The sequence below is a fragment of the Ranitomeya imitator genome, chromosome 5, assembly GCF_032444005.1.
Source record: "Ranitomeya imitator isolate aRanImi1 chromosome 5, aRanImi1.pri, whole genome shotgun sequence".
Taxonomy (NCBI): domain Eukaryota; kingdom Metazoa; phylum Chordata; class Amphibia; order Anura; family Dendrobatidae; genus Ranitomeya; species Ranitomeya imitator.
This window is the reverse complement of record NC_091286.1, coordinates 420,575,741-420,713,834: the sequence shown is the minus strand read 5'-3', so window position 1 is coordinate 420,713,834 and position 138,094 is coordinate 420,575,741. Positions and strand designations below refer to the sequence as shown.

The 138,094-nt window shown below is 44.5% G+C and overlaps 3 protein-coding genes across 3 annotated transcripts in view; all 3 read right to left on the bottom strand.

Annotated features, from left to right (window-relative positions):
• LOC138638088 (receptor-transporting protein 3-like) overlaps positions 1-9,466 on the bottom strand; it is a 17,926-nt gene extending 8,460 nt beyond the window's left edge. Inside the window, exon 1 of the mRNA XM_069727076.1 lies at positions 9,344-9,466. The gene's annotated coding sequence lies outside the window, so the exon portion shown is untranslated. The remainder of the gene's footprint in view (positions 1-9,343) is intronic.
• Positions 9,467-17,178: 7,712 nt separating this feature from the next.
• On the bottom strand, positions 17,179-41,356 carry LOC138638087 (receptor-transporting protein 3-like). The gene is made up of 2 exons (XM_069727074.1): positions 41,160-41,356; positions 17,179-19,150 (listed from the first exon to the last, which is right to left on the bottom strand). Exons 1-2 carry the CDS (start codon positions 41,291-41,293, stop codon positions 18,439-18,441), a joined length of 846 nt encoding a protein of 281 aa, XP_069583175.1. The 5' UTR covers positions 41,294-41,356; the 3' UTR covers positions 17,179-18,438.
• Positions 41,357-47,953: 6,597 nt separating this feature from the next.
• On the bottom strand, positions 47,954-63,085 carry LOC138638086 (receptor-transporting protein 4-like). The gene is made up of 3 exons (XM_069727073.1): positions 62,991-63,085; positions 51,882-52,055; positions 47,954-49,369 (listed from the first exon to the last, which is right to left on the bottom strand). Exons 2-3 carry the CDS (start codon positions 52,019-52,021, stop codon positions 48,940-48,942), a joined length of 570 nt encoding a protein of 189 aa, XP_069583174.1. The 5' UTR covers positions 52,022-52,055; positions 62,991-63,085; the 3' UTR covers positions 47,954-48,939.
• Positions 63,086-138,094: the final 75,009 nt, after the last annotated feature.

The following is a 138,094-nucleotide window of genomic DNA, read 5'->3' as shown; positions in this document are numbered from 1 at the left end:
ATGAATAGGCTTGGGATAAGTTAATTTAGGTGGCTCGAGACAGGGTTACTCCCACCACTGAGAGAGCATACTGTCCTTGTGGTTCCCCACCTCCTATGGGGAGCAGGTGACAGAGGGGGATGTCGCCCATTTCTATATGTCCGAAGCTCTGGCACTACCAAGGTCATCCTTGATTCTGACCTTTCATTCACCCCCCACATCCGATCACTGGCTCGCTCTTCTTACCTGCATCTCAAAAACATTTCTAGAATTCGCCCTTTTCTTACTTTCGACTCTGCAAAAACTCTTACTGTTTCACTTATTCATTCTCGTCTGGACTATTGTAACTCTCTACTAATCGGCCTCCCTCTTACCAAACTCTCCCCGCTCCAATCTGTCCTGAATGCTGCTGCCAGGATCATATTCCTCACCAACCGTTACACCGATGCCTCTACCTTGTGCCAGTCATTACACTGGTTACCCATCCACTCAAGAATCCAGTACAAAACTACTACCCTCATCCACAAAGCACTCCATGGCTCAGCACCACCCTACATCTCCTCTCTGGTCTCGGTCTACCACCCTACCCGTGCCCTCCGCTCCGCTGATGACCTCAGGTTAGCATCCTCAATAATCAGAACCTCCCACTCCCGTCTCCAAGACTTTACACGTGCTGCGCCGATTCTTTGGAATGCACTACCTAGGATAATACGATTAATCCCCAATCCCCACAGTTTTAAGCGTGCCCTAAAAACTCATTTGTTCAGACTGGCCTACCGCCTCAATGCATTAACCTAACGATCCCTGTGTGGCCTATATTAAAAAAAAAAAAAAAAAATTAACTGGTTCATGCAGCTTTACATGAACACCCAAGCCTTACACTATGGCTGGTCCGAATAACTATAGCAATTGTTACCATCCACCTCTCGTGTCTCCCCTTTTCCTCATAGTTTGTAAGCTTACGAGCAGGGCCCTCACTCCTCTTGGTATCTGTTTTGAACTGTATTTCTGTTATGCTGTAATGTCTATTGTATGTACAAGTCCCCTCTATAATTTGTAAAGCGCTGCGGAATATGTTGGCGCTATATAAATAAAAATTATTATTATTATTATTATATGTAACGAATAAAATATGTAACAAAATATATTTCATTTCCGCACTGTATTTTCGGCACCATGGGTACTGTGGATTTGGTTTTCCATAGGTTTACAAGGTACTGTAAACCTGATGGAAAAAAATCCGCTACGGATCATCAGGCAAATCCGCAACGTGTGCATATACCCTTACAGTGCTAGACACTCCAAATTTAGAACCCACTCCTTCCAGACAAGCAGTATTTTACCACCTAAGGATAAAGAGTGATCCCAGCAATAGTTTAATAGTTATGGTTTATTAATAAAAATAGTCACAAAAAATAATAATACAAATGAAAAACAGGGTGGGAATAAACCTCCAAAATGGGGATGTGTGCAAATTAAGTAAAACTGGGCCACCTATGCAGTATAGTATAAAGCTCCTGGAGTAAAACAGGAACACATGGGCTAAAACAGCAGTTTAATGCCAATTTTCCTATGATTAATGTCAGTGAGTACAGTTCTGCCCATAGAGAATCCTTTTAGATTACTATTGAGATTTGTTAAAGATTCCAAGAAAGTGCTTAGTGCAAACAATTGCTTAGTGCAAAAATGGAATCCAAAAAAATCATTTATGGACAGACTGTAGCACAGGAAAGCATGGAGGTATATTGTCATAAATAGAAGTGCAAAACAGCCATGTTCTATACGTACATTATATCATTTAGTGTCAAGAAGAAACGATTATTAAGGCAAAAGACTACATCACCTGAGTAGATTAGAATAAAAGAATGCACCAGGAGACCAAGGCAGCCACGCATCCCCAACCAACATGCCATTTTGCAATAGCTTCATCTGAGGGGGTGTCATAGGGTGGAAAATTGACATGTTTTATATAATGTGTTGTCCAATCAACGAGGTTTAAAATAAAAACAAGATTTAATGCCAGTTTGTTCATTGGTGTATTCAGTGAGCCGGTGATGTCATTACTCAGCGACGGGTGACTCATTGCAGTGTTTGTCAGCGCAACGCGCTTTTTGCTTCCTGCCTCCATATACTGGGTGGTCCAAAAGTATGTGGACAGTATGTGTAATAGGGTTATGAAGGGGAGATTTATCAAACATGGTGTAAAGTGAAACTGTCTCAGTTGCCCTTAGCAACCATTCAGATTCCACTTTTCATTCTTCACAGACTCTTTGGAAAATGAAAGGTGGAATCTGATTGGTTGCTAAGGGCAACTGAGTCAGTTTCACTTTACACCATGTTAAATAAATATCCCCCTTCATAACCCTATTACACATACTTTTGGACCACCCTGTATAAAGAGAATTCCGCAGCGACGCACAGTGAACTGCACGTGGAACGCATGCAGGTCAGGTGATATGGCGTCCCCCGAAGTCAGAAGAGAAGGGGAGAGCGCGTGTGCACTGCTGCAGTTGTCACCTAGTATAGGGTTCACGGACAGCAGAAAAAAAGAGCGCGCGTGCGCACTGCTGCAGTTATCACAGTTAGTTTACCATAAAGACCGGGCTTAGATACTGAGCCCGCATGCGCATCGCAGAGGATGCCTTGGAATATCAACATGAGTAAAATAGAAAGGCAGGCGCATCCACGCAACCTATTTAATCCTAGAGAGAAAGTGAGAGACCAAAGTGATAAAATAGAATTAGCAATAAACCTACTACAAAAAGATGGTAGAAAGGTGACGGAATAAGTGAATATAGGTATATATATATCTACAGTAGGTACAGAAAGTATTCAGATCCCTTTAAATTTTTCACTCTTTGTTTCATTGCAGTAATTTGGTAAATTCAAAAAAGTTCATTTTTTTCATTAATGTACACTCTGCACCCCAACTTGACTGAAAAAAAAGAAATGTAGACATTTTTGCAAATTTATTGAAAAAGAAAAACTGAAATATCACATGGTCATAAGTATTCAGACCCTTTGCTCAGACTCATATTTAAGTCACATGCTGTCCATTTCCTTGTGATCCTCCTTGAGATGTTTCTACTCTTTCATTGGAGTCCAGCTGTGTTCAATTAAACTGATAGGAATTGATTTAGAAAGGCACACACCTCACAGCTCACAGTGCATGTCAGACCAAATGAGAATCATGGGGTCAAAGGAACTGGCCAATGAGCTCAGAGACAAAATTGTGGCAAGGCACAGATCTGGCCAAGGTTACAACAGAATTTCTGCAGTACTCAAGGTTCCTAAGAGCACAGTGGCCTCCATAATCCTTAAATGGAAGAAGTTTGGGACCACCAGAAGTCTTCCTAGACCTGGCCATCCAGCCAAACTGAGCAATCATGGGAAAAAAGCCTTGTTGAGAGAGGTAAAGAAGAACCCCAAGATCACTGTGGCTGAGCTCCAGAGATGCAGTAGGGACATGGGAGAAAGTTCCACAAAGTCAAATATCACTGCAGCCCTCCACCAGTCGGGCCTTTATGGCAGAGTGACTTGATGGAAGCCTCTCCTCAGTGCAAGACATATGAAAGCCTGCATAGAGTTAGCTAAAAAACACAAAAAGGACTCTCAGACTATGAGAAATAAGATTCTCTGATCTGACGAGACAAAGATAGACCTTTTTTGTGATAATTCTAAGCGGTATGTGTGGAGAAAAACAGGCACTGCTCATCAACTGCCCAATACAATCCCAACAGTGAAACATGGTGGTGGCAACATCATGCTATGGGGTGACCATTCTTGACTGGCCCAGTCAGAGCCCTGACCTAAACCCAATTGAGCATCTCTGGAGAGACCTGAAAATGGTTGTCCACCACCGTTCATCATCCAACCTGATGGAACTGGAGAGGATCTGCAAGGAAGAATGGCCGAGGATCCCCAAATCCAAGTGTGAAAAACTTGTTGCATCATTCCCAAGAAGACTCATGGCTGTACTAGCTCAAAATGGTGCTTCTACTCAATACTGAGCAAAGGGTCTGAATACTTATGACCATGTGATATTTCAGTTTTGTTTTTTAATACATTTTCAAAAATTTCTACATTTCGTTTTTTTCTTTCAGTCAAGATGTGGTGCGGAGCGTACATTAATAAGAAAAAAATGAGCTTTATTGAATTTACCAAATAGCTGCAATAAAACAAAGAGTGAAAATTTTAAAGGGGTCTGAATACTTTCCGTACCCACTGTATATATACCGTAAATGTTATAAATATTATAACCATATAACGTGCCTTGTTATAATGAAAATAAAATTGACTGCTGTTGTGTTCAATGAAAATAATAATACATCAATACATAATGCGGATTATGATGAACTAGATGGTGGCCCGATTCTAACGCATCGGGTATTCTAGAATATGCATGTCCACGTAGTATATTGCACAGCCCACGTAGTATATTGCCCAGCCACGTAGTATATTGCACAGCCCACGTAGTATATTGCACAGACCACGTAGTATATTGCCCAGCCACATAGTATATGGCCCAGCCACGTAGTATATTGCCCAGCCACATAGTATATTGTCCAGCCACGTAGTATATTGCCCAGTCACGTAGTATATTGTTCAGCCATGTAGTATATTGCCCAGACACGTAGTATATTGCCCAGTGACGTAGTATATTGCCCAGACACATAGTATATTGCCTAGCTACGTAGTATATTGCCCAGTGACGTAGTACATTGCCTAACCACGTAGTATATTGCCTAGTGACATAGTATATTGCGCAGCCACGTAGTATATTGCGCAGCCACGTAGTATATTGCCCAGTGACATAGTATACAGCACAGAGCCACGTAGTATATTGCCCAGTGACGTAGTATATTGCCCAGTGACGTAGTATATTACCCAGTGACGTAGCATACAGCACAGAGCCACGTAGTATATTGGCCAGTCACGTAGTATATTTGCCCAGCTACGTAGTATATTGCCCAGCCAGGTTTGTCACAGGTTAAAAAATAAAAAATAAACATATACTCACCTTTCCGAGGGGCCCTTGCAGTCCATGGCAGCTTCCGCTCCCAGGGTTGGTATGAGCGCAGGACCTGTGATGGTGTCGCGGTCACATGACCATGACGTCATGGCAGGTCTTTCTAGCGTAGGCGCGGAGGGCCTGTGATGATGTCGCGGTCACATGACCGTGACGTCATGGCAGGTCCTTCTCCCATACCATCTTTGCCACCGGAACCTGCAACGGAAGATGGCGGCCGGCGCGAGCAACTACAGAGGGTGAGTATAGCAGGTTTTTTTAATTATTATTTTTAACATTACATTTTTTACTATTGATGCTGCATAGGCAGCGTCAATAGTAAAAAGTTGGGGACACACAGGGTTAATATTGGCGGTAACGGAGTGCGTTACCCGCGGCATAACGCGGTCCATTACCGCCGGCATTAACCCTGTGTTAGCGATGACAGGAGGGGAGTATGCGGGCGACAGGCACTGACTGCGGGGAGTAAGGAGCGGCCATTTTCTTCCGGACTGTGCCCGTCGCTGATTGGTCGGGGCAGCCATGACAGGCAGCTGGCGAGACCAATCAGCGACTGAATAACCGTGACAGAAGGACAGACAGACGGAAGTGACCCTTAGACAATTATATATAAGATTTTTAAAATTATTTTCCTGATTTTTTGCGCCCAGCCGGCACGACATTGGCGCGGGATTTAAATCCCGCTTCCCTGATTGGTCGCGCCCAGCCGCAATTTAAATCCCGGGGCAGCTCCCGGCAGCCGACTTTTTGTCAGCCGTTTTCCTCGGTCCGAGACAATCGCGGCATGCCTATGGGTGCGAGTGAGACAGCGCACACCACTCGGATAACATCTGAGTGCTGTGCGTTATAAGAGGACCCCAGCAATGGAGGACATGGAGAAATTCATTTCTCTGACTCCTCCGCAGCTGTGCTCCGATCCTCCCTGTGCGAGAGAATCGGAGCACAGACGCATGACACTCGGCTCCTGCTCTGCTGCGTTAGCATATCGCATCCGATGATCTCGCATCGGATGCAATATGCCAGTGTGACACCAGCCTTAGACAGTTATATAGTAGATTAAAAGTGAAAGTGCAAACAATTAAGGTGCAAAAATGCAAAATATTATACACATCAATATTATCAAAAAGTTTTTTTCCTTTCCTTTTTTCCAAGATTTTCTCATATGCTTGATATGTGGTTCCTCTGTTGTTCCTTATTCAGTAAAGTGTATAGCGGATTGTGCATTTAATACTGTGCATTTAGCGGATTGGATCTCCTGTTGAAACTAGGAGAAATAAACACAATGCCTCAAATTTACTTCTGTTTACCACCTGGTGTACACAGAATTTCTGTGCTGTGGTGCCATCTAGTGGTTTCGCACTTTTTTAATGTGTTTTATGCATTTTCATTTTGTAATGATTAATAAAGATGATACTTCTATTCTCTACATATGGTTTTATCTGCACATTTTTCAGTAGGATCTTGTATATTTTTGTACTGAACCCAGTTATAGGTCCATGTATATATCTCGGCACTATATTTACCATATATCTTTTTATCGATACATGTGCTGTGACTGTCCACATCGTTTTGATTCTGTAATATAGTAAATTATTAGAGCAATAAAGCAGCAAAAAATTTTATTATAACCTATGAGCAAACTTTGGTAGGTAAACAACTCTACTTAAGTTTCAGGACTATAGAGGTTTTTCTTTTATTAAAAGCAAAATTACGGTAATTTTATTTTTTTTAATCTGGCTTGTGGATCCCAAAACACAGGAATCACACTTTCAGTGTCACACAAGCTTTAGGCCGGGATCACACATGCGAGAAACTCGTCCGTGTCTCGCATGTGAAATCCAAGCTCTGGCGCCGGCACTGTGGAGCGGAGCGTGTGCCTGCATAGCAACACATGGAGCCGCACGCTCCGCTCTGGAGTGCCGGCGCCAGAGCTTGGATTTCACATGCGAGACACGGACGTGTTTCTCGCATGTGTGATCCCGGCCTTAAATTCAGAATTTAGTTTAGTTGCACATTTAGCAATGAGGGGTTTAATTCTGACACTTCTGGCTTGCACAGTGTGAAACATTTTTTAAAAAATGCAGCTTTTAATGTGCTGTTATTGCTGTATATCACAGATAAAAGACATACCGATAGGGAATTTAGATTGTGAGCCCCAATGAGGACCAATGAGGACAGTATTTTCGGTCTGAGCCCTATCCATTAAAAAAAATTATCACGCACTCAGACCAATGTTATTCAGTGAGTCAGTGTAGTTGAATTATTTTTTCACTGACTAAATCTGGATGTGAAAAAAATCACAACATCCACAATTTTCCTTCAAAAATTGGATAAGACTCGCCTATTCAAGTCAATAAGTGTGAGATTTTTACTGACACATTGCAATTCTGTGATATCCCTTCCTGATTGGCTGGTCTAGACCATGTGGATTGATTACTATGTAAGGAGAAGAACCCAGCTAGGCGTGCTTCCTCTGTGACGGGTCCGGAACCATTGGGGCTGTCACCTTTGTTGCAGGGGGTAAAGCTTAAGGCCCTGGACTGTTCCCGGCAGTTGAGAAAAGGGAGCTGAGGGAATTGCAGCGTGCGAGTAATCCGACAGTTATAGCGGGTACGTGCAGTGCGCAAGAGGTCAGTGTAGGTGCTCCTAACGCAGAGTATCATGAGAGAGCAGGCCTAAGACTTGAAGGCCAGAGGGCGATAAACGGAGACTGTCGTCACAGCCATGTACCGATATCGCTGACACCATTGACACCACTGACAGTGAGACAAAGGGCCCATGTATGGCACATAGCCTCGCGCCCACGCAGACCGGAGAGTCGTACCACCCATTGTGAACTTTATCCTGTTAAGCTTCTAAACAGACCCCACATAGGGGAAACCGCCCCGCAGGACAGAGACAGTGCCTTGTGTATTCCTTCTCCATCAGGACCACAAGGAAACATCACCCACAACATGATCCAAGACTCCATCCTCTCTAGGACAACGCCGAATTTCCACAGCGCCATTACCTTGGCGCCACCGTTTGCACCCAGGGAATACACCGAGGACTGCGTTGGGTTGATAAGTCTATTTCCTCAGTTACTTGTTTTACTACCGTGTTCCAAGTTACAGTATTTTGTATTCAGAAAACTTCCCTCTACTTCTCCCTGCGTGGAGTATCCACTGTAGAATTAAATCCCCTGATATCCCTTGCTCTGACTACGGTCCGTTACTGCATCCTACGTGCCTGCTGTCTCCTTACAGTTACAAGGTATTGTGGGCAAGCCCGTGATATGATTAGCATGCGTGAAGTGATGACCAGTGTGTGACATGGCACTGGGCTTTTTTTTGGGCCGCTACTCAAAAACTGAATTGTAGACCATTCCAATTTGTGTGGAACTGCAAATTTCAGGAAAATTGACTCAAACTTGATCCTCCACGTATTGATGCACGCAACTGTAATATCTTGGCATCTGTCCACTATAGGGACCCATTGTAAAAAAAAGAACAAATAAAGCAAAAATAAAAAAAGAACTGCATGGCATACTGTACGTTTGTATTGTCTCAATAAAATAGTCTCGTTTTTTTACATTTTTTTTGGTGCAGATTTTTCAACACTCATTAGAATGAAACAATTGATATGCTGCTGATTTAAATCTGCAAGGTAAAAAAATAAGAATAACACTTCAGGAATCTCATTCATTTTGTTTTTTGCAAATCTGTGGAGAAAAAATGGAGCAAAATGCAACATGTGCAGACCCATAGTCAGATACCACACACCATGCCACCTCTCCTCTCCTAACTGGAACCCTTCTTACACCACTTTAATTACCTCCTCACACTCTTGCACTACATTATATATTATTTGTTTATAGTATTAGGAAATAAAATGTAACTAATGATACAATATATCATCTATGCAGAAACATTGAGTATTAGCTTTGCTAAAGGGCTTCAAATATAGTTACTTATCTACAACTAATAGCAGCAAAAGAAAAACACATGTTTAGGCCCAATTCAGAAATCTGTATATCATGATCTGAGTACAAATTGTAATTTTCCGACTGGTTGTGGGACCCTGACTTGATCTCAGCAGCCTCATGAGGGTCTTAGCTGAGACTGATGAGTTCTGGACCCATGGTCAGTTGTGAAGTTGTGGACTGTACTCAGGTGGTGATAAATGGACGTCTGTATTCTGCCTTGGAATATGATTGCAGTACAGAGTATTGTGCTGCATTAGTGCATCTTTCCATCAGCAAACCATTTCTGTATGGAAAAGAATAACACAGTACTGGTATAAATTGGAATAAACAGAATTGAAAAAAGTAAGAATGCACAGTTCTATTATACATACCATAATGAATGTATCTGGAACATCGATGGATTTCTAATGCTGAGCTTCTGTGTTGTCTGCTTCTTATAGTTACCAGCAGCTCTAGAAGGGAATCGAAACTGAAACATTGACAGTGCATAATGACATTCCAGGCACTCATATTACAGCTCTAAATCTTCTGAAGAAGATAATACCATAATACCATTACATTTACCTCCACATACAATAGAACTGTAACATAGAGTTTATTTGTCTACACACACTTTTTGATGTGTTTTTTTTTTTTTGCCAAAAATACATGTGAAAATGTTAAAAATGCCAGTGTTTTTTTTTAAATGGCCTGTATTGTTTTCTGGTATTTTTTTCAGTGTTTTTTCTGTGTTAATTAAATGGGATTAAACCCAGCACAAGATTGCCTTGCGCAGGCGTGTACTACGGAGGACAGAGAATGAACTTCAATCCAATATTGCAGCCAGCATGCAGCCAGAGGGTAAGGAAAGGGTGAATCAAACACCCGAAAACCCCGCCCCTATGGCTGAAGATTGTTCCCTCAAAATTCAGGTGACAGAGTCCCTTTAAGATAAAAGCCAAATCAGTATCTCAATTTGCAGACAATGTGACTTAAAAGTCATTTACATATATCTATTTTTATAAGTGGCATGCCCTTATGAAAAAAATATATAAACTAAATTTCTGAATGTTTACATGAGCACTGTCACTTTATTAGTTAGCATTTAGCAAAAAGGATACTATCTAACATTCACTTGTGTACAAGTCTCTAACCATTGTTTTTTGCATTTAGGGCTATTTATTGTAATTCGCCACTAGGTGGAGACCTTGTACCACCATCAATTGCATATGAAATAAGAGTATGGTATTTAGTTTTTATACTTTTCCCATATGGGCATGTCACTTATAATAATAGATATACATAAATCACTATTTTAAATTATATTGTGGGAGAGATCTAAACATATCTTTTATACTTACCCGATAATTTTTTCTCTGCATGATCTATTTTTTAAAATGTATTTATGTGTCTGTTAATTGTCTAAATAAAAAGGTTTTTTCTGTATTTTTTTTATTGAAGGGACTAATCTCTTGTAGGCTGTGACCTGTGGTACAAGAGGCTGAAACCACTCCGGTGGTACATGATCCTGAAACTCCTCTGGCAGTACACAAACCAATATCTGTGCTTTTTACCCTGTCTCATCTGCACAAGCACTACTATCCATTTTATCATTATCTGGTACCAGACTGCGAGTCTGTGTTTACTGTCTTCATCCTTTGGGTCATCTGCCGTGGTACTGGGATCTGTCCTGGAGTAGCATCAGATGTCTACCCGTGGTCCAAGTCTAACCACACCATTAGGAGCACTAGTGAAAACTCAGTGGTTTGCCTAGTTACTCCACTCCAGACTCTCCCCAGTCTTTGGCGCAGTGGGTCCCTGATCCACGTGTGTTAAAGTTTGCTCCATTTATGGACCCCATTGACCCCAAGACCTTTTCACTATCCATAGCTCTCAACCATCCCTCATTCTGCGGGACTGTCCCGATTTTCAGGCTTTGCCCCGCAGTCCCGCACGGGACTCTGCTTCTCCCGCAGACAGCTGGAGAAGCAGCCGACATGCCCCCTTGCATGAGGCCACATCCCTTCCCCTGCAGTCTGTTTTCCTTCCAGTGTGGGTACAGCTCAGAGGGAGAGAGAGCGGACATTTTTAAGATATGTGTCATGGAGGGGGTGTGTGCCACACATTGATGTATCAGCCGGTCATCCCTGTCAGCCGGTCATCCCTGCACCCGCAGAGCCTTACACCACATATTGGCTGCTCTGTGCGCACAGGACCTGTGATGAAGTCACAGGAGAGTAGGAGCAAGGGTCAGATGATCGGGACCTCCGTGGATTGCAGGACTCAGCTGTGGCGCTGGTTGCCAACTTGCCATGGTGCTGCTGGATGAGGTAAGTAAGCTGCCTTGTGTGGGGTCAGGAGGTGTTTACAGTGTGGATGTAGCAGACAGTGTGTATGAGGTCAGGTGTATGGAGCGGAGCCGTGTGCGTATGAGGTGTATGGAGCAGAGCCGTGTGAGTATGAGGTGCATGGAGCGGAGCTGAATGTGTACGAGGTATATAGAGCGGAAATTAATGTGTACGAGGTGTATGGAGTGAAGCCGTGTGTGTATGAGGTGTACGGAGCGGAGCCGCGTGTGTACGAGGTGTATGGAGCGGAGCGTGTGTGTACAGAGCGGAGCTGTGTGTGCAAAGTGTACGGAGCGCAGCCGCGTGTGTAGGAGTAGCTATGTGTGGCCATTATATGGTACAAAGTATCATGTGCCGCCAATATACAGTATGGAGCATCATGTATGGTCATTATACAGTATGGAGCATCATGTGCGGTCATTATACAGTATGGAGCATCATGTGCAGTCATTATACAGTATGGAGCATCATGTGCAGTCATTATACAGTATGGAGAATCATGTGCAGCCAATATACATTATGGAGCATCATGTGCGGTCATTATACAGTATGGAGCATCATGTGGGGCAATTATACAGTATGGAGCATCATGTGTGGTCATTATACATTATGGAGCATCATGTGTGGTCATTATACAGTATGGAGTTGGAGCGCCCCCGTTAGGGCAGTGGGGTACTCGGAGCCGGGCCTTTCGGTTCTCAAGGGAGATGTCACGGTGGCTGACCCGGTCCGTGGCCCTAGGGGCGCCCGTTGATAAAAAGGGGGAAAGGTCTTTAAAGGGGAAATGTTTCTTGACGCCACCTGTGATATTCGGTCAGGGTGACCGACGATGCTTTAAGGGGTCCGCTGGGGTGATGTTATGGCAGCTAGATGGTATACCTTCCCACAGGTGAAGTATGTCCCCAGGGCTTCCCAGTGTGTAGGTGCTGGATGGTGAGAGGCGCAGTGAAGAACGAGGACTCAAGGTTGCAGTCTCTTTACCTTTTTATTAAAGGCTTCAGCATCCACATTCCAGAGCACCAGATCACAGGGTAGGCAGAGTCTTGCCGGTCTGAAGGCATATCCAGAGTCCCCTTATCGAGGAGGAAATCAGTGGCCTTCCTCTAGCACATGGATGTTGTAGTACCTTACTGCTGTGCTTCTCATAAGGTCCTCATAACTGTTGGTGGTGTTCTAGATGTTATGTCTTTCTCTCTGTCCCCCAGATGGATAGGAACAACCCGTATGACTGGTGGCCTGGGGCTTTTTACAGGAGCTCTTAGATACCCCAACCCACACAGTTGCCACCGTGCCTCCTCGGTAAAGGTCGGGCAACTAATATGGAATTAGCTGTCCTGCCGGTCTCCGGAGCCAGGCTTGGAGAGGATTACTCCCTCGGTGTTCCGGCTACCGGATCCTGCGCCTCAGAAAGGAGGTAGCCTTTTACAGGGCAGAACTCCTTCTAGTTTCCTCTCCTTTTGCTATGACTTCGTTTCTCACTCTCTGCAACACAATTCTCCTTCAATGTCTCTTTCTTAGGATGCTGCCGCACGTTGGGCTGACGCAGCTCCGTGGCCTTCTGTCTAGGCCTCTGACAGGATCCCACCCCTGTCAGGGACCCACTACCTGAGTGGAGCTCAGATAGCAGCTCACTGGGTGAAGCCCAGCTCGCTTCTGCCTGGGTCAAAACCCAGTCAGCGTCTGCCTAACTTCCTATCCAGACCACCAGATTTACGTAATTGTGAAGAGTGCCCTATTAAATAGGAGCATAGCTCCCCCTGGTGGACTGGAGTGTGAAGTGTGTTGTGTGGTTTGTGATACCTGGTAAAGTGATCTCCTTTATTGCCCTCAGATGTAACATCACTCCCCCTGGTGGAAGAATGACATTACTGCAACGACCAGGACCCTGGGGCGCTGCAGAGTATCATGTGGAGCAATGGTACAGTATGGAGCATCATGTGTGGTCATTATACAGTATGGAGCATCATGTGGGGCCATTATACAGTATGGAGCATCATGTGGGGCCATTATACAGTATGGAGCATCATGTGTGGTCATTATACAGTATGGAGCATCATGTGGGGCCATTATACAGTATGGAGCATCATGTGGGGCCATTATACAGTATGGAGCATCATGTGTGGTCATTATACAGTATGGAGCATCATGTGTGGTCATTATACAGTATGGAGCATCATGTGGGGCCATTATACAGTATGGAGCATCATGTGGGGCCATTATACAGTATGGAGCATCATGTGTGGTCATTATACAGTATGGAGCATCATGTGGGGCCATTATACAGTATGGAGCATCATGTGGGGCCATTATACAGTATGGAGCATCATGTGTGGTCATTATACAGTATGGAGCATCATGTGTGGTCATGATACAGTATGGAGCGTCATATGGGGCCATTATACAGTATGGAGCATTGTGGGGCCATTATACAATATGGAGCACTGTGTGGCCATTATACAGTATTGAGCATCATGTGTGGCCATTATACAGTATGGAGCACTGTGTGGCCATATTGTTTTGTTTATAATTATTCTTTATGAAACAGAGTGATCAGCAGTGCTAAATGGGTGTGGTTGGGAAGTGGATATGGGTGTGACTAGTTATGAATGGGTGTGGTCAGAGGTGTGGCCTAAAATTTTAATTTTAAAACTTTCTCCTTCTTTCCCATTTTCAAAAGTTGGGAGGTATGACTGAGATATTCCAAGAGATGTCTCAGCAACATAATAAGCAGGTCAAGATCCAATCCTATCTGTAAACAGTGAATATCTGCTTAGACATCTTGTCTTTGGCATATCAGCTCCTGAACATTACTGATCCTCAGTCTTGTCTCTGACCCTGAGTTTGCTTAATCCTTTGGTACTGCGCTACAGTCTTGGATTTTACCCGGCATGTTTGACTTTTCAGCTGGCACCTGGTGGTAGCTTTGCTGCTGCACGGCAAGTCTGCTTCATCTGTGTGCATGACCTCTCTCCACTCTATTGCCACTTAGCAGAGCTAGCTTCTACCTGCACTGCATCAGCTTGATAGAAAAATACACTTGTGTTAAAACAGTTTTTGGTTTTTATTCATGAATGTGTGGCATTCAAACAGGATACATTCTTTACTGCACATTCCAAAAACACATCCTTTATTTTCCACATATATTTATTTCTATTAAGTAATAGATTGGATCACTAATGCACAAGTTATATATCTTTTTTTCACGTCTGACAAAAACATTGTTTTATTTGTTTATAGCTGTGTGAGTACTTGATTTTTGGGGATAAGTTGTATTCTCAAATGGCACAGTTATTTCATTAATTTTTTAGGGTGCAAGGTGAACAAATACCATTATTCTGATACTTTTTTTGCATGTGTATGTTGGATTTAAGGTAATTACTGCCAACTTGTATGACATCCAATACAAGTTATTACAAATAGGATGATTACAGATTTTAACAGTTTTTTTAACCCCTACCAAAATGGCAATTTTCCATTTTTGCACTTTGTTATTTTCTCTCCTTCTTCCTACAGCCATAACTTTTTATTTTTTCAGTCCCCATAGCCATATGATAGCTTGTTTTTCGTGAGACAAGTTGTAGTTTTGAATGACATAATCTATTTTACCATTCAATGTACTAGAAAATGGAAAAAAATTCCAAGAGTGGTGAAATTGTACATCTTGAAAGACGCGCCACATGTCAGTCACGGTGGATGAACCGCAGGTGCACATGCACGTGTGGCACCCCAGGAGTTCAGGTACCACAGTAATGCTATCTTCCTCACGGGGAGGATACTGCTATGTCTGGAGACAAGTGAGATTTCTTTGGGTAGGTTTACAAGAGCTCCAAGCCCTGTTTTGGGGCAGCTTCTCTGGAATAAAGATCCTGGTTTGGAGGCGGAGAGAGCTCAGTTTGTAGCAGGAGTCTGTGTGCGAGGACAGACAGGAGTGGAGCACAGAGAAAAGTGAAAGCTCAAAGAGGCCATGAGCAGGCCTCTGAAGAGTATCAGCGCAAGAATCCGGGTACAGGGAGCCCTAGGCTTTTGTGGATTATAAAACACAGAGCAAAACCGGAGGGTATTGTTCTACAAGGACTTTGCCCATAATTACCTGTGGCACAGCAGCACCTAGGAGCCTGGAGTCACCGAGAACAGACCCCAGTTCACACGTCCCGAGCTGCCTGCCACACAGGTACCTGTCCTAGGACAGCAGAATGATTAAAGTCCTTGTTGAGACACTTAGTGGCAGCAGGGACTTAGAGACAGAAAGCGCAGAGTGGTAGGTACCCACCTGACTTACCCAGGGGAACTCGCTTGTCTCTGTACTGCCCGGACTTCTCTGCCTGCCCTGTGATCTGGTGCTCTGGACTGTGGATGCTGAAGTCTTCAGTAAAGGTAAAGAGACTGCAACCTTGTGTCCTCATACTTCTCTGCACCTCTCATTATATGACCATCTACACACCAGAGCCCTGGGGATATACTTCACCTGTGGGAAGATATACCATCTAGCTGCCATAACATCCCCCAGCGGACCCCCTAAAGCAGTGGTGGTCATCCTGACCAAATACCACAGGTGGCATCATGAACATAAACTCTATCCCTTTAAAGACCTTTCCCTTTTACATGGGCACCCTGGGCCATGGACCGCGTTGCAGCCACCGTGACATCCCCCTGTGAACCATATTTCCCGGTACCGAGTAACCCCTTGCCCGCCCAGCGACTCAGAAGCATAGTGGACATGAGATTTCTAGAAATCCCATCCACTATGCTGTAACATCTGGCCGCTGCGGGTTTGACCCTGCATAAATGCACAACGTCAAACCTGCAGCAATTCCTGACTGTGGGAACGTACCCTAAGGGTTCCTTCACACTTCAGTTTTCTAATTCACGTGCGACTACACTCAGATGTCATCTTACTGCTGTCCACTTTTAACAGACTGTATGACAGAAGAAACTTGAAAAATCTCCTTTAGTATTTTTTTCATCCAAGACAATGAATGACACAGTCACCAACTGTGAGATCTTATGGAACACCTGGAGTGGACCCGCAGATCCACGACAATAAACATCCCAAGGGTGAGCTGACTAGGTAGACCACCACCTATACAGGGAGCGTTGGGGCAGACCCAAGGGAGACTATTGCCGCAGAAGCTGGAACCCGGAGACAGGTAGTACGAGGTACAAAATAGAGAAGCTGGGCGTAGGACGGACAGAGTGAGGTAAGATGAAGTACAGTTTGGAAAGAGCTGAGTACAGGCAAGACCAAAGGAGCACTGGGAAGAGGAAGACACAAAGGAAGCAGGACAGGACAGAGACACCAGACTAACAGAGTACGGAGCGGACACTGGGAAGACTGGACGAGGAGACAAGGAAACCTGGGAAAGGCAGAAAAGCTGAACAGGCTGGACAGCGTGAACACTCAGAACAGGCAAAGACAAAGGTGGACCTGAGTCACAGAAGCACAAATGACAGACAGGCAAGGAGCAGAGGAAGGAATCGCCTTAAATACATGGAGTGCTGAAGGACTTCCGGGTCACGGTCCTCCAGGATCACAGAGAGGAGATACAGAGTGCCTGTAAATCAGAAAGAGGAAGTGCTGGAGCGGGCAGTGCGCACGCACACCCGACGAGAATCAGGGAGCGGAGAAGAATGATGAAGAGGACGCTCGCCTGCAGGATGAGCGCGCCGCAGCAGGTAAGTATGAGCGGGGGGAGCGGCGGTGGTCCCGGCAGCAGGCACGGACGCAGAAGGAGTGGCCATGATACCAACCTCTGATAAAACTGAGTCCATTTCTGCGTAGGAGAAAAATCACTGACATGTGAAGGAGCCTTAGCACAGCCAGTGTCTGACAAGAAAGATGTGAGCTCAGATCATGAGCTTGCAAAGAAGAAGACCCATCATATAACATAAATGGAAGAGGTTAATGGTTAATGTTTGTTTAATGTACTACAATAAAAATTGCTTTCATGTTGCTGCAATCAAAGACTACAATGACATTTTTACCTTTCCATCAACAGAGCTAAGTGAGTCCTTGTTTTTTGCAGTATGACTTTTCATTGATCAAAAAATTCTATTTTGATTTGATTTTTCTTTCTGAGGTGGAATGAATAAAAACGGCAATTTCTGCATAGTATTTTTTTTTTACGGTGTTCACCTAGATACATGTGGTCCTAGTGATGTTCATACCTCTGAAGCTTATTAATACTAAAGCAGATTTAGATGTCCCCTCTTGCATTTTATCAGCGAATATTTACTGAGGCCCTTTCATGTTGCGGGATCTGATTACGGAATGCTGTAGAGTCTACAGTGTAGACCATAGAGGGGACTTAAACTAAAGTTTTATATTTTTTCCATATTTTTTAAAACTTTCAATTACAGTATTACTTTTTATGCTTCAACTCTACTTTTCTGTCCCCTAGGGGACTATAGCCGGTCATCATTCATACTGTATAATGAAATAGCTCAGTATTACAGCATGTAGTGACATTTCCTTAGGCTGGACTCCAAAGGAGTATAAAGATGGCGACGACAGAGACCACCAGTGGGCACCATGAAAAGCCAGTGAATTGATGCCCCACAGGGATCGTGATACTTAAATGACGCTGTTAGAAGTTGACAGTGGTCTTTAAGTGGTTAAACAGCTGTAATTGGGACTAAATTTGATTGCTGTGGTGCTGTCCTGCTCCATATACCTGCACAGCAGAACTGGAAATGTACATGCAATTTGTAAAATGCTTAAGTTAATGCATCTGGTTAATATACCAGATTAATATACCAGACCTATATTTTTTTTTTAAAGAAACTGGACCAGACTGTATTCTTTTTTGGCAACTTAGCTGCTTTGTATGAGGTCTAAAATAGTCAAAAATGTACTTCTTGCCTCACCAGAGATCATGTAGCTAGTGCTAGTCTTTGACCACTTTATGCTTTCCCCTGGTCTTTGCTTGTCCAGATTGCTGTTGCATTTTAGTACATGTTTGTCACAAATGTATTGGTTAGTTCACCAAGAGCTGATTTCTATTACAGCAACTAAAGCAATTTTACCTCAGAATGGGTAGACCATGACCAATTACTCACAATTTTCTTTATATTTTCTATATTTTGTCCCTTTACACTTTTATAGTCACTTATAACATAATTATTTGAATATAATGACTATTTTATTTTTTTAAATACCATAGAGCCAAAGCTCCAATTCCTGCAATGATTGAGGCTACTATTGGAAAAGTAGGTTCTTCACTTTTACTTGGTGGTGAGTAAGCCGAGTATCTTGGCGGCTCATATTTTGGATAGTCTGAGGTAGATCGATAATCCGTGTAGGTTACAGATGGTCGGATATCTGCTTTAGAGTCTGAATATGTTGCTGTTGATCGAAAATCTGTTTTTGACTTTGAGTAGGTTGCTGTGGATAAAAAAGCATATGACGAGGTTATCCCTTCTGATCGACTTTTAACTTTTGACTCTGGCTTGTGTGCAGGCTCCTTATAGGTAGAGTAACCTCCAACTACCGTTTGGTTTTTGGTAGCCATTATCTGCCATTTACAGATCATAAACTTGCAAGCCTCACAATGCTCTTTGTCATGAGGACCTTCCATGTCATTATTGTATACTTCAGGTTTCAACTCTTGCTTGGCCTTCTTTTCTCCATAGAATATCTGCATAATGCGATTCACAAGATTTTTGGTAATTCTCATGATATTTTCAAGACTAATCTCTGGCTTTTCCAGTTTTGGAATGCTGCATTTTTTACATTCCTGTCGGAAGATCCTCATCTTTACTGTGCCTTGTTTTATGGCTCTGTTGAGATTCATGAAAAATAAAACATGGACTTCGGCAGAGTTCCACCAACGTTTACATCCAGAGCATTTGAACCTAAGCAAAACATATAATATATTAGAGAATATTTTGGAAATATAAAACACGGTAAATACTATTTTAACTCTTTTTTTCACAAAGCATCACTTACTGAGATGACAGCTGTGTGCAGCCAGCAATTTTATGTAGCTGAAGAGCCCGGCGTTGCCTGGGCGTAGTAAATATCTGTGGTTAGTTATAGCACCTCATGTCTCTTATTTTCCCATCATGCCTCTCATTTTCTCCCTAACACCTCTCATTTTCTCCCTTACACCTCTCATTTTCCCCCTCACTCCTCTTATTTTCCCCCTCACTCCTGTCATTCCCCCCTAACACTTGTCATTTCGACCTCACATCTGTCATTTTTCGATCACTTAACTATTTTCCCTCACTCCTCTCATTTTGCACTCACACCTTTTCATTTTCACCTCACACCCCTCATTTTCACCTCAGTATATACATGTTTGTCATCTCCCTTATATAAAGTATACACCTGTATGTCTTCTCTTGTATATAGTATATACCTGTATGTCATCTCCCCTGTAAATAGTATATACCTGTTGTATGTCATCTCCTCCTGTATATACCCATGTGTCATCTCCTCCTGTATATAGTATATACCTGTATGTCATCTCTTCTGTATATACTATATACCTGTATGTCATCTCCTCATATATAGTATATACCTGTATGTCATCTCCTGTATATATATATACCTGTATGTCATCTCCCCTGTATATAGTATATACGTGTGTCATCTCCTCCTGTATATAGTATGTACCTGTAAGTCATCTCCTCCTGTATATAAAATATACCTGTGTATAATAATAATCTTTATTTTTATATAGCGCTAACATATTCCGCAGCGCTTTACAGTTTTGCACACATTATCATCACTGTCCCCGATGGGGCTCACAATCTAGAATCCCTATCAGTATGTCTTTGGAATGTGGGAGGAAACCGGAGTGCCCGGAGGAAACCCACGCAAACACGGAGAGAACATACAAACTCTTTGCAGATGTTGTCCTGGGTGGGATCCCAGGACCCCAGCGCTGCAAGGCTGCTGTGCTAACCACTACGCCACCGTGCTGCCCATCTGCTCCTGTATATAGTATATACCTGTGTCATCTCCTCCTGTATATAGTATATACTTGTATGTCATCTCCTCCTGTATATAGTATATACCTGTGTGTCATCTCCACTGTACATAGTATATACCTGTGTGTCATCGCCCCTGTATATAGTATGTACCTGTATGTCATCTCCTCTGTATATAGTATATACCAGGTTGTCATATCCTCCTGTATATAGTATATACCTGTATGTCATCTCCTCCTGTATATAGTATATACCTGTGTGTCATGTTCTCCTGTATATAGTATATACCTGTATGTCATCTCCTCCTGTATATAGTATATACCTGTGTGTCATCTCCCCTGTATATAGTATATGTGTGTGTCATCTCCTCCTGTATATAGTATATACCTGTGTCTCATCTCCTCCTGTATATAGTATATACCTGTGTGTCATCTCCTCCTGTATATAGTATATACCTGTATGACATCTCCTCCTGTATATAGTATATACGTGTGTCATCTCCTCCTGTATATAGTATATACCCGTGTGTCATCTCTCCTGTATATAGTATATACCTGTGTGTCATCTCCTCCTGTATATAGTATATATCTGTGTGTCATCTCCTCCTGTATTAGACCGCGTTCACACGTTATTTGGTCAGTATTTTTACCTCAGTATTTGTAAGCTAAATTGGCAGCCTGATAAATCCCCAGCCAACAGGAAGCCCTCCCCCCTGGCAGTATATATTAGCTCACACATACACATAATAGACAGGTCATGTGACTGACAGCTGCCGTATTTCCTATATGGTACATTTGTTGCTCTTGTAGTTTGTCTGCTTATTAATCAGATTTTTATTTTTGAAGGATAATACCAGACTTGTGTGTGTTTTAGGGCGCGTTTCATGTGTCAAGTTGTGTGTGTTGAGTTGGCATGTGGCGACATGCATGTAGCGACTTTTGTGAGATGAGTTTTGTGTGGCGACAAGCGTGTAGCAACTTTTTGTGTGTCAAGTTGCATGTGACAGGTTAGTGTAGCAAGTTGTGTGCAGCAAGATTTGCGCATGGCGAGTTTTGCGTGTGGCGAGTTTTATGTGTGGTGCGTTTTAAGTATGTGTTGCAACTTTTGTGCATGTGGCAATTTTTTCGCGTGTGCAATTTTTCCACCTGTGGCGAGTTTTCCATGACGTGAGTTTTGCACGTGTGGCGAGTTTTGCGTGAGCCTAGTTTTGCATGTGGTGAGTTTTGCGCGTGGCGAGTTTTGAGCGGCGACTTTTGTGTTTCGACTTTTATGTGGCGAGGTTGGTGTATGTGTGGTGAAATGTGTGCTGAGGGTGGTATATGTGTTCAAGCACGTGGTAGTGTGTGGCGCATTTTGTGTGTGTGTTCATATCCCCGTGTGTGGTGAGTATCCCATGTCGGGGCCCCACCTTAGCAACTGTACGGTATATACTCTTTGGCGCCATCGCTCCCACTCTTTAAGTCACCCTTGTTCACATATGGCAGCTGTCAATTTGCCTCCAACACTTTTCCTTTCACTTTTACCCCATTATGTAGATAGGGGCAAAATTGTTTGGTGAATTAGAAAGTGCGGGGTTAAAATTTCACCTCACAACATAGCCTATGATCCTCTCAGGGTCCAGACGTGTGACTGTGCAAAATTTTGTGGCTGTAGCTGCGACGCCTCCAACACTTTTCCTTTCACTTTTTCCCCATTATGTAGATAGGGGCAAAATTGTTTGGTGAATTGGAACGCGCGGGGTTAAAATTTCACCTCACAACATAGCCTATGACGCTCTCGGGGTCCAGACGTGTGACTGTGCAAAATTTTGTGGCTGTAGCTGCGAGGCCTCCAACACTTTTCCTTTCACTTTTTCCCCATTATGTAGATAGGGGAAAAATTGTTTAATGAATTGGAACGCGCGGGGTTAAAATTTCGCCTCACAACATAGCCTATGACGCTCTCGGGGTCTAGACATGTGACTGTGCAAAATTTTGTGGCTGTAGCTGCGACGGTACAGATGCCAATCCCGAACATACATACATACATACACACATACATACCTCCCAACTTTTGAAGCTGGGAAAGAGGGACAACGCGTGCCACGGCATATTTTAGGCCATGCCTCTGACCACACCCATTCACTAGTCACACCCATATCCACGACCCAACCACACCCATTTAGCACTGCTGATCACACTGTTTCATATACAATAATTATAAACAAGAAAATATGTCCACACAGTGCTCCATAGTGTATAATGGCCCCACATGATGCTCCATACTTTATAATGGCCCCACATGATGCTCGATACTGTATAATGGCAACACAGTGCTCCATACTGTACAATGGCCCCACTTGATGCTCCATACTGTATAATGGCCACACATGATGCTCCATACTGTATAACGGCCACACATGATGCTCCATACTGTATAATGGCCACACGATGCTCCATACTGTATAATGGCCACACATGATGCTCCATACTGTATAATAGCCTCACATGACTGCACATGACGCTCCATACTGTATAATGACCCCGACATGATGCTCCATACTGTATAATGGCTGCACATGATGCTCCATACTGCATATTGGCCGCACATGCTGCTCCATGCTGTATATTGGCCGCACATGATACTTCGTACCATATAATGGCCGCACATGATACTTTGTACCGTATAATGACCGCACATGATGCTCCATACTGTATAACGGCCACACATGATGCTCCATACTGTATAATGGCCACACGATGCTCCATACTGTATAATGGCCACACATGATGCTCCATACTGTATAATAGCCTCACATGACGCTCCATACTGTATAATGGCCACACATGATGCTCCATACTGTATAATGGCCACACATGATGCTCCATACTGTATAATGACTGCACATGACGCTCCATACTGTATAATGACCCCGACATGATGCTCCATACTGTATAATGACTGCACATGATGCTCCATACTGTATAATGGCCGCACATGATGCTCCATACTGTATAATAGCCGCACATGATGCTCCATACTGTATAATGACCGCACATGATGCTCCATACTGTATAATGACCGCACATGATGCTCCATACTGTATAATGGCTGCACATGATGCTCCATACTGTATATTGGCCGCACATGCTGCTCCATGCTGTATATTGGCCACACATGATACTTCGTACCATATAATGGCCGCACATGATACTTCGTACCGTATAATGGCCGCACATGATGCTCCATACTGTATAATGGCTGCACATGATGCTCCATACTGCATATTGGCCGCACATGCTGCTCCATGCTGTATATTGGCCGCACATGATACTTCGTACCATATAATGGCCGCACATGATACTTTGTACCGTATAATGACCGCACATGATGCTCCATACTGTATAATGGCTGCACATGATGCTCCATACTGTATATTGGCCGCACATGCTGCTCCATGCTGTATATTGGCCGCACATGATACTTCGTACCATATAATGGCCGCACATGATACTTCGTACAGTATAATGGCCACAAATAGCTACTCCTACACACGTGGCTGCGCTCCGTACACTTTGCACACACGGCTCCGCTCCGTACACACGGCTCCACTCCATACATCTCATACACACACGGCTCCGCTCCGTACACCTCGTACACATTCAGCTCAGCTCCATACACCTCATAAACGGCTCCACTCCAAACACCTCATACACACACGGCTCCGCTCCATACATCTCGTACACACGGCACTACTCCGTACACCTCGTACATACACCGCTCCGCTCCATACACATCGCACACGCTGCTCGCTCCGTATACCTTGCACACACACAGCTCCGCTGCGTACACCTCATACACATACAGCTCCTCTCCATACGTCTCATACACACACAGCACTACTCCGTACACCTCGTACACACACGGCTCCGCTCTATACACATTGCACACGCTCCGTATACTTTGTGCACGCATGGCTCTGCTCTGCACACCTCGTACACACGTGGCTCTGCTCTGTACACCTTGTACACACGTGGCTCCGCTCCGTACACCTCGTACACATGTGGCTCCGCTCCGTACACCTCGTACACACGTGGCTCCACTCCGTACACCTTTCACACGCTGCTCCGCTCCGTACACCTCGTACACACGGGGCTGTGCTCCGTACAGCTCGTACACACGGCTCCGTACACCTCTTAAACACACAACGACTCCACTCCATACACCTTTCACAGTACGAGGTGCACCGAGCGGAGCCGCGTGTGTGTACGAGGTGCACCGAGCGGAGTCGCGTGTGTGTACGAGGTGCACCGAGCGGAGCCGCATGTCTGTACGAGGTGCACCGAGCGGAGCTGCGTGTATGTGTCTGTGTACGAAGTGTACTGAGCGGAGCCTCAGCCGCGTGTGTGTACCGAGCGGAGCTGCAGCTTGTAATTAGCACATGATGATACAGTGACTGACTGTCATAGGGGCTTAGGCTTAGCCCTTTTACACTCTGCTCTGATCCGCACACCTCTTACACACACGACTCCACTCCGTACACCTTTCACACGCTGCTCCGCTCCGTACACCTCGTACACACGGGGCTGTGCTCCGTACAGCTAGTACACACGGCTCCGTACACCTCTTACACACACACGACTCCACTCCATACACCTTTCACACTACGAGGTGCACCGAGCGGAGCCGCGTGTGTGTACGAGGTGCACCGAGCGGAGTCGCGTGTGTACGAGGGGCACCGAGCGGAGCCGCGTGTGTATACGAGGTGCACCGAGCAGAGCCGCATGTCTGTACGAGGTGCACCGAGCGGAGCCGCTTGTATGTGTCTGTGTACGAAGTGTACTGAGCGGAGCCTCAGCCGCGTGTGTGTACCGAGCGGAGCTGCAGCTTGTAATTAGCACATGATGATACAGTGACTGACTGTCATAGGGGCTTAGGCTTAGCCCTTTTATGCCTGGGGAAAAAAAACAGCCACATTGATTAGTGTTGTCACTGTCTCACAGGGAGCTGCAGCTGCTCCTCCTCCACAATGCACTGGACGGAGTGAGTCATCTCTGTGACATCCACTACTCACTGATCTGCATCTGTCCGTCCTCTCATGGTCTGCTACTTACATTGCCGCTGGCACCCATGTTGTGTTTGGCTGTGTTATGTTCACCTCAGGTGTCCCCTCTCTCTCTGAACTGTGAGGCACACTGGCAGACTCAGGAACATACCGACGGGGAAGGGGCGTGGCCTAACAAAAGGGGGCGTGTGACAGCAGCTTCAACTGTTCTGTCTGTGGGAAGCTCTGCGTCCCGGGCAGGACAGCCTGGACAAGCATCAAATCCGGGGCAGTCCCGCACAATGAGGGACGGTTGGGAGGTATGCACATACACACACACATTCAGCTTTATATATTAGATTAAAAACAAAATTAAGGATTGGTCAATATTTTGAAATTCAAATCTGTCAAGATTTGCTAAAAAATATTTTTCTGCATATTGCAAGTGCTCAAATTGCCCTAAAAATGTGTACAACACTTTGACACCGCACTGACAGATTTTTCACGTGTTTTAACCCCTTTACCACCCGAGACGTATCCATACATCCCTGTGACCTAGTACTTATTGACCTGGTACATATGGATACATACCAGCTATTTGTGAGCACAGAGGCCATGAGCACATGATCGCCGCCGGGTTTCAGCTGATTCTGACAATAGTTGACACCCGGCACTCAGTGCCAGAAGCAGTCCCGCACCGCTCCCAGCACTTTAACTCCCTAAATGCTGTAATCGAACTCAATTGCAGCATTCTGGAGCAAGCAAAGGGAAGAAAGCTCCTCTGAGCTTGGATCAAAGACCCTGCGATGTCCCAATCGTTGCCATAGTGACCCGATGTCGTCATGATGACATCCAGGTGACCAGAGCTAGCAAAGTTGCTTGATCATGCCCAGATCATGATGAAGCAACTTTGTGAGTGCAGCGCTGAAAGTTTGCATAGCATAAGGATGCTCCTGCAACCCTATGCTATACAAGACATCAGCCTGCAAAAAAATGAAAGTCCCACAGTGGGACAAACTAAAAAAAGTTTAAAAAAAAAAAAAAAAAAAAGTTTAAAAAAAATTGTAAAAATATTTTAAAAAGGTAAAAAAAAATTATAAAAAAAAATAAAAATATATTGTGCCTATGAATACATATTTTTATGAAAAAAAAATATATAAATAATAAAAGTGCACATATTTGGTATCGCCGTATCCAAAACAATCTGACCTATAAAACTGTCCCACTAGTTAACCCCTTTAGTGAACACCATAAAAAACAAATATAAAACAAGGCAATAAACAATGCTTTGATACTGACAAATAAAATGTGGAATAAAACACGATCAAAAAGACAGATATAAATAACCATGGTACCACTGAATACGTCATCTCGTCTTGCAAAAAACAAGCCACCACACGAGTCCATCAGTGGAAAAATTCAAAAGTTATAGCTCTCAGAATACAGCGATGAAAAAATAATTATTTTTTCTATAAAAAATTGTGTAAAAGCGCCAAAACATAAAAATAAAGATAGAAATGTATCACTGCAATCATACTGAACCGAAGAATAAAGTTGCCTCATCAATTTTGGCACACAATTTTGAAACGACATGAAAAAAAAATAAATTCCTAAATTGCTGTTTTTTGTTCATTCTGCCTCCTAAAAATCGAAATAAAAAGCGATCAAAAAATGTCATGTGTCTTAAAATGGTACCAATAAAAACGTCAACTTGTTCCACAAAAAACAAACCCTTACATGACTCTGTTGGCCGAAATATGGAAAAAGATAGCTTTCAAAATATGGTGATGCAATAACTATTTTTTGCAATAAAAAGCGTTTTTAGTGAATGACAACAGCCAAACATAAAAAAACTTTATGTATCTGGTATCGCTGTAATTGTACCGACCAGAAGAATAAGGTCACCATATCATTTATACGACAAGAAGAACGGCGTTAAAAAAAGCAAAAACTGCGGTTGATTAGTTTATTCTGCTTCCCAAAGATCACAGTAAGGGTATGTGTCCACGTTCAGGATTGCATCAGGATTTGGTCAGGATTTTCCATCAGTTTTTGTAAGCCAAAACCAGGAGTGGATGATAAATACAGTAGTTGTGCATATGTTTCTATTATACTTTTCCGCTAATTGTTCCACTCCTGGTTTTGGCTTACAAATACTGATGAAAAATCCTGACCAAATCCTGATGCAATCCTGAACGTGGACACATACCCTAAGGTTTGGCACATATTTATCCTGCACTGAGCACTTACAACAGGATTTCCGTGTAAATCTCTGAAATACATGATTCAGACGGACACCCCATCAGAAGATCCCGTATAATGAGGCAAATGGAGGATCTGTGGATTCAAAAGGACCTTTGATCTGGCTGTGTCCTTCTTTTTAAAATTGCATAAAACTGCCATCGGCCAGTTTTGTACACTTCTGGAAAGAAGGAAACAACTGAACAGAGGCCAGACAGAGTCCAGAGTAACTCTGCTGCCTCATTATAGTGAATGGATTCCTGGGGGGTTTCATCTGAATCACGTCACTCACAGATTAAGATGGAAACCCCAATGTAAGTGCTCAGTGTAGAGTGCCAGATAAATGTGATCCCAAACATTATGTAAAATGCTCCTAACAAAAGCTTCAACTCAAGCCACACAAAAAACAAGTCAAATTGCACTCTTTAATGCTAAAGCATGTAAATATGTAATATATTATTATTATTTATTTATATAGCACCATTGATTCCATGATGCTTTACATGAGAAGGGGTTACATACAAGTTACAGATATCACTTACAGTAAACAAACTAACAATGACAGACTGATACAGAAGGGCGAGGACCCTGCCCTTGCGGGCTTACATTCTTCAGGATTATGGGGAAGGAGACAGTAGGTTGAGGGTTGCAGGAGCTCCGATATTGGTGAGGCGGTAGCTTCGGTAGTGATGAAGCGGCAGCGGGGTCAGTGCAGGCTGTAGGCTTTCCTGAAGAGATGGGTTTTCAGGTTCCATCTGAAGGATCCGAATGTGGTTGATAGTCGGACGTGTTGCGGCAAAGAATTCCAGAGGGTGGGGGATATTCGGGAGAAATCTTGGAGGCAGTTGGATGAGGAGCGAATAAGTGTGGAGGAGAGAAGGAGGTCTTGGGAGGACCGGAGATCACGTGCCTGAAGATATCGGGAGATTAGTTCAGAGATATATGGAGGAGAGAGGTTGTGGATGGCTTTGTAGGTCAGTATTAGTAATTTCAACTGGATACGCTGAGGGAATGGGAGCCAGTGAAGAGATTTGCATAGGGGGGAAGCGGAGGAGTAGCGAGGAGAGAGATGAATTAGTCAGGCAGCAGAGATAAGAATGGACTGGAGAGGTGCAAGGGTGTTAGCAGGGAGGCCGCAGAAAAGGATGTTGCAGTAGTCAAGGCGGGAGATGACGAGGGCGTGCACAAGTATTTTAGTAGATTGACGGTTGAGGAAAGGACGGATTCTGGAGATATTTTTGAGCTGGAGGCGACAGGAGGTGGAAAGAGCTTGGATGTGCAGTTTGAAGGACAGGGCAGAGTCGAAGGTTACTTCGAGGCAGCGGACTTCCGGTACGGTGGAAAGCATGATGTCATTGATTGCGATAGATAGATCAGGTAGGGAAGATCTATGGGATGGAGGAAAGATGATAAGTTCAGATTTGTCCACATTGAGTTTGAGGAAGCGAGAGGAGAAGAAGTAGGATATGGCTGATAGGCACTCTGGGATTCTGGACAGCAGAGCGGTGACGTCTGGGCCAGAGAGGTAGATCTGAGTGTCATCAGCATAGAGGTGGTACTGGAATCCATGGGACTTTATGAGTTGCTCCAAGCCAAGTGTATAGATTGAGAAGAGTAGGGGTCCTAGAACAGAGCCTTGGGGGACTCCAACAGAGAGAGGGTGGGATGAGGAGGTAGTGTGGGAGTGGGAGACGCTGAATGTGCGGTTGCAAAGGTACGGGGAGATCCAGGATAAGGCGAGGTCTTTGATGCCAAAGGAGGAGAGGATCTGTAGTAAGAAGCAGTGGTCAACCGTGTCGAAAGCAGAGGACAGGTCTAGAAGGAGGAGTACAGAATATTGTCCATTAACTTTCGCGGTAAGTAGGTCATTAGTGATTTTGGTCAGGGCTGTCTCAGTTGAGTGATGGGGGCGGAAACCAGATTGTAGATTGTCAAAGAGCAAGTTAGATGAGAGGTGGGAGAAAAGTTCAGAGTGGACATGCTGCTCCAGGAGTTTGGAAGTGAATGGGAGCAGTGATATTGGGCGATAGCTGGACATAGCACTTGGATCGAGGGTTGGCTTTTTAAGGATAGGTGTGATTGTGGCATGTTTGAACGCAGAGGGGAAGGTGCCAGAAGTTAGTGATAGGTTGAAGAGGTGGGTTAGGGATGGGATAAGTGTGGTGGTGAGGTTGGGGAGGAGGTGGGATGGGATGGGATGGTGGTGAGGTGCGATTTGGAGAGGAGACAATTAAGCCCCCCTTCAGTGATGTTGGATAGGGAGGTTATGGGGTTTGGGCATTGGTCTGGTTTACAAAGGGGTTGTGGTGGTTGAACAATGAAGACTTGCCTTGTCTTATTTTTAAAATGTGTGGCAAAGTCATCAGCAGAGATGAGGGAGGTTGGAGGGGGCAGTGGGGGGTGGAGGAGGGAGTTAAAGGTTTTGAATAACTGTTTGGGGTTGTAGGATAGGGAAGGTTGTGAAGTAGACCTGTTTAGCAGAGGTGAGAGCAGATTTAAATGCAAGTGTTGCCTGTTTGAATGCAGTGAAGTCGTCTTGCCGGTGTGTTTTCTTCCAACGCTGCTCCGCAACCCTGGGATACTTGCCGGAGCTTTTTAGTGGTGTTATTGTGCCAAGGTTGTCTATTGATACGTCGCAATCAGACATGAACGAGAGGGGCAACCGTATCAATAGCTGATGCAAGAGTGGCATTGTAGAAAGCAGTGGCACTGTGTGTCATGGAGTGAGGATATGGATGCTAGTGGTAGGATAGAGTCAGAGAGTGTGTGGGTGTCTAGGTGTGCAAGGTTTCTGCGGGATGCGCATTTTGCTGGACATCGATGACCGGTGGGGAGGACAGGGATGAGAAGGTGAGCAGATGGTGGTCGGATAGAGGGAGAGGGGAGGTGCTGAAGTTAGATAGAGAGCAGAGACGGGTAAATACCAGGTCTAATGTATGTCCGTCTATGTGGGTGGCTGTGGAGGACCACTGAGTAAGTCCAAAGGATGAGGTAAGGGACAGAAGTTTGGAGGCTGTTGACTGAAGAGTATCGATGGGGATGTTGAAGTCACCCATGATGATGGTGGGAATGTCAGCAGAGAGAAAGTGAAGAAGCCAGGTGGAGAATTGGTCAATAAAGGCAGTGGCCGGGCCTGGAGGTCGGTATATTCTTTGGTGTTGGTAAGGAGAGAAGATATTGCAGATAAATAATTTAACTCAGGATATAGTTCTGACATCCTGGTATAGCGGGACATGTTCTCTAAACCAGGACTATTCCACTGGAGTCAGGATGATTGGGGGCTATGCTTGTGATGTCACAGCTGCAAGACTGTATGGGGAAGCCAGTTCGGTTGTGGCTTCAGCCTTCTATGAGTAATACAATTTTTTACTGTGTGAAAATAAGCAGTAGGCTTGAGCAATTCATAATATTCATAATATAATAGCAGCGTTCCCTTCTGTAGTGTCTGGAATTAGAGAAACCTCTAAACCTGATTGTGATTAACCCTCATCTTGCCACCCCACCTGACATCACTAATACGTCAGAAGATCACGCAATATGGTCTCCTTACTTGCACCAACGTGATGTTCTGCACCCCCAGAGGACACGTAAGGTCAGCTAGGCACAGTTTTACACAGACAACCCCTTTCCACATAAGCTCAGGGAGGCACGGTGAGTGAGAGGATGTGGCCCACGCAGTCGCTGACATGGCACCACACTCATTCACAATCCTCACAGGCTGAGAGACCCTTTCACTATCCCCAGTGAAACAGCACCTGATCTGCCCGGTAACACATGACAGCGTGATTACTACTCCTTTCAGCCTATACCTGCTGTCACTGATAACAGCGAGAGCAGGCGGTGGCTGATGGGAGTATTCATCAGCTGTCACCTGCGCAATAAATTAAACAAAATGCCATGGGTTCCCCTCTCTTTTTGATAACCAGCATGGCAAAACTAACAGCTGCAGGCTAAAACCCTCAGCTGTCAGCTTTATCATGGCTGGTTATCAAAAATAGAGGGGTCCCCATGCCGTTTTTTAAAACAATTTAAATAAATAATTTTAAAAATACAGCATGGGGTTCCCCCCATTTTTTTCATTCAATCAAGCTAAAGAAGACAGCTGGGAGCTAGAATTCTCAAGCTGGTAAGGTACCATGGATATTGCCCCCACCAGCCAAAAAATAGCAGCTTGCAGCTGCCCCAGAAAAGGTCATCTATTAGATGTGCCAATTTCTGGCACTTTGCCCAGCTCTTTCCACTTAACCCCTTTCTGACATATGATGTACTGTCCCGTTGAGGTGGGGTGGGCCTGTATGACCACCGACGGGATAGTACATCATAGCGATCGGCCGCTATGGGGGGAGCGCGGCCGATCGCGGCCGGGTGTCAGCTGCCTATCGCAGCTGACATCCGGCACTATGTGCCAGGAGTGGTCACGGACCTCTCCCGGCACATTAACCCCCGGCACACCGTGATCAAACATGATCGCGGTGTGCCGGCGGTACAGGGAAGCATCGCGCAGAGAGGGGGCTCCCTGCGTGCTTCCCTGAGACCCCCGGAGCCCCTCGAAGGTCTCTTACCTCCTTCCTCGCTGCAGGCCCCGGATACAAAATGGCCACGGCATCCGGGTCCTGCAGCGAGGGAGGTGGCTTCACAGCGCCTGCTCAGAGCAGGCACTGTGAAGCCTGGAGCTGTGCATGTCAGATCGCTGATCTGACACAGTGCACAGCAAAGTGTCAGATCAGCGATCTTACACTATAACATGATGCCCCCCCTGGGGCAATGTTATAGTGTAAAAAAAAAAATTTCACATGTGTAAAAAAAATGTAAAAAAATTCCCCAAAAAATCCCCCCCAAAAAAAAAAAATATTGTTCCTATAAATACATTTCTTTATCTAAATAAAAAAAAACAATAAAAATACACATATTTAGTATCGCCACGTCCGTACCGACCCCACCTATAAAACTGTCCCGCTAGTTAACCCCTTCAATGAACGCGGTAAAAAAAAAAAAAAACGAGGCAAAAAACAACGCTTTATTATCATACCGCCAAACAAAAAGTTTAATAACACGCGATCAAAAAGACGGATATAAATAACCATGGCACCGCTGAAAACGTCATCTTGTCCCGCAAAAAACGAGCCACCATACAGCATCAGCAGCGAAAAAATAAAAAAGTTATAGTCCTCAGAATAAAGCGATGCAAAAATAATTATTTTTTCTATAAAATAGTTTTTATCGTATAAAAGCGCCAAAACATAAAAAAAGATATAAATGAGGTATCACTGTAATCGTACTGACCCGACGAATAAAACTGCTTTATCCATTTTATCAAACGTGGAACGGTATAAACGCCTCCCCTAAAAGAAATTCATGAATAGCTGGTTTTTGGTCATTCTGCCTCACAAAAATCGGAATAAAAAGCGATCAAAAATTGTCACGTGCCTGAAAATGATACCAATAAAAACATCAACTCGTCCCACAAAAAGCAAGACCTCACATGACTCTGTGGACCAAAATATGGAAAAATTATAGCTCTCAAAATGTGCTAACGCAAAAAATATTTTTTGCAATGAAAAGCGTCTTTCAGTGTGTGACGGCTGCCAATCATAAAAATCCACTAAAAAACCCACTATAGAAGTAAATCAAACCCCCCTTCATCACCTCCTTAGTTAGGGAAAAATTAAAAAATTTTAAAAAATGTATTTGTTTCCATTTTCCCATTAGTGTTAGGGCTAGGGTTAGGGCAAGGGTTAGGGTTAGGGATAGGGCTAGAGTTAGGGATAGGGCTAGGGTTAGGGCTAGGGCTAGGGTTAGGGCTAGGGCTAGGGTTAGGGCTAGGGCTAGGGTTAGGGTTGGGGCTAGGGTTAAGGCTACAGTTAGGGCTGGGGCTAAAGTTAAGGCTGGGGCTAAAGTTAGGGTTAGGGTTGGGGCTAAAGTTAGGGTTAGGGTTTGGATTACATTTATGGTTGGGAATAGGGTTGGGATTAGGGTTAGGGGTGTGTCAGGGTTAGGGGTGTGTTTAGGGTTACCGTTGAGATTAGGGTTAGGGGTGTGTTTGGATTAGGGTTTCAGTTATAATTGGGGAGTTTCCACTGTTTAGGCACATCAAGGGCTCTCCAAACACGACATGGCATCCAATCTCAATTCCAGCTAATTCTGCGTTGAAAAAGTAAAACAGTGCTCCTTCCCTTCCAAGCTCTCCTGTGTGCCCAAACAGGGGTTTACCCCAACATATGGGGTATCAGCGTACTCAGGACAAATTGGACAACAACTTTTGGGGTCCAATTTCTCCTGTTACCCTTGGGAAAATACAAAACTGGGGGCTAAAAAATAATTTTTGTGGGAAAAAAAGATTTTTTATTTTCACGGCTCTGCGTTATAAACTGTAGTGAAACACTTGAAGGTTCAAAGTTCTCACAACACATCTAGATAAGTTCCATGGGGGTCTAGTTTCCAATATGGGGTCACTTGTGGGGGGTTTCTACTGTTTAGGTACATTAGGGGCTCTGCAAACGCAATGTGACGCCTGCAGACCAATCCATCTAAGTCTGCATTCCAAATGATGCTCCTTCCCTTCCGAGCTCTGCCGTGTGCTCAAACAGTGGTTCCCCCCAACATGTCAGGTATCAGCGTACTCAGGACAAATTGGACAACAATTTTTAGGGTCCAATTTCCCCTGTTACCCTTGGAAAAATACAAAACTGGGGGCTAAAAAATAATTTTTGTGGAAAAAAAATATTTTTTATTGGTGGAAAATTTTTTTTTTTTATTTGCACGGCTCTGCGTTATAATCTGTAGTGAAACACTTGGGGGTTCAAAGCTCTCACAACACATCTAGATGAGTTCCTTAGGGGGTCTACTTTCCAAAATGGTGTCACTTGTGGGGGGTTTCTACTGTTTAGGTACATGAGGGGCTCTGCAAACGCAATGTGACTCCTGCAGACCATTCCATCTAAGTCTGCATTCCAAATGGCCCTCCTTCCCTTCCGAGCCCTCCCATGCGCCCAAACGGTGGTTCCCCCCCACATATGGGGTATCAGCGTACTCAGGACAAATTGGACAACTTTTGGGGTCCAATTTCTTCTCTTACCCTTGGGAAAATAAAAAATTGGGGGTGAAAAGATAATTTTTGTGGGAAAAAATATGATTTTTTATTTTTACAGTTCTGCATTATTAACTTCTGTGAAGCAGTTGGTGGGTCAAAGTGCTCACCACACCTCTAGATAAGTTCCTTAGGCGGTCTACGTTCCAAAATGGTGTCACTTGTGGGGGGTTTCAATGTTTAGGCACATCAGTGGCTCTCCAAATGCAACATGGCGTCCCATCTCAATTCCTGTCAATTTTGCATTGAAAAGTCAAATGGCGCTCCTTCCCTTCCGAGCTCTCCCATGCACCCAAACAGTGGTTTACCCCCACATATTGAGTATCAGCGTACTCAGGACAAATTGTACAACAACTTTTGTGGTCCAATTTCTTCTCTTACCCTTGGAAAAATAAAAAATTGGGGGCGAAAAAATAATTTTTGTGAAAAAATATGATTTTTTATTTTTACGGTTCTGCATTATAAACTTCTGTGAAGCACTTGGTGGGACAAAGTGCTCACCACACCTCTAGATAAGTTCCTTAGGGGGTCTACTTTCCAAAATGGTGTCACTTGTGGGGGGTTTCAATGTTTAGGCACATCAGTGGCTCTCCAAACGCAACATGGCGTCCCATCTCAATTCCTGTCAATTTTGCATTGAAAAGTCAAATGGCGCTCCTTCGCTTCCGAGCTCTGTCATGTACCGAAACAGTGGTTTACCCCCACATATGGGGTATCTGTGTACTCAGGACAAATTGTACAACAACTTTTGGGGTCCATTTTCTCCTGTTACCCTTGGTAAAATAAAACAAATTGGAGCTGAAGTAAATTTTTTGTGAAAAAAGCTAAATGTTCATTTTTATTTAAACATTCCAAAAATTCCTGTGAAACACCTGAAGGGTTAATAAACTTCTTGAATGTGGTTTTGAGCACCTTGAGGGTTGCAGTTTTTAGAATGGTGTCACACTTGGGTATTTTCTATCATATAGACCCCTCAAAATGACTTCAAATGAGATGTGGTCCCTAAAAAAAATGGTGTTGTAAAAATGAGAAATTGCTGGTCAACTTTTAACCCTTATAACTCCCTAAAAAAAAATTTTGGTTCCAAAACTGTGCTGACGTAAAGTAGACTTGTGGGAAATGTTACTTATTAAGTATTTTGTGTGACATATCTCTGTGATTTAATTGCATAAAAATTCAAAGTTGGAAACATGCAAAATTTTCAAAATTTTCGCCAAATTTCTGTTTTTTTTCACAAATAAACGCAGGTAATATCAAAAATATTTTACCACTATCATGAAGTACAATATGTCACTCACGAGAAAACAATGTCAGAATCACTGGGATCCGTTGAAGCGTTCCAGAGTTATAACCTCATAAAGGGACAGTGGTCAGAATTGTAAAAATTGGCCGGTCATTAACGTTCAAACCACCCTTGGGGGTAAAGGGGTTAACCTGTAGTGGTGACAAGTGGGTTAATGTTACCTTGGTATTGTCAGGTGTCATCAAGCCCACAGGTTTGCAATGAAGAGGCATCTGCAAGATGTCTCTCCATTACTAACTGCATAGTCATATTGTAAATTAGCACACAGCCAAAATAGAGAATAAAGTCCTTTATTGGCTAGTGGGAAGAGCTGGGCAAAGCGCCAGAATCGGCAAATCTAATAGATGTGCCTTTTCTGGGGAGGCTGCGATCTGCTATTTTTAGGCTGGGGAGGCCATATACTGTATATTTAAATAATTTTTAAAAATTATAAAAACGGTGTATTGACCCCTCTATTCTTGATAACCAGTCATGATAAAGCTGACAGCTGAGGGTTGCAGCCCGCTGCTATCAGTTTTGCCATGCTGGTTATCAAAAACAGAGAGTGAACCCAATCCATTTTTTTTCATTTATTGCGCAGGCACTGGCTGATAAACACTCCCATCAGCCGTCACCTGCTCTCTGTTATTAGCACCAGCAGGCATAGGCTGATGGGAGTATTAGGCCGACGTCACACTAGCGTATTGCATCCGATGCGAGAGCATCGGATGCGATATGCTAATGACCCTCGGCTCCTGCTCGCAGCAGAGCAGGAGCCGAGTGTCATCCGTCTGTGCTCCGATTCTCTCGCACAGGGAGGATCGGAGCACAGCTGCGGAGGAGGCGGAGAAATGACTTTCTCCATCTCCTCCATTGCTGGGGTCCGCTTATAGCGCACATCACTCGGATGATATCCGAGTGATGTGCGCTGTCTCACTCGCACCCATAGGCTTATATGGGTGCGAGTGAGCCGCGAGTTTTCCTCGGTCCGAGACAATCGCAGCATGCTGCGATTGTCTCGGACCGAGGAAAACGGCCGACAAAAAGTCGGCTGCTGGGAGCGGCCCCATAACTTAATATTGGTCCGAGTGCAATGCGATTTTTTATCGCATTGCACTCGGCCGTTTTAAACGCCAGTGTGACGCCGGCCTTACTCTCTCATCAGCTGGGCCTCTGTGACTGGAGGTAAACTTTTTACCAACGTCCACAGCTGCTTGCGCTCTGACCGGCAGTAATACTCATATCGCCAATCAAAGCTGCCGGTGTTTCTCGCGCAGTCATGTAGATGACAGCATGGGAAACGCCTGATGTTCTCGGTGCCAAACCAGAACAGTAACACGGACTTCATGGAGAAGTCCGTGTTCGGGGTCCATGCTTGAACAGTAGCTGTTCAGTGCGAAAACCAAACTTTACTCATGAGCCGTTTTATTTTATGTTCCCATGATGAGCTTTGGTGAGTTTTGGATTTTACTGATTTTCTGCACCATTTCTGCAGAAATCTTATTAAAGGGAATAAAAATTAGTTCCACAATTGGAGGTCTTAAAAAAAGTTTCTGTGTTTAGATAATCTAAGAAATGTGAAGCCCCCAATCTGTAAAAATAGAGGGGGCTCTTGGCAATATAAGACTTAGTACATAGTTATATCATTTGATCATTACTATCTGCTAAACTACTGTTTCTTTGAGTTTGCACTAAGGGTTTAAAGAAGTCACCGCGGTGAAGCATAGCAGGTTGCTGGGCAGAATTATAATGTATGGAGATGGTTTTCCTGCTTACTCTGGGCTGAAGGATTGAAGGATGCCGCAGGAAGGCACAGGACTTTTGTGTCATTCTCTCAAAAATGATTTCAAGATGGAGGAACCATTGCGTCTAGAGAGGGGTGGAGCCCCTGGATGTTCGGGTCTGGCAGGTTCGGCCGAACAGTTAAAAAAAGTTCAGGTTCGGGAACCAGAACCCTGACCCCATTCAATTGAATGGGAGGCCCAAACATCCAGTGTTTGCCACGTTGTCATGTGCATTTAGAGTGCAGGTACCATCTACCATCTGAATAATACTCCCATCAGCTGCCACCTGCTCTGATGGGAGCAGTAATCCCATCAGCTGACATCAGTGGCCGGAAGTAAACTTTATAACTCCGATCACAAGCTCTCGCAGCACGTTTGATGCCTATTGGTCCCCCTGTGACTTGGTCGTAGTGTGCAGATAGGTTCGAATAGCATGTTAAATCTCCTGTGAAACCCAGCCCAGCCACAGCCCTAATGCTGAGGTGTTCTTTGTTAGTGCTGGAGGCGCAGTTACAACCACTCTATACACAGAGCGGTAACTGAACTCGCAACGGTGCTGCCCCGTGACTGAAACCAGAACGCTGCAGAAGGGAATAAAGTTCATTTCATCTTGGTGCCAGGCAGGTTCACAGTGCTATTAACTCCATATCTGCAGGTTAATAGTGTTTTTTCAGGTGAAAGGCTCCTATTAAAATTATATATATGTGTATATATATATATATATATATATGTCAAAGTTCAATCTACCAAAATATAAAAAAAGTTACCCTTTACGGTAAATGTCATCAAGAAAAAAATTTAAATACCAAAAGTGCCTTCTTTGTCGCCACATCTCGCAAATAAAATGCAACCAAAACATAGTATGTACCAAAAAATGGTATCATTATAAAACGCCAAGTCAGTGCGCATAAGATATATGTAGATATAGATATATGCACACGTATATACAGTATATATATCGCTGCACTTCCTCTAAAAAAATGCAATAAAAAGCGATCATTCATAACGTTACATAAACTTTAAATTGGTATAAAATAAAAAATGACAAAAACTGCAACTTGGTACGCAAAAAGAATAAGACCTCATATAGAGACATAAACCAAGTTAAGCCAATTTTTTTTACCACTAAAATATAAAACAAACCTTTTCATTTTGGTATTGCTGTAATTGTCCTGATTATGTTACCAGGTTATTTCTACTGCAGAATAAACACCGTAAAGAAAAGTATAAAAAGTTTTTTCTTTACTATTTTACTCCATTTGGAATTCTTTCCCATTTTTCAGTACATTATCTAATATATAATTGTCTAAGGGTCACTTCCGTCTGGCTGTTATTCATTCGCTGATTGGCCTCGGCAGCTGCCTTTCATGGCTGCCGCGACCAATCAGCAACGGGCACAGTCCAGAAGAAAATGGCCGTTCCTTACTCCCCGCAGTCAGTGCCTGTCGCCCGCATACTCCCCTCCGGTCACCGCTAACACAGGGTTAATGCCGGCGGTAACGGACCGCGCTATGCCGCGGGTAACGCACTCCGCTATTAACCCTGTGTGTCCCCAACTTTTTTCTATTGACGCTGCCTATGCGGCATCAATAGTAAAAAATGTAATGTTAAAAATAATAATAAAAAAAAAACCTGCTATACTCACCCTCCGTTGCAGCTCGCGCCGGCCGCCATCTTCCGTTGCAGGTTCCGGTGGCAGAAGAACCTGTCATGACGTCACGGTCATCTGACTGCGACGTCATCACAGGCCCGGCGCGCCTGCGCTACAAGTCCTGCGCTTATACCAACCCTGGGACCGGAACCTGCCGTGGACTAAAAGGGCTCCCTCGGAAAGGTGAGTATATGTTTATTTTTTATTTTTTCACCTGTGACAAACCTGGCTGGGCAATATACTACGTAGCTGGGCAATATACTACGTGACTGACCAATATACTACGTGGCTCTGTGCTGTATACTACTTCGCTGTGCAATATACTACGTCACTGGGCAATATACTACGTGGCTCTGTGCTGTATACTACGTCACTGGGCAATATACTACGCGGCTGCGCAATATACTATGTAACTGGGCTATATACTTCGTGACTGGGCAATATACTACGTGGCTGGGCAATATACTACGTCACTGGGCAATATACTACGTGGCTCTGTGCTGTGTACTACGTCACTGGGCAATATACTACGTCACTGGGCAATATACTACGTGGCTGTGCAATATACTACATAACTGGGCTATATACTATGTGGCTGGGCAATATACTACGTGACTGGGCAATATACTATTTCGCTGTGCAACATACTACGTGGCTGCGCAATATACTACGTCACTGGGCAATATACTACGTCACTAGGCAATATACTACGTAACTGGGCAATATATTACGTGGCTGGGCAATATACTACGTCACTAGGCAATATACTACATGGCTCTGTGCTGTATACTACGTCACTGGGCAATATACTATGTCACTGGGCAATATACGTGGCTGCGCAATATACTATGTAACTGGGCTATATACTATGTGGCTGGGCAATATACTACGTCACTGGGCAATATACTACATGGCTCTATGCTGTATACTACGTCACTGGGCAATATACTACGTCACTGGGCAATATACTACGTGGCTGCGCAATATACTATGTAACTGGGCTATATACTATGTGGCTGGGCAATATACTACCTGACTGGGCAATATACTACTTCGCTGTGCAATATACTACGTGGCTGGGCAATATACTACGTCACTGGGCAATATACTACGTGGCTCTGTGCTTTATACTACGTCACTGGGCAATATACTACGTGGCTGCGCAATATACTACGTAACTGGGCTATATACTATGTGGCTAGGCAATATACTACGTAGCTGCACAATATACTACGTAACTGGGCAATAAACTATGTGGCTGGGCAATATACTACGTCACTAGGCAATATACTACGTGGCTGGCCAATATATTACGTCACTGGGCAATATACTACGTGTCTGGGCAATATACTACGTAGCTGGGCAATATACTACGTGGCTGGGCAATATACCACGTAGCTGGGCAATATACTACGTGGCTGGGCAATATACCACGTCGCTGGGCAATATACTACTTAGCTGGGCAATATACTACGTGGGCTGTGCAATATACTACGTAGCTCGGGAATGTACTACGTAACTGGGCAATATACTACGTGGCTGGGCAATATACCACGTCGCTGGGCAATATACTACGTGGCTGGGCAATATACCACGTCGCTGGGCAATATACTATGTGGACATGCATATTCTAGAATACCCGATGCGTTAGAATCGGGCCACCATCTAGTATGGTAAAATAAATGGTGTTATTCAAAACAAAAACTTGTCTCAGTATTTAAATTTTGTGCCCTGCACATTTTTTAATTATTTTGTACATTTCATGAGAAGACAGAGGCCCTGTTGGAGATTTTGCATTGAGGCCCACAAGCTTCAGGTTACACCACCGGGTGCTATATAACCGCAGCAGAGGCAGGATTACCTGGCAAATGTGCGCTGTGTGTACTTGGCTCCTTTCTCTTGTACACCAAGGCTTTCATCCTCACACAGCACCCAGTGACCGGGCACACGTCTCTCCTGTATCTCATAGTTAAATTCCTCTTTCCAGGCATCCATCTTCAGCCCTTGTTTACAGCTTCACAAACTGCTGCATAAGCAAAAGTCTCTGACTGAGAAACGAAACTCAAGTCTACACAGCCAATAACAGCTGCCAGCTCCATATTCCCCCTCCTCTCCTAGGGTGTGTGCAGATAACGTGTAGGTTTGTGAGTCACATGTTAACCAGCTGAATCATGACTCTTCTCTATTTCCTAATTCCTAGCTATTCTGTCTGTACAGAATGAGCTTCAGGGTGATGGGATTGTTCTCTATATATCTGCTGTCGCCGGCCGGGGAGTAAGGGTCTGGGGGGGATTGGTAACTCAATGTGCAATAAAAGGCGAGGCGTTATTATTGTGCTGTGTAGGGAAGATCTAGTGTTAGATAGGGATGAGCAAATCGATCCATCACTAATTGAATTTGTTACGAATTTCCCCAAACTTTCATATTCCTAATTTCCTTGAATCCAGCAAAATGGTGGGCTCGCCAGTTGTTTGCTGCCTTTTTTCAAAGGTTCGGAAGGCGTTAGAATATTAAAATAAATTATACTCACTTGTCCTAGTCCATCACCTGTCTTCAGCGGTGGATTAAGGGAAGCCAGGGCCCAAGGCTGTTCAGACACCCACGGGGTCATGTGATGGGGTCATGTGATGGGGTCATGGGACGGGTTCATGCGACGGGGTCATCATATACCTGAACCAGATTATTCCAGAAAAATAGTTGCTGTGTGAAACTATAACCTGTCAAACATCCATTGATCTAGTCAATTTACCCTTCAGTTCAGTATATAGTATACAGTGTATAGTGTCAGTGTATAGGTAACACTGACTCACCAGTGATGTCTCTAGGTGAAGTCCTTCATCTTTCATCCAGCACAGACCGCCATCACTTCATCCAGCCAGGACTCGTCTCTGCAGGAAATAACACAGTTATCTCAAGCTCCACTTGCAGAACACATTACTTAATTTTTCCCAACTTCTATATTACACCACATGAAGAAAAAGAGGCGACATAGTTTCACTCTACACAGTAACATGACCGCCCCCCCCCCCCCCATTTGAACCAGTGTCCTCAAAAAATAAAATAAATACATCACTTTAGTAATAACATCCCTTAATTAACCCCTATGGTAATAATAATATCCTCTATCCTGGCCCCATGTATCTCATTCCTGGCTTCAGCCATATGTTCTCCCCTCCTGCCCTCATGAGTATCCATCCTGCCCCATATGATCTCCCCATCCTGCCCCATCAGTCTCCATCGTATCCATCCTGTCCCATGATCCTGCACGATCTGTCTCCTATCCTGCCCCATGTCTTTCATTCTGCCCCATGTCTCCAATCATGCCCTCAGTGTATCCAGCATCTCTGCCCCCAATGTGTCCACCATCTCTGCCCCAATGTGTCCAGCATCTCTGCCCCCAATGTGTACAGCATCTCTGCCCCCAATGTGTCCAGCATCTCTGCCCCAGTGTGTCCAGCAATCTGCCCCAGTGTCTCCTGCATTGCCCCCAGTGTGTCCAGCAATCTGCCCCAGTGTGTCCAGCATATTACCCCAGTGTGTCCAGCAATCTGCCCCAGTATGTCCAGGATATTGCCGCAGTGTGTCCAGCAATCTGCCCCAGTGTCTGACTCCAGCATATTGCCCCCAGTGTGTCCAGCAATCTGCCCCAGTGTGTCCAGCATTGCCCCCAGACAGTGTGTCCAGCAATCTGCCCCAGTGTGTCCAGCAATCTTCCCCAGTGTCTGACTCCAGCATATTTCCCCCAGTGTGTCCAGCAATCTGCCCGTGTGTCCAGCATTGCCTCCAGTGTGTCCAGCAATCTGCCCCAGTGTGTCCAGCATTGCCCCCAGACTATGTCCAGCAATCTGAAGACACAAAAGAGAATAGTGAAACCAAAAACACTCAGTTTGAAAAAATGTTGCAGTAATCCGCAAGTGCTAGTAAAAGATGTAAAAAACAGGGTATTTGGTTGATACGTTTTTTGCAAAAAATTTATACTAAACTGCTCTACCAATCTTCACGGTATACCCTTATCAGAGCAGTCCTAACTAATGTATGCAATCCCTATCTGATGTATTTAAAAACCTGATCATCTGTATATAACCTGTGTGAACAGGGTTCAGAGAGGAAAAATCCATGTGTGCATACAGGGTAGAACAGCTTTTGTGCAGATAGCCCAAGAGAAGTGGTGGAACTCCCCAGTCTTGTAGACACAAGAGAACAATTATGGAAACAGGAACACATGGGCTACTTGCACAGTGAACAAGTCTGTATGATCATGTTCACACTCCACCAAGAAACCTGAAGACACAAAAGAGAATAGTGAAACCAAAAACACTCAGTTTGAAAAAATGTTGCAGTAATCCGCAAGTGCTAGTAAAAGATGTAAAAAACAGGGTATTTGGTTGATACGTTTTTTGCAAAAAATGTATACTAAGCTGCTCTACCAATCTTCACGGTATACCCTTATCAGAGCAGTCCTAACTAATGTATGCAATCCCTATCTGATGTATTTAAAAACCTGATCATCTGTATATAACCTGTGTGAACAGGGTTCAGAGAGGAAAAATCCATGTGTGCATACAGGGTAGAACAGCTTTTGTGCAGATAGCCCAAGAGGAGTGGTGGAACTCCCCAGTCTTGTAGACACAAGAGAACAATTATGGAAACAGGAACACATGGGCTACTTGCACAGTGAACAAGTCTGTATGATCATGTTCACACACCACCAAGAAACCTGAAGACACAAAAGAGAATAGTGAAACCAAAAACACTCAGTTTGAAAAAATGTTGCAGTAATCCGCAAGTGCTAGTAAAAGATGTAAAAAACAGGGTATTTGGTTGATACGTTTTTTGCAAAAAATGTATACTAAGCTGCTCTACCAATCTTCACGGTATACCCTTATCAGAGCAGTCCTAACTAATGTATGCAATCCCTATCTGATGTATTTAAAAACCTGATCATCTGTATATAACCTGTGTGAACAGGGTTCAGAGAGGAAAAATCCATGTGTGCATACAGGGTAGAACAGCTTTTGTGCAGATAGCCCAAGAGGAGTGGTGGAACTCCCCAGTCTTGTAGACACAAGAGAACAATTATGGAAACAGGAACACATGGGCTACTTGCACAGTGAACAAGTCTGTATGATCATGTTCACACACCACCAAGAAACCTGAAGACACAAAAGAGAATAGTGAAACCAAAAACACTCAGTTTGAAAAAATGTTGCAGTAATCCGCAAGTGCTAGTAAAAGATGTAAAAAACAGGGTATTTGGTTGATACGTTTTTTGCAAAAAATGTATACTAAGCTGCTCTACCAATCTTCACGGTATACCCTTATCAGAGCAGTCCTAACTAATGTATGCAATCCCTATCTGATGTATTTAAAAACCTGATCATCTGTATATAACCTGTGTGAACAGGGTTCAGAGAGGAAAAATCCATGTGTGCATACAGGGTAGAACAGCTTTTGTGCAGATAGCCCAAGAGGAGTGGTGGAACTCCCCAGTCTTGCAGACACAAGAGAACAATTATGGAAACAGGAACACATGGGCTGCCCCAGTGTGTCCAGCATTGCCCCCAGTGTGTCCAGCAATCTGCCCCAGTGTCTCCAGCATTGCCCCCAGTGTGTCCGACTCCAGCAATCTGCCCCAGTATGTCCAGCATATTGCCCAAAGACAGTGTCCAGCATTCTGGCCTGCCCGGGCCCCCCGGATTGCCGTTCGCAAAAAAAACAAAAAAAACCCGAGTTCCCCTCACCTGACCTGCGCTCCAGCGGTGAGCTCCCTCCAGCAGCGCGCACTCGCCAGCAACTGACAATGACGTCAGACGCCGGCGACGTGTGCGCTGCGCCTGCGGCCAACTTCAGCTGCCGGCCTCCAATTGGCTGGCGGCTGTTGTTAACTATTGACGTGCGGGCGCGTGCCCGCACGTCAATAGGTGAAACTGCCGCAGCACCGGTAGGGGCCCGGTGAGCAGATGAGACGGGGCCCGATGCGGGCCCCCTCTGCCCACCGGGCCCATACGCCAGTCAGGGCAGTAATGCCCTGATGGTGGCGGCCAATCTGAGTGGTAGCCCAGGGCCCCCCCAAACCACTGGGCCCTGGGCTACCGCCCAGATTGACCCTATTATAATCCACCCCTGCCTGTCTTTAGCTGCATGCATAGTCTTCCTCCACTGCACAGAGGCATGTGATTGGCCTTAAGTGGTCACAGAGGTTATGGAGGCGTGTTGCACAGCATTATGACAAAGCACCAGAGATGAAGCATTGAAGGAATCAAAGACTAGGGCAAAGAGAACGGGGAGGAGGGGGGGGGTGGCTACTGTGACAACAGTGGGGGTATAAGATAGGTGAGGTCCTAGGACAGGTGACCTATCATTTTATTTTTAATCCTTTCTCTCCCCTTAGGTGTCTGGAAAAACCTCAGAGTATAATAAATATTGGGGGAGGTTTTCACAGAAAATAGGGCTAGAAATGATTGGACCTCTTAAAATTAAAATTTGCCTGCTTTTCAATTTGGCAAAATTTGATTTGTGACAAATAAATTTGCCAGGAAAGAGGGAGTATTCACAGCAAGCAATGCTTTCACTTTTCATGATCATGCACAGCAAGTGATACTACCTGTCACATTACAATCTATACAATAAGAGCTATTTGGGGAAGCCTGCAGTCTGTGACTGATGCGATCTTCCATAATGTACACAATGGTGACTGACATTTGCATGGATCAAATCGCTCAAATTTGCTAGAATCTACAGATATCATGAAATTCAATTTGCATTGAATCGATGCGATCATCTCTAATTGGGACTTTGTATACAGAACAAACGATTTTACTTGGACTTATCCTAATTTGCCAACTGAGGGAAGGAACAACCACGGGAAGGGCAGCATCCAAAAAGGAAACAACCTATGCCAAAACATGGTATCCATCCACAGACAGCTGTTGTGGGGTATTTGCCCCTCATCAGTGTGGAGTAGGAAACTGGCTATTAGGAGCAGTGCCTAGTAAAAAGACTATAAACATAAGGATGAATGACCTTAGGGAGATAAAAAAAAAACAACACCGCGGAGACACCATCACGTGTTTCTCAATGCAGTGATCCAGAACAGTGCTCCCATCCCTTATGGGAAATATGCAAATGCATGTAGAAAAGCTGCGGAGACACCATCACGTGTTTCTCAACACAAGCAATAAATAGCCAGGTCTTTCACCGGGAAGGAACAACCACGGGAAGGGCAGCATCCAAAAAGGAAACCACCTATGCCAAAACATGGTATCCATCCACAGACAGCTGTTTCGTGATGGTGTCTCCGCGGAGTTGGATGTTTTGATCTCCCCAAGGTCATTCATCCTTATGTTTATAGTCCTTTTACTGGGCACTGCTCCTAATAGCCAGTTTCCTACTCCACACTGAGGAGAGGCAAATACCCCGAAACAGCGGTCTGTGGATGGATACCATGTTTTGGCATAGGTGGTTTCCTTTTTGGATGCTGCCCTTCCCGTGGTTGTTCCTTCCCAGTGAAAGACCTGGCTATTTATTGCCTGCGTTGAGAAACACGTGATGGTGTCTCCGCGGCTTTTCTACATGCATTTGCATATTTCTCATAAGGGATGGGAGCAGTGTTCTGGATCACTGCGTTGAGAAACACGTGATGGTGTCTCCGCGGTGTTGGATGTTTTGATCTCCCTGAGGTCATTCATCCTTATGTTTATAGTCCTTTTACTAGGCACTGCTCCTAATAGCCAGTTTCCAACTCCACACTGAGGAGGGGCAAATACTCCGAAACAGCTGTCTGGGGATGGATACCATGATTTGGCATAGGTGGTTTCCTTTTTGGATGCTGCCCTTCCCGTGGTTGTTCCTTCCCGGTGAAAGACCTGGTTATTTATTGCTTGCGTTGAGAAACACGTGATGGTGTCTCCGTAACATTATTATATGCCCCTCTTAGTGGAGAGGTGTGGTGAGGTAAGATGCGCCACTTGATGAATTCAGCGCATCTTCTATGTCGAATGCTCCTCTGTGTGCCTCGCCAGAAGTAAAACTTTAATCAGGGACTGGAGTAACATTTGTAGCGTAAATGCTACTAAAGTGGCATAAATTTTTATTAATTTGGCAGTCAAGTGCTGTTTTCATGCCCCACCCATGCTCCTCCCATTTTGGCAAAAACTGTGCAAAGGTGCCAAAAGTCGCAAAATTTTTTGCACAACTGTGTAGTACACCAGAAAAATGGCGTAAAACACTGATAAATAGGACCCATAGTCCCAGTGCAGCTTTTCAAAGTATGCTCTCTCTGAAACATCGTATTGTTTCAGATTAAAACATACACAGGTTCAATAACGCAGGCAGTGTCTGGTTCATGCTGCCCATGATTCACGCTGCATGAATCCCACACAGATAGATTTTTTTATCCCACACATTAACTTTTTCTTCAATTCCTGGAATAAAATAAAGATTTAGACTGAAGCGAATCAGTGATTGCCAGTTAGTGCCACTTTCTGACTGCTTAATGTCACTTAAAATGGGGTGAGAAACAAAAGTTTGGTTTGACTGAACTGAATAATCCTCCTAAGTGATCATTATTTCGTTAGAAGAATTGGATTTTAAACATTTGTAAAGCAAAATTATAAAAAAAAAATATAAATAAAAATGTATAAATCAGCAGACATGTTGATGCCTTAACGTTTATTCCTGAGATATACAAATCTGGGTATTACTTCATTATATATTATACATTTACATGGACTTATTTTTATTTTTTAGTTTCTTCCTATTTAGAAACACCCAGTTGAGAAACACAGGTACTGCTATACATCAAGTTAACAAAGATTTTATAAATCCAACACAACTGAAAAATTCTGCGACACTCACCACTGATGAAAAGCTTCTCTTACACAACACGACCCACCGATGCAAAGTAACAGATTGGCAACAGATGTTTTGTATGTCTTCATGTTTCCTTTAGGGCTAATGCAAATGTGGAGCTACCGAAACAGCTGATGGCAATCTGTTACATCCTATGACCAAATGATGCAATAACGAGAAGCTTTACATCAGCAGCGAATGCAGGAGTCTTTTTTGTCATGTGAAACTTTCTAAGTAGCATGCATTTAAAATTTTATATTTTTTCTACATCAAAGTACGGTATTTGTCAGCCATTCACTTAACTAGGCTTCAAAACTTTACACAAATCCACCAAATCTCTGGCACATCTCCCCCTTCTTTTTTTTTCAAAGATAAAGCTAGAAGTAGGGAGTGAGCAGTACCTAACAAATCAGAGTGTGGAGAGTGGGAAAGTATTTATATACTTAGTGAGGGCAGACAAAAAACTTGTAGATGGGGAAGAAAGCATATGATGAGAAAATCACTACAGAAATGAAGCTGTGCTGATACATGAGAGCTAGTGCAGGTAGCATCCTCCTGGACATACACACCTCTCACATCCAGCATATATTATTGGGAGGGACATGTCCGGGAGAGAAATCTGAAACTAGGAGTAGGCTGAAAACTTCAAATTGGTGAATGAAGGGATAAAGATTGCAGACAATTTTTTTCACATAAATTTTAACTTATTTTTTTTTTATCTAACAATAGCCTCTAGCATATGTAAAATTATGTATCACATGCCAAATAAATTATTAGTTTTTAAGGAACAATTAATTTTTAGATAGGTACATTAGTGCTAATGCACCAGCACCAACACCTACAAGAGCAGAAAGCAAACCAAGTGATGATGATGTTTCTTGAGAGGTCATCTGCCTATCGCACAAATTCAACTGGCAAGCCTCACAATGCTCTTCATCATGCGGGCCATCCAGAGAACCATAAGTGTGTGGTGGACGGTCATCATTCGCATTTTCTTTCCCATAAAATGCCTTCTGAATATGACTAACTACATTGCTGATGACTCTTTCTATATTTTCAGAGTGTATCATAGGCTCTTGCATTTTTGTGCATTTTTGACATCCCTGTTTGAAAATCCTCATTGCCACGCTGCCACGTCGCTGAAAATGGTTCTGCTTCATACAGAACAAGATGAAGACTTTTGATGAGCTCCAACTGCGTTTACAACTTAAGCAGCGAAAGCTAGAGAAAGATAGAAAAAAGCATACGTATTAGAAACACATCGCCATTTACAGCTTTCTATTAAAATGTAGAAAATTATATGACTGTCAACATCCTTCATGGAAATGCAGTTTTGGCCCAGAGATTATTATTTTTTTGCATTGCCAAAAGGCATGTGCCAGCTGCTATTGTGCCCTGGGAGAGCGAGAGCGATCAGTCCAGGTTTGCTGCATCCCTTAAGACAAACGGTTGGGGAGTTGCAAGTAGCTCACATCCCTCATTGCCCTCTTACAAAAATGTAACTGGTATATTTTACACTGTATTATTTTATTTCCATTACCCATGCAGTCTGAAAATTACAGGATTAATATGTATTTTTTAAATAAATATGATTAAAAAAAAAAATAATTGCCAATTTTAAAAAAGATGCATGCAGCACAAAAATCTGATTACACAATAGATAATTTTCTGGTGATTGCATCTTTTTAAATTAATTCTGCAAATGTTCATGGCATGCAAGAAACAAGCGTGTACAAGAGCCATAATTCCTGGGACAAGAACCGGCCTAGCTGTGGCTAATAACTATTAAAGAATTGTCCCTATAAAGGGTTTAGCTAAAATCAACAAAAAATATTATATGGACAACTCCAATAACCATTGGTCTTTGTATATAACGAACTGTGCCTGCGAACCGTGGTATTCACTTTATCAACTGCGGCTATTGGATAACACATTTTTATTGCATGGTGTATGATGTTTAACTACAGGTCCTTCTCAAAAAATTAGCATATAGTGTTAAATTTCATTATTTACCATAATGTAATGATTACAATTAAACTTTCATATATTATAGATTCATTATCCACCAACTGAAATTTGTCAGGTCTTTTATTGTTTTAATACTGATGATTTTGGCATACAACTCCTGATAACCCAAAAAACCTGTCTCAATAAATTAGCATATTTCACCCATCCAATCAAATAAAAGTGTTTTTTAATAACAAACAAAAAAACCATCAAATAATAATGTTCAGTTATGCACTCAATACTTGGTCGGGAATCCTTTGGCAGAAATGACTGCTTCAATGCGGCGTGGCATGGAGGCAATCAGCCTGTGACACTGCTGAGATGTTATGGAGGCCCAGGATGCTTCAATAGCGGCCTTAAGCTCATCCAGAGTGTTGGGTCTTGCGTCTCTCAACTTTCTCTTCACAATATCCCACAGATTCTCTATGGGGTTCAGGTCAGGAGAGTTGGCAGGCCAATTGAGCACAGTAATACCATGGTCAGTAAACCATTTACCAGTGGTTTTGGCACTGTGAGCAGGTGCCAGGTCGTGCTGAAAAAATGAAATCTTCATCACCATAAAGCATTGACCCTGCCCTTGATGAAACACAGTGGACCAACACCAGCAGCTGACATGGCACCCCACACCATCACTGACTGTGGGTACTTGACACTGGACTTCAGGCATTTTGGCATTTCCTTCTCCCCAGTCTTCCTCCAGACTCTGGCACCTTGATTTCCGAATGACATGCAAAATTTGCTTTCATCAGAAAAAAGTACTTGGGACCACTTAGCAACAGTCCAGTGCTGCTTCTCTGTAGCCCAGGTCAGGTGCTTCTGCCGCTGTTTATGGTTCAAAAGTGGCTTTACCTGGGGAATGCGGCACCTGTAGCCCATTTCCTGCACACGCCTGTGCACGGTGGCTCTGGATGTTTCCACACCAGACTCAGTCCACTGCTTCCTCAGGTTCCCCAAGGTCTGGAATCGGTCCTTCTCCACAATCTTCCTCAGGGTCCGGTCTCCTCTTCTCGTTGTACAGCGTTTTCTGCCACATTGTTTCCTTCCAACAGACTTACCATTGAGGTGCCTTGATACAGCACTCTAGGAACAGCCTATTTGTTGAGAAATTTCTTTCTGGGTCTTACCCTCTTGCTTGAGGGTGTCAATGATGGCCTTCTTGACATCTGTCAGGTCGCTAGTCTTACCCATGATGGGGGTTTTGAGTAATGAACCCTTCAGGGAGTTTATATAAGCCTCAGGTATCTTTTGCATGTGTTTAGAGTTAATTAGTTGATTCAGAAGATTAGGGTAATAGGTCGTTTAGAGAACCTTTTCTTGATACGCTAATTTATTGAGACAGGTTTTTTGGGTTATCAGGAGTTGTATGCCAAAATCATCAGTATTAAAACAATAAAAGACCTGACAAATTTCAGTTGGTGGATAATGAATCTATAATATATGAAAGTTTAATTGTAATCATTACATTATGGTAAATAATGAAATTTAACACTATATGCTAATTTTTTGAGAAGGACCTGTATATGTGCTTGTTGTTTTGCTTATATCCTTTTTTTTATTGTTACTTGCTATGCGAGACTAACAATTGAATTCATCAAGCAGGTATTTGCACAACTGATGGGGATTAGTGCGGATTGACCACAATGCACCTCATTTTTACATAGGGTTCCCAAAAAGAGAGCAAAGTACCCCCAATGCTTTCTAAATGTTTTTAAAGCTTTAAGTTTACCTGCCAAATGTTCTCTGTGAAAAGTATGTAGCATCATTCTTTTTCTGAAGGTTTTTGTCCACATGTAAACTCCATCCATGAGGAACTCCTGAATTGCCTATCTCACTGGCAAAATCTTCAATCCAAGCTGTATTATTCATTCTCACTCCGATTTAATAGGATATTCTAGTTCTTCTGCAATAAAACAAAACCCTGGTAATATTATATAACACGAATACAATGTTTAAAATTGGCTTAAAAAATCCTTGTAAAAAATATTTTAATATCTGCCACATTGTCTTCATTTCAGTGCCGGGTGCAGGTCTGGGTATATCCAATTTTCCTTTGTTTTCCATGGAGGAGAACATTTCCCTCACACTGCATGTGTCTACATAAATCATAATGGAGAAGGGCGGCAATGAAGCTAATGAACTACGCCCAGCAATCAGCCCTCGTCACATATGTCACTCGTCAAATCAAACACTGACATGGGGAGGGGGCAGTAAGATTTGTGAAATGATATGCAGAAGTAAGGCTGGTGCCATATCAGAATACCGGGGCAGACGTCACAATCTAGTACATTGAAGAGTTTTACCAAGTTGTATTTCAATAACATTTATTCAGAAGTCTAGGGTTTGTTTTTTAAACAGATATTTTTTATATGTATTTGACGTGTATCTATGTTTTTACCACACATATGGCATCCATTCTGATTCTATTAAATAAAAATGTAAAAGATTATTTTTCTCCTATAAGGCTTTTATTTTAAAAAAAAGTTGGGCGGTGGGGCTTTCACAGAATAATTGACTTGACTGGCCAATTTTGGTTTGCAAATTGGATGAAAATTGGATATCTCCATTGGGGCAAAAAACGGGACCCCTTTTGGAAGGTGCGTGAAAAAAACATACAGGAAACTGCAGAAATAAAAAAAACTGGTGTGATTGTTCCAATTTTATTGCCACTTGAGTACATTGTACGACCTTGTTACAACGGATATAATTAGCATGCATGAAAAATGAATGCATTTGCCCTCTATTCTATGAGACCACTGTCATCACATTTTTCCCTCTACAGGGATATGGGCTTTAACCATTTTATACGTATTGTCTATGTTGTCTATGCTACTAATTGTTCTATTGGTATTATGCTATTTTAAAATTGTTGAGTAAACCCCTTCATGACCCAGCCTATTTTGACCTTTTGCAATTCTGACCAGTGTCGCTTTATGAGGTAATAACTCAGGAACGCTTCAACGGATCCTAGCGGTTCTGAGAATGTTTTTTCATGACATATTGGGCTTCATGTTGGTGGTAAATTTAGGTCGATAATTTTTGCGTTTATTTGTGAAAAAATGGAAATTTGGCGAAAATTTTGAAAATTTTGCAATTTTCAAATTGTGAATTTTTATTCTGTTAAATGAGAGAGTTATGTGACACAAAATAGTTAACATTACCCACGTCTACTTTACATCAGCACAATTTTGGAAACAAATTCTTTATTGCTAGGAAGTTATAAGGGTTAAAATTTGACCAGCAACTTCTCATTTTTACAACAAAATTTACAAAACCATTTTTTTAGGGACCACCTCACATTTGAAGCCAGTTTGAGGGGTCTATATGGCTGAAAATCCCCAAAAGTGACACCATTCTAAAAACTGCACCCCTCAAGGTGCTCAAAACCACATTCAAAAAGCTTATTAACCCTTCAGGTGCTTCACAGCAGCAGAAGCAACATGGAAGGAAAAAATGAACATTTAACTTTTTAGTCACAAAAATGATCTTTTAGCAACAATTTTTTTTATTTTCTCAAGGGTAAAAAGAAAAACTGGACACGAAAAGTTTGCAGAGCCCCTGATGTGTCTGAACAGTAGAAACCCCCACAAGTGACCCCATTTTGGAAACTAGACCCCACAAGGAACTTACAGTTAGGGCCAGAAATATTTGGACAGTGACACAATTTTCGCGAGTTGGGCTCTGCATGCCACCACATTGGATTTGAAATGAAACCTCTACAACGGAATTCAAGTGCAGATTGTAACGTTTAATTTGAAGGCTTGAACAAAAATATCTGATAGAAAATGTAGGAATTGTACACATTTCTTTACAAACACTTCACATTTTAGGAGGTCAAAAGTAATTGGACAAATAAACATAACCCAAACAAAATATTTTTATTTTCAATATTTTGTTGCAAATCCTTTGGAGGCAATCACTGCCGTAAGTCTGGAACCCATGGACATCACCAAACGCTGGGTTTCCTCCTTCTTAATGCTTTGCCAGGCCTTTACAGCCGCAGCCTTCAGGTCTTGCTTGTTTGTGGGTCTTTCCATCTTAAGTCTGGATTTGAGCAAGTGAAATGCATGCTCAATTGGGTTTAGATCTGGAGATTGACTTGGCCATTGCAGAATGTTCCACTTTTTGGCACTCATGAACTCCTGGGTAGCTTTGGCTGTATGCTTGGGGTCATTGTCCATCTGTACTATGAAGCGCCGTCCAATCAACTTTGCAGCATTTGGCTGAATCTGGGCTGAAAGTATATCCCGGTACACTTCAGAATTCATCCGGCTACTCTTGTCTGCTCTTATGTCATCAATAAACACAAGTGACCCAGTGCCATTGAAAGCCATGCATGCCCATGCCATCACGTTGCCTCCACCATGTTTTACAGAGGATGTGGTGTGCCTTGGATCATGTGCCGTTCCCTTTCTTCTCCAAACTTTTTTCTTCCCATCATTCTGGTACAGGTTTATCTTTGTCTCATCTGTCCATAGAATACTTTTCCTGAACTGAGCTGGCTTCTTGAGGTGTTTTTCTGCAAATTTAACTCTGGCCTGTCTATTTTTGGTATTGATGAATGGTTTGCATCTAGATGTGAACCCTTTGTATTTACTGTCATGGAGTCTTCTCTTTACTGTTGACTTAGAGACAGATACACCTACTTCACTGAGAGTGTTCTGGACTTCAGTTGATGTTGTGAACGGGTTCTTCTTCACCAAATTAAGTATGCGGCGATCATCCACCACTGTTGTCATCCGTGGACGCCCAGGCCTTTTTGAGTTCCCAAGCTCACCAGTCAATTCCATTTTTCTCAGAATGTACCCAACTGTTGATTTTGCTACTCCAAGCATGTCTGCTATCTCTCTGATGGATTTTTTCTTTTTTTTCAGCCTCAGGATGTTCTGCTTCACCTCAATTGAGAGTTCCTTTGACCGCATGTTGTCTGCTCACAGCAACAGCTTCCAAATGCAAAACCACACACCTGGAATCCACCCCTGACCTTTTAACTACTTCATTGATTACAGGTTAACGAGGGAGACGCCTTCAGAGTTAATTGCAGCCCTTAGAGTCCATTGTCCAATTACTTTTGGTCCCTTGAAAAAGAGGACGCTATGCATTACAGAGCTATGATTCCTAAACCCTTTCTCCGATTTGGATGTGGAAACTATCATATTGCAGCTGGGAGTGTGCACTTTCAGCCCATATTATATATATAATTGTATTTCTGAACATGTTTTTGTAAACAGCTAAAATAACAAAACTTGTGTCACTGTCCAAATATTTCTGGCCCTAACTGTATCTAGATATGTGGTGAGCACTTTGAACCCCCAAGTGCTTCACAGAAGATTACAATGCAGAGCCATGAAAATAAAAAATCATTTTTCTTTCCTCAAAAATTACGTTTCAGTAACCAATTTTTTTATTTTCACAAGGGTAACAGGAGAAGTGGACCACAATATTTGTTGCCCAGTTTAACCTGAGTACGCTGATACTCCATATGTGGGGGTAAACCACTGCTTGGGCATACGTCGGGGCTCGGAAGTGAAGTAGTGACGTTTTGAAATGCAGACTTTGATGGAATGGTATGCGGGCATCACATTGTGTTTTCAGAGCCCCTGATGTGCCTAAACAGTAGAAACCCCCCACAAGTGACCCCATTTTGAAACTAGACCCCCCAAGGAACTTATCTAGATGTGCGGTGACCACTTTAACCCCCAAGTGTTAACCCCCCAAGTGCTTCACAGAAGTTTATAATGCAGAGCCGTGAAAATAAAAAATCATTTTTCTTTCCTCAAAAATTATGTTTTAGCAAGCAATTTTTTATTTTCGCAAGGGTAACAAGAGAAATTGGACCCCAATTGTTGTTGCCCAGTTTGTCCTAAGTATGCTGGTACCCCATATGTGGGGGTAAACCACTGTTTGGGTGCACGTCAGGGCTCGGAAGTGAGGGAGCACCATTTGACTTTTTTGACTTTTTGAACACAAGATTGGCTGGAATCAATGGTGGCGCCATGTTGCGTTTGGAGACCCCCTGATGCACCTAAACAGTGAAAACCCCTCAATTCTAACTCCAATACTCACCCCAACACATCCCAAACCCTAATCCCAACTCTAGCCATAACCCTAATCACAACCCTAACCCCAACACACCCCTAACCATAACCCTAACCCCAACACTCCCCTAACCCTAATCCCAACCCTAACCCTAATCCTAACCCTAATCCCAACCCTAACCACAACCCTAACCACAAAACACCCCTAAAGCTAACCATAACCCTAACCACAAGCCTAATCTTAACCCTATTTCCAACCGTAACCCTAAGGCTATGTGCCCACATTGCGGATTCGTGTGAGATATTTCCGCACCATTTTTTAAAAATCCGCAGGTAAAAGGCACTGCGTTTTACCTGTGGATTTACCATGGATTTCCAGTGTTTTTTGTGCGGATTTCACCTGCGGATTCCTATTAAGGAACAGGTGTAAAATGCTGCGGAATCCGCACAAAGAATTGACATGCTGTGGAAAATACAACGCAGCGTTTCCGCGCGGTATTTTCCGCACAATGGGCACAGCGGATTTGGTTTTCCATAGGTTTACATGGTACTGTAAACCTGATGGAAAACTGCTATGAATCCGCAGCGGCCAATCCGCTGCGGATCCGCAGCCAAATCCACACCGCGTGCACATAGCCTAATTCTAACCCTAACCCTAGTTCTAACCCTAATTCTAACCCTATCCCTAGCCCTAACCCTATCCCTAGCCCTAACCCTAGTTCTAACCCTAACCCTAGTGGAAAAATAAAAGTAAATATAATTTTCTTTATTTTATTATTGTCCCTACCTATGGGGGTGATAAAGGGGGGTTCATTTACTATTTTATTTTGATCACAGTGATCAAAATGAACCTGGAACGAATCTGCCGGCCGGCAGATTCGGTGGGCGCACTGCGCATGCACCCGCCATTTTGGAAGATGGCAGCGCCCATGGAGAAGACGGACGGACACAAAGAGGCTTGGTAAGTATGAGGGGGGGGATCGGAGCACGGGGGCATAGGCGTCACAGGTCGGATTGGCCCCGACTTTCATGAAGCCTACGTGGCGTCACAGGTCGAGAAGGGGTTAAAGTTATGTTTTAATTCTGCATTTTTTGTCATTTCTCAGTTCACTGATCCCTCAGTGACCTGCCCCCTATTTTACAAACTGAATATAATAGGCAGGCAGGTGCCAGAGCTGTAGCATGATACGTGGGTAATATACATATTTGTGTTTTATTTAGACAATTTATTTATTTTATAAAAACTATGTCTAAATAAAATGAAAATATGCATATTATCCCCGTATCATGCTACGGTCAAATTTTTTCCCCAAAAAAAACATATTATATTCAGTATGTAAAATAAGGGGCAGGTCAGTGAGGGATCAGCGACCGGTCATAAGCCATACAGATGAATAGCTAATCAGAGCACCACATGAAGTCCCCCCCCCCCCCCCCCCCACAAGCCACCCCAGAGCACGAGCATATCATTAACTCAAAACTGAAAATAAAGATAAAACAACAACAACAAGACGGATTTCATCAACCAATGTATCATTTTAATCAGTATAACGGCACCAACCTGACTTTGTGTACGTTACTGTGCACAATCCTGCTGACAGGTTCCCTTAAAATAATTGTGTTTCTAAACAGCAAAAGCACAAAAAGAGGATTCAGAGATCCTCCAGAAAAAACAGCAAAAAGGCAGAGATGTTTATCTACCTAGGCTTCCAAACAAATGCACTATTAGGAAGCAGTAGACCCATGTGGTTAAGATGGCGGCCATCTTAACCACATGGGTTCACTGCATCCTAATAGTGCATTTGTTTGGAGGCCTAGGTAGATAAATAATTGTGTTTGCAAATTGTCTCTTCAGAGAGGAAGAGGACTAGAACTCTAGTGCCACCTATTGGAAGTAGAAATCCTAACAGTCAATGTTGACCCTTTATCTTCACATGACTTAGGCTACTTTCACACTTGCGTTGTGTGACGGACGTTGCAATGTGTCGTTTTGGAGAACAAACGCATCCTGCAAAGTTGCCCGCAGGATGTGTTTTTTTTCTCCATAGACTTGCATGAGCGACGCATGGCCACACATCGCATCCATCGTGCGACGGATGCGTCATGTTTTTGGTGGCTGCAACGCACAAAAAACGTTCACTGTAACGATTTTTTGTCTGTCGGTTCCGCTTTTTCTGACCGCACATGCGCGGCCGGAACCCCGCCCCCTTCTCCCCGCTCATCACACTGGGCAGCGGATGCATTGTAAAACTGCATCCGCTGCCCACATTGTGCTACATTAGCACACTGTCCGTCGGTACGTTGGCCTGACGCATTGCGACGGCCCCGTACGGCAGACTAGTGTGAAAGCAGCCTTAGGGGAAAAGTCAAACCAGTATCTAATTGTGTATGTATGTAACACATTCCCTTACCTGCACTAGTCTAGTTACAGCAAGATTTCTGCTCAGACAGGCCAGGAGCCTTCTGGTATTATATAGTGAATACTGTAAGGAATTGGGGGAGTTTCCATAATTGCCAGCAATAAGTGTGGATAGTTGTGAGGTCTGATTTTGTGATCATGGTAAATAAATATGCAACAGCCTGAAGTAAAAGGCTTTTGTTGAGCAAAATGTGAATTTTTTACTTAATGTTATTTTCTTTTGCTGAGGAAAAAAATGGCTTAAAATAAACTCCTAAGGCCGCCGTCACACATGCGAGTTTTACGGACGTAAGAGCACAGAATCTACGTCCGTAAAACTCGCAAAAAATACGGCACAATTATTCTCTATGCCCCTGCTCCTATTTGCCGTATTTTACTGATCAGTATTATACGGCTTTCTACGGCCGTACAAAATCGCAGCATGCTGCGTTTGTCACCGTACTGCGCAAGAAATACGCCAATGAAAGTCTATGGAAGCGTGAAAAATACGGATTACACACGGACAAGCAGTGTGACTTGCGAGAAATACGCAGCGCTGTTAGAGAGAAAAGCCGGTAATTCAGTGCGGTGTACAGTAAAATCACACTGACAGCTTCCAGTCCAATAGATATAATAAATGTGTACACATAGAATAGGTATATATATATATGTCAGTGAGACACATATATGTATATATATTAATATTTATTCCAGCGCTATACAGCTTGAAAGCCGGTAATTCAATTACCGGCTTTTTCTTTCTCCTTCATAAAACCCGACATGATTTGAGACATGGTTTACATACAGTAAACCATGTCTTCTCTCCATTTTTTTTGCAGATTCCACACTACTAATGTCAGTAGTGTGTATCTGCAAAATTTGGCCGTTCTAGCTCTTAAAATAAAGGGTTAACTGGCGGAAAAAATTGGCGTGGGCTCCCGCGCAATTTTCTCCGCCAGAGTAGTAAAGCCAGTGACTGAGGGCAGATATTAATAGCCTGGAGAGGGTCCACGGTTATTGGCCCCCCCCTGGCTAAAAATATCTGCCCCCAGCCACCCCAGAACAGGCACATCTGGAAGATGCGCCTATTCTGGCACTTGGCCACTCTCTTCCCATTCCCGTGTAGCGGTGGGATATGGGGTAATGAAGAGTTAATGCCACTTTTTTGCATCATTTGCGGTGAGGCGCCCTCTGCTGGCTGTTCATAGATCGTGGGAAATTACCTAGAAAGCTCCCTGGCTCCCTGGCTTTCTAGGTAATTTCCCACGATCTATGAACAGCCAGCAGAGGGCGCCTCACCGCAAATGAAGCTAAATATAGATCATTGATCTATTTTTAGCCTCATTCCCTGGGGTTTTGCAGCGAGGAGCAGCCTGCATTAGCACAGCTCCTTGCTGCAAAATGTTTTAACCCCTTCAGAAGGATTTACATCGTTGGACGTTACAGATCTGCGGAGGGTAAGTATATTGTTGGTTTATTATGTTTCTTTACTCACAGAACGAGGGTCTTCAGTGACTGGATTGGGCGTTGAATAAAATACTACAACAACCATTGTTTTTATTTCATTAAAATAATTTTAAAGAATGTGTTTGTGTTTTATTTAACCCTTCACTACAATTGGATTAATAATGGATAGGTGTCATAATTGACGCCTCTCCATTATTAATTAGGCTTAATGTCACCTTACAATAGCAAGGTGGCATTAACCCTTCATTACCCCATATCCCACCGCTACACGGGAATGGGAAGAGAGTGGCCAAGTGCCAGAATAGGCGCATCTTCCAGATGTGCCTGTTCTGGGGTGGCTGGGGGCAGATATTTTTAGCCAGGGGGGGGCCAATAACCGTGGACCCTCTCCAGGCTATTAATATCTGCCCTCAGTCACTGGCTTTACTACTCTGGCGGAGAAAATTGCGCGGGAGCCCACGCCAATTTTTTCCGCCAGTTAACCCTTTATTTTAAGAGCTAGAACGGCCAAATTTTGCAGATACACACTACTGACATTAGTAGTGTGGAATCTGCAAAAAAAATGGAGAGAAGACATGGTTTACTGTATGTAAACCATGTCTCAAATCATGTCGGGTTTTATGAAGGAGAAAGAAAAAGCCGGTAATTGAATTACCGGCTTTCAAGCTGTATAGCGCTGGAATAAGTATTAATATATATACATATATGTGTCTACTGACATATATATATATATATATATATATATATATATATTCTTTTCTTTTTGGGACACATGGATCACTTCTATAGCGGTATGTTGGTTTTGCAAGCCTGCGAGAAAACCACGCAGTACGGATGCCATACGGATTACATACGGAGGATGCCATGCGCAAAAAACGCTGACACAGCCTGCCTACGGAGGAGCAACGGACCATTTTTTTGGGGACTTTTCAGCGTATTACGGCCGTAATATACGGACCGTATTGTTTTACGCTGTGTGTGACGCCGGCCTAAGGCATTTTTTTTCATCTATAAAAGGCTTTCATTTCAAAAACCCCGTGCTTCACATCAAGTCATTGATTTTAATGGCTATGTGTTCTAGCCATGAAAAACACAAGTATGTTAAACACATGTGAATGGAGTCTAACCACAAGTGTGGGTTGAACAATGTTACTTACAGAAGTCCATGTAGCATCCTAACTTGCCTCTAATCAGTATGGCTGCCGTCACACTAGCAGTATTTGGTCAGTATTTTACCTCAGTATTTGTAAGCCAAAACCAGGAGTGGAACAATTAGAGGAAAAGTATAATAGAAACATGTGCACCACTTCTGTATTTATCACCCACTCCTGGTTTTGGTTACAAATATTGTTGTAAAATACTGACCAAATACTAATAGTGTGACTACAGCCTAAGGGTTCATACTCACTTGCGTGAAATACGGCAGAGTCTCGCATGGTAACACCCGGCTCTGCCGCCGGCACTTGGGAGCGGAGCGTGCGGCTCCATGTATTGCTATGCGGCCGCACGCTCTGCTCTGGAGTGCCGGCGGCAGAACCGGGAGTTACCATGCGAGGGTCGGCCGTATTTCACGCAAGTGAGTATGAACCCTTATGGCAATTATTGTACAGCAGAGAAATCGTTTCAGCGACTGCACATAGCCTATTATGCCATATGACCCTTACAATCAGAATGTGATAACACTAGCAAAGCATTTAGACGTGTTTTTTTCCATTTGTTTTTTTTTTTTCAGGCAGAAAAAATGCTGAGTTTGCATAGTAGCAAAATTAATGGGATTTCTAAAACATCTCAAACATTCAAACTTACAGTAGATTTTTTTCCCTTTGCATAAATTGTCCTGCATTTTTCCTCTTTAATAAACACAGCACTTCAATTATTTTAATAATATCCATTCCTCCCGCACATTGAGAAAAATGAAAAACAAAAGCCCATTGTGTGAACATACCCTTATGGTGTGTCAAATAATGTAATTCTATTGTGGGTTAAGAGGTTTTTTTTTTTTTTTATTAATCTGGCATCTAATCTTTTTTGGTCCCCTTATGGTTTTCAAGCTCCGTGCCAACCAGTGTGATTAAACTACAATACATCAAATGTACAATGAAGGCTATGGCCATCCAATGTGCTGCACATGAAAGCCACAGAATAAAGTGATCACCCCTGGACTAAAGGTGTGGAGTCCTTGGGAATATGTACAGTGAAGAACCCAGACAATAGGGGACCAGAGAAATCGAAACATGCCAATGGGTTTATTAGCTAGCACTGTGCAAAACTATGCGATTGCCATGTGAGTTCACTGCGATTTTTAATCGCACCATCCGTTTTACACCTGTATGCAATGCTTCTTTTTTTCTCAGCAACTATTTTTATACAATCATTTACAGGACCATTTACAGTGTTCCATGGCACAGAATGGTAAGGTATGTGTAAAAAACGGACGGAAAACGCATGGTCCGTATTCCATGAGTTTTTTTATCGCACCCATTGACTTGCATTGGCGAGACTCGCAGCAAATCGCAGCATGCTGCGATTTTTTTTCTCAGTCCGATTTCGGCTGAGAAAAAAAAATCGCAAATGAGATGTCACTTATTGAATAACATTGGTCCGAGTGCAATCCGATTTTTTATCGGATTGCACTCGTCCGTTTTGCTCGCAAGTGAGTATGAGCCCTAAGGAGAATAACTGTGCACATTAGGAATGGGTACAAAGAAGACATACAATGTTAAAGAAGTAGCACCCAGATTACAATTAGTGTTCTCACTTTTGTAAATTGCGTTTTCTAAAAAAAGAAAATAAGTTTAAGGTGTATTAAATCCAGAGGAACTTGCATAGCGAAGCATCATACAAGAACAAACCTTAGAAATAAAACATAATATGGAAAAACAAGTTATATATTCACTTGAATTTAGTTTCGTTGAGTGCAGCTTTATCGTTTTACCTGTTTTGCTGTAAATGTCGGAGATTTCTTTCTTTCCTCTTTCGTGTGAAACGTTGGAAAGCCTTTGGCTTAATATCTGCAGCATCGTCTCCTCCTCCTCTGGGATAAATACTGGTTTCTCAGAAACGAAACTACTCAGGTTTCAGTTCTCCCTAGGAATGATGCTGGTGTTTAGTCAATCTATTGGCCTAGAAAAAAAGGAATGATCTTAAAAAGACTTTATGTAGATGACTTTTGTAATCAATGTAATAAAATGTTTTACATATTTTTCAAGAAAAGGGAAGGTGCAGTCACCATATACACGTGTGAACTACAATCACCAGTTCATTGGCAAGTACAAAATAATAGTAGTCACCTCCAAAGTGAAAAGTTGGGGAAAATAAATTAATAGACATATAATAAAAATGTTCCCCAACCCAACCCCCTAAATATAAAAGCTTACATAGGGCGCTTTTACTTACAGCATCTAGTGTTTGGAGGGATTTTTGTTTCTTTGCTTGCAAAATGCTGCAGGAAGATGTCGATCAATAGGTGAGAGTAAAATATTGACGTCTACCAGCACATCAGTTTTTTTGTCTTTTTTTCTTCAAAATGCAGCATGCTTTAGGTCTGGTATTTTTCTCCATATAACTCTCAATAGTACTTACTGTATTTATACATAACGTAAAAAAATAAAAAGGCAACCTAAACCATTAAAATCCTGCATAAAAAAATACCTTACCCCCTTCAAGCCAGGGCCATTTTCGTTTTTGCGTTTCTGTTTCTTTGCTCACCTTCTTCCCAGAGCCATAACATTTTTGTATTTTTACGTCAATTTGGCCATGTGAGAGCTTGTTTTTTTGCGGGACAAGTTATACTTTTCAACAACACCATTAATTTTACCATATAAAGTACTGGAAAACAGGGAAAAAAATTCCAAGTGTGGTGAAATTGCGAAAGAAGTGCCAATTCCACAATAGTGTTTTTTGTTTTTTTACCATGTTCCCCAAATGTTAAAACTGAGCTGCCATTATGATTCTCCAGGTCATTACGAATTTGAAGGTACCAAACATTTCTAGGTTGTTTTTTATTTAAGTGATTTAAAAAAAAATCCAAAGTTTGTAAAAAAAAAAAAATAAAAAAATAAATAAATTGCATCATTTTCCGAGACTCATTTTCTAGGAACTGGGGCTGGGTGAGAGCTTATTTTTTAAGTGTGGAGTTGACGTTTTGATTGATACCGTTTTGGTGTAGATAAGATGTTTTAATCGCCTATTACTCCATTTTAATGCAATGCTGCGGTGACCAAAAATACATAATTCTGGCGTTTTGATTTTTTTTCTTGTAACGTCGTTTACCATTTGGATTCATTGTTTTTATATATTGATAGATCTAGTGATTCTGAAAACGATGATACCAAATATGGTTTTTTTTATTATTTCATTGAGAATTGAGGGTGATGTAAACTTTTTTATATATATTTTTTAATATTTTAACAACTTTTTTTTTAGTTTTTACTAACTTCAATAGTCTCTATAGGAGAATAGAAGCTGTGATCATCCGATCGCCTGTGCTACAAATATCAGGGCTTCAGCCCTGTTATGTGTAGCTAAAATGATCATCTGCTATGCGCGTTGATCGCTGGGTGGCGCTCATAGCTATCCAGCTATGAAAACCACAGGGGTCTCCTGCATACCCCGGGTGGTCATGCCAACCCATTGGCGACCGGCAGTCACATGACAAGGGCACCAATGTGTGGGGTTTGTGAGGCGTCTCTGGTGTGTGCATGTTAAATGCCACTTTCAGAGATCTACAGTGGCAATTAACATGTTAACAGCTGCAGGTGGATTGTGATTCCACCCGCGGCTGTAAGGTGTACATGTCAGCTGATGAAATGAGCTGACATGTGCTGGAAAAGATGCAGGCTCATGGTCGAAGCCTACATCAAAGGGGTAGACCTGACATGTGCCGCACATGTACAGTTCATGTCGTGAAGGGGTTAAAAAAAAGTGACACCCCAGGAGTTCGGTTGTCACAGTGGTATTGCCTTCCTCACGGTGGAGGGTGATGCCATGCTTGGAAGCGACGAGGATCCCTTTAACAGGGAGCACATACACACAACACTCTTCTGACTCCAGGCCAGAAGGGGGAGCTCTGATCCAGTTTTTGGGTGGCTTCCCTATACATTCTGGCTGGAGGAGGAGTTAGGGTCAGTGTGTCAGAGAGGAGTAAGGAGTGAGGAATGGAAAGCTGGGGCCGTGCAGACTCGAGGTTCTGCAACTCCTGGAAAGAGAAGAGAAGTACAGAGCAGTCTGTGAGAGACTACGAGGGGAGAAGACGCAAAGGAGAGGAAAGATACTGGAAGTGGAGCTGCAAACAGGCTCACTCCAGAACCAGCGCAAGTAACCGGAAGCCAGGATTCCGAGGTTGTGGGGGTAACTGTATGCCCCACAGCAGAAACCGGCGGGCAGGAGATTTCAAGTCGCCTGTTCACCATTACATCCAAAGACACAGAAGCATATAGAGCCCGGAGTCGCTTCAACCAGGGACACCTGTAAAAAGGCTTGAGTTGCCTGCCATACAGATTAGTGTCCTACTTAAAGGGACAGAGAGAGAAAGTGAGGACCTTGTGTGAAGCCTTAGGCAGCAAGGGACTGCAACACAGCGCATTAAGGAAGGCTTCCAACCCCACCTGGTTAGGGGGATTCAGAATCACTTCCAGGCTGGCCGGACCTCACCATCACCTGTGACCCATACCCTGGGCTGTGGCTGCATACCACCAGTAAAAGGTAAAGAAACTGCAACCTTGTGTCCTCCAATTCGTTCCCGCACTACACCGTCTGTCATCTTTGCCTACTACACTGGGAGCCCTGGGAACTATGCTTCACCTGTGGGAAGCCATACCATCCCTGCTGCTATAAAATCATCCCCAGTGGACCCCTTTAAGCAGCATCAGTCACCCCTGACCGAATATCACAGGTGGCGTCACGAACAAACTTTATTCTTTATTCACAACAACCCCTTTAAAGACCTTCCCTTTAACTTGGACGCCCAGGGTCACAGACTGGGTCACTGCCACCGTGACATATCCCTTTAAGAACTGACCTGGTATCGAGTACCCCATGGGTCCTAGCGGGCACTCCACATACAGTACATGAAAAAGACTTAGGCTGCCGTCACACTATCAGTATTTGGTCAGTATTTTACATCAGTATGTGTAAGCCAAAACCAGGACAGGAACAATTAGAGGAAAAGTATAATAGAAACATATGCACCACTTCTGTATTTATCACCCTCTCCTGGTTTTGGCTTACAAATACTGATGTAAAATACTGACCAAATACTGCTAGTGTGACGGCAGCCTTATTGTGTAAAGATTTCTTCCAGGAGAGAATATCGCCCTCATGAATTCCATAAAGTTTGATTCAAAGGCTCATGAAGACTCAGCAGCTTCCTTCACATGCAGTAATATTTGTCAGCAATTTTCACTGAGGTGTGTCACTAAATAAATACGCCAATGATATAAAAAAAGAACAAGATAGCTGGCACCATCTGTATGTTAACCCTTTAACAACCTGTTCTGGCTAGTGAGCAGATGATGAATGGAGACTGGAGAGAGATCAGGAGCTGATCCCACTCAATTCCCGGCAGATAATGCTGCAGATTATGGTTGTGTCACTCAGCCATCTTCTGCCTTTAAAGGGAAGGTGCCATAAAAAAAAAAAAAATGTTTACATTTTCTTAAAAAATATTATCATTTATTTATAATCTAGTAAAATATGAAAAATAATTTGAAAAGTTTTGGAATTTCCACTTTTAAACACTAGGGGGAGCAGCTGCTGAAATTTGACAAAAACCTAGTGTACAAATAGCTCACATTACTGCACTGCAGTAATTATGGGCGGAGTCTGCTGACGTGTGATGTCTCCTCTCCTCCCCTTCTGGGTGTTTGCTAAGGGATTAGAGAGGATGATATTCAGGAACCCAGTGAGCAGCCATTTTGTTGGTAACTGCAGAGTTATACTGACAAGTAGACGGTAAACAGAGGATGGCAGGCAGCAAGGATTCTGGGAGATATATGGTGGAGGGAGCAGGTTGACAGCAGCACAGAGTATTTCAGGAGAGCAGTGTGCTGGTCTATGGGGGGCACAATGTTCGGTGCGCGGAGCAGCCAGGGATTGACCATAGAGCATTGTCTTTTATACACATGGACAGACCGTCTTTTTGTCTGCTCCACAGAAATCCAGGAAACATTTCTGCGGATTGATGGCCTGTTCTGATCCAGACTTTGCATACAGACCCCATTCCCCTCCTCAGATCCTGTCTTCTCAAATCCTGTCCTAGATATGTGTGAAAGCAAGGCAACAGGCGAAGTACGGGGTGACGCTGCGAAGGAAATGTAGCCATATAGTAAGTATTAAAATGAGACCCCTCTCTTCAGCTGCCTCACCAGCCCTGACTGCACCTAACTGGAGGTCATGCTGCCCCCTCTATTACCCCAGACCCATGTGCAGCTGCTCAGCCAGGACCACCATAGAATGGGTCCCCTTTCTGAAGATAATACTGCCATAGTGTCCTCGCATAATACCGCCATACAGACCACGCATAATACCACCATATAGATCACACATAATACACATAATACAGCCATATACAGTTAGGGCCAGAAATATTTGGACAGTGACACAAGTTTTGTTATTTTAGCTGTTTACAAAAACATGTTCAGAAATACAATTATATATATAATATGGGCTGAAAGTGCACACTGTTGTGAATTCTGTGGCTGAATTCACTCCTGTGGTCACAAGTGGTACTGCAGCTTCTGAGCTTCCTTCCTCAGGTGTTCTGGTGAGCTCGTTAACTGCTTCGTTACTTAACTCCGCCTGATGCTGCTATCCCTGCTCCTTGTCAATGTTCCAGTGTTGGATCTGAGCTTCTCCTGATTGTTCCTGTGACCTGCTGCTCTGTATAGCTAAGTGCTTTTTTGCTATTTTGTTGCTTTTTTTCTGTCCAGCTTGTCTTTTGTTTTGCTGGTAGCTCTGAGAAGCAAAGGGTGTACCGCCGTGCCGTTAGTTCGGCACGGTGGGTCTTTTTTGCCCCCATTGCGTGGTTTTTGCTTTAGGGTTTTTTGTAGACTGCAAAGTTCGCTTTACTATCCTCGCTCTGTCTAAGATTATCGGGCCCCACTTTGCTGAATCTATTTCATCCCTACGTTTTGTCTTTTCATCTTACTCACAGTCATTATATGTGGGGGGCTGCCTTTTCCTTTGGGGTATTTCTCTGGGGGCAAGTCAGGCCTATTTTTCTATCTTCAGGCTAGCTAGTTTCTTAGGCTGTGCCGAGTTGCCTAGGTAGTTGCTAGGCGCAATCCACAGCCGCTTTTAGTTGTGTTTAGGATAGGATCAGGTGTGCAGTCTACAGAGTTTCCACGTCTCAGAGCTCGTTCTTTTGTTTTTGGGTATTTGTCAGATCACTGTGTGCGCTCTGATCGCTAGGCACACTGTGTCTCTGGATTGCCTTCATTACAACTTTCATTAGCAGACATAACAGTACAAGGAGCCGACTAATGATTCTCAATAGAGGGAAAGAAAAAGTTCTGACATCATTTTTTTTTTTTTTCTGCTCTGTGTTCATTTTTTTTTTTTTCCCCTAGACATTTGGGTGATTCTGGACACAGGTGTGGACATGGATATTCAGGGTCTGTGCTCTTCAATGGATAATCTCGTTATAAATGTACAAAAGATTCAAGATGCTATTGATCGGAAATCTATGTTAGAACCAAGAATTCCTATTCCTGATTTGTTTTTTGGAGACAGAACTAAGTTTCTAAGTTTCAAAAATAATTGTAAGCTATTTCTGGCCTTGAAACCTCATTCTTCCGGTAATCCTATTCAACAGGTTTTGATTATTATTTCTTTTTTGCGCGGCGACCCTCAAGACTGGGCATTTTCTCTTGCGCCAGGAGACCCTGTATTGAGTAGTGTCGATGCGTTTTTCCTGGCGCTCGGATTACTGTACGATGAGCCTAATTCAGTGGATCAGGCTGAGAAAAATTTGCTGGCTTTGTGCCAGGGTCAGGATGATATAGAAGTATATTGTCAGAAATTTAGGAAATGGTCAGTACTCACTCAGTGGAATGAATCTGCGCTGGCAGCTTTGTTCAGAAAGGGTCTCTCTGAGGCTCTTAAGGATGTCATGGTGGGATTTCCTATGCCTGCTGGTTTGAATGAGTCTTTGTCTTTGGCCATTCAAATCGGTCGACGCTTGCGCGAGCGTAAATCTGTGCACCATTTGGCGGTATTGCCTGAGGTTAAACCTGAGCCTATGCAGTGCGATAGGACTATGACCAGAGTTGAACGGCAGGAATACAGACGTCTGAATGGGCTGTGTTTCTACTGTGGTGATTCCACTCATGCTATTTCTGATTGTCCTAAGCGCACTAAGCGGTCCGCTAGGTCTGCCGTCATTGGTACTGTACAGTCCAAATTCCTTCTGTCCATTACCCTGATATGCTCTTTGTCGTCGTTTTCTGTCATGGCGTTTGTGGATTCAGGCGCTGCCCTGAATCTGATGGATTTGGATTATGCTAAACGTTGTGGGTTTTTCTTGGAGCCTTTGCGGTGTCCTATTCCATTGAGAGGAATTGATGCTACACCTTTGGCCAAGAATAAACCTCAGTACTGGGCCCAGCTGACCATGTGCATGGCTCCTGCACATCAGGAAGTTATTCGCTTTCTGGTGCTACATAATCTGCATGATGTGGTCGTGTTGGGGTTGCCATGGCTACAAACCCATAATCCAGTATTGGATTGGAATTCCATGTCGGTATCCAGCTGGGGTTGTCAGGGGGTACATGGTGATGTTCCATTTTTGTCGATTTCATCATCCACCCCTTCTGAGGTCCCAGAGTTCTTGTCTGATTATCAGGATGTATTTGAAGAGCCCAAGTCCGATGCCCTACCTCCGCATAGGGATTGTGATTGTGCTATCAATTTGATTCCTGGTAGTAAATTCCCTAAAGGTCGATTATTTAATTTATCCGTGCCCGAACACGCCGCTATGCGCAGTTATGTGAAGGAATCCCTGGAGAAGGGACATATTCGCCCATCATCATCACCACTGGGAGCAGGGTTCTTCTTTGTAGCCAAGAAGGATGGTTCGCTGAGACCGTGTATTGATTACCGCCTTCTTAATAAGATCACTGTTAAATTTCAGTATCCCTTGCCATTGTTATCTGACTTGTTTGCTCGGATTAAGGGGGCTAGTTGGTTCACTAAGATAGATCTTCGTGGTGCGTATAATCTGGTGAGAATCAGGCAAGGAGATGAATGGAAAACTGCATTCAATACGCCCGAGGGTCATTTTGAGTATCTAGTGATGCCGTTCGGACTTGCCAATGCTCCATCTGTGTTTCAGTCTTTTATGCATGACATCTTTTGTGAGTATCTGGATAAATTCCTGATTATTTACTTGGATGACATTTTGATCTTCTCAGATGATTGGGAGTCTCATGTGAAGCAGGTCAGAATGGTTTTTCAGGTCCTGCGTGCTAATTCTTTGTTTGTGAAGGGATCAAAGTGTCTCTTCGGTGTGCAGAAAGTTTCATTTTTGGGGTTCATCTTTACCCCTTCTACTATCGAGATGGATCCAGTTAAGGTCCAAGCCATCTAGGATTGGATTCAGCCGACATCTCTGAAAAGTCTGCAAAAGTTCCTGGGCTTTGCTAATTTTTATCGTCGCTTCATCTGTAATTTTTCTAGCATTGCCAAACCATTGACCGATTTGACCAAGAAGGGTGCTGATTTGGTTAATTGGTCTTCTGCTGCTGTGGAAGCTTTTCAGGAGTTGAAGCGTCATTTTTGTTCTGCCCCTGTGTTGTGTCAGCCAGATGTTTCTCTTCCGTTCCAGGTCGAGGTTGATGCTTCTGAGATTGGAGCAGGGGCGGTTTTGTCACAGAGAGGTTCTGATTGCTCAGTGATGAAACCATGTGCTTTCTTTTCCAGGAAGTTTTCGCCCGCTGAGCGTAATTATGATGTGGGCAACCGAGAGTTGCTGGCCATGAAGTGGGCATTCGAGGAATGGCGCCATTGGCTTTAAGGAGCCAAGCATCGCGTGGTGGTATTGACTGATCATAAGAACTTGACTTATCTCGAGTCTGCCAAGCGCTTGAATCCTAGACAGGCCCGTTGGTTGTTATTTTTTGCCCGCTTCGACTTTGTGATTTCGTACCTTCCGGGCTCTAAAAATGTGAAGGCGGATGCTCTGTCTAGGAGTTTTGTGCCCGACTCTCCGGGTTTATCTGAGCCAGCGGGTATCCTCAAGGAAGGAGTCATTGTGTCTGCCATCTCCCCTGATTTGCGGCGGGTGCTGCAAAAATTTCAGGCGAATAAACCTGATCGTTGTCCAGCGGAGAAACTGTTCGTCCCTGATAGGTGGACTAATAAACTTATCTCTGAACTTCATTGTTCGGTGTTGGCTGGTCATCCTGGAATCTTTGGTACCAGAGAGTTAGTGGCTAGATCCTTCTGGTGGCCATCTCTGTCACGGGATGTACGTACTTTTGTGCAGTCCTGTGGGATTTGTGCTAGGGCTAAGCCCTGCTGTTCTCGTGCCAGTGGGTTGCTTTTGCCCTTGCCGGTCCCAAAGAGGCCTTGGACACATATTTCGATGGATTTCATTTCTGACCTTCCCGTTTCTCAAAAGATGTCAGTCATTTGGGTGGTCTGTGATCGCTTTTCTAAAATGGTCCATCTGGTGCCCTTGGCTAAATTGCCTTCCTCCTCTGATTTGGTACCTTTGTTCTTTCAGCATGTGGTTCGGTTGCATGGCATTCCTGAGAATATTGTTTCTGACAGAGGTTCCCAGTTTGTTTCAAGGTTTTGGCGAGCCTTTTGTGGTAGGATGGGCATTGACCTATCCTTTTCCTCGGCTTTCCATCCTCAGACTAATGGCCAGACCGAACGAACCAATCAGACCTTGGAAACATATCTGAGATGTTTTGTTTCTGCTGACCAGGATGATTGGGTGTCCTTTTTGCCGTTGGCTGAGTTCGCCCTTAATAATCGGGCCAGCTCGGCTACCTTGGTTTCTCCATTTTTTTGCAATTCTGGGTTCCATCCTCGTTTCTCTTCAGGACAGGTTGAGTCTTCGGACTGTCCTGGTGTGGATTCTGTGGTGGACAGGTTGCAGCAGATCTGGACTCAGGTAGTGGACAATTTGACCTTGTCCCAGGAAAAGGCTCAACTTTTCGCTAATCGCAGACGCCGTGTGGGTCCCCGACTTCGTGTTGGGGATCTGGTTTGGTTATCTTCTCGTCATATTCCTATGAAGGTTTCCTCTCCTAAATTTAAACCTCGTTTTATTGGTCCGTATAGGATTTCTGAGGTTCTCAATCCTGTGTCTTTTCGTTTGACCCTCCCAGACTCCTTTTCCATACATAATGTATTCCATAGGTCGTTGTTGCGGAGATACGTGGCACCTATGGTTCCATCTGTTGAGCCTCCTGCCCCGGTTTTGGTGGAGGGGGAATTGGAGTATATTGTGGAGAAGATTTTGGATTCTCGTGTTTCTAGACGGAAACTCCAGTATCTGGTTAAATGGAAGGGTTATGCTCAGGAAGATAATTCCTGGGTTTTTGCCTCTGATGTTCATGCTCCCGATCTTGTTTGTGCCTTTCATGCGGCTCATCCTGGTAGGCCTGGGGGCTCTGGTGAGGGTTCGGTGATCCCTCCTCAAGGGGGGGGTACTGTTGTGAATTCTGTGGCTGAATTCACTCCTGTGGTCACAAGTGGTACTGCAGCTTCTGAGCTTCCTTCCTCAGGTGTTCTGGTGAGCTCGTTAACTGCTTCGTTACTTAACTCCGCCTGATGCTGCTATCCCTGCTCCTTGTCAATGTTCCAGTGTTGGATCTGAGCTTCTCCTGATTGTTCCTGTGACCTGCTGCTCTGTATAGCTAAGTGCTTTTTTGCTATTTTGTTGCTTTTTTTCTGTCCAGCTTGTCTTTTGTTTTGCTGGTAGCTCTGAGAAGCAAAGGGTGTACCGCCGTGCCGTTAGTTCGGCATGGTGGGTCTTTTTTGCCCCCTTTGCGTGGTTTTTGCTTTAGGGTTTTTTGTAGACTGCAAAGTTCGCTTTACTATCCTCGCTCTGTCTAAGATTATCGGGCCCCACTTTGCTGAATCTATTTCATCCCTACGTTTTGTCTTTTCATCTTACTCACAGTCATTATATATGGGGGGCTGCCTTTTCCTTTGGGGTATTTCTCTGGGGGCAAGTCAGGCCTATTTTTCTATCTTCAGGCTAGCTAGTTTCTTAGGCTGTGCCGAGTTGCCTAGGTAGTTGCTAGGCGCAATCCACAGCCGCTTTTAGTTGTGTTTAGGATAGGATCAGGTGTGCAGTCTACAGAGTTTCCACGTCTCAGAGCTCGTTCTTTTGTTTTTGGGTATTTGTCAGATCACTGTGTGCGCTCTGATCGCTAGGCACACTGTGTCTCTGGATTGCCTTCATTACAACTTTCATTAGCAGACATAACAGCACACTCCCAGCTGCAATATGATAGTTTCCACATCCAAATCGGAGAAAGGGTTTAGGAATCATAGCTCTGTAATGCATAGCGTCCTCTTTTTCAAGGGACCAAAAGTAATTGGACAATGGACTCTAAGGGCTGCAATTAACTCTGAAGGCGTCTCCCTCGTTAACCTGTAATCAATGAAGTAGTTAAAAGGTCAGGGGTGGATTCCAGGTGTGTGGTTTTGCATTTGGAAGCTGTTGCTGTGAGCAGACAACATGCGGTCAAAGGAACTCTCAATTGAGGTGAAGCAGAACATCCTGAGGCTGAAAAAAAAGAAAAAATCCATCAGAGAGATAGCAGACATGCTTGGAGTAGCAAAATCAACAGTTGGGTACATTCTGAGAAAAAAGGAATTGACTGGTGAGCTTGGGAACTCAAAAAGGCCTGGGTGTCCACGGATGACAACAGTGGTGGATGATCGCCGCATACTTAATTTGGTGAAGAAGAACCCGTTCACAACATCAACTGAAGTCCAGAACACTCTCAGTGAAGTAGGTGTATCTGTCTCTAAGTCAACAGTAAAGAGAAGACTCCATGACAGTAAATACAAAGGGTTCACATCTAGATGCAAACCATTCATCAATACCAAAAATAGACAGGCCAGAGTTAAATTTGCAGAAAAAAAAACCTCAAGAAGCCAGCTCAGTTCTGGAAAAGTATTCTATGGACAGATGAGACAAAGATAAACCTGTACCAGAATGATGGGAAGAAAAAAGTTTGGAGAAGAAAGGGAACGGCACATGATCCAAGGCACACCACATCCTCTGTAAAACATGGTGGAGGCAACGTGATGGCATGGGCATGCATGGCTTTCAATGGCACTGGGTCACTTGTGTTTATTGATGACATAAGAGCAGACAAGAGTAGCCGGATGAATTCTGAAGTGTACCTGGATATACTTTCAGCCCAGATTCAGCCAAATGCTGCAAAGTTGATTGGACGGCGCTTCATAGTACAGATGGACAATGACCCCAAGCATACAGCCAAAGCTACCCAGGAGTTCATGAGTGCCAAAAAGTGGAACATTCTGCAATGGCCAAGTCAATCTCCAGATCTAAACCCAATTGAGCATGCATTTCACTTGCTCAAATCCAGACTTAAGACGGAAAGACCCACAAACAAGCAAGACCTGAAGGCTGCGGCTGTAAAGGCCTGGCAAAGCATTAAGAAGGAGGAAACCCAGCGTTTGGTGATGTCCATGGGTTCCAGACTTAAGGCAGTGATTGCCTCCAAAGGATTTGCAACAAAATATTGAAAATAAAAATATTTTGTTTGGGTTATGTTTATTTGTCCAATTACTTTTGACCTCCTAAAATGTGGAGTGTTTGTAAAGAAATGTGTACAATTCCTACATTTTCTATCAGATATTTTTGTTCAACCCTTCAAATTAAACGTTACAATCTGCACTTGAATTCTGTTGTAGAGGTTTCATTTCAAATCCAATGTGGTGGCATGCAGAGCCCAACTCGCGAAAATTGTGTCACTGTCCAAATATTTCTGGCCCTAACTGTAGATCACACACAATACTATCAAATAGATCACACAATACTGTCATACAGTTCTCACATAATACCACCATATAGATCACACATAATATCGCCAGTGTTCTCACATACCACCATATAGATCACACATAATACCGCCATAGTGTTCTCACATAATACCACCATATAGATCATACAATACCGCTACATACTTCTCACAATGCCGCCACATAGATCTCACATAATACCGCCATATAGATCACACACAATACCTCCATATAATTCTCTCAATACTGATCAAGCATAATACCACCATACAGATCACATAATACCGTCATATAGATCTCACATAATGCCATAATACAGCATGACCCCTGCAGCTCCTGTTATTGCACACATTGAGCTGTTTGTGCAATGGGACAGACAGTATCACACAGGAGAGGATTAGATACACAGCTCAGCACAGTATAATGATAGATACACGGTCTGATGTCCTAATGAGGAGCTACAGTGAGAGGCAGGGTCTGAGCAGCACAGAGCCTCCCCCATCCCCCTCTGTTACCTCTCTGCAGCCCCTGATAAGATGACATCAGACCGCAGCACTTCATCCTCTCTAGCGATTCTAGAGATTAGAGCCACACACCAGGCAGCAAAGAAGAGGACAGGGAACGGCCGCTGCTGACAGTGTGAAAGGAGAGACAGATGGAGCTGTCCCTCCTATACCAGCGCAGCTCTCAAGTCACAGTGGAGTTCACAGATATACTGTGGGCTGAAAAAAGATGGCGCCGACTTCCTGCCTCTGCTGTGATGTGGAGACAGCCCAGGGGGCATGGCCAGATCACAGCAGGGAGCAGCTCAATGATAGGTATGCGATCGGACGCCGACCGCAGTCTCCTATGCCCAGGGCTGCCGTATTTGCAGAGTATAAGTGTCGTGCTGGGACTCTTACACTCCTGCAAAGGAAAATGGCGGCACCCAGTGGCTGCAAAAATAATTAATAATAAAAAAGATATTAAAGTTAAAAAAAATAATTTTGTATTAAAAATAATTGTTTATATAAACAATCATTTTTAATACAAAAACAAAATTGCGGCACCTTCCCTTTAAAAGTCATGGTTAGGCTATTGGATGCCATCGCCATTAACATCAGCGAACCCCATGAGCACTGATGGGTTGCTATGACAGACGGCGATCTGCTGAAGACCCCCCTGTCTGTCATGAAAGTATTTCTGTGAATGCCAGCTTCTGGCTGGCATTTATAGGAGTTAACCTATTTAGCCTTAAAGAATAACCATTGTTTTAATTTTTATTTAGTAAATCACAGAACATGTGAAAAATAAGCTAATATATCTCATTCGAGAAATTTGCTTTGCATTATCACAATTCTTAATTCTGAGGTAAAATCTGTATTCAGTGAAGACTTTCCCATTACTGAGAAAGGAGATGGCAGCTGCTACTGATGAGAGTCTATGAAGATGAGAGGAGGGAGGAGCTAGAAGCACAGGTCCTCCTCCTATCTAGATAGAACGTTATCAGTAGAGCATTCTTATTAATTATATTCCTAATACTTGACTTTGTGCTATTGACAATACTTTTTAAAGTTCTTAGTGGACTGGATGTTACGGACTTGCGCTCCCTTATAGGGTTCTCTGTAATCACTGGGTATACGGCACACTTGCATGATATTTGTCACACAATTGTCAAATTTGTTGCACATTAAATTAGTGGTTTATATATTATACTAGATGGTGGCCCGATTCTATCGCATCGGGTATTCTAGAATATGCATGTCCACGTAGTATATTGCACAGCCCATGTAGTATATTGCACAGCCCACGTAGTATATTGCACAGCCCACGTAGTATATTGCACAGGCCACGTAGTATATTGCACAGCCCACGTAGTATATTGCACAGCCACGTAGTATATTGCCCAGCCACGTAGTATATTGCCCAGTGACGTAGTATACAGCACAGAGCTACGTACAATATTGCCCAGCCACGTAGTATATTGCCCAGTTACGTAGTATATTGCCCAGTGATGTAGTATACAACACAAAGCCACGTAGTATATTGCACAGCGACGTAGTATACAGCACAGAGCCATGTAGTATATTGCCCAGCCACGTATGTCACAGGTTAAAAAATAAACATATACTCACCTTCCGAGGGAGCCCTTGTAGTCATGTCGCCTGTGTGCAGTGCACTCGGCAGCTTCCAGTCCCAGGGTCGGTAGCGCAGGACCCGTGATGACGTCACGGCCACATAACCGTGACGTCATGGCAGGTCCTTCTCGTGCAGGCGCGCAGGACCTGTGATAAGGTCGCGGTCACATGACTGTGACGTCATGGCAGGTCCTTGTTGCATACCATCCTTGCCACCGGAACCTGCCGCTTGCATGGAGCGGTTACCGGAGCGTCGCGAGGAGCGAGAAAGGCGGCGGAAGGTGAGTATATAATGATTTTTTTAATTTTTTTTTATCATTTTTAACATTAGATCCTTTTACTATTGACGCTACATAGGCAGCATCAATAGTTAAAACTTGGGGACACACAGGGTTAATAGCGGTGGTAACGGAGTGAGTTACCCGCGGCAAAACCCGGTCCGTTACCGCTGGCATTAACCCTGTGTGAGCGGTGACTGCGGGGAGTATGGAGCGGGCGCCGAGCATGGGGAGTAGGGAGGGACTAATCGGACTGTGGCCATCGCTGATTGGTCACGGCAACCATGACAGGCAGCTGGCGAGACCAATCAGCGACTTGGATTCCATGACAGACAGAGGCCGCGACCAATGAATATCCGTGACAGAAAGAAGGACAGACAGAAAGACGGAAGCACCGCAAGTCTAGGTAGCTATGTTCCCCTGCTTTCCATTCATTCACCAGATTTTACAGGCAGGGGAGGCTGCATTAGCAGGCTCCTGCTTGTAAAATTATTTAACCCCTTCAGATGGATTTACAGCGTGGGAGAAGACTGAACGACGGAAGGTATGGAATATTGTTGATTTTTTATTTTAACTTTGTTTCAGGTGACAAAGGTCTTAAATTGGATTGAGAGTATAATAAACTATTACAACACCCTGTGTCTTTATTTCAATAAAATACTTTTTTCCTAATGTGTGTGAGTTTTATTAACCATTTACTACTATTGGATTAATGGATAGGTGTCTTATTGACACCTCTCCATTATTAACCTGGCTTAATGTCACCTTACATTAACCCTTTATTACCCCATATCCCACCACTACACGGAAGTGGGAAGAGAGTGGCCAAGTGCCAGAATAGGCGCATCTTACAGATGTGCCTTTTCTGGGGTGGCTGGGGGAAGATGTTTTTAGCTGGGGGAGCAATAACCATGGCCCTCTCTTGGCTATTACTATCTGCACTCAGTCACCAGCTTTACCACTCTGGCGGAGAAAATTGCACAGGAGCCCACGCCAGTTTTTTCCGCGATTTAACCCTTTATTTTAGCAGCTAGAGTCCCCAAATATTGCACACATACACTACTAACATTAGGAGTGATGAATATGTAAAAAAAAGGGATATGAAATGGTTTACTGTTGTGAATTCTGTGGCTGAATTCACTCCTGTGGTCACAAGTGGTACTGCAGCTTCTGAGCTTCCTCCCTCAGGTGTTCTGGTGAGCTCGTTGGCTGCTTTGTTATTTAACTCCACCTGATTCTGTCTTCCTTGCTCCTAGTCAATGTTCCAGTGTTGGATCTGAGCTTCTGGATCTTTCCTGTGGCCTGCTGCTCTGCTTAGATAAGTGCTTCTTTGCTTTTGTTGCTATTTTTTCTGTCCAGCTTGTCTTTTCGTTTTTGCTGGAAGCTCTGAGACGCAAAGGGTGTACCGCCGTGCCGTTAGTTCGGCACGGTGGGTCTTTTTGCCCCCTTTGCGTGGTTTTTTGCTTTAGGGTTTTTTGTAGACTGCAAAGTTCTCTTTGCTATCCTCGCTCTATCTAGAATATCGGGCCTCACTTTGCTGAATCTATTTCATCCCTACGTTTTGTCTTTTCATCTTGCTAACAGTCATTATATGTGGGGGGCTGCCTTTTCCTTTGGGGTATTTCTCTGAGGCAAGTCAGGCTTGTATTTCTATCTTCAGGCTAGTCAGTTTCTCAGGCTGTGCCGAGTTGCATAGGTAGTTTTAGGCGCAATCCACAGCTGCCTTTAGTTGTGTTTAGGATAGGTTCAGGTATTGCGGTCTACAGAGATTCCACGTCTCAGAGCTCGTTCTATTGTTTTTGGGTATTGTCAGATCACTGTATGTGCTCTGATTGCTGGCACACTGTGTCACTGGATTGCCTTCATAACAGTACTAGGAGCCAAACTAATGATTCTCAATAGAGGGAAAAAAGAAGTTCTGACATCATTTTTTTTTTTTTTCTCCTCTCAGCTCTGTGTTCAGTCTTTGTTTTTTTTTCCCCTAGACATTTGGGTGTTTCAGGACACAGGTGTGGACATGGATAATCAGGGTCTGTGCTCTTCAATAGATAATCTCGTTACAAATGTACAAAGGATTCAAGATACTATTGATCAGAAATCTATGTTAGAACCAAGAATTCCTATTCCTGATTTGTTTTTTGGTGATAGAACTAAGTTTCTTAGTTTCAAAAATAATTGTAAGCTATTTCTGGCCTTGAAACCTCATTCTTCTGGTAATCCTGTTCAACAGGTTTTGATTATTATTTCTTTTTTGCGCGGCAACCCTCAGGACTGGGCATTTTCTCTTGCGCCAGGAGACCCTGCATTGAGTAATGTCAATGCGTTTTTCCTGGCGCTTGGATTACTGTACGATGAGCCTAATTCAGTGGATCAGGCTGAGAAAAATTTGCTGGCTTTGTGCCAGGGTCAGGATGATATAGAAGTATATTGTCAGAAATTTAGGAAGTGGTCAGTACTCACTCTGTGGAATGAATCTGCACTGGCAGCTTTGTTCAGAAAGGGTCTCTATGAGGCTCTTAAGGATGTCATGGTGGGTTTTCCTATGCCTGCTGGTTTGAATGAGTCTATGTCTTTGGCCATTCAGATCGGCCGACGCTTGCGCGAGCGTAAATCTGTGCACCATTTGGCGGTATTGTCGGAGATTAAACCTGAGCCTATGCAGTGCGATAGGACTATGACCAGAGTTGAACGGCAAGAACACAGACGTCTGAATGGGCTGTGTTTCTACTGTGGTGATTCCACTCATGCTATTTCTGATTGTCCTAAGCGCACTAAGCGGTTTGATAGGTCTGCCGTCATTGGTACTGTACAGTCCAAATTCCTTCTGTCCATTACCTTGATATGCTCTTTGTCATCGTATTCTGTCATGGCGTTTGTGGATTCAGGCGCTGCCCTGAATCTGATGGATTTGGATTATGCTAAACGTTGTGGGTTTTTCTTGGAGCCTTTGCGGTGTCCTATTCCGTTGAGAGGAATTGATGCTACACCTTTGGCCAAGAATAAACCTCAGTACTGGGCCCAGCTGACCATGTGCATGGCTCCTGCACATCAGGAAGTTATTCGCTTTCTGGTGCTACATAATCTGCATGATGTGGTCGTGTTGGGGTTGCCATGGTTGCAAACCCATAATCCAGTTTTGGATTGGAACTCTATGTCGGTATCCAGCTGGGGTTGTCAGGGGGTACATGGTGATGTTCCATTTTTGTCAATTTCGTCATCCACTCCTTCTGAGGTCCCAGAGTTCTTGTCTGATTATCAGGATGTATTTGAAGAGCCCAAGTCCGATGCCCTACCTCCTCATAGGGATTGTGATTGTGCTATCAATTTGATTCCTGGTAGTAAATTCCCTAAAGGTCGATTATTTAATTTATCCGTGCCTGAACACGCCGCTATGCGCAGTTATGTGAAGGAATCCCTGGAGAAGGGACATATTCGCCCATCGTCATCACCACTAGGAGCAGGGTTCTTTTTTTTAGCCAAGAAGGATGGTTCGCTGAGACCGTGTATTGATTACCGCCTTCTTAATAAGATCACTGTTAAATTTCAGTATCTCTTGCCATTGTTATCTGACTTGTTTGCTCGGATTAAGGGGGTTAGTTGGTTCACTAAGATAGATCTTTGTGGTGCGTATAATCTGGTGAGAATCAGGCAAGGAGATGAATGGAAAACTGCATTTAATACGCCCGAGGGTCATTTTGAGTATCTAGTGATGCCGTTCGGACTTGCCAATGCTCCATCTGTGTTTCAGTCTTTTATGCATGACATCTTTCGTGAGTATCTGGATAAATTCCTGATTGTTTACTTGGATGACATTTTGATCTTCTCAGATGATTGGGAGTCTCATGTGAAGCAGGTCAGAATGGTTTTCCAGGTCCTGCGTGCTAATTCTTTGTTCGTGAAGGGATCAAAGTGTCTCTTCGGTGTGCAGAAAGTTTCATTTTTGGGGTTCATCTTTTCCCCTTCTACTATCAAGATGGATCCGGTTAAGGTCCAGGCCATCCAGGATTGGACTCAGCCGACATCTCTGAAAAGTCTGCAAAAGTTCCTGGGCTTTGCTAATTTTTATCGTCGCTTCATCTGTAACTTTTCTAGCATTGCCAAACCATTGACCGATTTGACCAAGAAGGGTGCTGATTTGGTTAATTGGTCTTCTGCTGCTGTGGAAGCTTTTCAGGAGTTGAAGCGTCGTTTTTGTTCTGCCCCTGTGTTGTGTCAACCAGATGTTTCTCTTCCGTTCCAGGTCGAGGTTGATGCTTCTGAGATTGGAGCAGGGGCGGTTTTGTCACAGAGAGGTTCTGGTTGCTCCGTGTTGAAGCCATGTGCTTTCTTTTCCAGGAAGTTTTCGGCTGCTGAGCGTAATTATGATGTGGGCAACTGAGAGTTGCTGGCCATGAAGTGGGCATTCGAGGAGTGGCGTCATTGGCTTGAAGGAGCTAAGCATCGCGTGGTGGTATTGACTGATCATAAGAACCTTACTTATCTCGAGTCTGCCAAGCGCTTGAATCCTAGACAGGCCCGTTGGTCGTTATTTTTTGCCCGCTTCGATTTTGTGATTTCGTACCTTCCGGGCTCTAAAAATGTGAAGGCGGATGCTCTGTCTAGGAGTTTTGTGCCCGACTCTCCGGGTTTATCTGAGCCAGCGAGTATCCTCAAGGAAGGAGTCATTGTGTCTGCCATCTCCCCTGATTTGCGGCGAGTGTTGCAAACATTTCAGGCGAATAAACCTGATCGTTGTCCGGCGGAGAAACTGTTCGTCCCTGATAGGTGGACTAGTAAAGTTATCTCTGAACTTCATTGTTCGGTCTTGGCTGGTCATCCTGGAATCTTTGGTACCAGAGAGTTAGTGGCTAGATCCTTCTGGTGGCCATCTCTGTCACGGGATGTACGTACTTTTGTGCAGTCCTGTGGGATTTGTGCTAGGGCTAAGCCCTGCTGTTCACGTGCCAGTGGGTTGCTTTTGCCCTTGCCGGTCCCAAAGAGGCCTTGGACACATATTTCGATGGATTTCATTTCTGACCTTCCCGTTTCTCAAAAGATGTCAGTCATTTGGGTGGTCTGTGATCGCTTTTCTAAAATGGTCCATCTGGTGCCCTTGGTTAAATTGCCTTCCTCCTCTGATTTGGTGCTTTTGTTCTTCCAGCATGTGGTTCGTTTGCATGGCATTCCTGAGAATATTGTTTCTGACAGAGGTTCCCAGTTTGTTTCTAGGTTTTGGCGAGCCTTTTGTGGTAGGATGGGCATTGACCTATCATTTTCCTCGGCTTTCCATCCTCAGACTAATGGCCAGACCGAACAAACCAATCAGACCTTGGAAACATATCTGAGATGTTTTGTTTCTGCAGACCAGGATGATTGGGTGTCCTTTTTGCCGTTGGCTGAGTTCGCCCTTAATAATCGGGCCAGCTCGGCTACCTTGGTCTCTCCATTTTTCTGCAATTCTGGGTTCCATCCTCGTTTCTCTTCAGGACAGGTTGAGTCTTCGGATTGTCCTGGTGTGGATTATGTGGTGGACAGGTTGCAGCAGAACTGGACTCAGGTAGTGGACAATTTGACCTTGTCCCAGGAGAAGGCTCAACTTTTCGCTAATCGCAGACGCCGTGTGGGTCCCCGACTTCGTGTTGGGGATCTGGTTTGGTTATCTTCTCGTCATGTTCCTATGAAGGTTTCCTCTCCTAAATTTAAACCTCATTTTATTGGTCCGTATAGGATTTCTGAGATTCTCAATCCTGTGTCTTTTCGTCTGACCCTCCCAGACTCCTTTTCCATACATAATGTATTCCATAGGTCGTTGTTGCGGAGATACGTGGCACCTGTGGTTCCATCTGTTGAGCCTCCTGCCCCGGTTTTGGTGGAGGGGGAATTGGAGTATATTGTGGAGAAAATTTTGGATTCTCGCGTTTCTAGACGGAAACTCCAGTATCTGGTTAAATGGAAGGGTTATGCTCAGGAAGATAATTCCTGGGTTTTTGCCTCTGATGTCCATGCTCCAGATCTTGTTCGTGCCTTTCATGTGGCTCATCCTGGTCGGCCTGGGGGCTCTGGTGAGGGTTCGGTGACCCCTCCTCAAGGGGGGGGGGTACTGTTGTGAATTCTGTGGCTGAATTCACTCCTGTGGTCACAAGTGGTACTGCAGCTTCTGAGCTTCCTCCCTCAGGTGTTCTGGTGAGCTCGTTGGCTGCTTTGTTATTTAACTCCACCTGATGCTGTCTTCCTTGCTCCTAGTCAATGTTCCAGTGTTGGATCTGAGCTTCTGGATCTTTCCTGTGGCCTGCTGCTCTGCTTAGATAAGTGCTTCTTTGCTTTTGTTGCTATTTTTTCTGTCCAGCTTGTCTTTTCGTTTTTGCTGGAAGCTCTGAGACGCAAAGGGTGTACCGCCGTGCCGTTAGTTCGGCACGGTGGGTCTTTTTTGCCCCCTTTGCGTGGTTTTTTGCTTTACGGTTTTTTGTAGACTGCAAAGTTCTCTTTGCTATCCTCGCTCTATCTAGAATATCGGGCCTCACTTTGCTGAATCTATTTCATCCCTACGTTTTGTCTTTTCATCTTGCTAACAGTCATTATATGTGGGGGGCTGCCTTTTCCTTTGGGGTATTTCTCTGAGGCAAGTCAGGCTTGTATTTCTATCTTCAGGCTAGTCAGTTTCTCAGGCTGTGCCGAGTTGCATAGGTAGTTTTAGGCGCAATCCACAGCTGCCTTTAGTTGTGTTTAGGATAGGTTCAGGTATTGCGGTCTACAGAGATTCCACGTCTCAGAGCTCGTTCTATTGTTTTTGGGTATTGTCAGATCACTGTATGTGCTCTGATTGCTGGCACACTGTGTCACTGGATTGCCTTCATAACAGTTTACTGTATGTAAACCATGTCTCATATCCTGTCTGGTTTGGGAAGGAGATAGCAAAAGCCGGCAATTGAATTACCGGCTTTTCTGCTATCTAGCGCTGAATGAAATTATATATATATATATATATATATATATAATGTATATGTGTCTCACTGACATACGGATCACTATTTTGGGAACATTTCTGCGTATTACGGCCGTAAAAAACGGACTGTATTTTCATATACCTAGTGTGACTCCGGCCTTAGTGTAGGTCTGCAGCTGTTCAGTCCACAACTCCTGAGAAACCAACAGTCCTTTTTAGGGCTAATTCGGGGATCCAGATATTGCAGCGCTAGGTAGGTAGGGGAGTCTATGTGCGCATATCCACATCAGTGCAAGGCCTGCAGGCACTGTATGTGCGTACATAGCTCTCACTGCATACCTCCAAAGCTCCATTACTGTCTGCTGCTGCTTATGTAATATATAACTAGCTGCAGTCTTCTTTTTTTTTCTTCACCTTATACCTGCTCCTTTTATTCTAAAGCATTCCATAACCCCCTTATTTCAACATTTTATTTGCTTGGTCACGCTGCCTACTACAGCCAAGTTATTGTAATCGAAGAACATGCAAATCTACCATTTTTTTGTCCCACGCGCCAGATGTGAGTGCACCAAAAAATCTTTTTTTTTTTGTCATAGCCAACTTGACACAATTTTGTTGTGCCCAAAAAAATTAAGGCCACATTTAGATCAGTTTGCTATCTGAGGCTGACGGCTGGTGTATCTGTGGTTGAAAAATTGTAGCTTTTCAGGCCTAAGTTTCATAGCTCTGTCTGCTAGCCTTGTTGTACTCATTTTTAATTTTTTGCCAAATTTCACATACAAGAAAAAAAATTATACAGTCTGCTATCTGTGGCTGCGGCCTGGTGTATCTGTGGTGGAAAATTCGTAGTTGCGCAGGCATGCGTATCATAGTTCTGTGTGCTAGCCTTGTTCGTTTTTTTTTTTTAATTCACCAAAAAACAAAAAGTATTTTATACAGTCTGTTAAGACAGGCTGTGGCCTGGTGTATCTGTGGTGGGTAAATCGTAGTTTTGCAGGCATACCTAGCATAGTTCTTTGTGCTAGCCTTGTTCTACTCTTTTCTTATTTTTTTAAAAATTCAGCAAAAAACAAAATACATTTTTATACAGTCTGTTACGTCATGCTGAGGCCCTGTGTATCGGTGGTGGAAAAATCGTAGCTTAGCAGGCATAAGTTTCATAGTTCATTCTGCTAGCCTTGTTGTACTTATTTTAATTTTTTTTGCAAAATTCACCTACATACAAAAAATTATACAGTCTGTTATCTGGGGCTGCGGCCTGGTGCATCTGTGGTGAAAAAATCGTAGCTTCGCAGGCATAAGTTTCATAGTTCATTCTGCTAGCCTTGTTGAACTCATTTTTTTATTTTTTTGCAAATTTCGCATACAACAGAAAAAAAAATTATATAGTCTGTTACCTGTGTCTGCGGTCTGTTGTATCTGTGGTGGAAAAATCATAGTTTCGAAGGCATACGTATTATAGCTCTGTGTGCTAGCCTTGTTCTCTTTTTTATTTTTTTCTAAAATTCACCAAAAACCAAAGCAAATGTATACAGTATGTTATGTCAGGCTGAGGCCTGTTGTATCTGTGGTGCTAAAATCGTAGCTTGGCAGGCATAAGTTGCATAGTTCTGTCTCCTAGCCTTATTCCACTCCTTTTTTTTATTAAAAAATAAAAAAAATGTATACAGTATGTTATGTCAGGCTGAAGACTTGTGTATCTGTGGTGGAAAAATCGTAGCTTCGCAGGCATAAGTTTCATAGTTCATTCTGCTAGCCTTGTTGAACTAATTTCTAATTTTTTTGCAAATTTCACATACAACAGAAAAAAAAAATTATACAGTCTGTTATCTGTGTCTGCGGCCTGGTGTACCTGTGGTGGAAAAATTGTAGTTTTGCAGGTATACGTAGCATAGTTCTGTCTGCTAGCCTTGTGGTACTCACTTTTAATTTTTTGCCAAATTTCACATACAAGAGAAAAAAAAATTATACAGTCTGTTATCTGTGGCTGTGGCCTGGTGTATCTGTGGTGGAAAAATTGTAGTTTCACAGGCATACGTATCATAGTTCTGTGTGCTAGCCTTGTCAGATATTTGGATGACAGTGCTGAACCTACAGCCAGGCATGGTCATGTGTGACAATGGCCGTAACCTGGTGGCGGCTCTGAGGCAAGATGAGCTCACACATGTAACTTGCTTGGCCCATGTGCTTAACCTCATGGTTCAACGTTTTCTGAAAAGCTACCCGGATCTTCCGGATCTGCTAGGGAAAGTATGCCATCTGTCTTCCCATTTTAGAAATTCAGCTACAGCTTCAGCTGCCCTTGCCATGCTTCAGCAGCGTTTGCAGCTTCTGGCTCACCGACTGGTGTGTTATGACCCCACGTGCTGGAACTCTACACTGCATATGTTGGAAAGGATTTGTGAGCAGAAGAGGGCAGTTGTTGACTACCAACATCAGCAAGGCCATCGATATTCAGTTCTGACTCCACACTTAGGACCTTAGGAGTGGACATGGATGTCAGACATATGTACCATCCTACAAAACTTTGAGGACTGCACTAAGATTGTGAGCTGTGATGATGCCATAATTATAATTACCATCCCGCTTCTCAGCATTCTGAAAACTTTTCTGCTCACAATTAAAGAGGATGCATTGCAGGCAGAGCATGAGGACATGGAGCAAGGAACCATACAGAGGGATTACACTCAGCCCAGCCTCATGACTTCCCAACAAGGATTAGTCGGCAATAAGGAGTAGGAGGAAGAACATGAGCTACTTTCATGCATTATAGATGGTACTACTAGCACAGCTGTCATACCGCCTGTTCAGCGGGGATGGCCTGAGGACAGGGAGGATGAGGATGAGGAGGACAGCATGGTCAGTCATCCTGTTGGTGAGGATACGGAAGTCTTGCCTGTTAGCAGTCTGGCACGCATGGCTGACTTTATGTTGCGCTGCATTTTACGTGACCCTCGCAATATAAAAAATTTTGGTGACACTCATTACTGGTTGGTGACATTTCTAGACCCACACTACAAGGAGAACTTTCAATCTCTTCTGCCAGAGGCAGAGAGGTGTACTAAAATGTTGCTGTACCAGAGGGCCCTTATAGCGGAATTTCTTAGAAAATTCCCATGTGAGAACGCTGACAGCAGACGTCACAGTTTGTTGTACAACCAAGGAGTCCAAGCAAGAGAGACAGAAGTACAATTCAGCTCAGGCAGGGAAATAATGGCAAAGTTCTGGGACAGTTTTCTCAGACCCTCCCATCGTGCCGGCACAAAGTCAAGGGGTGCTGTCTCAAGAAGTGCAATGTTTGGGGAGATGCTGAGGGAGTACCTTGCAGATTGTACAAACGTCCCCTGGGATTCCTCTGTGCCTTTTAATTATTGGATATCCAAGCTGGATGTGTGGCATGAACTGGCTCTCTACGCCTTGGAGTTCCTGGCCTGCCCTGCTGCTAGCGTTCTGTCAGAGCGGGTTTTTAGTGCTGCTGGTGGAATTATAACAGATAAGCGTATCCGCCTATCAAATGAAAATTAAAATAAATGTTACTCCCACAGGGGGAAATGTCATAAAAAAGAGATGTATTCCCATTTGTTCTTATATTTTCCATTTTCCTAATCTCTGGACAGTCCTCTAATGAGGTAGTGTATACTTCTACAATAGAAAATAATTCAAAGACTTTTATGTTATATTTTTATTTATAGCCCTGTCTCTGAACTGTTGCTAGGGACAAAAATATCTTATTGGACACATTCTGGCTTCAAATCTATGCACCTGTGTTCGCCCCTCCCTTTTGTTATTTACTTTCATCGGTGGATTCACATTTTTTATTTATTTGTTTTATTTCATTATGATTTATCTGTATGTCTCCTCATTCTCCACCACTAGATCACCAGGCTTAACGTCTTCAGTGCTGCTACAGACAGTCAATTTTTTGGCAAGGGTGTCTATGATGCCCATAGTATATTTTTAAAAAAATTACCCCCATTGGGAAATGTTTGTCAGCCCATACAAGTCTAGGTGACCCACTCCTTTAAATTGGGCCTTGTTTTAAATGAGGCCTTCTTCCACGTCTCATCATTTTCCACCACTAGATCAGCAGGGTTCACGTGTTCCGTGCTGCTGCAGGCAGTCATTTTTTTTAGCAAGGGTGTCTATGATGCCTTTAGTATATTTTTTTAAAATTTACCTCCTTTGGGGAAATGTTTGTCAGCCCATGCACTGTATGTATGGGCATTACAAGTCTAGGAGACACACTCCTTTACATTGGGCCTAGTTTTTAATGAAGCCTTCAGCAATGTCTCCTAATTCACCACCACTAGATCACCACGCTTAACGTGTTCTGTGATGCTACAGGCAGTACAATTTTTGCCAAGCTATCTATGATGTCCATAAAAGATTTATAAAAAAGGTACCCCATGGTGAAATGTTTCTCAGCCCATGCACTTCGTGTATGGTCGTTACAAGCCTAGTAGACCAGCTCCTTATCATTGGGCCTAGTTTTTAATGAAGGCTTCCTCCCCCTCTCATCATTTTCCACCACTAGCTCACCAGGGTTCACGTGTTCCGTGCTGCTACAGACAGTCAATTTTTTGGCAAGGGTGTCTGTGATCCCAATTAAATATTTTTTTTACAAATGAATCCCCATGGGGAAATGTTTGTCAGCCCATACACTTAGTGTATGGGGATTACAAGTCTAGGAGACACACTCCTTTGTAATGGGAGATTTTATGAGGCCCTCCTCTATGTTTCTTCCAAAGGGGATTGGGGTAAATGCAAATTTGGCTCAAGGCGGAACTTGCATTCAATGCATAAGGAAACAGTATGGCAGGACCAACTGAAGAATGTGAAGTGGGTTTTCCTGTGGACATCCAGTACCTGGGTTCAAAGGCTTATTGGGGTGCATATGACTTGGTAGCAGGGCAGGCCTTGTAGTTAATACATAAGAAAACAGTATGACAGGACTGGGCGGGATGGCAGAGAGGCATTTGCCCCCTGGGCCTGTTAATTATCAAGAGACGGGGCTGCCCTCCCTCCCAGAAGCTGTAGTGTCTATTCAAGACCTGGCTGCGTGGGCGGGGAATGCTTGACTTGTTATACATCCTTTCTAAATCCCTTAGGGACAGGTGTTGTGAATTCTGTTGTCGAACTCCCTCCTGTGGTCGAGAATGGTACTTCGGCGAGTTCTGTCTATGGGCTCCCTCTGGTGGCTGTGAGTGAAGCTGCTGCTTCTGAGGTTCCTTACACAGGTGACGTGGTTTATCCTTGGTTGGCTGCTCTATTTAACTCCACTCAGATCGTTACTCCATGCCAGCTGTCAATGTTCCTGCATTGGTTCAGTTCGCTCTTGGATCTTTCTGGTGACCTGTCTTCTCCAGCAGAAGCTAAGTTCCTGATAGTTATTATTTGTTCATTGTTTCCTTGTCCATCTGGTTAACATGATTTTGTCTTGCTAGCTGGAAGCTCTGGGATGCAGAGTGGCACCTCCGCACCGTGAGTCGGTGCGGAGGTCTTTTTGCACACTCTGCGTGGTCTTTTGTAGTTTTTTGTGCTGACTGCAAAGATACCTTTCCTATCCTCTGTCTGTTTAGTAAGTCTGGCCTCCCTTTGCTGAAACCTTTTTTTTTTTTTCTGCGTTTGTGACTTTCATCTTTACTCACAGTCAATATATGTGGGGGGCTGCCTTTTCCTTTGGGGAATTTCTCTGAGGCAAGGTAGGCTTTATTTTCTATCTCTAGGGCTAGCTAGCTCTGAGGCTGTGAAGAGGCGTCTAGGGAGAGTCAGGAACGCTCCACGGCTATTTCTAGTGTGTGTGATAGGATTAGGGCTTGCGGTCAGCAGAGCTCCCACATCCCAGAACTCGTCCTGTGTGAGTTTAACTATCAGGTCGTGCCGGGTGCTCCTAACCACCAGGTCATAACAGACAGGCAAATGTAAAAAATCTGATCAGTGTCACTATATGTAGTAATAACTCTGGAACGCTTTAACAAATACCAGTGATTTTGAGATGATTTTTTCCGTGACACATTATACTTTATGATAATGATAAATTTTGGTTGATATGTTTTGTGTTTATTTATAAAAAAAAATATCAGAAAGTTGACAAATGTAAAAAAAAGCAATTTTTAAACTTTCAGTGATTATCCCTTTAATTCAGATAGTCATACCATAACAGAACATTAAGGCTGTGTGCACACGTGTTTTTTTGCGTTTTTTTCCGCGTTTTTCATGGTGAAAACACTTAAAGCTTTCTATTATTTCTAATGGAATTCTGCATTGTTGTGGCCATGCTCCGTTTTTTTTCCGCAAAAAAAACGCATCGTGGAAAAAACTCACCATGTTCATTAAGTTTGCAGAATGTTGGCAGATTTGCTGCTGTATTATTGTATTGGGAAGCTCCAGAAAAAAATACGAAAAAAACGCGAGCGGATTTCCTGTGAAAGGAGTCCGTTTTTAAGCAGGAAAATGGAAAATTATGCAAACATTCTGCAATGTGGGCACATAGCCTTATAAATAATATTTTCCACATGTTTGCTTTACATCAGCACCATTTGTTAAATGTTGTTTTATTTTGTTAGCATTTTAAGAGGTTTACATATGTAGCAGTAATTTTTAATTTTTTCAAGGAAATTTACAAAATAATTTTTTTAGGGGCCTATCCAGGTTTGAAGTGACTCTGGGGGTCCTATATATTGGAAAACACCCAAAACTGATACCATTTTAAAAACAGCACCTCCTGACATACTGAAAACTGCTGACAGATAGTTTATTAACCCTTCAGGTGCTTTTCAGGAATTAATGCAAAGTAGCATGATAGGAATGAAAAAGTTGATTTTTACAACCTAAATGTCGTACACTTTTTAACAGGTCAGTGTAGCTGGCAGAATCTAAGGCCACTATTTGCTCGTGAATTGCCATGACAAACATCAGGACCACACAATCATTATCTCAGGGTGCCGATGGGGATAGAGAGGGAGACGCCACACTCTTTTAAACATTTATATGACATAGTCGTTATTAACAGCAGCATCTAAGGGGTTAAACCGATTTGGACAATGACAACACCGATCGTGGCTGATGCGGCAAATTGTCAGCTATAGTGTCCAGCTGACGGCTGCTGGATTGTCTCCTGTATGGGGATGCTATTCTCTTATATTTTAGGTCAGTTAAAAGACGTATCGGCGGTCATTAAGGGGTTAAAGGGACTGCAGATATTAGCTGGTGCGGGGTCACACAGGACAGAATCACTGAGGAGCCACTTACATAACGAGCTCACGAGAAAGACAAGACACCGGACACTGCTGCTCAGGGGTACTTACTACCAGGAAGCGGCATCACAAGGTGGCTACAGTCATCACATAATATCATGTAATAATGGTATAATCACCAGTGACATTGAGAAAACTTCAACTGTCAGAGCGCCCCCATAAGCAGTCAGGGAGTACACATAAACGATGCCAGAGCGCCCCCATAAGCAGTCAGGGAGTAAGCATAACAATACCAGAGCGCCCCATAAGCAGTCAGGGAGTAAAAATAATGCCAGAATGCCCCCATAAGCAGTCAGGGAGTAAACATAATACCAGAGCACCCCCATATCCAGTCAGGGAGTGCACATAAATGATACCAGAGCGTCCCCATAAGCAGTCAGGGAGTAAACATAACAATACCAGAGCACCCCCATAAGCAGTCAGGGAGTAAACATAACAATATCAGAGCACCCATATAAACAGTGTTAGGGTGGTTTCACATTTGCGTTTTTTTTTTTGCGTTTTTGCGGTAAAAAACGCAAAAAAACCGCATGCTTTTTTTTCTCCTATACTTAACATTAAAAACGCATGCGTTTTTTGCATGCGTTTTGACGCGTTTTTGCAATGCATGCGTTTTTTCACTGCATGCGTTTAAAAACGCATGCATTTTTATAGAAAAACACAAGAATACACACTTATAAGCCATCCCCCAACCCAAACCCTAACCCTAAAACACAAACTGTAATCCAAACTGTAACCCAAACTCTAACACAAACTCTAACAAACTGTAACACAAACTGTAACACAAACTGTAACACAAACTCTAACCCTAACCCTAACCCTAGGGATCCAAACCCTAACCCTAACCCTAGGGATCCTAACCCTATCACAAACCCTAACCCTAAAACACAAACTGTAATACAAACTGTAACACAAACTGTAACACAAACTGTAACACAAACTCTAACACAAACTCTAACACAAACTGTAACACAAACTCTAACCCTAACCCTAACCCTAGGGATCCTAACCCTAACACAAACCCTAACCCTAACCCTAGGGATCCTAACCATAACCCTAACACAAACCCTAACCCTAGCCCTAACCCTAGCCCTAACCCTAGCCCTAACCCTAACCCTAGGGATCCTAACCCTAACCCTAGCCCTAACCCTAACCCTAGGGATCCTAACCCTAACACAAACCCTAACCCTAGCCGTAACCCTAGGGATCCTAACCCTAACCCTAACACAAACCCTAACCCTAAAACACAAACTGTAACACAAACTGTAACACAAACTGTAACACAAACTCTAACACAAACTCTAACCCTAACCCTAACCCTAGGGATCCTAACCCTAACCCTAGCCCTAACCCTAACCCTAAAACACAAACTGTAACCCAAACTCTAACACAAACTCTAACACAAACTGTAACACAAACTGTAACACAAACTGTAACACAAACTCTAACCCTAACCCTAGGGATCCTAACCCTAACCCTAACACAAACCCTAACCCTAACCCTAGGGATCCTAACCCTAACACAAACTCTAACCCTAAAACACACACTGTAATACAAACTGTAACACAAACTGTAACACAAACTGTAACTCTAACCCTAACCCTAACCCTAGGGATCCTAACCCTAACACAAACCCTAACCCTAACCCTAGCCCTAACCCTAACCCTAGGGATCCTAACCCTAACCCTAGCCCTAACCCTAACCCTAGGGATCCTAACCCTAACCCTAACACAAACCCTAGCCCTAGCCCTAACCCTAACCCTAGGGATCCTAACCCTAACCCTAACACAAACCATAACCCTAAAACACAAACTGTAAGACAAACTGTAACACAAACTGTAACACAAACTCTAACCCTAACCCTAGGGATCCTAACCCTAACCCTAACACAAACCCTAACCCTAACCCTAGGGACCCTAACCCTAACACAAACCCTAACCCTAAAACACAAACTGTAATACAAACTGTAACACAAACTCTAACCCTAACCCTAACCCTAGGGATCCTAACCCTAACACAAACCCTAACCCTAACCCTAGGGATCCTAACCCTAACCCTAACACAAACCCTAACCCTAACCCTAAACCTAGGGTTCCTAAACCTAACCCTAGCCCTAACCCTAACCCTAGGGATCCTAACCCTAACCCTAACACAAACCCTAACCCTAGCCCTAACCCTAATCCTAGGGATCCTAACCCTAACCCTAACACAAACCATAACCCTAAAACACAAACTGTAACATAAACTCTAACACAAACTCTAACACAAACTCTAACCCTAACCCTAGGGATCCTAACCCTAACCCTAAAACACAAACTGTAACCCAAACTCTAACACAAACTCTAACATAAACTCTAACACAAACTGTAACACAAACTGTAACACAATCTCTAACCCTAACCCTAACCCTAGGGATCCTAACCCTAACACAAACCCTAACCCTAACCCTAGGGATCCTAACCCTAACCCTAACACAAACCCTAACCCTAGCCCTAACCCTAGCCCTAACCCTAACCCTAGGGATCCTAACCCTAACCCTAGCCCTAACCCTAACCCTAGGGATCCTAACCCTAACACAAACCCTAACCCTAGCCCTAACCCTAACCCTAGGGATCCTAACCCTAACACAAACCCTAACCCTAAAACACAAACTGTAACACAAACTCTAACACAAACTCTAACCCTAACCCTAGGGATCCTAACCCTAACCCTAGCCCTAACCCTAGCCCTAACCCTAACCCTAGGAATCCTAACCCTAACACAAACCCTAACCCTAACCCTAAAACACAAACTGTAACACAAACTGTGTTGTGAATTCTGTGGCAGAGCTCCCTCTTGTGGTCACAAGTGGTACTTCGGCTGATTCTCTCTGTGATCTTCCGTTGGTGGAGAAAAGTGGTACTGCGGCTTCTGAGTTTCCTTCCTCAGGTGATATGGTGAAGTCGTTAAGTGCTACCCTATTTAACTCCACCTGGTGCTTGGATCCTTGCTTCCAGTCAATGTTCTAGTGTTGGACCTGTTTCCTCCTGGAGTGTTCCTGTGGCCTGCTGATCTGCATAGCTAAGTTCCTCTTTGCTATTTGTTTGCTGTTTTTTCTTTCCAGCTTGTCAATTTGTTTTTTCTGCTAGCTGGAAGCTCTGGGACGCAGAGGGTGTACCTCCGTGCCGTTAGTTCGGTACGGAGGGTCTTTTTGCCCCCTTTGCGTGGATTTTGTAGGGTTTTGTGTTGACCACAAAGTTGCCTTTTCTATCCTCGCTCTGTTCAGGAAGTTGGGCCTCACTTTGCTAAATCTATTTCATCTCTACGTTTGTCTTTTCATCTTAACTCACAGTCATTATATGTGGGGGCTGCCTTTTCCTTTGGGGTATTTCTCTGAGGCAAGGTAGGCTTATTTTCCATCTTCAGGCTAGCTAGTTTCTCAGGCCGTGCCGAGTTGCATAGGCAGCGTTAGGCGCAATCCACGGCTGCCTCTACTTGTGTTGGAGAGGATTAGGGATTGCGGTCTACAGAGTTCCCACGTCTCAGAGCTCGTTCTTATTTTTTGGGTTATTGCCAGGTCACTGTATGTGCACTGACCTCTATGTCCATTGTGGTACTGAATTACCAGCCATAACAGTACTGGAAGCCAAAAGTACTAATGATTCTCAATAGAGGGAAAAAAGAAGTTCTGAGACCATTTTTTTTTTTCTTTGCACTGTGTTTTTTTTTTTCCCCTAGACATTTGGGTGGTTCAGGACACAGGTGTAGCAATGGACATTAAAGGTCTGTCATCATGTGTGGATCAGCTCACGGCAAGAGTACAAAGTATTCAAGACTTTGTGGTTCAGAATTCTTTGTTAGAACCGAGAATTCCTATTCCTGATTTGTTTTTTGGAGATAGAACCAAATTTCTGAGTTTCAAAAATAATTGCAAACTATTTCTGGCTTTGAAACCTCGTTCCTCTGGTGACCCAGGTCAACAAGTTAGGATCGTTATTTCTTTTTTGCGTGGCGACCCTCAGGACTGGGCATTTTCTCTTGCGTCAGGAGATCCTGCATTGGGTAATGTCGATGCGTTTTTCCTGGCGCTCGGATTGCTGTACGATGAGCCTAATTCTGTGGATCAGGCAGAGAAGAATTTGCTGGCTCTGTGTCAGGGTCAGGATGAAATAGAGGTATACTGTCAGAAATTTAGAAAGTGGTCCGTACTCACTCAGTGGAATGAAGGTGCGCTCGCAGCTATTTTCAGAAAAGGTCTCTCTGAAGCCCTTAAGGATGTCATGGTGGGATTTCCTATGCCTGCTGGTCTGAATGAGTCTATGTCTTTGGCCATTCAGATCGGTCGACGCTTGCGCGAGCGTAAATCTGTGCACCATTTGGCGGTAGTACCTGAGCTTAGACCTGAGCCTATGCAGTGCGATAGGACTTTGACCAGAGTTGAACGGCAAGAACACAGACGTCTGAATGGGCTGTGTTTCTACTGTGGTGATTCCACTCATGCTATCTCTGATTGTCCTAAGCGCACTAAGCGGTTCGCTAGGTCTGCCACCATTGGTATGGTACAGTCAAAATTTCTTCTGTCCGTTACCTTGATCTGCTCTGTGTCATCGTATTCTGTCATGGCATTTGTGGACTCAGGCGCTGCTTTGAATTTGATGGACTTGGAGTATGCTAGGCGTTGTGGGTTTGTCTTGGAGCCTTTGCAGTGTCCTATTCCATTGAGAGGAATTGATGCTACGCCTTTGGCCAAGAATAAGCCTCAGTACTGGACCCAGCTGACCATGTGCATGGCTCCTGCACATCAGGAGGTTATTCGCTTTCTGGTGTTGCATAATCTGCATGATGTGGTCGTGTTGGGGTTGCCATGGCTACAAGTCCATAATCCAGTATTAGATTGGAAATCCATGTCTGTGTCCAGCTGGGGTTGTCAGGGGGTACATGGTGATGTCCCATTTCTGACTATTTCGTCATCCACCCCTTCCGAGGTTCCTGAGTTTTTGTCTGATTACCGGGATCTATTTGATGAGCCCAAGTCCGATACCCTACCTCCGCATAGGGATTGTGATTGTGCTATCGATTTGATTCCTGGTAGTAAATTCCCAAAAGGTCGACTGTTTAATTTATCTGTGCCTGAGCACGCCGCTATGCGGAGTTATGTGAAGGAGTCTTTGGAGAAGGGGCATATTCGCCCGTCATCGTCGCCATTGGGAGCAGGGTTCTTTTTTGTAGCCAAGAAGGATGGTTCACTGAGACCTTGTATAGATTACCGCCTTCTGAATAAGATCACGGTTAAATTTCAGTACCCCTTGCCATTGTTTTCTGATTTGTTTGCTCGGATTAAGGGGGCTAGTTGGTTCACCAAGATAGATCTTCGTGGTGCGTATAATCTTGTGCGTATTAAGCGAGGCGATGAGTGGAAAACTGCATTTAATACGCCCGAGGGCCATTTTGAGTATCTAGTAATGCCATTCGGACTTGCCAATGCTCCATCAGTGTTTCAGTCCTTTATGCATGACATCTTCCGAGAGTACCTGGATAAATTCCTGATCGTGTACTTAGATGACATTTTGATCTTCTCGGATGATTGGGAGTCTCATGTGAAGCAGGTCAGAACGGTGTTTCAGGTCCTGCGTGCTAATTCTTTGTTTGTAAAGGGATCAAAGTGTCTCTTTGGTGTTCAGAAGGTTTCATTTTTGGGGTTCATTTTTTCCCCTTCTACTATCGAGATGGACCCTGTTAAGGTCCAAGCCATCCATAATTGGACTCAGCCGACATCTCTGAAACGTCTGCAAAAGTTCCTGGGCTTTGCTAATTTTTATCGTCGCTTCATCTGCAATTTTTCTAGTATTGCTAAACCATTGACCGATTTGACCAAGAAAGGTGCTGATGTGGTCAATTGGTCTTCTGCTGCTGTGGAAGCTTTTCAAGAGTTGAAGCGTCGTTTTTCTTCTGCCCCTGTGTTGTGTCAGCCAGATGTTTCGCTTCCATTCCAGGTCGAGGTTGATGCTTCTGAGATTGGAGCAGGGGCTGTTTTGTCGCAGAGAAGTTCTGATTGCTCGGTGATGAAACCATGTGCCTTCTTTTCCAGGAAGTTTTCGCCTGCTGAGCGAAATTATGATGTGGGCAATCGAGAGTTGCTGGCCATGAAGTGGGCATTCGAGGAGTGGCGTCATTGGCTTGAAGGAGCTAAGCATCGCGTGGTGGTCTTGACTGATCATAAGAACTTGACTTATCTCGAGTCCGCCAAGCGGTTGAATCCTAGACAAGCTCGTTGGTCGTTGTTTTTTGCCCGTTTTGACTTTGTTATTTCATACCTTCCGGGCTCTAAAAATGTGAAGGCGGATGCTCTGTCTAGGAGTTTTGTGCCCGACTCTCTGGGTGTATCTGAGCCGGCGGGTATCCTCAAAGAGGGAGTAATTGTGTCTGCCATCTCCCCTGATTTGCGGCGGGTGCTGCAGAAATTTCAGGCTAATAAACCTGATCGTTGCCCAGCGGAGAGACTGTTTGTCCCTGATAGGTGGACGAATAAAGTCATCTCTGAGGTTCATTGTTCGGTGTTGGCTGGTCATCCTGGAATCTTTGGTACCAGAGAGTTAGTGGCTAGATCCTTTTGGTGGCCATCTCTGTCGCGGGATGTGCGTACTTTTGTGCAGTCCTGTGGGATTTGTGCTCGGGCTAAGCCCTGCTGTTCTCGTGCCAGTGGGTTGCTTTTACCCTTGCCGGTCCCGAAGAGGCCTTGGACACATATCTCTATGGATTTTATTTCAGATCTTCCCGTCTCTCAAAAGATGTCAGTCATTTGGGTGGTCTGTGATCGCTTCTCTAAGATGGTCCATTTGGTACCCTTGTCTAAATTGCCTTCCTCCTCTGATTTGGTGCCATTGTTTTTCCAGCATGTGGTTCGTTTACATGGCATTCCAGAGAATATCGTTTCTGACAGAGGTTTCCAGTTTGTTTCGAGGTTTTGGCGAGCCTTTTGTGGTAGGATGGTCATTGACTTGTCTTTTTCCTCGGCTTTCCATCCTCAGACTAATGGCCAGACCGAACGAACCAATCAGACCTTGGAGACATATCTGAGATGCTTTGTTTCTGCTGATCAGGATGACTGGGTGTCCTTTTTGCCTTTGGCTGAGTTCGCCCTTAATAATCGGGCCAGCTCGGCTACCTTGGTTTCACCGTTTTTCTGCAACTCTGGGTTCCATCCTCGTTTCTCTTCAGGGCAGGTTGAGTCTTCGGACTGTCCTGGTGTGGATACTGTGGTGGACAGGTTGCAGCAGATTTGGACTCATGTAGTGGACAATTTGACCTTGTCCCAGGTGAAGGCTCAACGTTTCGTTAATCGCAGACGCTGTGTGGGTCCCCGACTTCGGGTTGGGGACTTGGTTTGGTTATCTTCCCGTCATATTCCTATGAAAGTCTCCTCTCCTAAGTTTAAACCTCGTTTTATTGGTCCGTATAGGATTTCTGAGGTCCTTAATCCTGTGTCTTTTCGTCTGACCCTTCCAGATTCTTTTTCCATACATAACGTATTCCATAGGTCATTGTTGCGGAGATACGTGGCACCCGTGGTTCCATCTGTTGATCCTCCTGCCCTGGTTTTGGTGGAGGGGGAGTTGGAGTATATTGTGGAGAAGATTTTGGATTCTCGTGTTTCTAGACGGAAACTCCAGTATCTGGTTAAGTGGAAGGGTTATGCTCAGGAAGATAATTCCTGGGTCTTTGCCTCTGATGTCCATGCTCCCGATCTTGTTCGTGCCTTTCATATGGCTCATCCTGGTCGTCCTGGGAGCTCTGGTGAGGGTTCGGTGACCCCTCCTCAAGGGGGGGTACTGTTGTGAATTCTGTGGCAGAGCTCCCTCTTGTAGTCACAAGTGGTACTTCGGCTGATTCTCTCTGTGATCTTCCGTTGGTGGAGAAAAGTGGTACTGCGGCTTCTGAGTTTCCTTCCTCAGGTGATATGGTGAAGTCGTTAAGTGCTACCCTATTTAACTCCACCTGGTGCTTGGATCCTTGCTTCCAGTCAATGTTCTAGTGTTGGACCTGTTTTCTCCTGGAGTGTTCCTGTGGCCTGCTGATCTGCATAGCTAAGTTCCTCTTTGCTATTTGTTTGCTGTTTTTTCTTTCCAGCTTGTCAATTTGTTTTTTCTGCTAGCTGGAAGCTCTGGGACGCAGAGGGTGTACCTCCATGCCGTTAGTTCGGTACGGAGGGTCTTTTTGCCCCCTTTGCGTGGATTTTGTAGGGTTTTGTGTTGACCGCAAAGTTGCCTTTTCTATCCTCGCTCTGTTCAGGAAGTTGGGCCTCACTTTGCTAAATCTATTTCATCTCTACGTTTGTCTTTTCATCTTAACTCACAGTCATTATATGTGGGGGCTGCCTTTTCCTTTGGGGTATTTCTCTGAGGCAAGGTAGGCTTATTTTCCATCTTCAGGCTAGCTAGTTTCTCAGGCCGTGCCGAGTTGCATAGGCAGCGTTAGGCGCAATCCACGGCTGCCTCTAGTTGTGTTGGAGAGGATTAAGGATTGCGGTCAACAGAGTTCCCACGTCTCAGAGCTCGTTCTTATTTTTTGGGTTATTGCCAGGTCACTGTATGTGCACTGACCTCTATGTCCATTGTGGTACTGAATTACCAGCCATAACAAAACTGTAACATAAACTGTAACACAAATTGTAACACAAACTCTAACACAAACCTGTTATGGCTGGCAATCAGGCAACACAGCGTGCAGTAATCAGCGCACATACAGAGATCTGGCAATAACCAAAAACAATAGGACGAGCTCTGAGACGTGGAATCTCTGTAGACTGCAGTACCTGATCTATCCTCACACAACTATAAGCAGCAGTGGATTGCGCCTAACAACTACCTATGCAACTCGGCACTGCCTGAGGAGCTGACTAGCCTGAAGATAGAAATACAAGCCTGACTTACCTCAGAGAAATACCCCAAAGGAATAGGCAGCCCCCCACATATAATGACTGTTAGCAAGATGAAAAGACAAACGTAGGAATGAAATAGATTCAGCAAAGTGAGGCCCGATATTCTAGACAGAGCGAGGATAGCAAAGAGAACTATGCAGTCTACAAAAAACCCTAAAACGAAAACCACGCAAAGGGGCAAAAAGACCCACCGTGCCGAACTAACAGCACGGCGGTGCACCCCTCTGCTTCTCAGAGCTTCCAGCAAAAGACAATAGCAAGCTGGACAGAAAAAAACAGAAAACAAACTAGAAGCACTTATCTAGCAGAGCAGCAGGCCCAAGGAAAGATGCAGTAGCTCAGATCCAACACTGGAACATTGACAAGGAGCAAGGAAGACAGACTCAGGTGGAGCTAAATAGCAAGGCAGCCAACGAGCTCACCAAAACACCTGAGGGAGGAAGCCCAGAGACTGCAATACCACTTGTGACCACAGAAGTGAACTCAGCCACAGAATTCACAACAGTACCCCCCCCCTTGAGGAGGGGTCACCGAACCCTCACCAGAACCCCCAGGCCGACCAGGATGAGCCACATGAAAGGCACGAACAAGATCTGGGGCATGGACATCAGAGGCAAAAACCCAGGAATTATCTTCCTGAGCATAACCCTTCCATTTGACCAGATACTGGAGTTTCCGTCTAGAGACACGAGAATCCAAAATCTTCTCCACAATATACTCCAATTCCCCCTCCACCAAAACAGGGGCAGGAGGCTCCACAGATGGAACCATAGGTGCCACGTATCTCCTCAACAACGACCTATGGAATACATTATGTATGGAAAAGGAGTCTGGGAGGGTCAGACGAAAAGACACCGGATTGAGAATCTCAGAAATCCTATACGGACCAATAAAACGAGGTTTAAATTTAGGAGAGGAAACCTTCATAGGAATATGACGAGAAGATAACCAAACCAAATCCCCAACACGAAGTCGGGGTCCCACACGGCGTCTGCGATTAGCGAAAAGCTGAGCCTTCTCCTGGGACAAGGTCAAATTGTCCACTACCTGAGTCCAGATCTGCTGCAACCTGTCCACCACAGAATCCACACCAGGACAGTCCGAAGACTCAACCTGTCCTGAAGAGAAACGAGGATGGAACCCAGAATTGCAGAAAAATGGAGAGACCAAGGTAGCCGAGCTGGCCCGATTATTAAGGGCGAACTCAGCCAACGGCAAAAATGACACCCAATCATCCTGGTCAGCGGAAACAAAACATCTCAGATATGTTTCCAAGGTCTGATTGGTTCGTTCGGTCTGGCCATTAGTCTGAGGATGGAAGGCCGAGGAGAAAGATAGGTCAATGCCCATCCAACCACAAAAGGCTCGCCAGAACCTCGAGACAAACTGGGAACCTCTGTCAGAAACAATATTCTCAGGAATGCCATGTAAACGAACCACATGCTGGAAGAACAAAGGCACCAAATCAGAGGAGGAAGGCAATTTAACCAAGGGCACCAGATGGACCATTTTAGAAAAGCGATCACAGACCACCCAAATGACCGACATTTTTTGAGAAACGGGAAGGTCAGAAATGAAATCCATCGAAATATGTGTCCAAGGCCTCTTCGGGACCGGCAAGGGTAAAAGCAACCCACTGGCACGTGAACAGCAGGGCTTAGCCCTAGCACAAATTCCACAGGACTGCACAAAAGCACGCACATCCCGTGACAGAGATGGCCACCAGAAGGATCTAGCAACCAACTCCCTGGTACCAAAGATTCCTGGATGACCGGCCAGCACCGAACAATGAAGTTCAGAGATAACTTTACTAGTCCACCTATCAGGGACGAACAGTTTCTCGGCCGGACAACGATCAGGTTTATTAGCCTGAAATTTCTGCAACACTCTCCGCAAATCAGGGGAGATGGCAGACACAATGACTCCTTCCTTGAGGATACTCGCCGGCTCAGATAACCCCGGAGAGTCGGGCACAAAACTCCTAGACAGAGCATCCGCCTTCACATTTTTAGAGCCCGGAAGGTATGAAATCACAAAATCGAAACGAGCAAAAAATAACGACCAACGGGCCTGTCTAGGATTCAAGCGCTTGGCAGACTCGAGATAAGTCAAGTTCTTATGATCAGTCAATACCACCACGCGATGCTTAGCACCCTCAAGCCAATGACGCCACTCCTCGAATGCCCACTTCATGGCCAGCAACTCTCGGTTGCCCACATCATAATTACGCTCAGCAGCAGAAAATTTCCTGGAAAAGAAAGCACATGGTTTGAACACTGAGCAACCAGAACCTCTCTGTGACAAAACCGCCCCTGCACCAATCTCAGAAGCATCAACCTCGACCTGGAGCGGAAGAGAAACATCAGGTTGACACAACACAGGGGCACAGCAAAAACGACGCTTCAACTCCTGAAAAGCTTCCACGGCAGCAGAAGACCAATTAACCAAATCAGCACCCTTCTTGGTCAAATCGGTCAATGGTCTGGCAATGCTAGAAAAATTACAGATGAAGCGACGATAAAAATTAGCAAAGCCCAGGAATTTCTGCAGACTTTTTAGAGATGTCGGCTGAGTCCAATCCTGGATGGCCTGAACCTTAACCGGATCCATCTCGATAGTAGAAGGGGAAAAGATGAACCCCAAAAATGAAACTTTCTGCACACCGAAGAGACACTTTGATCCCTTCACGAACAAGGAATTAGCACGCAGTACCTGGAAAACCATTCTGACTTGCTTCACATGAGACTCCCAATCATCTGAGAAGATCAAAATGTCATCCAAGTAAACAATCAAGAATTTATCCAGATACTCACGGAAAATGTCATGCATAAAAGACTGAAAAACAGATGGAGCATTGGCAAGTCCGAACGGCATCACCAGATACTCAAAATGACCCTCGGGCGTATTAAATGCCGTTTTCCATTCATCTCCCTGCCTGATTCTCACCAGATTATACGCACCACGAAGATCAATCTTAGTAAACCAACTAGCCCCCTTAATCCGAGCAAACAAGTCAGAAATCAATGGCAAGGGATACTGAAACTTAACAGTGATCTTATTAAGAAGGCGGTAATCAATACATGGTCTTAGCGAACCATCCTTCTTGGCTACAAAAAAGAACCCTGCTCCCAATGGTGACGACGATGGGCGAATATGTCCCTTCTCCAGGGACTCCTTCACATAACTGCGCATAGCGGTGTGTTCAGGTACGGACAAATTAAATAAACGACCCTTAGGGAATTTACTACCAGGAATCAAATCGATAGCACAATCACAATTCCTATGCGGAGGTAGGGCATCAGACTTGGACTCTTCAAATACATTTTGAAAGTCCGACAAGAACTCTGGGATGTCAGAAGGAATGGATGACGAAATAGACAAAAATGGAACATCACCATGTACTCCCTGACAACCCCAGCTGGTTACCGACATAGAGTTCCAATCCAATACTGGATTATGGGTTTGTAGCCATGGCAACCCCAACACGACCACATCATGCAAATTATGCAGTACCAGAAAGCGAATAACTTCCTGATGTGCAGGAGCCATGCACATGGTCAGCTGGGCCCAGTACTGAGGCTTATTCTTGGCCAAAGGTGTAGCATCAATTCCTCTCAACGGAATAGGACACCGCAAAGGCTCCAAGAAAAATCCACAACGTTTAGCATAATCCAAATCCATCAGATTCAGGGCAGCGCCTGAATCCACAAACGCCATGACAGAATACGATGACAAAGAGCACATTAAGGTAATGGACAAAAGGAATTTGGACTGTACAGTACCAATAACGGCAGAGCTATCGAACCGCCTAGTGCGTTTAGGACAATTAGAAATAGCATGAGTAGAATCACCACAATAGAAACACAGTCTGTTCAGACGTCTGTGTTCTTGCCGTTCTACTTTAGTCATAGTCCTGTCGCACTGCATAGGCTCAGGTTTACTCTCAGGCAGTACCGCCAGATGGTGCACAGATTTACGCTCGCGCAAGCGACGACCGATCTGAATGGCCAAGGACATAGACTCATTCAAACCAGCAGGCATAGGAAATCCCACCATTACATCCTTAAGAGCTTCAGAGAGACCCTTTCTGAACAAAGCCGCTAGTGCAGATTCATTCCACAGAGTGAGTACTGACCATTTCCTAAATTTCTGACAATATACTTCTACATCATCCTGACCCTGGCATAAAGCCAGCAGATTTTTCTCAGCCTGATCCACTGAATTAGGCTCATCGTAAAGCAATCCGAGCGCCAGGAAAAATGCATCAACATTACTCAATGCAGAATCTCCTGGTGCAAGAGAAAACGCCCAGTCCTGTGGGTCGCCGCGCAAAAAAGAAATAATAATCAAAACCTGTTGAATAGGATTACCAGAAGAATGAGGTTTCAAGGCCAAAAATAGCTTACAATTATTTCTGAAGCTCAGGAACTTAGTTCTGTCACCAAAAAACAAATCAGGAATCGGAATTCTTGGTTCTAGCATCGATTTCTGATCAATAGTATCTTGAATCTTTTGTACATTTACAACGAGATTATCCATTGAGGAGCACAGAGCCTGAATATCCATGTCCACAGCTGTGTCCTGAAGCACTCTAATGTCTAGGGGAAAAAAAAGACTGAAGACAGAGCTAAGAAAAAAAAATGATGTCAGGATTTCTTTTTTCCCTCTATTGGGAATCATTGGTGTGGCTCCTTGTACTGTTATGGCTGGCAATCAGGCAACACAGCGTGCAGTAATCAGCGCACATACAGAGATCTGGCAATAACCAAAAACAATAGGACGAGCTCTGAGACGTGGAATCTCTGTAGACTGCAGTACCTGATCTATCCTCACACAACTATAAGCAGCAGTGGATTGCGCCTAACAACTACCTATGCAACTCGGCACTGCCTGAGGAGCTGACTAGCCTGAAGATAGAAATACAAGCCTGACTTACCTCAGAGAAATACCCCAAAGGAATAGGCAGCCCCCCACATATAATGACTGTTAGCAAGATGAAAAGACAAACGTAGGAATGAAATAGATTCAGCAAAGTGAGGCCCGATATTCTAGACAGAGCGAGGATAGCAAAGAGAACTATGCAGTCTACAAAAAACCCTAAAACGAAAACCACGCAAAGGGGCAAAAAGACCCACCGTGCCGAACTAACAGCACGGCGGTGCACCCCTCTGCTTCTCAGAGCTTCCAGCAAAAGACAATAGCAAGCTGGACAGAAAAAAACAGAAAACAAACTAGAAGCACTTATCTAGCAGAGCAGCAGGCCCAAGGAAAGATGCAGTAGCTCAGATCCAACACTGGAACATTGACAAGGAGCAAGGAAGACAGACTCAGGTGGAGCTAAATAGCAAGGCAGCCAACGAGCTCACCAAAACACCTGAGGGAGGAAGCCCAGAGACTGCAATACCACTTGTGACCACAGAAGTGAACTCAGCCACAGAATTCACAACACAAACCATAACCCTAACCCTAGGGATCCTAACCCTAGCCCTAACCCTAACCCTAGCCCTAACCCTAACCCTAGGGATCCTAACCCTAACCCTAACACAAACCCTAACCCTAAAACACAAACTCTAACACAAACTCTAACACAAACTGTAACACAAACTGTAACACAAACTGTAACACAAACTCTCACACAAACCCTAACCCAAACTGTAACCCTAACCCTAGCCCTAACCCTAACCCTAGCCCTAACCCTAACCCAAGGGATCCTAACCCTAACCCTTAGGGTTAGGGTTAGGATCCCTTAGGGTTAGTGTTACGGTTAGAGTTAGGGTTTGTGTTAGGGTTAAGGTTTGTTAGGGTTAGGGTTAGGGTTTGCGTTAGGGTTAGGATCCCTAGGGTTAGGGTTAGGGTTTGTGTTAGGGTTAGGGTTAGGGTTTGGGTTAGGGTTAGGGTTAGAGTTAGGGTTAGGGTTTGTGTTAGGGTTAGGGTTAGAGTTTGTGTTAGGGTTAGGATCCCTAGGGTTAGGGTTAGGGTTTGTGTTAGGGTTAGAGTTTGTGTTAGGGTTAGGGTTAGGATCCCTAGGGTTAGGGTTAGGGTTAGGGTTTGTGTTAGGGTTAGGGTTTGTGTTAGGGTTAGAGTTTGTGTTAGGGTTAGGGTTAGGATCCCTAGGGTTAGGGTTAGGGTTTGTGTTAGGGTTAGGGTTTGTGTTAGGGTTAGGGTTAGAGTTTGTGTTAGGGTTAGGATCCCTAGGGTTAGGGTTTGTGTTAGGGTTAGGGTTAGGGTTAGAGTTTGTGTTAGGGTTAGGGTTAGGATCCCTAGGGTTAGGGTTAGGGTTTGGGTTAGGGTTTGTGTTAGGGTTAGGGTTAGGGTTAGAGTTTGTGTTAGGGTTAGGGTTAGGATCCCTAGGGTTAGGGTTAGGGTTAGGGTTATGGTTTGTATTAGGGTTAGGGTTAGGGTTTGTGTTAGGGTTAGGATCCCTAGGGTTAGGGTTTGTGTTAGGGTTAGGGTTAGGGTTTGTGTTAGGGTTAGGGTTAGGATCCCTAGGGTTAGTGTTGGGGTTTGTGTTAGGGTTAGAGTTAGGGTTAGGGTTTGGGTTAGGGTTAGGGTTTGTGTTAGGGTTAGGATCCCTAGGGTTAGGGTTAGGGTTTGTGTTAGGGTTAGGGTTTGTGTTAGGGTTAGTGTTAGAGTTTGTGTTAGGGTTAGGGTTAGGATCCCTAGGGTTAGGGTTAGGGTTAGGGTTTGTGTTAGGGTTAGGGTTAGAGTTTGTGTTAGGGTTGGGGTTAGGGTTAGGATCCCTAGGGTTAGGGTTAGGGTTTGTGTTAGGGTTTGTGCTAGAGTTTGTGTTAGAGTTTGTGTTTGGGTTAGAGTTTGGGTTAGAGTTTGTTTTACAGTTTGGGTTAGAGTTTGAGTTAGGGTTAGAGTTTGTGTTAGGGTTTGTGTTAGGGTTAGGGTTATGATCCCTAGGGTTAGGGTTAGGGTTTGTGTCAGGGTTAGGGTTAGGATCCCAAGGGTTAATAGGGATCCTAACCCTAACAGTCACAAACTTCTCATTATGCGTTTCAAAAACGCAAACGCAGGGAAAAACACGTTTAAACGCAAAAACGCATGCGTTTAAAAACGCATGCGTTTAAACGAGTTTAAACGCATTTTTGCATCAAATGCGTTTGCGTTAAAAACGCTGCGTTTTAAAACGCAAGTGTGAAACCAGCCTCAGACAGTACACATAAGCAGTGTCAGGTTGTCCATATAAACAGTGTCAGACCTTAACCCCTTCACCCCGAAGCCTGTTTTCAACTTCCTGACCAAGCCATTTTTTTCAATTTTGACCACTGTCACTTTGAGGTCATAACTCTGAAACGCTTCAACAGATCCTGGTGATTCTGAGATTGTTTTCTCGTGACATATTGTACTTTATGATAGTGTTAAAATTTCTTCGATTTGACTTGTGTTTATTTGTGAAAAAAATGGAAATTTGGTGAAAATTTAGAAAATGTTGCAATTTTTAAACTTTTAGTTTTCATGCCCTTAAATTAGAGAGTCATATCATTCAAAATAGTTAATAGATAACATTACCCACATGTCTGCTTTACATTAGCACAATTTTGTAAACATAATTTTTTTGTTAGGAAGTTATAAGGGTTAAAATTTGACCAGCACTTTCTCATTTTTACACCAACATTTGCAAAACCATTTTATTAGGTACCACCTCACACTTGAAGTGAGTTTGAGGGGTCCATATGACAGAAAATGCCCAAAAGTGACACCATTCTAAAAACTGCACCCCTCAAGGTACTTAAAACCACATTCAAAAAGTTTATTAACCCTTCAGGTGCTTCACATGAATTTTTGGAATGTTTAAAAAAAATTGAACATTTAACTTTTTTTCACAAAATTTTTACTTCAGATCCAATTTGTTTTATTTTACCAAGGGTAACAGAAGAAATTAGACCACAAAAGTCGTTCAATTTGTCCTGAGTACGCTGATACCCCATATGTTTGGGTAAACCATTGTTTGGGCACATGGCAGAGCTCGGAATGAAGGAGCGCCATTTGACTTTTCAAAATTTGCTGGAATTGAGATCGGACACCATGTCGCATTTGGAGAGCCCCTGATGTGCCTAAACAGAGGAAACCCCCCACAATTGACACCATTTTGGAAAGTAGACCCCCTAAGGAACTAATCTAGATGTGTGGTGAGCACTTTGAACCTCCAAGTGCTTCAAAGAAGTTTATAATGTAGAGCTATTAAAAAAAAATCATATTTTTTTCACAAAAAATCATCAAATGATCTTTTCGCCCAAAATTTTTTATTTTCCAAAAGGGTAGCAGGACAAATTGGACCAAAAAGTTGTTGTACAATTTGTCCTGAGTACGCTGATACCCCTTGTGTGGGGGTAAACTCGGAAGGGAAGGAGCGCCATTTGACTTTTCAATGCAAAATTTGCTGGAATTGAGATCGGACACCATGTCGCCTTGGGAGAGCCACTGATGTGCCTAAACATTAAAACCCCCCACAAGTGACTCCATTTTGGGAAGAAGACCCCCCAAAGAACTTATCTAGATGTGTGGTGAGCACTTTTAACCCCCAATTATTTCACTAAAGTTTAGAATGTAGAGCCGTGAAAATTAAAAATCATTTTTTCTTTCCACAAAATGATCTTTAGCCCGCAATTTTTTTCCCAAAGGGTAACAGGAGAAATTGGACTGCAAAAGTTGTTGTGCAATTTCTCCTGAGTACGCTGATACCCCATATGCTGGGGGGAACCACTGTTTGGGTGCACGGCAGAGCTCGGAAGGGAAGGAGCGCCTTTTGGAATGCAGACTTAGATGGATTGGTCTGCAGGCATCACGTTGCATTTGCCGAGCCCCTGATGTACCTAAACAGTAGAACCCCCCACAAGTGACCACCCAAGGAACTTATTTATATGTGCTGTGAGAACTTTGAACCCCCAAGCATTTCACTAAATTATTTTACACAAAAATTATTTTTTAGCCCCCGGTTTTGTATTTTCCCAAGGGTAACAAAAGAAATTGGACCCCAAAATTTGTTGTCCAATTTGTCCTAAGTACGCTGAAACTCCATATGTGGGGATGAACCCATGTTTGGGCGCACTGGAGAGCTCAGAAGGGAAGGAGCACTGTTTTAGTTTTTCAACGCAGAATTGGCTGGAATTGAGATCGGATGCCATGTCGCGTTTGGAGAGCCCCTGATGTGCCTAAACAGTGGAAACCCCCCAATTCTAACTGAACCCCATCCCAAACACACCCCTAACCCTAATCCCAACCATAACCCTAATCACACCCCTAACCCTAATCCCAACCCTTATCCCAACCCTAACTTTAGCCCCAACCCTAACTTTAGCCCCATCCCTAACTTTAGCCCCAACCCTAACCCTAACTTTAGCCCCAACCCCAACCCTAACCCCAACCCTAACCTCAACCCTAACCCCAACCCTAACCCTAGCCATAACCATAACTGGAAAATGGAAATAAATACATTTTTTTTAAGTTTATTATTTTTCCCTAACTAAGGGGGTGATGAAGGAAGGATTGATTTACTTTTATAGCGTTTTTGGCGGATTTTAATGATTGGCAGCCGTCACTCACTAAAAGACGCTTTTTATTGCAAAAAATAGTTTTTGCATCACCAAATTTTGAGAGCTATAATTTATCAATATTTTGGCCCAAAGAGTCATGTGAGGTCTTGTTTTTTTGCGGGACGAGTTGACGTTTTCAGTGGTACCATGTTTATTTATATCTGTCTTTTTGATTGCGTGTTATTCCCTTTTTTGTTCTCGGATATGATAAAGCGTTGTTTTTTGCCTCGTTTTTTATTTATTTTTTTGAGCTGGTCACTGAAGGGGTTAACTAGTGGGTTAGTTTTATAGAGCGGGTCGTTACGGACGCGGCAATACCAAATATGTGTTTTTTTATTTACATAAATAGATTTATTGGGAATTTTTTTTTTTTCTTTCTTTGGTGATTTTTTTTTTTTTTGTACATTCTATTTTTTTTTCTTTTACTTTCTAACATTGTCCCAGGGTGGGACATCACTATATTAGATCAGATCGCTGATCTGACACTTTGCATAGCACTGTGTCAGGTCATCGATCTGACAGGCAGTGCAGGAGGCTTTCCGGCGCCTGCTCTGAGCAGGCGCTGGATAACCACCTCACTTCATGACCCGGAAGGAGTCCCGCTGCCATCTTTGATCCAGGGACGCCTTCTGGATCACCGGAACAACGTGATCGCATCGCGTTGTTCCGGTGGGAGAGCGCAGGGAGCCCCCGTCCCTGCACGATGCCCCTCTATGTCGCTGTCACTATTGACAGCGGCATCAGAAGGGATATATGTAGCGCCGATCGTGGGCATTGCTGGGGGGTGTCAGCTGTCATATACAGCTGACACCCGCACGCGATCGCCGTGGCGCTCACTGTGAGGCCGCGCGATCGTGCCGCCTTACTAGTACTGCGGTTTGCGGGAACTCAGTTCCCGCAGAGCAGGAATAGTACGGCGCTTGTCATGAAGTGGTTAATCATAAGCACTCCTAGAGAATACACATAAGTGCCAGAGTGCCCCCATAAATAGTGCCATATTGTCCCCAAACAATTACATATTGTCCCCATAGACAGTGTCAGACAGTACACAAACAGTAGCAGAGTGCCACAATAAACAGTTTCAGTATGCATAAACTGTACCAGAGTGCCCCATAAACAGTGTCAGTTGTCCCCATAAACAATGCCAGAGAGCCCACAAACAGTGCCAGGGTGCCCCCATAAACAGTGGCAGACAGTACACATACAGTTTCAGAGAGTACACAAGAACAAATAGTACCAAAGGGCCCCTTTGAGCAGTACCATTGTCCCCATAAGCTGTACCAACATATCCACACTTTATGGTGCCATAATGCACCATAAACATTGCCACGGTCTCCCTATAAAAGTGCCAGAGTGCCCCCATAAACAGAAACCGTGCCATATTGTCCCCAAACAATGTCATATTGCCCCCATAGACAGTGTCAGACAGTACACAAACAGTACCAGAGTGCTCAAATAAACAGTGTCAGTACACATAAATAGGATGTCCCCATAAAAGTGCCAGTGTGTCCTATAAACAGTGTCATTGGCGCACTGCAGTACTTTCCGCTGCCCTCAACAGGGCAAATCAGTACGCCTGCGCAGGAGCCGCAACAGAAGCAAGGAAGAGGACGTCATTGCATGAAGATGGGAGGTGCCGGACCCAGACCTGCGGTGCCAATCGGACCGAACCGCCCCTGGGTGAGTATAATCTAACTTGTTTTTCTTATCTTTCAGGTTACATTGGGGGGAAGGTGGAAGGAGGGGGGTCTACTACAGGAGACTCAAGCCTTAAGATGGGCCATAGCCCACGTCACAGGGGGCCACTGCATTGTGCTTGCCCCCCAGGCTAAAATTTACCAGCCAGCCTTTGCTTGACATATTTCCCAACAAAATCCATTTTGGTTTTTTATGTTTTTTGGTGCACCTGTAAAAATGGCGTGAAACTCTGACAACATTGCTTACAGCTGTAACCTTGGAATCAGAAATGCCTCCAGGGGTGATCCCCATCATGTTCCCATGTCATTTGAGCAGTGTATCCATCATTTTCAAATGTTTTTAGACCTTAAAAGGACCCCTGGGGGGATCATGGTAAAAATACTCGGGTTTTCCATAGACTTCCATTGCGCTCATTGCTCGGGTCAAGTACCCAAGTATTCCAATTTGCTCGACCCGATCAACGAGCACCTGAGCATTTTAGTGCTCGCTCATCACTAAAGGATATTCAAAAGTTAGAATCAGTTCAACAATGGGCAACTACTGTATATTATTACAAGGGATGGAAAACCTCTCATATGAGGAGAGTTTGGAAAAGTTTTGCTTGTTTGGCTTAGAAAAAAGACGCCTCAAAGAGGATCTCATTTACATGTATAAATATATGTGTGGCCAATACAAAACACTGGCACATGACTTCTTCCTTCCAAACACTGTATTGAGGACTAGGGGGCACTCATTATGGGTGGAAGAAAAGCGATTCCAACAGCTAAACAGGAAAGGGTTCTTTACAGTTAGAGCAGTCAGACTGTGTGGCTGTGGATTTGATTGGCTCAATGGCCACTCTCAGCAGCTCTGGGAAATGCTTCATACTGATGGTAGTATCCTTTGCCACCCGGTACCTGGAAGCGGTAGCCTTGTCGTTCATTCTGGCCCATAAAGTGGCCACAACCTTACTAGAGATTTTGTCTCTAGTGAGTTTTCCCCAGGAAATGCTGACAGACTGGGGGACCAGTTCATGTTGAAGCTAATGGAGTCCCTCTGTAAGCATATTCAGGTTCAGCATCTAATGACCAGCCCGTACCACCCACAGACTAATGCTTAAGATGTTGGCTGACTTCCACGACTGGGAGTGGTACCTCCCACGCCTGCTACTTGCCTACCGGGAGGTTCCACAGGCCTCAACGGGGTTCTCCCCCTTTGAGCTCCTGTACGGGTGACATGTGCAGGGGGCCCCTGCCGCTGGTGAAAGAGGTCTTGGAAAAATACCCCAGGAGTGTTGGTCGTCCAGTATGTTGTGCGCTTCCGTGACAAGAAGCAGGCCTTGGTGCAGCTGGTACACGATAATATGGCACGAGCCCAGGCCGATCAGAAGCAATGGTACAACTATAATGATTATGAGAGGATCTACAAGGTGAATCAAAAGGTGTGCTACTGATCTCCATACCCCAGGACAAGCTTCAGGCTGCCTAGGAAGGCCGCACCTCGTTCCCCAGCAGCTCAAAGCCATAATGTACCTGGTCACCCTGGACCACACCCGGGGAAGGTGGAAGGCACATTATCAGCGGAAAGGTCTGTGCCCTCTCTGTATGCAACCGACCAAAAGAGGTAGGGGCAGAGACCATCCTGGATATGCTCCCTCAGGAAAGGGTGAGTGGGACCATCAAGGATGTGAAGGTTTGCAACCAGTTCTTGTCAGACTAATGGTCCCAGCTGTGGGCAGCCCAACACCCCTTCTGGATGTTGTTCAGCAACAAGCCCTAGAAGTACAGAGTTAGCGGTCCATCAAATGAACACTGGGGATCACCCCCAATCCGGAATTCGGTATATCAGGCCTCTCTGGAGGTACAGCAGCACATGCGCCAGGAGATTGTTGAGATGCTGAAGCTTGGGGCCATCCAACCATCCAGCTGCACTTGGGCCTCACCCGTAGTCCTCATCCCAAAGGACTGGAGAACACGATTCTACATGGACTTCAGGGGGCTCAATGCTGTCATGGTCGTCGATGACACACATCGATGACCCGCTCGATCAGTTGGCCGGGGCCAAGTATATGACCATCATGGGCCTGAGCTGGGGACATTGGCAAATTCCCCTGACCCACGAGGCACAGGAATGCTCTGCCTTTATCACCCTCTTTGGACAGTACAAGTCCACAGTGATGCCATTTGGCATGAAGAAGGCCCTGCCACTTTTCAGCGGATGGTCAACATGCTGTTCAAGGGACTTCAAGGGTATGTGGCCACGTACCTGGATGACATTACCATCTTCAGTCCCACCTGAAACGATCACCTAGAGCATCTGGCGCAGGTATTAGGGCGAATCCTCCTGGCAGGCTTCACCATTAAGTCAGAAAAGTGCCCGCTGGGCATGAGGGAGATCCACTTCCTGGGACACCAGTTAGGCGGAATGGCTCTAAAGCCAGAACCTGAGAAGGTGGATGCTATTGCATCCTGGACCAACAAATAGGTGATGTCCTTCTTTGGCACTGCCAAATACTATAGAAGGCTCATTCCTTAGTATAGTAGCCTGGTAAAACTCCTGACGTACTTCACCAAGAAGAAGCTGCCCTTCGCAGTCAATTAGACAAATGACTGTGAGCCGGCCATTCGGGCGCTGAAGACCCCCCTTTCCAGCTTTCCAGGACTACAGGCAGACAATTATACATGGCTGTTTGTGGTACAGACTGACACCAGCGACTTTGGCCTCGGTGCTGTGCTTAGCCAGTTCAACACTATTGGCCAAGAACACCCCATTTTCTACCTGAGATGGAAGCTCCTGCTGAGGTAGATGGCCTACTCAATGATGGAGAGAGAAAGTCTTGCAATTGTGTGGACCATGGATACGAAGCACAATCCCCTCATCTGGTTACACATCATATCCGAGATGAATGGGAGGTTGCTCCAGCAGTACTACTTCTCTATTCGCTACATGAAGTGCCGTGACCCTGGTAATGGAGGTTGTGAACAGACATGCAAGGGAACACCTGAAAGTGCTGCCTCCTAGCGCCCTCTCAAGGGAGGAGGTCTGAAGGATGAAAGGATCCAATGGTAGCTTACAATTATCCTGTAAGCATGTGTGTCTGTAACAAGACCTCTGGCACTGCAGGTGGTCCCGCCTTTCAGATGCAAAGTCAGAATTCATACCCCCACCAATTAGCTAGAATCCAGCTCCTACAGGAAGACCCCCTTCGGATACAAATCATGAGGTCTGCTTTGTTAAGTCAGCTACGATTCCATAATGAGTTATGGAGATACTATACGTCCTATCTGTACATCCTGCATTTTTTGTGATCTCTGGACCAGACCGAATGCCTTCCTTAACCTTGACATTCAAGTTATTGACATTTCAATCACATGAAGTACCAGATCTGGAAGAGCTTTTCACCCCTTTCCAGCTGGTGACAACCAACTTCCACACCTCAGGTGTATGGGTGACCTCATAGGTGTCTGCAATTTATGCGGTGTTGGCGGCCTCCTTTGGCTGCCAGTCCATCACAAACTGTCACAGCTCCACAGGGCAAAAATGAAGAAATTGGTCCTTCACAATCAAGTCCTTCAATTCCTCAAAGGTGGTAACTGATGGTCCCTTTATCATCTTGTTGAAATTGATTCTGAGCCAATCCATCATATCACCGTAGCGGTCATGAGGTTCATATTGGAGAGTTCAGAAATTTTTTCGGTACACTTCAGGAGTCAGCTGATTTTTCCTTATCAGAGCCTGTTTGATGTAGTGTTGAGCATTCCGATACTGCAAGTATCGGGTATCGGCTGATATTTGCGGTATCAGAATTCCGATAACGAGTTCCGATATTTTTGCGATATCGGGAATCGGTATCGGGATGAAGATTGATGTGTAAAATAAAGAATAAAAATAACAAATATTGATATACTCACCCTCGGACGCTCCCTGGTTGAAACCGCTGCAACCGCCATGCTTCCCTTCCTAAGAATGAGCGCGTGAAGGACCTGCGATGATGTCGCGGCTTGTGATTGGTCGCGTGAGCGGTCACATGAGCAGTCACGCGACCAATCACAAGCCGCGACATCATCGAAGGTCCTTCACGCGCTCATTCTTAGGAAGGGAATCATGGCGGTTGCAGCGGTTACAACCAGGGCGCGTCCGAGGGTGAGTATATCAATATTTTTTATTTTTATTCTTTATTTTACACATGAATATGGATCCCAGGGCCTGAAGGAGAGTATCCTCTCCTTCAGACCCTGGGATCCATTACAGGATACATTCCGATATTTGTGTCCCATTGACCTGTATTGGTATCGGATATCGGTATCGGCGATATCCGATATTTTTCGGATATCGGCCGATACCATCCGATACCGATACTTTCAAATATCGGAAGGTATCGCTCAACACTAGTTTGATGGCCTCATAGTTTTCATCTTGTTCTCAAGAGAAAGCAGCAAACACCTTCAGAGCTTTGTGTTTTTACTGCGGGGTTATGTATCAAGCCCGCTGGTCATCAGGCAACTGGTACTGTCTGCAGGCCTTTTCAAACCTCCTAAAAAAATGTGTGCAGATCTCCTTCCTGTCCATGTCAATAAAATGCTCGGCACTAGGTTTCAAGGTCTTAACACTACTTGACTCACTGTTCAGTGGGTGAATTGCACATTCTGGAACTTGATTAATTCCAAGTAGTGCTCTCACTCAGCTTGTCGCTCCGCTTGCTCAGCCCGTCACGCATCTCAGTTGGCCTGGGCCTGTTGCTTGGCTTGCCATGCTTCTCACTCTGCCTGGACCTGCTGCTTAGCTTGACCAGCCTGTTGCGCCTCATACTCACGGTCTGCACTGTGTTCTTGTAGCACAAGCTGAATCCTCATTTGTGGGTAACATCCTCCCTGTTGCTGCAGAATGAGTGGCAAGCAAGCCATTCCACTCTGCGAGCTATGGTTGTTAAGGCCCTGTTTGAGTCAGACAGTTCTAGAACTGGATAAACAACAGGGCATTCTGGTGGTCCACTGGTTCCAGGCTCTAGTGCCACATGGTGATGGTGCCTGACAACATCCTCCACCAAGGCACTGATCAACATCTCTTTGGTCTTGTCACACCCATCGAGACCTCGCTATTTACACACAGCTTTCCTGTGCTTATTATAAGCAGCTGCCATCTTAGCAGTCACTCGCCAAGTAAAAGCTAGGACAGAATAGCAGTAGAGGGGTGCAATTGCTACATGCTCAGTATAATCCCAAGTATAAATAAACAAAGTCTGATCCTCAAAACTCTGTAAATCTCCACAGGGACCATGCAAGTTTTCACGGCAAATCACTAATTCTCTGTAATATCCCACCACTTGCCACTAGTTCATCAGGGATAACAGCAAGGGTAGTCACTGGGACTCCACCGCTGTCATGAATTTATGATGGGGGCGAAACTCTGCTGCCTTCAATCTTCAGAACAATTACGCAATTGACTGATGAGGGATGCTGGAGGCCACAGCTGTTTTCACTACTAGGCCAGTTTCTGGGGGAACTCACAATGAGTGTAGTGGTACAACACGGCACTCGTACTATCATGCGAGTTAGGTGCTCAAGTAGGGCATCCAGCCCAAAGCAATCCAGACAATAGAGAAACTTGGCACTCAAAAATACTTTAGCGTGGATAGTTATTTATTCAGTGTGCATCCATAGAGACAAAAGTTGAACGTTTTGGTCCACATCCGGACCTTCATCAGAACAATTATACTGGTATACTGGGAAATACATATATCCTGTCAAAACTGGTTCCAACAGAGTTTTCAAAGAAGCCTGAATGTGAAGAGGAATCTTGAGTGTGTCTGCGCACATGGAGGGCGACAGAAGTCGCATGGTGAGTTGCGCTACAATGAGTGTAGGGTAGAGTTGAGCGACCTTGACCTTTTTAGAGTCGAGCCGGGTTTCGCGAAACCCGACTATCTCAAAAGTCGGGTCGAGTGAAATCGGCCGATTATGACGTAAAGTCGGGATCGACCGAAACACGAAACCCAATGCAAGTCAATGGGGCAGCATAGTCGGCAGTGAGTGGGGGCCAGGAAAACACCTAGAGTGCCCATTTTAATGTCAAAACCATCCATTCTTCTTAATGAAGCTTGTCAAGCGTAATTAACCTTATAATAATTGGAAGGCATTTGAAATTGGGGGTCATTTGGCTAAAGTTGTGGTGGGTAGGGCTGGTTCAAGTAATTAGTGGGCCCAGGAAATCTGGACCACGTCACGGCAGTGGAGCAGGGAGAGGTAAGTATTTCAACTTTGCAAGTGCTGTGAACCTGAGCAAGCAGGGGGGGCCCACTCGTTGGCATTGGCACTGGCACAGGGCCCCTCAAAGTACAGCAGTGTGTTTGCACGGCGGGGGCGCCTCCCACCGGCAGCAACACTTTTGCGTACTATGAGAGGCCCTGTGCCAGTGACGTCGCCAACTAGTATTCTTCCCCCCACCTGATGAAGGAACCTGCACTTTCATCTGCACCTTCCTCTTTGTCCCCGTGTAAGGTGGTATGGTATGCGGGAAGAGGAACCTGACTTTCAGCAGGGTCACAATCTTGCTGTGTAGCGTGCACGGGGAATTTTGCGTTATGGGTCAATGTACCAGCAGACTCATCTATCACTGGCTGGGCAATGGGCAGGATGAGGAGGAAACACAGATATAGGCCCAAAGAATAAAGTTGGCTAAATGCAGTTCAAAATTGGTAATACAGGACTAACCAGGGGGCATTGCAGTGGAGGACAACTGGAATGAGAGGCTGACACAGAGAGTAGGCCCAAATCAGTAAGTAGTCGAAATGCAGTTCAAAATTGGCAACCGTAGTAAACAGGCGGCACAGCTTTGTTCAGTGGAGGAGAACAGCAAGGAGTGGCAGACACCGATAGTATGCCCCAACCCAACTAGTAGGCCAAATGCAGTCTAACATTAACAACTACTTAACGAGTGCCTGAAAACGGAATTTCAGGACAGGAAACCAGGAGAACAGCAAGGAGCGGCAGACACTGTTAGTAGGCCCCAAACCAACTAGTACGCCAAATGCAGTTGTTCCATTTAACCACAATTTAACGAGAGCCTGAAGATAGAAGCTCAGGAAAGGCAACCTGGAGAACACCTTGGAGTGGAACACACCATCTCTCTCCACCCCATACCCATTTTGTAGGCCTAATGCAGTGTAGTTTTCTACAACTACTAAACGAGAGTCTGAAGACCGAAGCAATGCCAAGGAAACCTGGGGAACACCTTGGAGTGTAACACACCATCTCTCTCCACCCGATACCCATTTTGTAGGCCTAATGCAGTGTAGTTTTCTACAACTACTAAACGAGAGTCTGAAGACCGAAGCAATGGCAAGGAAACCTGGAGAACACCTTGGAGTGTAACACACCATCTCTCTCCACCCGATACCCATTTTGTAGGCCTAATGCAGTGTAGTTTTCTACAACTACTAAACGAGAGTCGGAAGATCGAAGCAATGGCGAGGAAACCTGGAGAACACCTTGGAGTGTAACACACCCTCTCTCTACACCATGGAAGGGCTGATTCTTAGGAAGGAAGGCTGTCGGAAAGAAGCAGGGCGCGTCCGAGGGTGATTATATTCTTATTAGGTATATACTCACGCTCGGACGCGCCCTGCTTCTTTATTTGTAATGAATGTTTATTTGCAATGTGGTTTTGACTTACTCTATTTTTTTGGTAAATAATGATTTTATTATTTTCATTGTTTTGCATCTTCTTGGCAATAATATAAAGAAGACGCGACAGGACAACACTCGGTGGATGCCATATCTGTGTTTTAAATTGAAAAAAACTTTCAGTTAACCACTTGCAGGAGAAAGTTATTGTAGCTGGTGGCCATTTTTAGTACTGTACCAGATTTTTGTTGTATGTGTTTGTTTTTAATGTTAAAATGTCTGCATTTGATATCTCTCCAGTATTTTCTTTTTTATAAGCAAAATACTTATTTTTATATTTTCTGATGTTGGTTCAAGGGGTACACGGGCAGCAGTAGACAGGTCAGTGGAGGCCTAGTGGAAGGAGGGACCGCAGACAGGCTTCGAAGGCCTAACATAATAAATTGGGCTGGCTGTAGGCAATTTAAAATTGGTTCCAGGGGAACACGGGCAGCAGTGGCCTGGTCAGTGTAGTAGTAGTGGAAAGAACGGGCCGCAGACAGGCTTCAGAGGCCTAACATAACAAAAATTGGGCTGTAGGCAATTTAAAATTGGTTCCAGGGGAACACGGGCAGCAGTAGACAGGTCAGTGGAGGCCTAGTGGAAGGAGGGACCGCAGACAGGCTTCGAAGGCCTAACATAATAAATTGGGCTGGCTGTAGGCAATTTAAAATTGGTTCCAGGGGAACACGGGCAGCAGTGGCCTGGTCAGTGTAGTAGTAGTGGAAAGAACGGGCCGCAGACAGGCTTCGAAGGCCTAACATAACAAAAATTGGGATCTAGGCAATTTACAATTGGTTCCAGGGGAACACGGACAGCAGTAGACAGGTCAGTGGAGGCCTAGTGAAAGGAGGGACCGCAGACAGGCTTCGAAGGCCTAACATAATAAATTGGGCTGGCTGTAGGCAATTTAAAATTGGTTCCAGGGGAACACGGGCAGCAGTGGCCTGGTCAGTGTAGTAGTAGTGGAAAGAACGGGCCGCAGACAGGCTTCGAAGGCCTAACATAACAAAAATGTCAATACAATGGTATTGACAGTGCCAGGCATTGAAGGATGTCAGCGCATAGACTAAACATTGGTGGAGCTGTGAGAGAAAATTTTGCAAGTGGTAGAGCACTGTTTGAGCTGGGGGGGGGGGGGACTGTCTTGTGGCCGGCGGTACAGGCCCAGGGCCCCTCATATTACAACGGTGTGTCTGACGTTGGGTGCGCACCACCACCGCCAGACACTTTATTGTTCTATGAGGGACCTAGTGGCAGTGCCGTCGACCAAAAGCGGGCACACCCACCTCTTCAGACAAACAGTACTCTCACGGGTGCTGGCGCCAAGTGGCGATACCACGGCCCCGTGTGGGGACTTTGGCCATTTAGGGAGGTGTTAACATGTCAGATGCTGGACAATCAGGTGCTGCAAATTACGAGATTGGAAAAGTCGTTCAGAATAGTCCACAGGCAAGACCTTTACATAGGAAAGCTAGGTGTCAGCCGGGCAAGGTGGGGCAAAAGATTTCGAAATCCAGTTGTGGTTCATTTTAATGAAGGTTAGATCATCTACATTTTGGGTAGCCAGACGAGTCCTTTTTTCTGTTAGTATTGAACCTGCAGCACTGAATACTCTTTCTGATAGGACACTAGCTGCCGGGCAAGCAAGCTCCTGCAATGCATATTCTGCCAATTCTGGCCAGGTGTCTAATTTTGATGCCCAGTAATCAAATGGGAATGACGGTTGAGGGAGAACGTCGATAAGGGATGAAAAATAGTTAGTAACCATACTGGACAAATGTTGTCTCCTGTCACTTTGAATTGATGCTGCAGTACCTGTCCTGTCTGCGGTCATAGCAAAATCACTCCACAACCTGGTCAGAAAACCCATCTGGTCAACGCCACTTCTGATTTCTGCCCCTCTAACACCTCTGGTCTGCTGGCCCCTGCAGCTCGTGTTAGAACGGTCACGGGCGCTGTGTGCAGGGAATGCCAGAAGCAAACGGTCAACAAGAGTTGATTGTTTGGTTGCTAATATTAGTTCCAAGTTCTCATGTGGCATTATATTTAGCAATTTGCCTTTATAGCGAGGATCAAGGAGGCAGGCCAACCAGTAATCGTCATCGTTCATCATTTTTGTTATGCGTGTGTCCCTTTTGAGGATTCCTAAGGCATAATCCGCCATGTGGGCCAAAGTTCCAGTTCTCAAATCTGTGGTTGTGCTTGGTTGAGGGGCAGTTTCAGGCAAATCCACGTCACTTGTGTCCCTCCAAAACCCAGAACCCGGCCTTGCCGCGCCAACAATTTCCACTGGCCCCGGAAAAACTTCCTCATTAAAAATATAATCATCCCCATCATCCTCCTCGTCCTCCTCCTCCTCTTCGCCCGCTACCTCGTCCTGTACACTGCCCTGGCCAGACAATGGCTGACTGTCATCAAGGCTTTCCTCTTCCTCAGCTGCAGACGCCTGATCCTTTATGTGCATCAAACTTTGCATCAGCAGACGCATTAGGGGGATGCTCATGCTTATTATGGCGTTGTCTGCACTAACCAGCCGTGTGCATTCCTCAAAACACTGAAGGACTTGACACATGTCTTGAATCTTCGACCACTGCACACCTGACAACTCCATGTCTGCCATCCTACTGCCTGCCCGTGTATGTGTATCCTCCCACAAAAACATAACAGCCCGCCTCTGTTCACACAGTCTCTGAAGCATGTGCAGTGTTGAGTTCCACCTTGTTGCAACGTCTATGATTAGGCGATGCTGGGGAAGGTTCAAAGAACGCTGATAGGTCTGCATACGGCTGGAGTGTACGGGCGAACGGCGGATATGTGAGCAAAGTCCACGCACTTTGAGGAGCAGGTCGGATAACCCCGGATAACTTTTCAGGAAGCACTGCACCACCAGGTTTAAGGTGTGAGCCAGGCAAGGAATGTGTTTCAGTTGGGAAAGGGAGATGGCAGCCATGAAATTCCTTCCGTTATCACTCTCTACCTTGCCTGCCTCAAGATCTACAGTGCCCAGCCACGACTGCGTTTCTTTCTGCAAGAACTCGGACAGAACTTCAGCGGTGTGTCTGTTGTCGCCCAAACACTTCATAGCCAATACAGCCTGCTGACGTTTGCCAGTAGCTGCCCCATAATGGGAGACCTGGTGTGCAACAGTGGCAGCTGCGGATGGAGTGGTTGTGCGACTGCGGTCTGTGGACGAGGTCTCGCTTCTGCAGGAGGACGAGGAGGAGGAGGAGGGGGTGCGAACGGCTACAGCCAACTGTTTCCTAGACCGTGGGCTAGGCAGAACTGTCCCAAACTTGCTGTCCCCTGTGGACCCTGCATCCACCACATTTACCCACTGTGCCGTGATGGACACGTAACGTCCCTGGCCATGCCTACTGGTCCATGCATCTGTTGTCAGGTGCACCTTTGTGCTCACAGATTGCCTGAGTGCATGGACGATGCGCTCTTTAACATGCTGGTGGAGGGCTGGGATGGCTTTTCTGGAAAAATAGTGTCGACTTGGTAGCTCGTAGCGTGGTACAGCGTAGTCCATCAGGGCTTTGAAAGCTTCGCTTTCAACTAACCGGTAGGGCATCATCTCTAACGAGATTAGTCTAGCTATGTGGGCGTTCAAACCCTGTGTACGCGGATGCGAGGCTAAGTACTTCCTTTTTCTAACCATAGTCTCATGTAGGGTGAGCTGGACTGGAGAGCTGGAGATCGTGGAACTAGCGGGGGTGCCGGTGGACATGGCAGACTGAGAGACGGTGGGAGATGGTATTGTTGCCGCCGGTGCCCTAGATGCAGTGTTTCCTACTACGAAACTGGTGATTCCCTGACCCTGACTGCTTTGGCCTGGCAAAGAAACCTGCACAGATACTGCAGGTGGTGCAGAAAATGGTGGCCCTACACTGCCGGAAGGGATGTTGCGTTGATGACTAGCTTCATTGGCCGAGGGTGCTACAACCTTAAGGGACGTTTGGTAGTTAGTCCAAGCTTGCAAATGCATGGTGGTTAAATGTCTATGCATGCAACTTGTATTGAGACTTTTCAGATTCTGCCCTCTGCTTAAGGTAGTTGAACATTTTTGACAGATGACTTTGCGCTGATCAATTGGATGTTGTTTAAAAAAAATGCCAGACTGCACTCTTTCTAGCATCGGATACCTTTTCAGGCATTGCAGACTGAGCTTTAACCGGATGGCCACGCTGTCCTCCAACAGGTTTTGACTTTGCCACGCGTTTTGGACAAGATACGGGCCCGGCAGATGGAACCTGTTGCGATGTTGATGCCTGCTGCGGCCCCTCCTCCTCCGCTTCAGAACTGCTGCCGCCTGCACCCTGTTCCCCCAATGGCTGCCAATCGGGGTCAAGAACTGGGTCATCTATTACCTCTTCTTGTAGCTCGTGTGCAACTTCGTCTGTGTCACCGTGTCGGTCGGTGGTATAGCGTTCGTGATGGGGCAACATAGTCTCATCAGGGTCTAATTCTTGATCAGCACCCTGCGAGGGCAATGTTGTGGTCTGAGTCAAAGGACCAGCATAGTAGTCTGGCTGTGGCTGTGCATCAGTGCACTCCATGTCAGATTCAACTTGTAATGGGCATGGACTGTTAACTGCTTCACTTTCTAAGCCAGGGACGGTATGTGTAAAGAGCTCCATGGAGTAACCTGTTGTGTCGCCTGCTGCATTCTTCTCTGTTGTTGTTTTTGCTGAAGAGGACAAGGAAGAGACTTGTCCCTGACCGTGAACATCCACTAACGACGCGCTGCTTTTACTTTTACCAGTTTCACGAGAGGAGGCAAAAGAGCTAGAGGCTGAGTCAGCAAGATAAGCCAAAACTTGCTCTTGCTGCTCCGGCTTTAAAAGCGGTTTTCCTACTCCCAGAAAAGGGAGCGTTCGAGGCCTTGTGTAGCCAGACGACGAACCTGGCTCCACAGCTCCAGACTTAGGTGCAATATTTTTTTTCCCACGACCACCTGACGCTCCACCACTACCACTACCCTCATTACCAGCTGACAATGAACGCCCCCGGCCACGACCTCTTCCACCAGACTTCCTCATTGTTTTAAAAACGTTACCAAACTAACGGTATTTGTTGCTGTCACACAACTTACACGGTGAGCTATAACTTCAGTATGATTTAGCTACCCCTTTACAGGTGGGTGAGACCACAGCGAAAATCAGCCACAATGTTACACACTCTGTTGTTGTTGGCAACAAATGAGAGAGATGCCACACACGCAGGACTGTCACTGAAGCGCAAATGTAAATATTAATCTCCCACTGATTTGTGTTTTTTTTTTTAAAAGGGAGACTTTAGAAAAAAAAAATAATAAAAAAAAATGATTTTTTAAGGAAGAATTTATAAACCAAATAAAATGAAATGATTGTTTCAGGGAGAATTTAGAAAACAAATAAAACAAAAAATAGGCTTTCTAGGGCCCACTGAGTGAGAGATGACGCACACAGGAGTCAGGAGTGGCACACAAGCCCAGAGGCCAATATTTATCTCCCACTGATTTAGTGATTTTTTCAGGTAGATTTTGGAACCCAAATCAAGCAAAAAAATAAATAGGCTTTCTATGGCCCACAATTGGAGAGAGAGAGAGAGATGGCACACCCAGGAGTCAAGACTGGCACACAAGCAGAAAGGGCAATATTAATCTCCCACTGATTTGATTTTGTTTTTTTTTCAGGGAGACTTTAGAAAAAAAAATACAAAAAAATGAATTTTTCAGGAAGAATTTAGAAACAAAATAAAATAAAATGATTGTTTCAGGGAGAATTTAGAAAACAAATAAAAAAAAATAGGCTTTGTAGGGCCCACTGAGTGAGAGAGGACGCACACAGGAGTCAGGAGTGGCACACAAGCCCAGAGGCCAATATTTATCTCCCACTGATTGATTTAGTGATTTTTTCAGGTAGATTTTGGAACCCAAATCAAGCAAAAAAATTAATAGGCTTTCTATGGCCCACAATTGGAGAGAGAGAGATGGCACACCCAGGAGTCAAGACTGGCACACAAGCAGAAAGGGCAATATTAATCTCCCACTGATTTGATTTTTTTTTTTTTTTCAGGGAGACTTTAGAAAAAAAAAATACAAAAAAAATGATTTTTTCAGGAATAATTTAGAAACCAAATAAAATAAAATGATTTTTTCAGGGAGAATTTAGAAAACAAATAAAACAAAAAATAGGCTTTCTAGGGCCCACTGAGTGAGAGATGACGCACACAGGAGTCAGGAGTGGCACACAAGCCCAGAGGCCAATATTTATCTCCCACTGATTGATTTATTGATTTTTTCAGGTAGAATTTAGAACCCAAATCAACCAAAAAAATAAATAGGCTTTCTATGGCCCACTATTTGTGAGAGAGATGGCACGCTCAGGACTGGCACACAAGCCCAGAGGCCAATATTAATCTCCCACTTTTTTTTTTTTCCAGGGAAAATTTATAAACCCAATAAAAAAAATAATATATAGGCTTTCTATGGCCCACTATCTGAGAGAGAGAGATGGCACGCTTAGGACTGGCACACAAGCCCAAAGGCCAATATTAATCTCCCACTGATTGATTTATTGATTTTTTCAGGTAGAATTTAGAACCCAAATCAAGCAAAAAAATTAATAGGCTTTCTATGGCCCACTGAGTGAGAGATGGCACACACAGGAGTCAGGAGTGGCACACAAGCCCTGAGGCCAATATTTTTCTCCCACTGATTGATGTTGTGATTTTTTCAGGTAGATTTTGGAACCCAAATCAAGCAAAAAAATAAATAGGCTTTCTATGGCCCACTGAGTGAGAGATGGCACACACAGGAGTAAGGAGTGGCACACAAGCCCTGAGGCCAATATTTTTCTCCCACTGATTGATGTAGTGATTTTTTCAGGTAGATTTTAGAACCCAAATCAAGCAAAAAAATAAATAGGCTTTCTATGGCCCACTGAGTGAGAGATGACACAGACAGGGATGGCACTCTAGCAGAAATGCCAATCTTAATCTCCCACAAAAAAAAAAAAAAAAGGAACTGTCCTTCAATTACTATCTCCCTGCAGTAATCTCAGCCAGGTATGGCAGGCAGCAATAAGGAGTGGACTGATGCACAAATTAAATAAAATGTGTGGACAAACAAACAAGATAGCTGTGCAGAAAGGAAGGAACAAGAGGATTTGTGCTTTGAAAAAAGCAGTTGGTTTGCACAGCGGCGTACACACAGCAATGCAGCTATCAGGGAGCCTTCTAGGGCAGCCCAATGAGCTACAGCGCTGTGGGGAAAAACAAAAAAAAATTTAGCTTCCACTGTCCCTGCACACCGAAGGTGGTGTTGGGCAGTGGAAATCGCTACAGCACAAGCGGTTTGGTGGTTAATGGACCCTGCCTAACGCTATCCCTGCTTCTGACGAAGCGGCAGCAACCTCTCCCTAAGCTCAGATCAGCAGCAGTAACATGGCGGTCGGCGGGAACGCCCCTTTATAGCCCCTGTGACGCCGCGGACAGCAAGCCAATCACTGCAATGCCCTTCTCTAAGATGGTGGGGACCAGGACCTATGTCATCACGCTGCCCACACTCTGCGTTTACCTTCATTGGCTGAGAAATGGCGCTTTTCGCGTCATTGAAACGCGACTTTGGCGCGAAAGTCGCGTACCGCATGGCCGACAACGCACAGGGGTCGGATCGGGTTTCATGAAACTCGACTTCGCCAAAAGTCGGCGACTTTTGAAAATGTTCGACCCGTTTCGCTCAACCCTAGTGTAGGGTATATACACCTCTAATTCCAATGCATGGAATATATTTTATATATGCACTGTGATGCAGCGATGTCCTTGCTGTGCAGTGAATAGGCAGTGACCCATATAAAGTTCAAATAAAGTCTTGTTTATTTTGTAGCATACTCACAAACCAAAAACATAAGCAACAAGTCCTTCAGTATGCAGCCGGGAAAAGTAAAGACAGTCCACAATCCGTTGCCGTGGACGTATTACACCACTGTGTACGCTGGGGTGTCAGGCTTTTAGGCTCTGCCTGACCCGTGTTGCTCCACACGGAAGGAGCTCCTCATAAGCCTCCTGCTAGGTCTGACTCCCAGACCAGACTGACACACCCAAACTCTCTTGCAGGGTTTTTTTTTCTTTCCTCCAGATTCTATGGCCATGGGCCACTATAAGATCTGGGCTGGAGGAAACGGACCGGCCCCACTACCTTCCTGCAGTCCGTTTCAAAATAAAAGCCCATACCGGGTTTTCCTGAATAATTTCTGGGACAAATAACTTGACCCAGTTCACACTCACTTTTATTCTTCCCTGTGTCTCACAGGCAACCTGCTGTGAGCACAGGGCACTCCAGCGGATCTAATATGCTTCTAAGCACATCCTGGGGGATACATAGCGACCCTCGCATATGACACCGGTCAGTGCCTCACATACCCCCCCCCCCCCTCTGTTCAGACTTGTGGGGTTGAACATTTGTCAGCATACATGGTGCCCGTGACAGGGCATCTGCATTTCACTGTGATTTCCCAGCCCGATGTTCCACAGAGAAGCTGAAATTTTGTAGGGACAAGAACCATCTGGTGACTCGGGCATTCCTTTCCTTTGCATTTCTCATCCAGACAAGGGGTGAATGGTCCGTTACCAACCGAAACTGACGCCCGAGCAAATAGTAGCGTAGGGACTCCAAGGCCCATTTGATCGCCAAGCACTCCTTCTCCACTACGCTATAATTTTTCTCTGCCGGGGTCAGTTTCCTGCTTAAGTAGGTGACTGGATGCTCATCCCTGTTCACCTCTCGCGACAACACCGCTCCTAAGCCTACTTCAGGGGATCGGTTTGCACAATAAAGGTTTTCTTGAAGGCGGGGCTGATGAGGACCGGCTGTCCACACAATGCCGACTTCAGAGACTGGAACGCTTCCTCTGCTTGAGCATTCCACTTGACCATCACCGTTTTCTTCCCTTTTAACAGGTCTGTTAGGGAAGCCGATTTATCAGCAAAATTGGGTATAAATCGACGGTAATACCCAATGATGCCAAGGAATGCCCTCACTTGTTTGGTATTTAAGGGCTTGGGCCAGTTTTGAATGGCCTCAATTTTGTTCACTTGAGGTTTGATAACCCCCCGGCCGATCACATATCCTAAGTACCGGGCTTCCGTGAGACCTATTGCGCATTTCTTTGGGTTTGCTGTTAACCCTGCAGCTCTAAGAGACTCCAGCACTGATTGTACCTGGGACAGATGGGTATCCCAGTCGGTACTAAAGATGACTAAGTCATCCAAATAGGCTGACGCATAGTCTCTATGTGGCGCTAACACAATGTCCATCAGCCTCTGAAATGTGGCCGGAGCTCCATGTAACCCAAAAGGTAAGACAACGTATTGAAAGAGACCCTCTGGGGTTATAAAAGCAGTCTTTTCCTTCGCTGACTCTGTTAAGGGAACCTGACAGTAACCTTTTGTGAGATCCAGCGTGGTGAAGTACTGGGCCTTCCCCAGTCTCTCAATTAGCTCGTCCACCCGTGGCATGGGATAGAGGTCAAATTTTGACACTTCATTTAACTTCCTAAAGTCATTACAGAAGCATAATGACCCATCTGGTTTTGGTATTAGAACAATGGGGATAGCCCACTCACTTCGGGACTCCTCAATGACTCCCAACTGAAGCATTTGCTTTACCTCGGCCGCGATGGCTTGCCTTCGGGCCTCTGGCACTCGGTACGGTTTCATCCGCACCTTTACCTGGGGCTCAGTGACAATATCATGCTGAATCACCGAGGTTTGCCCCGGCAGCTCTGAGAACACATCCATATTCTGCTGTACCAAAGCTCGAGCCTCCCGCCGCTGCTGTTTTGTGAGAGCATCATTGACTTTTACCTCACAGCCGGCTGTGTCCTTGGCCAGTGCCAGAGGAACCTCCGATTGTATGTCCATAGTTTCTTCTGTGACCAAACATTCTCGGTCCTTCCAGGCCTTTAGCAAGTTGACATGGTACAACTGCTCGGGTTTTCTTTTCCCTGGTTGGTACACTTTGTAATTCACTTCCCCCACCTTCCCCCGTATCTCATAAGGCCCTTGCCACTTGGCCATGAGTTTACTCTCTGGGGTGGGTACTAGTACCAACACCCGGTCTCCTTCTTTAAAGGACCTGACAGTGGCCCTTTTATTATAGGTACGGCTCTGAGCGGCCTGGGCATCCAACAGATGCTCTTTTACTATGGGTTGCACAACAGCAATCCGATCCTGCATACTTGCCACATACTCGATAACACTCTCTTATGTGGAGTGGGCTCCTGTTCCCACGTCTCTTTGGCTACATCCAGCAGTCCCCTCAGGTGCCTGCCATACAACAGCTCAAATGGGGAGAATCCTGTGGACGCCTGCGGTACCTTGCGTATGGCGAACATTAAATATGGCACTAACATATCCCAATTCTTCCCATCCTTGGTGACCACCTTTTTAAGCATGGCCTTGAGGGTCTTGTTAAACCTCTCGACCAACCCGTCGGTTTGTGGATGGTACACTGACGTAAGCAACTGTTTAATTTGGAGCAATTTACATAGCTCCCTCGTCACTTTAGACATAAAAGGGGTACCCTGATCTGTAAGGATCTCCTTGGGAAGCCCAAGGCAACAAAACATGGCAAACAGTTCACGGGCTATTAGTTTAGCCAAAGTGTGCCGGAGCGGTATCGCCTCTGGATACCGGGTAGCATAGTCTATGACTACTAATATGTGCTGGTGGCCCCGGGCGGATTTTATTATCGGTCCCACCAGATCCATCGCTATCCGCTCAAACGGTACTTCTATGATGGGCAGAGGCACTAATGGACTCCGGTAGTTCGTGGTGGGTGATGTTAGTTGACACTCAGGACATGTGTCACAGTACTTTGTAACCTCAGCGTGGACACCAGACCAAAAAAACCTCTGTAATATGCGCTCTAACGTCTTTTTGGCCCCCAAGTGCTCCCCCAACATGTGATTGTGAGCCATGTCGAGCACCATCCGACGATAGGGTTGGGGCACTACCAGTTGTTCCACCACCTCATCCCGGATTTTATCAACCCTGTACAGTAACTCCTGGTTGACAGTCATCCGGGGAAACTCCTTTTCTGCACCAGGTTGTTGTGCCACCCCATTCACCTCGATCACTCTTTCCCTTGCCCGGTTCAGAGTGGGATCCTGGAGCTGGGCAGTCCCAAACTTACCAGGTGACACCTCCAGCTCAGGAATTGGTGGATTCTCTTCCACTTCTCCTGCCAACACCTCTAGGGGAAACCTATCGGGATTACACACTGTCCCTATCATGGCGACCCCTACGGCAGGTGTCCCTGACTCGGGATCTTCGGTTTCTGCACCCGGAATGCTTTTTACCCTGAGAGGGTTAACTCTGGTCTCCCAGAGGGACCAGAACAACGGCAAGTCTCTACCTATCACAGTCCCATACGGAAGAGTCTTTACCACTCCCACCACATGTTTTATATCTCCACATGGGGTGGAGAATGTGACCTCCGCAGTCGGGTACTCTCGGAGGTCCCCATGTATGCACACTACCCCCACCTTTCGTCCATTAGGACTGTCCCCAGAAACCAGGGACCCGTGCACCAGGGTCACCAAGCTCCCCGAGTCCAAGAGAGCATCTGTCTGGTACCCGTTAACGAGCACTCTGCACAGCTGAGGTTCGGTACTGGCAGAGTCTGTAGTGGCAATGCAGACTGGCTGGGCATACATAGACACACGGCGGGTATACCCGCAGTTCATGGGTTCCGTTGTTAGGGGGCAATTAGCAACCACATGTCCAGGTTCTTGGCACCGCCAACACGTAATGACTGTGGCACGAGGTAACCTTGGAGCCAGTTTAGGGGACACAAGTCTGTGGTCACTCTCTTTCCGAGACAATCCCTCAGCACGGACTCGGTCTGGTTTTGTCCCAGTGGAGGGTCGTGGACTTTTCTCAGACTCCTGAGCTGGCGGAGCCTTACGTGACAGCCGAAGTGGAGCAGTGTCTTGTATAAAGTCCTGGGTGGCCTTATATCGCTCTATCAGACCTACAACCTGGTCTAGGGTACCTGGGTCTCCTTGACCCACCCAACGCTGTATGGTGCCGGCAGAGCCCTCACCAGTCGGTCTACCACCACCCTCTCCACTATCTGACTTGTGGTTAAAGTCTCAGGTTGGAGCCACCGTTTCACAAGCTGCAATAAGTCAAAAATCTGAGACCGGGCAGGCTGGGCTTCCACAAAAGTCCAAGAAAACACCCGTTGAGCTCTCACATAAGTATTAACCCCCAGTCAGGCAAGGATCTCACCTTTTAGCTTGGAATAGTCCTGGGCATCCTCCCGACTGAGGTCAAAGTAGGCCTTTAGCGCATCACCCCTCAAGAACGGAGCCACAACTTCAGCCCACTGTGCTGCTGGCAGATTCTCCCGTTCTGCCGTGCGCTCATAGACGGTGAGGAAAGCTTCCACGTCATCTTCCGGACTCAATTTCCTCAAAGCGGAGCGGACCTTGTCTCGGGCATCGTGACGTTCCGGGGTCGGTGCTGGAGGTGCCTCACGCAGGGCTGTAATTTGCTGCAGCAACAGGTTATTAGTTTGTTGCTGTTGTTGCTGTGTGAGGACCAGCTGCCTCAGGATCTCCTCCATTTTGTCTGTAGGCCTGAGTTGCAATGTAGCAGGCTTAATAACAGACATGCAAATGGCGTTGGGGTATGCCTTAATTCACACTGCTCTGCATTCTCCAACCATATGTGATGCAGCGATGTCCTTGCTGTGCAGTGAATAGGCAGTGACCCATATAAAGTTCAAATAAAATCTTGTTTATTTTGTAGCATACTCACAAACCAAAAACATAAGCAACAAGTCCTTCAGTATGCAGCCGGGAAAAGTAAAGGCAGTCCACAATCCGTTGCCGTGGACGTATTACATAGTAACATAGTAACATAGTTAGTAAGGCCGAAAAAAGACATTTGTCCATCCAGTTCAGCCTATATTCCATCATAATAAATCCCCAGATCTACGTCCTTCTACAGAACCTAATAATTGTATGATACAATATTGTTCTGCTCCAGGAAGACATCCAGGCCTCTCTTGAACCCCTCGACTGAGTTCGCCATCACCACCTCCTCAGGCAAGCAATTCCAGATTCTCACTGCCCTAACAGTAAAGAATCCTCTTCTATGTTGGTGGAAAAACCTTCTCTCCTCCAGATGCAAAGAATGCCTCCTTGTGCCCGTCACCTTCCTTGGTATAAACAGATCCTCAGCGAGATATTTGTATTGTCCCCTTATATACTTATACATGGTTATTAGATCGCCCCTCAGTCGTCTTTTTTCTAGACTAAATAATCCTAATTTCGCTAATCTATCTGGGTATTGTAGTTCTCCCATCCCCTTTATTAATTTTGTTGCCCTCCTTTGTACTCTCTCTAGTTCCATTATATCCTTCCTGAGCACCGGTGCCCAAAACTGGACACAGTACTCCATGTGCGGTCTAACTAGGGATTTGTACAGAAGCAGTATAATGCTCTCATCATGTGTATCCAGACCTCTTTAATGCACCCCATGATCCTGTTTGCCTTGGCAGCTGCTGCCTGGCACTGGCTGCTCCAGGTAAGTTTATCATTAACTAGGATCCCCAAGTCCTTCTCCCTGTCAGATTTACCCAGTGGTTTCTCGTTCAGTGTGTAATGGTGATATTGATTCCTTCTTCCCATGTGTATAACCTTACATTTATCATTGTTAAACCTCATCTGCCACCTTTCAGCCCAAGTTTCCAACTTACCCAGATCCATCTGTAGCAGAATACTATCTTCTCTTGTATTAACTGCTTTACATAGTTTTGTATCATCTGCAAATATCGATATTTTACTGTGTAAACCTTCTACCAGATCATTAATGATTACACCACTGTGTACGCTGGGGTGTCAGGCTTTTAGGCTCTGCCTGACCCGTGTTGCTCCACACGGAAGGAGCTCCTCATAAGCCTCCAGCTAGGTCTGACTCCCAGACCAGACTGACACACCCAAACTCTCTTGCAGGGTTTTTTTTTCTTTCCTCCAGATTCTATGGCCATGGGCCACTATAAGATCTGGGCTGGAGGAAACGGACCTGCCCCACTACCTTCCTGCAGTCCGTTTCAAAATAAAAGCCCATACCGGGTTTTCCTGAATAATTTCTGGGACAAATAACTTGACCCAGTTCACACTCACTTTTATTCTTCCCTGTGTCTCACAGGCAACCTGCTGTGAGCACAGGGCACTCCAGCGGATCTAATATGCTTCTAAGCACATCCTGGAGGATACATAGCGACCCTCGCATATGACACCGGTCACTGCCTCACAGCACACACACATATTATTATTATTATTATTTATTGTTATAGCGCCATTTATTCCATGGCGCTTTACATGTGAGGAGGGGTATACATAATAAAAACAAGTACAGTAATCTTAAACAATACAAGTCATAACTGGTACAGGAGGAGTGCGGACCCTGCCTGTGGAGGCTCACAATCTACAAGGGATGGGTGAGAATACAGTAGGTGAGGATAGAGCTGGTCATGCAGCGGTTTGGTCGATCGGTGGTTACTGCAGGTTGTAGGCTTGTCGGAAGAGGTGGGTCTTCATGTTCTTTTTGTAGGTTTCGATGGTAGGCGAGAGTCTGATGTGTTGTGATAGTGGGTTCCATAGTAGGGGTGATACGCGAGAGAAATCTTGTATACGATTGTGGGAAGAGGAGATAAGAGGGGAGTAGAGAAGGAGATCTTTTGAGGATCGGAGGTTGCGTGTAGGTAAGTACCGGGAGTCGAGGTCACAGATGTATGGAGGAGACAGGTTGTGGATGGCTTTGTACGTCATGGTTAGGGTTTTGTACTGGAGTCTCTGGGCAATGGGGAGCCAGTGAAGGGATTGACAGAGGGGAGAGGCCAGGGAATAGTGGGGGGACAGGTGGATTAGTCGGGCAGCAGAGTTTAGAATAGATTGGAGGGGTGCGAGATTGTTAGAGGGGAGGCCACAGAGCAGGAGGTTGTAGTAGTCAAGGCAAGAGATGATGAGGGCATGGACTAGAGTTTTTGCAGATTCTTGGCTGAGAATGAATGGATTCGTGAAATATTTTTGAGTTGAAGTCAGCAGGAAGTGGAAAGGGCTTGGATATGTGGTTTGAAGGAGAGATCAGCATCAAGGATTACCCCGAGGCAGCGAGCTTGTGGGACTGGGAAAGTGGGCAGCCATTTACTGTAATGGATAGGTTCATTGAGGGGGTCTCGTGAGATGGGGGAAAGATGATGAATTCTGTTTTGTCCATGTTAAGTTTGAGAAATCTAGTGGAGAAGAAGGATGAAATAGTGGACAGACATTGAAGGATTCTGGTTAGTAGGGAGGTGATATCTGGTCCAGAGATGTAGATCTGTGTGTCATCAGCATAGAGGTGATACTGAAAGCCATGAGATTCTATGAGCTGTCCCAGGCCAAAGGTGTAAATGGAGAAGAGCAGGGGCCCAAGGACTGAACCTTGTGGGACTCCTTTTCTTTTTTTCTTTATTTTTTTTTGGGACTCCGACAGATAGGGGGCGAGGTGAGGAGGTGGTGTGTGAGTGGGAGACGCTGAATGTCCGGTCTGTTAGGTATGATGAGATCCAGGATAGGGCCAAGTCTGTGATGCCAAGGGATGAGAGGGTCTGTAATAATAGGGAATGGTCCACTGTGTCAAAGGCAGCAGACAGGTCGAGGAGGAGGAGGACAGAGTAATGTCGCTTGCTCTTGGCAATTAAGAGGTCATTGGTGACCTTAGTTAGGGCAGTTTCAGTGGAATGGTGTGACCGGAAGCCAGACTGTAAGCGGTCAAAGAGGGAGCAAGAAGAGAGATGGGAGGACAGTTCAAGGTAGACGTGTTGTTCCAGTAGTTTGGAGGCATAAGGGAGAAGTGATATAGGGCGATAGCTAGATACAGAGGATGGGTCAAGAGAGTGCTTTTTGAGGATAGGTGTGATGGAGGCATGTTTAAAGCTTGAGGGGAAAACACCAGTTAGTGATAGGTTGAAGAGATGGGTTAGGGTTGGGTTAAAGACTGTGGTGAGGTTTGGGATGAGGTGGGATGGGAGCGGGTCAAGTGCACAGGTGGTGAGATACAATCTTGAGAGTAGAGTGGAGAGTTGATCTTCTGTACTTTTGGAGAAGTTGGTTTTGGAGGTGGAGGGCTGGGAAGTCGGGAGGAAGGGCTCAGGGGGTTGTTGACCAAAACTGTCTCTGATGCTATCAATCTTCTGCTTGAAAAATGAGGCAAAGGTACAAAGGCACATAAACATATATACCCGGAAACAATCACTGCCAACTCCACAATAACAAATTAAACTGCTAGCTGCCACCACCAATTGTTTTTACATACTGAGTGGAAACCATTGGCTTCTGGGGTGCGGTTTGCAGAGCAAGATAAATGGTGCTATTACATTTTATGGTAAGCAGTTTTTATAAAAAAAACATATGCAAAGATATTACAAAATGGGAACAAAACAATAGAGGTAAAAAATAACATAGAATAAACAAAAGAAAAGTACTAAACATGTGCTATGGAAATGGCTCAGAGCATAGCGGAGGGAAGCCCTCCTTTTTAGGAAACAGAAATACAGCAAGCTGTACCTTCCAGGACTGACAAACGACGAAACACAAATTCTGCTTTTTATTAGATTAAGGTTATGCCTACATACAGTACCTCCTGTTGATGTGCTCATATGGGGGGCTGGTCAGGGGATGTACTAGATATTTTAGAAGTTTATGATGTCTTCACCTCTGGAGGTCCCAGGCTGGAGATATTGTTGTCATGCTTTCTATCATAATTTTACCTTTCTATGAAGATGAAGCATGGCATGGCTAGCATCATCTATCAGATCAATATTAAGTTGGAGGTGTTCGGTCAGCCTCACAGTAATGTGATTGAATGTGTTATATTTGTCTCTTCGATACCAAAAATATATCTCCCATAAATATTGGATCGATTCAAACCCAATGTTCATCACTGACCACTGGGTCTATGGAATCTGAGATAATTCCTTTGAACAGAGGAAGCATCTGTACTTCCCTGCCTCTGAGTATGCAAATCTTAGAATTGTTGGCTGGTTCTCAGCAGATCCCTTGTTGTAATTACCTCTTTACAGCAGGATGTCCTACTTCAATGGAGATTGATGTGTCAACTCCTTTTGTCTTCCATAGTTACAATTAATACCATATTTTCAGTGTGAGAGTGATACGTTCCCTCTCCGCAGATGTCTTTATGGATTTTACAAGTTTTATCTATGACACCCGGGTTTATGTTTTTACCCAGAAACACACATGGATGCATGTTGTACTGCAGTTTAACTTTAATCAAATAAAGACAGCTTTTCTGCAATTCCAGATACAGCCCATGAACAGGAGTGGCACTGTTTCTTGGAAAAGTAGAAACTTACAAAATCACACAGCTGCTACAGCAGTTTAATGATGAGCGTGAATCTAAATCCTGTTGGTTATGTTGATGAGTATAGCTGTTATACTCTGGAAGTGAGCTTCTTTGTGATGTCTGTGGTACTCCTCTTTCCCAGCTAATTATACGATAAAGAGGTTCGGTTTCCTCATAATAGTGCACATTACTCTGGGAATTACTCTGGGTACTTCCTTTATTTAATTTATTTATGTTATTGTTTCTGGTGCATATCCCATGTGCACATCCTTCACAATTGCTTGAATCATGTGGACCGTCTTGCCTTCCTTCCTTGATGAAGCTCCTAGATGGCATGTTTTCTTTAGGGATGTTGTAGACTTTCTCACATAGCCGGTTAAAAAGAAGGCTAATAGCAATTTCTATGTTCTCAGGGTTAAACATTGGCTGCTCATAATGATCAGTGTTACATATTTTACACTTTTGCTTGAATATGTGCATCTTGACTCTTCCAGCATTTTTCACTAGTTTTATCTGAAATAATATGTGCACTTTTGAAGAAGCCCAGCGTCGTCGACAGAGTTGGCAACAGAACCTAAAACAAAAGTTTGAACAAAAAGTGACAATATATCTTCCATTTGACCTTTAAATAACCTGTAAAATCTATGAACAATTCTACAATATTTTAGAAACTACTGCATAATAAAGTAGTGATGTACTGGTGCCGATGACTATGTCTGTTGTAATATTGCTAGTCTTCCACATTTCTTTGTAGAAGGGAGGCAACTTTAAAATCCACGACCACAATGCAACTCTGTTTCATGCCCAGTACCTACCCTATTCTGTTTATAACACTTTTGTCTGCATAGGTGGAGAAGAGGTCTTTGGTCCTTCCCAGGCCATGATGTTGTAAGAAATGCAGAAAGATAGGAAATGTGCCCCCTATAGTTTTGTAAAATGACTTAATTTTTTTGCAAATCTTTCAATAAGGCAGCACAGCATTTCAACATTTCATAACTTTGCTTAATAATCATGGAACGTAGATTCAGCCTTTATGTTTTAGTCTTGGTGTGCCTGGGCTTGCGAGACCACTGTTACCACACTCTGTTGAAGTGCTTGTAGACTGAAGTGAAGATTATTCTTATTCCTGATCTGGTGGTCTCTCCCTATCTCAGGCTCTTTAAGAGCCAATTGAGCGTCCTGACAGTCATCAGGTTCTCGCTCACCTGTAAAGATGTCTCAGAATACTAGTCCACTGGACTGCAATCGCCC

Coding starts and splice junctions, on each gene's coding strand:
- LOC138638086 (XM_069727073.1), bottom strand. CDS start 52,021: ATGAATAATACAGCTTGGATTGAAGATTTTGCCAGTGAGATAGGCAAT. Junction 49,370..51,881: donor TCACAGAGAACATTTGGCAG/GTAAACTTAAAG, acceptor ATCTTTCTCTAG/CTTTCGCTGCTTAAGTTGTA.
- LOC138638087 (XM_069727074.1), bottom strand. CDS start 41,293: ATGGATGCCTGGAAAGAGGAATTTAACTATGAGATACAGGAGAGACGT. Junction 19,151..41,159: donor ACACAGCGCACATTTGCCAG/GTAATCCTGCCT, acceptor TGTTTTGCTTAG/GTTCAAATGCTCTGGATGTA.